The sequence below is a fragment of the Dama dama genome, chromosome 19 (genome assembly GCF_033118175.1).
Source record: "Dama dama isolate Ldn47 chromosome 19, ASM3311817v1, whole genome shotgun sequence".
In the NCBI taxonomy this organism is placed as follows: domain Eukaryota; kingdom Metazoa; phylum Chordata; class Mammalia; order Artiodactyla; family Cervidae; genus Dama; species Dama dama.
In genome coordinates, this window is record NC_083699.1 from 2,850,009 (window position 1) to 2,994,187 (window position 144,179).

Sequence of the window (144,179 nt, forward strand, 5' to 3'; positions counted from 1 at the left end):
CTGATGGCAGAATACAGTGATGATGATGGCAACGATGGTGATGACACAGGGTTTCTGAGTGAATGATTTTTATATAAAAATTCTCATATTCAGTATCCAATAGACACAAATAAATGTGCAAAAGTATTTTTACTCCTCCAAGTCATTCAAATTGTTTTCTCTGATTTAACAGAAATTGCACATTCCCTGATTTCTCTCTCTTCCCTTATATCATCTGGTCCTTTAACAGTGAAGAGTCCTCTATTTAATCCTCACCCATCGGTTTGAGGTAGCACTCAAGTTGAGACAATGGTTTTCCCAGAATAATCAACTGACCCAATTGTTAAACCTTGTCCGACTCTTCGCAACCCCCATGGACTGTGGGCCCGCCAGGCTCCTCTGTCCACGGAATTTCCTAGGCAAGAATACTGGAGTGGGTTGCCATTACCTTCCTCAGGGCATCTTCCCAACCCTGGGATCAAAGCTGTGTCTCCTACACTGGCAGGTGGATTCTTTACAACTGAGCCACTGGGAAGGCTGCCCAGTGAGGCCTGGGTGAGCCTAACATCCATGACGATGCCATCCTGGAGGCAGGGTGCTGTTCAGAAACCTAGAGAGTGCAGGCCCATCTCTCTTCTGGGACCGACCCGCTTAACTCAAGTTTAATACAGCTCCAAAATCAGTTATACTTCAGTATGAAATTACACAATCAAATGTAACTATATATATACATATATTTGTATATATTCACTGACACTTAAAACTTCCATGTAAAGAGTATAACTTATGATCGAAGGTGGGTGTTCAAAACACGTCTATAAACACTCTTCTAAATACATACTTGTCGTTGTTTAGTCGCTAAGTCGTGTCCAACTCTTTGCAACCCCATAGACTGTGACCCGCCAGGCTTCTCAGTCCACGGGATTTCCCAAACAAGAACACTAGAGTGGATCGCCATTTCCTTCTCCAGGGGATCTTCCTGAGCCCGAAGCAAACCCACGGCTCCCGTATTGTAGGCAAATTCTTTACCACTGAGCAACCAGGGAATTTTACAATAACACTGATCACGCTTAGCCAGTGACCTTAACAGTGAGGTCACAATCAACGCTGTGGCCTTGAACATAAACAGACCACGAATCCACAAGTTAATGCAGTTCTACTTGTGAACTTAGTCTAGAGTTTCGCAAACTGTGTTGTTCCCTAAACCACTGGTCCTAAGCGAGGCTCTTGAGGAAAATGTTCCACATCCAACCACAATGGAATGCAGCAATAGTCCTAAATCTTCTAACTTAGCTGGACTGAGCCAACCTGGCACTCTACTGTGAGATAAGTTTGGGAAATGCTGCATGCGAGTCCTTTTTTGATGATTTACAATACATGTTAACAACTCTAAAAAGCCCTACACTAAAAGAGTTTGTTTACTTTAGTTTAAAGCAAACACATTTGACCTTAGAACCCTTTACTATTTAACACCAAGTGATATGCTGGGGGAAGTCGTTTTTCAGAAAGTAAGACCTCACATAGGATGAATCATAACTCCACAGGGAAGTTAACAGAATCTCCAAAATCTCATGCTGTTACATGAAACACACGCAGACACAAAGGTGTCTCTTGGCTTATTCATCACCAAAACTGTGTATAAAAAAGAATTTAAATATATAAACATGAGACAGGAAGCAGAAATTTTAGTATCTGTGAAAAACTATTACAACTAACAAAAACAAATTTTAATTACTAACTGAAAATCCTAACTGCCCTCCACTTGGATTCAAAAAGCATCAGTTGAAATAAATTCTCTAGTATGTTTATCATCCCAAGTACAAGTCATCCACAAATGATTTTGTCATTCTTTTTTAGCCATCCAGCTCCAAACCTCTACTCTAAGTTTGGAGGCAGCTCTAGCTAAGAAGCCAAGGGAGGCAGAAATCCTTCCCACTATCAAAGTTAAAATCAGACTTCCACTCACCAGGTCCTCTTTCATAGCTAGGCACTGACCTATGACTTTGACTTGATTTGGGATCTGGTGACAAACACAAGTGACGACTGCTCAAGATCCATCCTGGGAAGGCAGCAGCAGCAGCAGTAATAGTTTTATAAACATTTTAATTGGGGCTTATTCCAAGGTTCTGGAGGTGATCAAATGACTTAGCACATTCCATCATCCTGACCACAGAACTGCTTCAAGGATAGAGATGTACCAAGTCAGGCCACTGAGGTTCATTCTGAAGATCTATTAGATTTGGGGGGAAGAAGAAATTATCTTGCCATCAGGACTGCCAATCCAGTAAGATGCTAACCTGAATCTATTTGAGGCATGGTCTTCCCTGGTGGCTCAGTCGGTAAAGAGTCTATCTGCAATGCAGAAGACCCAGGTTCAATCCCTGGGTCAGGAAGATCCCCTGGGGAAGGAAATGGAGTTTCCTTCCCAACTGGAGTTGGTTGCCTGGAGAATTTCATGGACAGAGGAGCCTGGGGGGCTATAGTCCATAGGGTCGCAAGAGTTGGATGTGACTGAAGCAACGCATACATGCAGACTCCCTTCTTGCAGCCAATGGTGGAATTTACACAACAGCTAATATTTCCTGTTGTAATTGTAGTATTGTCTCAGTGTAACAGTCAATACTGAAATTTAAGAAGCTGCCTGACTTTCTAAAACAGACACTGATAGTTTATGGAATTTCTTTAGCTGGTTAGGCCTGGTACCCTAGGGAGGCATGGCTGAGGTCAATACTACAGGCTGGTTTCATCATACTACTGGGAGTCCCGTTGAAATTAACCTTAATTAAATGTCACATTAGGCAAACTGAATGGATTTTATCCTAGCCCCTGTCAATCAGATTAGTAAGAATGACCAACAGAGTAGCAAACTCATGGAAAAATCCAGCAGAAGTTAAGAGCGTATAGAAAGAGGTAGGAATTGTTGAGAGACAAGTCTTCATGGATCCCTCTTTTTCTGCATGTCCTGGAACAGCTTTTATTTTGGACTATCTTTTCAAAGACGTTTATATAGCAAACAGCTTGAGAGACAGAATGACATCTCCCTCTAGGGCAAATGAGAGTTCTGCTCGCAATTCAAGATATTAATGCTAATGTGTCCTCTGGGGCAAAAGCTAGGCAGATTTGCCAGTGGTTCCCTCAAAGACTGAGTTTCCTAAATTTGGTATACCTCAGTTGTGACCCAGACCTGTGTACCCAGCAGCCACTGGGGCTCATAGAACTGCAGAGTGAAAGAAATGAAGCAAACATAAAGCTCCTGCTTCCTGCTCTGCTTGCATAATAAGGTCCTTTGATTCTGATCAAGGAGTTTATCTTCCACCAGCATCTATGGAATGGCGGCTGGATAAGCTTTTTTTTTTTTTCATTTATTTTTTTTTTCATTTATTTTTATTAGTTGGAGGCTAATTACTTCACAACATTGCAGTGGGTTTTGTCATACATTGGCATGAATCAGCCATGGAGTTACATGTATTCCCCATCCCGATCCCCCCTCCCACCTCCCTCTCCACCCGATAAGCTTTTATCTTGTAGGTAGGAAAAGATCTCAGACCCTTCACACTTTCTGACAAAGACCAAGATTAATAAACAGAGGTAACATGCTTATAAGTTGAAGGACTCAAAATTATATCAGCTCTTCCAAAATTGATCTATAGATCAATGCAATATGAAGCAAAATTCCACAAGATTTTTCATAGAAATTGAGAAGTTGACACTGATAGCCAAAGCAATCTTGAAAAAGAACTAACTTGGAGGATTTGTACACTATCTGATCTTAAGACTTACTATAATGTATAGTAATTAAAGACATTGTGATGGTTGTATGAAATTAGAGAAATACATCAGTCGAACACAATACGATGTCCAGAAATTACCCCACACATATATGGCCAAATGAATTTGACAGACACCAACTGTAATTCAATGAGGAAAGAAAAGCCTTCTCAACAAACAGTACTGTATCTATTGGTTATCATATTTTTTAAAAATGTGTTGATTCACACTTTACATCATGCATAATGACCTAAACTACAAAACTCCTATAAGAAAACACAGGCAAATGTTTGAGGTCTTGGGATAGCCAAAGATTCCTTGGGAAAATGTAAAAAACACAAATTATATTAAAAAAATAATAATAAAAAGGCAAACAGCCCATTTCTTTTAAAAGGCAAAAGATTTTAATATATACTTCACAAAGAGGATTTACAAATGGCTAAAAAAAATTCATGACAAGATGTTTAACTTCATCAGCATCAAGGAAATACAAATTAAAACCACAGTTAGATACCACTGTGCACTCACTAAAATTACCAAAATTAAAGACTAATACTACCAAAACATTGGAGAGAATGCAGAGTAACTAGATACTGGTGGAAGCTTAAAATGATGCAACCACTGAGGAAAAATGTTTGTCAGAATCTTAGAGTGTGAAACCCTCACCTACATTATTATTTAGCAATTCCATTTTTAAATTAGGGGCTTTAAACAGAGGCAAAGTAGCCACCTGCCAATGCAGGAGATGTAAGAGACATGGGTTCGATCCCTGGGTCAGGAAGATCCCCCAGAGGAGGGCATGACAACCCACTCCAGTATTCTTGCCTGGAGAACCCATGGACAGAGGAGCTTGTCCAGGGGGTCGCAAAAGAGTCGGACACGAGGGAAGTGACTTTGCACACAGCACATTCTTCAACAGCTATGTAACCCACCCCCTGCAAAATGAAAATACATGCCTACAGAAAGACTTGCATACAAGGTTTATTGCAGGTTAATTCATAATAATACAAAATTGGAAACAATACAAATACCCACCAACAGGAAAATAAATTGTAAAGTGTACAATAAAATATAATTTGCTAATAAAAAGGAAAAAACAACAATAAAAACAAAACACTAATCAGTTTCAAAAACATGATCACGAATGAAAGAAAGCAGACACAAAGAAATATATACCATATGATCTCATTTATATCAAGTTTTAGTATAGACAAAATTAACACACAAAGCTAGAAATAGGAATAGTGGTAGCCTGAGGGGAGTGCAGAAATAGATTGTAACCATGCTCAAAGAAACTTCTTAGGGTGATGAAAATGTTCTATACCTTGACTAGGATACCAGGATGTTTATTACATGGGCATATATATTTGTCAAAACTCACCAAATTTTATACTTAAATCAATAGAATTTGTTGTGTGTACTTCTCAAATCAAAAAAAAAAAAAATTAAAGGCTACAAAATAGATTTTATTTAAAACTTTTTGGGACTTCCCTAGTGGTTCAGTAGTAAAAAAAAAAAAAAAAAATCCAATGCATGGGATTCATTCTGCCAATGAAGGGCATGGGTTGGATCCCTGATCCAGGAAGATCCCAAGAGCTTCAGGGCAGCTAACCTGTGCGCCACAACTGAAGCCAGAGAGCCTAGAGCCCGTGCCCCACGGCAAGAGAGCAGACCCCCTCTCGCCGCAGCTAGAGAAAGCCTGCATGCAGCAACAAAGACCCAATGTTCAGAAACAATAAAATAAAAATAGTACTTTATGAAAAACGAAAAAAAAAAATGTAAAAAGCTCCTTTTCCTCCGGATATTCAAGGTCTGACATCCAAATTAGATAGGCTGAACTTCATGTTATTTGCTTTGTTTCCACAGGTGTTGGGAGAGATAGACTTCTAGACTTTACACAGCTACCAAGGCAACAATGCTAAGAAAACCATTAATCAAGATCTGACAATGCCTATTTGCAATCAGAACACAGTGAACACCCCGGATTATAAAAGCAGGTGAAACCTACCTAAAAGACCTAGTCAGGCACAATGCTGGCATTCTTGATTCTCGTGACCGTGACCCTAGCATCTGCTCACCATTCTGGTGAGCACTTTGAAGGGTAAGTAGCCTACGGCTTAAATTAGCAAGTCCTTCCTAGTTAGCCAAAAATTTGAACACATTACCCCATTTTACATGTTCTCTTCTTCTCTATCTCATTGTTCAGTGACAAGGTGTTCCGGGTCCATGTTGAAGACGAAAATCACATCAGCCTACTCCATGAGCTGGCCAGCATCAGGCAGGTAAATGCCAATCTATGCTTACAGGCTTCCTATAACAATATTTTAAAAACCTTAGGTTATTTTTTAAAATCTTAAGATTGCACTGTGATTCCATCAAGGGAAAAATGACATGAAATATTAATGACAGCACTTTTGTAGCAAGAAATAAAAACTTGGAAAACATTTAGTGCCACCACGCCTTCTATGTCTGCCTAAATTCGATTGCCATAAGCCCTACAGTATCATAAATCTAGGGTAACTTTTTACAGAGCTGCCTGAGCAGGACAACTGGATGAGTCAAAATTGTTGCAAAGGTCAGAGAACATCTAATGTATAGCAACTTTCCTTCTAAGTCAAAGAGAAAAATGATCAATTTGGATATTACAGGAAAACTGGGCTTTGGTCCAACTTGAAATTCATTTCCACATCCCATGTATCATCTGTTCCCTTTGATTTTCTTTCATTTCAAATCAAACAGCTTGAGTTTTCATGACCTTGATTCAGGCATTCTTAATGATAGGACTTGAAGGGGGTAAAAATGATAAAAAGTCATGAACGATTTTCATACTTTTATTTTACTTTTAAGAAACCAAAATCTTTAGGCTACTTTATTTTTTTAATGCAATTATCGGGATTAAATTATGGGATTTAATTATGGGATTAAAATTCCAATTATGGGATTAAAACTGACATTTTAAATTTTATATATATATATGTATATAAGTATGTGTATATATGTGTGTGTGTGTGTGTGTATTAGTGGCAGGGAGCTATTGTAGACCACAAATAGTTTACTTGATCCAATGCTGTCTTTTCATTAATATAAAAACCAAAACATTCTACTAGTTCCTAAGTATCTATCTATCCATCCATTATCTTTCTATAGTTATCTTTTTAGCTTTTAAGATGTGGGGGGAAACAAAAAAGGTAGAGAGTGTCATAAACTGAAACAGATTCATAGGGCTAGATCAGAAAGAGAATTTAAAGTCACCTATTGCAGGCTTTCACTCAAATTTGAACTTCTTCAGGGGAAATAGCATCTCTGGTTGCTAGCCCTAATAAAACCTGTTTGAGTACTTCCAAGGATAGTAGGAATACTTCTTTTTCAAAGTAGCATGTGCCTTACAAACCATTCAAACCATTACACTGAGCTGAAAACTACCTTAACCTTGACCCCTTGGACCCAGCTGAGTCAAACACTGTCTCACTTCTGAGATTTATCAATACTCTTGGCACGGGTTTACAGACTTTTGGTCACTGTGGTCACTTCTGGACATAGCTCAATCTTTCTGTCTATATTTCTTTTTTTTAATGTAGCTCTCAGAATTGACAATGGACCTCCAGGTGTACTCTGATTAATACACAGTGTAGGGTCACCGTCAGCAGACGCTTACTAATGGGGTGTAAGATTCTTTTCACAGGTTGAACAGTTAGAAGGCTCTTAGCTTATAGTAAACCTAATGCCCATCAAAGCTATCAGGGTATTTTTTTCTCACATGAATCACCCTCTCACATGCAGTAAGGTATTCTTCCTTCTATACTTGCTAACTGATGTTTTAACCTAAATGCAGGGTTTTATTATATATTTAGTCGGTTAAAAATTATTTTTATTGCATACTGAGACAGTTTTAAAAATGAATTCACTCAGGGAAATAATTTGCCCTAACTTCATATCACCAGCAAGCTTGATAAACATGTCTTCTTGACTTTTACCTTTGTCACAGATAGAGTAAAAATATTAAGTAAGTAAAGGGGCAGTACAGAATTAGAGGCATCTTCCATGATTCCTTCTTTTAATATCTATTTATCAAGAGTCTCCAGTATGCCAAATGCAGTGTTAAGTAGGCACTGATAAATCAGGGCATCTCAGATGAGTTTTCTCTCCTATTCATGTTACTGTCGTGTTACCTACAGCTAACACTGTGCTTTCCAGCTTATAAAGAAGAATGTAAATGTAGAGACGTGGTCAGACATGTTGCTAAGATCCAGATTCAGCACTCTGGTAGGCTTGTGTTTTCTTTCAATCATCACATGAAGTTAATTGGGCTTGACTCACTCTTTCTGTACACTGTGCTGGCTCCCAAGGATCACGGCTCCCTTTTCTGAGCATTCACAACCCATCTGCTTCCAGTTAACTTTGCCAGTATCCATGCCGGGCCCTGGGAGATCCTGCTTCTGAGATTCACCTGTCTTCTTATTTATGAAATCCAAGACATGCCCCCTCCACTTTTCAGCGGTCCCGTCAAGCTCTGATTCCTCTAAGATTGCTAAGAAAAAGTTTTGCAGTCACATCCTCTGCCTTTTTAGTTACCTAAAATTCAGCATTTTCTAGTAGTCAAGAGCAGAGAATCTGGACTCAGATTTCCTGGGTTCAGTTCCTGGCTCTGCCACTTGCTAGCTGGACCTTGGATGCCTCTCTGGGTCTCAATCTGTCAAATAAGGAAAATAAGAGCATCTACCTTACAGAATTTTGTGAGATTTAAAAGAACTAATATAAGTAAAGCACTTGGAAAGAATTTACATAGTAAAAACTATGTGTTTGTTATTATGACCACCATGAGATCCAGGATTCTGAACGCAATTTACATGACCAGTATAATCCCTCCTCTCCTTATCTATTGCTGCTAAGCTGCTGCTAAGTCACGTCAGTCGTGTCTGACTCTGTGCGACCCCCGAGATGGCAACCCACCAGGCTTCCCCATCCCTGGGCTTCTCCAGGCAAGAACACTAGAGTGGGTTGCCATTTCCTTCTCCAATGCACAAAAGTGAAAAGTGAAAGTGAAGTTGCTCAGTCGTGTCTGACTCTTAGCAATCCCATGGACTGTAGCCTACCAGGCTCCTCCGTCCATGGGATTTTCCAGGCAAGAGTACTGGAGTGGGGTGCCATTGCCTTCTTCATCCTTATCTCTGGGCCTCAAAATTGTCTTTCCAAAGAAGGTATTTCTGCTAAAATCTTAACGTGAAAAATTATTTACTTAGGGTAATTTCACCTCTCAGTAGAAGTAGGAAAAAATAAGAGATAGTGTAACTCCTTAGAAAAGACAAAAGCCACACAAGAGTTAAGGAAGGTTACTTCGTCTGTTCAGCTGCAAACATTATGCTTTTGCTCCAAGCCATGAGACAGCATGTTTCTTCTTTATTCATTCTATTTCCAATGTGATTGAAAAAGAGGTTTTACTCTTCTTAGTAATCTTGCAAGTATAGCATATTCTGGACTGTAGCCTTCCTGATAAGATCATTACAAGGGCATTTAGTCTTTGTATTCATCCTTGGCCATGCGCCCTTCCTCCCAGCTTTTGAACATGGCCTTTTAAAAGCTGAATGTATTGAAGAGACCTGTGACCACACTGGACTTTAGTAACCTCCCTCTTTTCACATTTAATTGTATAATAAGGGTTTTCTTTCACCTTCTTGTTTCTTTATTAGAGGCATTCACCACAAAAGCTATCCTCTTCTCTCTATACTTTCCTGAACTGTTTCTCTAGCTTCAGGTACACGACCAAAGTAAGATGGTTACAGCCTTCTAATGTTCCATCACTCCTATTACACTTGTAAGTTTCTCCCCACTGTCTGGACCTAGACCCAGAGTAGAAGTTATCACCTCTTCAAACAAGAAAGGAAAATTCCATCGAGATAAATGAAGAGTTAATCCTATGCTGAATTCACAGTCAAACACAATGTGAAGAAACAAATACGTGTAAATATGTGAAGAATAGAAATTCTCCAACATAATTATTAATTTGTTTACATGTTCTTCTTATTCCCAAAAGAATTGAAGGTGAATACACTACTTTATCTTGCTTTTGCACTGGTTTTGTATCACATTTTAGGATGGACTCTTTGCTTATTAGCCAGATGCATGGTTTAGTTGGCATTCTCACAGTGCTATCACATAAAGTTACTCTTTTATCTTCCAACAAACATTCTTTATGGTTCTTTGTTACTCAGACACGTGGATTTATAAATTTATAACCTCAGTCTGTTTATCTGTATGTGTGTATGTACCCAGTTGCTCAGCCATGTCTGACTGTTTGTGGCCCCACAGACTGTAGCCCAGCAGACCACTATGTCCACGGAATTTTTCAGGCAAGAGTGCTGGAATGGTTTGCCACTTCCCACTCCAGGGGATCTTCCCAACCCAGGGATCGAACCTGCATCTTCTGTGTCTCTTACACTGGCAGGTGGATTCTTTACCACTAGTGGCAACTCCTTAACTTACAATTCAATTCCCCACAGCTCAGATCATATATTTTACTCTGCTTCCATATTTTAAACATAGATCTCACTCACAAAGTGTTGGTAAATATTGAAATTTATCTTTATCTCTTTGTGCTAATGTTTTAAGTTTATTATTTGTAACCATATTTAATGCTTTATAAACATCTTTGGGGCTGTGATCTTCCTGATTTTCAGCTCCATGTCCCTTAAGAAGCACTGGTTACCAAGCCCAGGATAGAAAGTCTCCATCATATTTGTAGGACTCCATAGTGTTGGATGTCAGTGTGTTTGCTGACCAATTTTCTCCTTGTCAAACCGAAGGTTTTAAGGGACCTCAGGTTAGGTCAGCAAGTCCTTTGTCAAACATGTTTATGAGATTTCTCTATCTCATTTGTAAAATATATATTTTTTATATATGTATGTATATGCATATATATATATATATATATACACATACACCAATACTTGGCAGAGCCAAGAGAGATGGACAAGAGGTTAAAAGATTAGGGAAGGCAACTTTCAGTTTAATATCAAAAAGAAAACCACCTATAAGGCAATTAGGTTGTTCTGAAGCAGTACAAGATATATTCAAGATTGTATTAGAACCATCACCAAGGACGTTGTGTTACTCTAGGTAGAAAGCTAACATCTTAACCTAGGTGCTCCCAGAGCAGATCCTCAGACAAAGATTCAATGGCAGATTTCACTTGGAAAGCAGGGGGAGCCTCTGGGCAGAGAAGGGCGGGCAGCCAACAGAAGGGACACGGTGAAGTCGGCCCGCATAGAGGACGACTAGAGCTCCATCCTCCAGAGAAACTCTAGGAAGGGGTGCAAACCGCACACTTCAAAATGGTCCCACCTGAGAAGGGAGAGGATGGGAATATTTAGACACCTGCTTTCTAGGGCCATTGATTAAGCACTTCTCTGGAAAGTGCTTCTTTGGCAGCTCCTGCCTGCTGTGAGCCGTGAGGCCTTTTCCAGCTCTGGGAGAGCTTTCAAGCACAGAAATGCAGATCTTGGCAGGGAGGAGTCTCCTGAGGAACACTAGAGGGTCCCAGTGTTGTGTGAGTAGGGCCCTGTCTTAATTGCCTACATATGCTTGGAGAACTTTATGTCCTTTACCGATTCTAAACCTCTGTGTCTGTAATCAAGATACACCTCCCTCTCCCATCCCACCATGGGATGACAGACATTTATGAAGGACACACATTCACGGTTACCCTTTTGGTGGTGCTGTTTTTTATTTGGGCTGTGTTGGGGCCTCATCGCTGCACGGGCTTCCTCTAGCTGCGGTAAGTGGGGGCTCCTCCCTAGTTGCAGCGCACGAGTGTCTTATTGCAGCGACTTCTCTTGTTGAAAAGCACAGTTCTAGGGCACATGTGCTTCAGTGAGTGTGGCTCGTGAGCTCAGCAGATGTGGTGCATGAGCTTAGTTGCCCTGTGGCATGGGGGGCCTTTGAGGATCAGGGATCAGACCCCATGTCTCCTGAATTGGCAGGCGGACTCTCATTCTCCACTGAGCCACCAGAGAAGCCCCAGAGTTAACTTTTAAGAACTTCTGCTATAATGTGCTTGTCTTCATGGCCCTTCTTTCCACAATGCTGGCTAGCTAGAATTCATCACCAGCTCTTACTTTCTCTATCTTTATCATGATAAGCTTTTATCCTTCCTTCACTATCTCTCAACCTCTCATCTTTATCTTCTCATCACATTCTGTAGCCAATCCTTATCAATTTATCAATACTCTCTCCTTTCAGCAACTTAATGACAACCACACTCACTCTCTCTCTTCTGAAATCCCTCCTGTGTAATCCTAATGTCCCACCTCCCCCTGTGCTGACATTCCCTATGACCCTGACTCATGATTCAGCATCCTCTAGACATCTGCAGTAGCTGGAAAATCACCAGGACAGGAGATAGGCAACTGGGTTCTCCACAGGCATATCTAAAATTGAGTCATCTTAATATTTTACATCATCAGTTTCTATTTAACAACCTCTATGTCTGCCCAAACTCCCACGTTCCAAAGCAACAATCCTAAATATCACCACCTGCCACATCTCTAGCCTGAGATTAGCTCAAAAATATCTGAACAGGTACTGGGGAAGACAAAGAGCAAAAATGATCCAATGTCAGGGTCACCTTAGGCTTCTAGGCCTTTATTCAGCTCAAGGAACGAACAGAAAATCAGAGACCTGTTAGAGGCAGGATGTCCTTGGTTAATATTTTCCCAAGGAAAAAAAGGAGATTTGAAACCACATACCCACAAAGAAAAACATCAGAATTGTCAAATATGTCATTCTACTTTTGTGCATAATGGCCTCTAAAATTTCCCCATGTTTGATTTGCTCGAGTGTGTCCCGAGCCTCAGGTGCAGAGCCGAGCATGTAGTTGTTTTTATTGTCGTTTTTCAGTCACTCAGTCGTGTCTGACTCCTTGCGACCCCACGGACAGCAGCAGGTCAGACTTTCCTGTCCTTCACTACTTCCCAGAGTTTGCCCAAACTCATGTCCACTGAGTCGATGATGCCATCCAACCATCTCATCCTCTGTCGTCCCCTTCTCCTCCTGCCCTCAATCTGTCCCAACATCAGGGTCTTTTCCAATGAGTCAGTTCCTCACATCAGGTGACCAAAGTATTACAGTTCCAAGAGAAACTCATAAAATGAGCTCATTAAAAAGTAAAAGGGAAAGCTCCACTTCTCTCTATTAAATTTTGGGCTCCAGGTAATTCAGCGTCATTCATTTATCACATATATCCATTACCACAAACACTGCTATCACCAATAAGCAACTGTTGTAGAAAGTCAATAAACAGAAGAGAGCAGTTATAGAATACTGCAATTAACTACCATTATGGGAGATAATCATATGCTCTTCATACTTGTTGATAATTAATGCTATGTATGTATGTATGTGTGTGTAAACACTTTTATTGACATCCAACTGCTTGGTCCCAACTTTTGTCCACTCAAAAATAAAGGAGATATTTATAAGAGATTTCATGGATAATTTGATTCATAATAATTCACTGGGGTAGTGTGCTCACTAGTGATGATTCATCCATTGAATTATTGGTGTCCAATACAATATGTGTTATTCCTTATTCAGATGGATTTCTGGAAACCAGATTCGGTCACACAAATCAAACCTCACAGTACAGTTGACTTCCGTATTAAAGCAGAAGATACTGTCGCTGTGGAAGACTTTCTGGGGCAGAACAGACTACGATATGAGTAAGCTTATATTTTATGGTTATGAAAATTCTCTGTCATGCATGCTCTCAGCCCGGGAAGATAACAATAAGATCAAGACAATGGCCTCCTCAGGGCTCCACACAAAGGTCACGGCAGAGCTGGCCCTGAATTTCAAGTCTTATGACGTTAGGCCTGAGAGCATTTGTGTTGAGTTATTGCTCTAATAAAAACAGGCTTAGCTCTAGAATCCCAAATTTTTAGCCAGATATTTGACCTGCTCCTAGTTTACAATGTTCTCCTAAGTGAAGGCAGTTGTTCATCTGTTGATCCAACAAATAGATAGTGAGTACCAACCTATCACATGATAAATGCTGGGGGAAAAGATAGGACCCACCCGCTTCAGAGGAAAATGAACAAAGGATTGCAATACCTTTAATAGGTCTCAAGAAGAGTGAAGAGCTAGAGATGCATGGGAATAGATTAAGTTGAAGGATCACAGGGGGCCATACTAGGAAAGGAGCCTTCAGCTGAGAATTAAAAGACTGATGAGTTAGCCAGACAAGACAAGAAGAAAAATGACACTCTAGGAAAACAGACTTGATGTTTAGACTTAGAACTTCCCTCCATCTTCATTTGAGGGAAGGTAGAAATAACTAAACTAAATGACTAAAGTAGAAAAATTCAACTTTAGTCTTTAGTCTAAAGCAGAGTTTTTCCTCCAAAGAGTGGGTCAGCAAGGAGCAAAGAGACCGTCTCCAGCTCCAGTCCTGAGCCACCAAATATTTACTCAGCAATTCCCAACCACAAGCACAAGTCTCCATGACATTTTGATAAACTGACCTACATAATTTTAACAGAAATTTTCTATTATTTTTACATCTTAAAAATATAGACTAGTATTTATGCCAGTAAAGATATCAAAATTATCACCTGTAAAATCTTCACCTCCATCAGGGGAAGTGGTGAAGCGTAATGTAACAAGCAAGGGCTTTGGGGAAAAAAGACACAAGACTGAAATCCTGAGTCTGCAACTTCCTGGCTGTGTGACATTGGATAATTTGCTTAACGTTCCTGAACTTCAGTTTCTTTGTCTTTATAAAGAAAGGATCCTTAGAATCGTATTTTCATGAAGTGAAGATAAATATAATACCGCTTTCAAAGGGCTGTTGTGAAGATGAAACTAAACAATATATAAATAAATTGCAACTGACATTGTTATCGCTGTGAATGCTGTCATTTTACTTTTTGTACTACTGATAAAGAGGGAGATTATACATTTTTTAAAGGTCAACAGAAACTGTTTTGTTTAACCCCATTATCATACTTAGCTATCTGCTTAGCTATCTGCTTCGGCCTAAGGGAAGTGTCAAAATGTGACTTTAAGAATTGACTATCTTTTTAAAACAAAGATATAACACAGTAAGTTTTGAAATGTGATTGAGATTCATGTCTGTGATATTTTGCTCTTTTCATTACACTAGGAAGGACTTCTAAAATCCTAGCCTTTAGGAGCCCTCAATAATATTCAAAAAGATGACAGTTTCTTTAAAAGTCTTCAAGAAAAACAAAAGGAAGACCATAAGCTATAGACCATAAGCCAACCCTAGTGGCTTGAATTGACGTCCTTATTCTACTTAGATCACAAAGTGGCAGAGCAGCTTCTAACCAGGTATCAGTCTCTTTTTAGCAGGTAGAAAATTCATGCACCTTTATACCGGGTAAACTTTTGGGGAACTGTGTATGAATGCTGTCTCACGTAGAACACAAGATGTTCTCTGAGGACTAAGATCTTGTTAATTTTTGCTTAGCACATTAGTGGCTTATAATTTTCTAAATATTAAGTAATAATAAGTCCCCAGAAATCCTGTAGAAGCACGCCGGCAATATCTTCCCCAGGCCTGCAAGCAATCCCTGGGCATCCCATTATTACCTTCTATGGTGGCTAATGTGTATTTAGAGGGTTTCCTGCCAGCAAGAATTTGCAGTTTTTCCACATAACGGGCTCCCCTGGTGTCTCAGACAGTAAAGAGTCTGCCTGCAGTGCAGGAGACCCAGGTTCAATCCCTGGGTTGAGAAGATCCCCTGGAGAAGCGAATGGCAACCCACTCCAGCATTCTAGCCTGGAGAATCCCATGGACAGAGGAGCCTGGCCGGCTACAGTCCATGGGGTCGCAAAGAGTCGGGCACAATTGAGAGATTAACACTTTCACCTTCTTTGTAACAGGAACCATTTACTGCACACATTTCACCAAAACAGCTTTTCAGATTTTTCAGTGATTTCAGCTCTCTTCACCAAGACTTGCATCAGTTGGTAGTTTCAATCAGATTCTGAATTACCATGGGAAGAAATTCAAAATGTGTGCAACCAGAAAAATAGCTCTATTTTTAAATGCTTATGTTGTACCCTAGGTACACAAAGACTAAGAATTGGATGGTGTAAATCTCACGCTTATGGTTCTGAACGTTGACAGAACCTTTCGGTGGGTCTACGTCCTACCCAATCCAGGAAGAGACTGATTGTTGCTCTCTCTCTGTAACATTTTTCTGCATATTGCAGATCTGAATAGTAAAGTGTCCTGGGATAACAATCAGTACACAGTAATGTTCTTCAGTGGCAGTGGGTGTGTAGTCTGGGAAGTGACCAAACACTCCATTTCCAGGAATCTAAAAGGGGGAGAAAACTGTCATGTCTCTCCTCTCAGACATTGTGTTTCCTGCTCTGCTGGGAATCTGTTATCTAATTTGCATGCATACTTGTAAAAAAAGAAGTTGGATAGCACTACAAAAGAAACATATAAAAGTATAAAATAGTGTACATGCCTCTGTACTTTGGAGCTGTAATGCAGTCCCTGTTACATTAAGAGGCATTGTTTTAATCTCCTGGAATAGAAGCTCATTATTTAGTAATAATATTTTGTAATATAGCTAAAGTAGTGCTTTATCCTAAATCTAATAAAATCAAATAATCATAGGGCTGGAAGGGTTCATTTAAGGTCAATCCCCTACCTTCAGGCAAAAGTCAGCACCACAGTTCAACCTCATTCTGATAGTCTTTTGTAAGTTACTAGAGGACACTTTTACTCTTGGGTGTCATCTTAAATCTAATTGGTTTTATTATGTTTCTTTGTTTTGATTATTGATGAAAATGTTTAATATTTAACATAATAATAACTCTAACAGAATGTCTCCTTTTAGTACCAAACAAAACACCAACCTCCAAGTAGTCACTTATTCTCCCAAATTATTTGAATCTGAAGATTGGATGAAAAAGTAAAGATATTGCAACATGCTGTGGAAACCCTACTTGCTACTCCACTTAGAGCTGGTTTGTGGTAGGTCAGAAATCACCATGGTTATGGTCTTAGATACAAATGTCTATTGAATGTCCTGAGGCTGGGAGCAATTAATTCATGATTTCTTTTCTCTGGGCACCCATTAAGAAGCCATGTGACCTAGATGATTATTTCACTTGTTCACTGAAAATGGAAAATCTTGATAAAGGGAAAGTGGATGTCAGTAACCATTTCCTCTTATATTTTTAATTTTGCCATTCTGTTAGAGAAGCTTATAATTACCAGGCAGGATTTCTTCTTTCAAATTTATGATCTTGGAATATAGCTGTTTTCTTAAAGGTTTCTGCCTACTGATTTTTAGTTTTCAAGGTTTTTGTTTTGCTTGCTTTGGCTTTGTTTGTTTTTAGTTTTTAGTTACATTTAAAAATCATTTTCCTAAACTATCCCTATTCTAGACGCTTGCTTCCCTGGAGTTTATGAAGATGGTGAAGTGAAAAAGTGAAAGCGTTAGTCGCTCGGTTATGTCTGACTCTTTGTGACCCCATGGACTGTAACTTGCCAGGCTCCTCTGTCCATGGGATTCTCCAGGCAAGAATACTGGAGTGGGTAGCCATTCCTTTCTCCAGGGGATCTTCCCGACCCAGGGATCAAACCTGGGTCTCCTGCATTGCAGGCGGATTCTTTATGGCATGAGTCACTAGGGAAGCCCAACTTTACTCCAGTTTAACTTTTCTCCATAAACTTTGAGAAAATCTATATAAATGACCAAGACATATGCATTTGAGTCAGGTCGTTGCATTTTAGAACTGAATAGACACTGAATACCAGCTAACCAAATTATGAAAGCAAGACCCAGAGATTAAATGACTTTCCTGAAACCAATCTACATATGAGGCAAAACCATGACCCTGATCTTTTGACTTCTAACTCTAGATTCTTTCTAATTCTACCCTATTTCCTAACAATCCAACTTGGGTGTTTATAATTAAATTATAATCATAATATTATAATCATTGTTCCTAACCATAGTAGGCAGAATGACTGTCCCCCCCACCCCAAGAAAAAGACTACATTCCAATCTCTAGAACATCTGAATGTGTTATGTTAATAGCGAAAATAAAGTTAAGAATGTAGATAGAATTAAGGTTGCTATGGAATGAAGGCTGCTAAGCAGCTGAACTTAAAATAGGTAGATTATTCTAAATAAATGGGATTCCCAGCTGGCATTGTAGTAAAGAATTCACCTGCCAATGCAGGAGACACAGGTTCGATCCCTGGGCAGGGAGGATCCCTTAGAACAGGAAATGGCAACCCACTCCAGTCAGTATTCTTGCCTGGAAAGTCCCATGGACAAAGGAGCCCGGTAGACTGCAGTCCTGTAGCCTACAGACTCCTGGTGGGCCCTGCAGGGGCCGGGCCCAGGTGGTCCCGGGGTCCTAAGAGAGGAGCAGAGAGGCAGAAGAGGAAATCAGAGTGGAGAAACAGGAGAAGGACTTGAGCTGCTGCTTCTGGCCTTGAAGATGGAGCAGGGCAAACAGCCAAGGAATGTGGGCAGCTTCTAGAAGCTATAAAGGGCAAGGAATCAGGTTCTCCCCTGGAGCTTCGGGAAAGGAGCATATCCCTGTGGACACATTGATTTTTACACTAGCGAGACCTCTGCTGGACTTCTAAACCATAAAATAATAAATTCATGTTGTTTTAAGCCACTTAGTTTGTGCAAACAGCAGCCATAGAAATGAATACACTAACAAAGTACTGATGGCTGTGCTTAGTGGGAAATTTTCTTTCCACAGAATAAATTTGAAACTCTTCTCCTTTTCCATTTTATTTTTTTTAATACCACCTTAAGAGAGTTAAGACCTTAAGACAGTGTTTCCTTCTTGCTAGGAAATCCATACCATTTAGTATTGATTTACTGCATTTTTCCATAAATGGATGCAAGTTCACACCCAAGTTAACCAAATGGAGGAGAGACGTGGAGGGAGGTTCAGAGAATGTCCCTGACAGACTTCATCAGAATGCCCTTGGGGTAGTCGGAGGAGAAGACTTTTGATGTGCGGCTACAATTCTCTGTGAGTCAGATAAAAACATTTCAAGGCTTGACTGTGGATGATAGAAGTTTCTGCAAGCTAGCTACTGCCCATAATGTTTACAGTGCTATGACCAAGGACATTAATGCTCATAAAATTTTGTCCCTTCGAAATACACTTTCCACTCAGAAGCTACAAAGTCAAACAAAGTCACACATACCCACACCTTCACCCCTGCCTCTTATAATACACACTTCCACCTGAATAATCATTGTTAGGAAATAGCAGGCCTCAAAATTTCTGTCATCAATTTTCATATCACCTTGCTACAGGACCACTCTTAGACTTGTTTAAACATGCCAAAAGAAAGACAAGCGGAAGCTAGTACTTTAAACTCAGTGTTCTTTTGTCTAATAAAGCTTTACTAGCTTGTTAATATTTCTGAATTTCCACCCATCAAGGTATTTTTCTCAAAACCTAAAGAAACGCCTCAGGTGACTGGATGTCCCAATTTTCCTGGGAATGAATAGGTTGCTGGGACATGGGACTTTCAGTGTTAAAACAAGGGAAGTCTTGAGCAAGAAAGACCACAGGTAGGCTCGAGGGCATGCTTTTGTGCGGCAGCCCAAGGCCCTGACCCAGAGTGCCCCAGATACCAAGGAAATCATTTTTCAGATTTAAGGTTCAAGGACAGCCAAACAAGTTTGGGCCAAAGAAGAGCCTGCCTTACTCACACCCTCTGGTACCCTTCTCAATGATTTACTCGCTTTCTGAGACAAGTAGCTCAAGGTGAAGAGGACACATCTGACTAGCAGAGACTCTGGGTTGTTGCACGTGGTCACAGGGAAACATGCTGATGTTCACAGGAGCGCTTCCTCTGGTTTATTACAGGGTATTGATAAGCAACCTGAGATCCATGCTGGAGGCTCAGTTTGATAGCAGAGTCCGTGCTACTGGACACAGTTATGAGAAGTACAACCAGTGGGAAACGGTATGAAGCATACGTGATTTAGACAGACAGTGCCTTGAGAACTGAACTGAGAATGTCCCATTAATCCATCAATGGTTCCATTTGGTAGATAGAGGCATGGACTGAACAAGTCGCCAGTGAAAACCCAGACCTCATCTCTCGCAGTGCCATCGGAACTACATTTTTAGGAAACACTATCTACCTCCTCAAGGTAATGCTTTTTAACCATAACCTTGCCACGTCTGAGCACTTTAAATCAACGAATTCTAACACAGTAACATCTGTTTCACAGACGTGTTCATCTCAAACATTGTTATAACTCTTTCTCTGCCTACATCCCTCAGGGAATCAAACAGAGTACCCAGATTCTTTTATCATGTGTGAATTTTTAAATCATTATTTTGATTTATCCAAAAGGAAAAAATGCAATAAAATAGGAGAAGTCCTATAAATTTAACCACATTCCTGTAAGCAATGTAAATGATCATCTACCTTGATGAAATTCTCCTCTCCCAGATGTTGTTTGCAAATCCATTTGCTAAAGAGGTTCATAAACTTCATGTCTATCAGACAACATTACACAGCGTATCAACAATTTGTTACTGTTGTCCTCTAATGCCATTTTTATCATGCAATGCTAATGAGGAAAATAAAAAGACAAGGAATAAGTGGGAGAAAAGAAAAAAATCTTACAATATTAGCAACAATCATGATTACTTCTAATTACTTATCCAGTTGTCTTGGTCATGTCACCTAATAATAGCAATAGAAAATAACCTCCATGTGAGTACAATTAAGCAGAGTAATCAAGCATCTTCTGAAAATACGAGCTTGACAAGCTTAATAAAAATAACAAACAGCCATGTAAGCCTCCAGCTCAAACACTGTGAGTGTTGACAGGCAAAAACACAGTGTGCAAGTATTAGGATTTAATTTAATCCTGGAATATATCTCTTGTTGCTGGCAAGTGTCGCCAGTGGAGTCCAAAGCCCAGACAGGTAGAGAATGTTAACCTCTGAATGTGATGAATCGTTGTCTTCCTTTTCCTTTTTATGCAATAGGTTGGCAAACCTGGATCAGATAAGCCTGCCATTTTCATGGACTGCGGCTTCCATGCCAGAGAGTGGATTTCCCCTGCATTTTGCCAGTGGTTTGTCAGAGAGGTCAGTATGTAGGACGATTACTGACAGAGCAAAGTAGAAAGCATTTTTTTTTTTTATTTCAATCAATCCCTTACAAATTAGCTATAATAAAAGAGAATAAGCAGCACAGAAAAAAATCATAACTTCAAGTTCCAAGCTATAAAAGTCACCTAGAAAACTTGATAAGGCAAAACTTTAAAACAGTTAGCAAACTCTATTTACTTGAACTTCACTCATCTTAATTTTCTCACCCACCTTTGGGAAAAAGGCTAACAGATATTAAGTACAGTGAATAGGTCATTGAAAAGTTGTGATTGTGGGTAAACCACTAACTTGACCATTATCTGCTAGATAATAATCAATGTACACTTCAAAATAAAAGAAAATAACACATAGGAGCGCCTACTGTAAGTGATACTATTTTTAACTCCTTTATAAAGGTCAAGGTAAGATATATGTGAAAATCCTTTTAAATACCCATAAGCCCATAAATGATATAAAAAGATAATTCAGTCAAGAAAGAAAAGGAAGGAACAGTTCTTTCTTATAGAAAAAGTTACAGCTAATGGATGTACAAATGAGCAAAACAGAAAGCCATCATTAGAGCACCATAATAATAAATACTTCATGAAAACCTACAGGTGGATACAAAAATTATGGAGTAAAAGTTTAAAGAGAAATAGGTTATTTGCAGCATCAAAGCATCTCCCCAAAAATGTATTATACTATATGACACAAGCAAAGTTTACAGTGCAGAACCTAGCAGGGACTACCTTAACCAAGTGATCAGGTTAACAACACTAGTAACATCACCAGTGTAAGATATAATCAATATCATGTAACCCCTGATATCGTGCACCAAGGAGATAAACCATCTTTTTGGTATTCTTTGGTATTCAAAATGCACAACCTCCTTCTAATCATTAAAAAAATAAAGTAAACTCAAATTGAGGGACCTTCTGTAAAATACCCAGACCAGTACTCACTAACAATGTCAAAGTCATAATGAAAAGTCACAGGAATTGTCGCAGATAAGAAGAGACTAAGGGGATATGACAACCAAATACAATGTGGGAGCCTAGATTGGATCCTACAACAGAAAAAGGACATTAGTGGAAAAAAAATAGTGAAATCTGAACAAAAGTCTATAGTTTCCAGTACTGTACCACTATTAATTGCTTCACTTTGATCACTGTACCATTGTTATGTAAGATGGTAACATTTGGGGAACCTGGTTGAAGGGTATATGAGAACTCCCTGTATTTGCAACTCTTCTAGAACTTTCTAAAATTATCTCAAAAGTAAAATTACATTTAAAATATTGAAGTACTTTAAAAATATGAGACTATTATTATATACAATATACTTTCTTTTGTGTAATGCATTTTCTGTATCTATTCATTAGGCTCTTGGTTTCTAGACATGTTATGTGTCCAATTGGCACCATTTAATTTCAGTGAGTTATTGCACCATCTACAGGACTTCCCAGATGGCACTAGTGGCAAAGAATCTGCCTGCCAATGCAGGAGATGCAAGAGACATGGGTTCAACCCCTGGGTCGGGAAGATCCCCCAGAGGAGGGCATGGCAACCCACCCCAGTGTTCTTGCCTGAAGAATCCCATGGACAGAGGAGCCTGGCAGACAAGTGTCCATAGGGTTGCAAAGAGTCAGACACAACTGAAGCGATTTAGCATGCACACTCGCCATCTGCTCTCTAGGAGAAAGAACTTTCATCGTTACTTTGGTTACCTCCAATCATAGACCACCAATAAAACATACTTTATACCTCCTCCAACCTAAAAAGCACCTGCTTTCTCATGTATTATTTTAATAAACATACATGTATAGAGCCACAAAGAGTATTTAAAAACCATTACTACATAGAAGCCTTAAATGTTTTAAAATCTATTCAAACAAGCCTAGGGAAGAGCTGAAGGTAAATTTAATATGATCCTGGGGGTGAGGAACTGTGACTAAGAGAATATAATAAATCAGTATAAGCTCCTTCATTCATACATAAGTGTCCACACCACTTAGCAGGAAGGGCTAGACCCTTAACAGAGCTTCTTTCTCAAGAAAGAGGAGTAAGAAGAAGACTTCCTTCATCATGAAATTTGGAATTTAATGAGAGCCTCTCCAAAACCCATCAGAGTGATCTCACTTCACAGTGGGAGGCCTTTTCCTTCTTCCATGTCAGACACTTCCTCTAGTGAGACTGTCTACAGGAAGTCTCATAAAAATTAAACAAATTTCTAGATGATAATATAAGGAACATGCAAAGCCATCCACAGACATTTCTTTCTTACTAGGAATAGGCCTTACTCTCATATCCTACTAACTTTGAATAAAAGGTACTGCAATTGCTATTTTAAAGGAAATAAGCATTTATGTTCTTTAAAAGTCTTTCATTTTATTACAATTTTGTCCATCTTTAAGAAGTTGAAATAAAAATAATAACTAAATGAGTTATGTGTGGATAAAATACTTAGAAACAGAGAATCAGAAATTATTTTAAACAAAACTATTAGTAATACTTTGCTATTTGCTTTTTTTCAATATTAATAATCTCTACCTCAAAAAGGGTAACCACTTTTGTTATCAGAGTCAACATTTGTCCAGTATATGTAAATTTCAGTGCATAATGCATACCATTTTCCATAAAATTCTGCTTTGTAATTTGTACACAGGCTGTTCGGACCTATGGACGTGAGATCCACATGACAGAATTTCTCGACAAGCTAGACTTCTATGTCTTGCCTGTGGTCAACATTGATGGCTACATCTACACCTGGACCACGGTAAAAGAGCCAATACTAAGAGGGGCTGATGAAATTAAAATTAACCATTCTGTTACACTTGTCCTAACCATACACTGCACTTTCAGAACCGCATGTGGAGAAAGACCCGTTCCACCAAAACTGGATCTACCTGCACTGGCACAGACCTCAACAGAAACTTTGATGCCGGTTGGTGCCGTAAGTATCAGGCTGACCATTTCGCTTGCATAGTGGAAAGCATAGGAAGTAAAATAACAGGAAAACACAACAGTGTCACAAACAAGAAAAACTATAAAATTTTATACTTTCAAGTTCCAGGTTTCTAAAAGCACAGACTATCAACAGCTTATATATTCAGTCAGTAAAGACGCATTGCCTATTCTACTGTGTTCCCAGCTGTGCTAGACGCTGGAAACACGAGATGAACAAACCAGACGTAATCCTACTATTCGTGGGATGTACAACCTAGAGGAAGTCATCATTAAATAATTATTCAAGCAATTATTTAAATAAAAATGTGATAGAATTATAATTTTGTGATTCAACTCTCAGTAAATGATTACAGTAGCACAGAAATTTCTCATGGGTGTTTGTCCCCTCCTTACTAGCTTCCTTACACTATACTGGTCTCATCGTTTAGTACTACGCAGGGACATTAGGGTTCCCAGGTTGCACCAGTGCTGAGCAGTCTGCCTGTCAATGCAGGAGACGCAAGAGGTGTGTGTTTGATCCCTGAGAGGAAGGGCCCAAGGAGGAAGAGCTAGCAACCCACTCCAGTATTCTTCCCTGGGAAATTCCATGGACAGAGGAGCCCGGCGGGCTACAGTCCATGGGGTCCCAATCAGACAAGACTGAGCATACACACACATGCACACAGTGACATGTTGGTAATTCCACATGCAACTTTTTACCCTGTTATCTTAAAAGCATCATAATCTTGTAACTAAAAGTATATGTACTTTATAATGTATACATACATGGGATGATTGTAAAAACTCTTGTGAAAACAACTTGTTTTTTTTAACTCTCTAACGCTGTAGTTTGAAATTTTGAAACACGCCCTGTAGGAACATCAGTAGATGACCACTTGCCATTAACAGCATCATGTTTTTCCAGGTATTGGTGCCTCTACAAACCCCTGCGATGAAACGTACTGTGGATCTGCTGCCGAGTCTGAAAAGGAGACCAAGGCCGTGGCTAATTTCATCCGCAGCCACCTGTCCTCCATCAAAGCATACCTGACAATCCACTCCTACTCTCAGATGATGCTCTACCCTTACTCCTATGATTACAAACTCCCCAAAAACAACGTTGAGTTGGTAAGTCATCATGGTAGCAGATACAGTATTTTGCTGTTGAGGTTTTTTTTTTTTTTTTTCAATTCTATTCCTGGGGAAAAACAATTATACAATTTCTGGAAGGTCCATGGTTGACCTTTGGTAACAGAAGTAAAACAGATTTACAAGGAATCTGAAACTGTCTAGATATACTGGCTAGAAGAAATATGATTTTCATGCAGAGAATGATCCACAACATATGGTTCATTCACCAATCTTCCAAACAGCAAGAGTTCCACTTCTTCCTGCTTCACCACAATACTGACACATATGATTTCAGATGCATGTGGGGTAATCAACAAAGTTCCTTCACTTCATACATAATCTTCATCAGAAAGTTAATGTTATTAAGCTGCCTCGAACTGGATTTGACATATATAGGCAGAGTATGGCAGATGTTAATAGGAATTATGCATATCTGGTTGATGTTGAGCTAAGTGATGAGATCCTAAAATGCCTATTTCACTGTTGGATTAGGTGAGACACAGATGTAAATCAATCAATGAACAAATGATGTGAATAGGTCTTTACTAGATATGATGAAAAATTAAGTATCCCTGCCTCAAAAATTAGCAATCTTGTTGGAGAGTCAAGATACAACCATGTGAAAAGTTAGATAATGAGTTTTATAATATTCATGTTAAATATGGTGTATCTGCATAATTTTTTTAAAAATAAGCATATGTGAATCCTTCAACAACTTTTTTTTAAATTATGAACATCTGACTATCAGAAGTTGGAACCAATGATCTAAAAGAACAAGTATAAGATTTAAAGCATTTGACTTATGCCAAAAAATAAAGTATTCCACTTAGAAAATGACATAGACATTTGGCTTACCTAAATGCATAAATTCAAAGACCCAAAACTTAATCAACTGGAAATTGTTGTTTTGTACTTTCAGATTCAATCTCTTAGAGGCCAAATAAAATAAGTAATGCTGTAAATATTTTGTGAAGAGGAAACTTGAAAAATAACTCAACCTTTTAGAAAACTGATAGCTAATAGTTGGCCAGGTCCTTTTCTTTAAAAAAAAAAAAAAATGCTATTTTTCAAAATGCTTCCCATTTTCCCTATCTGTAGCCAAAAAACAAAAGCATAACATCATTAGTTGGAACCATTAAATATTTCAGTTTTCCAATAATGCTCAGTCTGTGAGTATTCTCCGCAGTGGGTGCTCACAGGCCTGCTGTTCCAGAGATGAGTGTGGACAGCTCCTCATTTCAGTCCTAGATATCTGGCCACCAGAGGAGAGGAAGTGGGGGTATGTTGCTTGCTTAATTCATGTAAATATGTTTAAACTGTGCCACATCAAAAGGGAAAAAGGTGAAGCCATAAAAACTAAGCACCAATGAGTCACTAAATAAAATATTAAAACTAAAATTATAAGCCACATTAAATGTAACAATAGCTAATATATCCAGTTTGCTTAATAACTAGCTTTAAATATATAAACACTAAAAGACTAACACTAACAGAAAAGCTTAAAGTGTTCTTTGTTGTTTTTTTTTAATTAATTTATTTATTTTACTTTACAACATTGTAGTGGTTTTGCCATACATTGACTTGAATCCATCATGGGTGTACATGTGTCCCCATCCTGAAACCCCCCTCCCACCTCCTTCCCCATCCCATCCCTCTGGGTCATCCCAGTGCACCAGCCCCGAGCATCCTGTGTCATGCATCGAACCTGGACTGGCAATTCATTTCACATATGATAATTTACATGTTTCAGTGCCATTCTCCCAAATCATCCCACCCTCGCCCTCTCACACAGAGTCCAAAAGACTGTTCAACACATCTGTGTCTCTCTTACTGTCTCATATACAGGGTTATTGTTAACCATCTTTCTAAATTCCATATATATGCGTTAGTATACTATATTGGTGTTTTTCTTTCTGGCTTACTTCACTCTGAATAATAGGCTCCAGTTTCATCCACCTCATTACAACTGATTCAAATGTATGCTTTTTAATGGCTGAGTAATATTCCATTGTGTATATGTACCACAGCTTTCTTATCCATTCATCTGCTGATGGACATCTAGGTTGCTTCCATGTCCTGGCTATTATAAACAGTGCTACAATGAACATTGGGGTACACATGTCTCTTTCAATTCTGGTTTCCTAGGTGTGTATGCCCAGGAGTGGGATTGCTGGGTCATAAGGCAGTTCTATTTCCAGTTTTTTAAGAAATCTCCACACTGTTCTCCATAGCGGCTGTACTAGTTTGCATTCCCACTGACAGTTTAAGAGGGTTCCCTTTTCTCCACACCCTCTCCAGCATTTATTGCTTGTAGACTTTTGGATAGCAGCCATCCTGACTGGCGTGTAATGGTACCTCATTGTGGTTTTGATTTGCATTTCTCTGATAATGAGTGATGTTGAGCATCTTTTCATGTGTTTGTTAGCCATCTGTATGTCTTCTTTGGAGAAATGTCTGTTTAGTTCTTTGGCCCACTTTTTGATTGGATCTTTTATTTTTCTGGAATTGAGCTGCAGGAGTTGTGTTCTTTGGAATGGAACTGCTTCACAATGTTGCAATACTTCTTATTTGAGGAGTAAGTTTAAACTCTTTTAGCAATGAAAACTTTCTTGCCCCATTGACTCCATACAATAAAAACCTAGTATCTGGACTGCTTTAAAAGTCTATATATTGTCCTTTAGAAAAAAGAATCAAGTTAGTTCTACCTTTAGAATCTCAAGAAAAATTCTTGCTACGTCCCTCCAGAGATTGTGATCCCCTGATACTTTTCTCTAAAAATCACTTCTCCATTTAAAGTCAAGGAAAGAGAGGCAATAGAAAAAAATACATACTAGAAATTCTATCCTTCAATATTGTTTTTAAATTCTAAAGAAGTGAAACAGAACTATACAAAAGTAAAATATTCATAATGAATTCTCAAAAAGAAAACACAAACTACAAAATAATCTTACCTTGGATGTTTATATTTATAGCCACAAATCTAATAAATTCAAGGAAAAGGACATGCTATTTCCTATGTTTTTTAGAGCATGATAAGATATGTGATAAAATGCATGCATGCATACTTAGCATGATAAGATACAAAACTTATTTGCACTTATATCACACAGATTGATTTAAAAGTTAATTTCCAACAATTTTTTTTCTATGACTAAACTTTTGCCTAGCATCTTAAATCAGTTTAGTTCAGTTCAGTCTCTCAGTCATGTCCAACTCTTTGCAACCCCATGGACTGCAGCACGCCAGGCCTCCCCGTCCATCACCAACTCCTGGAGCTTACTTGAACTTTGTCCATAGTGTCGGTGATGCCATCCAACCATCTCATCATCTGTCGTCCCCTTCTTCTCCTGCCTTCAATCTTTCCCAGCATCAGGCTGTTTTCCAATGAGTCAGTTCTTTCATCAGGTGACCAAAGTATTACAGTTTCAGCATCAGCATCAGTCCTTCTAATGAACACCCAGGACTGATCTCCTTTAGGATGGACTGGTTGGATCTCCTTGCAGTCCAAGGGACTCTCAAGAGTCTTCTCCAACACCACAGTTCAAAAGCATCAATTCTTCAGTGCTCAGCTTTCTTTATGGTCCAACTCTCAGATCCATACATGACTACTGGAAAAACCATAGCTTTGACTAGATGGACCTTTTTTGGCAAAGTGATGTCTCTGCTTTTTAATATGCTGTCTAGCTTGGTCATAACTTTCCTTCCAAGGAACAAGCATCTTTTAATTTCATGGCTGCAGTCAGTGATTTTAGAGCCAAAATAATTAAGTCTCTCACTGTTTCCATTGTTTCCCCATCTATTTGCCATGAAGTCATGGGACCAGATGCCATGATCTTAGATTTCTGAATGTTGAGTTTTAAGCCAACTTCTTCACTCTCCTCTTTCACTTTCATCAAGAGGCTCTTTAGTTCTTCTTCACCTTCTGCCATAGGGTGGTGTCATCTGCATATCTGAGGTTATTGGTATTTCTCCCAGCAATCGTGATTTCAGCTTGTGCTTCATCCAGCCCAGCGTCTCTCATGATGTACTCTGCATATAAGTTAAGTAAGCAGGGTGACAATATACAGCCTTGTATATTGTCAATATACAATATACAGTATATTAACAACATACTCCTTTACCATCAGTAAAATCTGAGATTCATATTATTTGATTATTTGATTCATTTGGGATGTGGCACCCCAAAATAATGTAAATCATTTGAACAGTTAACCAGAAATCCTTTCAGTCGTTTTCTTAATTTGTATCAAACAAATTCACTTACTTTCTAAAAACATTTTTCTAGAACAATTTATAGCTACAGTGTTATTACAAACATATGTATAGCCAAATGAGAATTAGAGTCTCTCAATAAGAAAGATACTGGCTTTTGCATGGTTTTTATTTGTAATAAAGATATCAATTTTTTTAAAAAAGTAAAAGTCTTGACCTAGAAAGATGAATGTTCCACCCAAATCTAGTGCCTTCATATTAATTCTCAATTAGAAAAAAAAAATGACCCTACTATTAGAAAACAAAAGATAGTAAAAGATTAATAACATGAATTATTGGTACCACACTACATTTTAGATAACTTAGATTTTCTTAAAGCAATGCAAAGCAGATTCTGTCATACAGATTTTAGCATATATTTGATTCTTTTTCTTTATACATCTAAAACTTATAAGATCACATTTGTAGCAAAAAAATATGCTTCAATGAAGTAATCAGAAGGAAATTATTTTAGACAGAAACATTAGCAGTTTCAGTCCAAAGTTAGAACATACCATAAGCAGCAATCCTTTTATATCAGAGTTGTGATCAAAATGTATATGGCTGCATTTCTCAAAGATCTTACATGGAGATTACATGACAGTTACTCAGATCATAGGACAACCTTCAGGGGGAAAAAAGGCAGAGATGAGAAAGCAAAAGACCAATGAAATAAAAGTACAGAAGTAATAGTATGGGTTACAAAGGCTACCAAAAATATATCTCCAGCAGATGAGCAAAAAGTTTGAGGAAACATAAGTGCATCTTACATGCATATGCTTTCCTGACAGCGAACTGCTTTTCCACACACTATATTTATTTAAAGAAAGAATACAAAATGTACTGTGAGTTTTCAAGTGGCTTCATAAACTGTCCAATCTAAGTATTGACTTCAATATATATCTATCACTATCTTCAAACTAAGTTTTAAGACTCAGAAAAGAATATACTTACAGCTCCAAAATTCTAAAGAGTAATGAAATATTGAGTTATATGACCTCTTAATCATCAGAGGAAAGAAAAACTAGAAGACATAATTAAAAAGGCTCCCAAACCACTGTTAACAATTATTACTATGATACTACTTCTAAATTCAAAAGCAGGAACAGAGCTTCTCAAGTGGGAACCTTGAAATTTCTCTGGTTCTGCTTTCTCATTTTCCAGCTTAGACACTGAAGGCTTAGCTGAGCCAAGACCAGTAATAGCGGCAGACTTGGGCATGGAGCTAGCGGACACAGAAGAACGCTCTAGGCTGCCCCAGTTCCCAAACACACACACACACACAGATTTGAATGGCCGTGTTCTATACTGGTCCCCCATATAGCCGGTTTGCCAAAGATCTTTCATTAAATAAAGTCTTTTATCCCACAAATATACCATTATTACTTCTAACCCTGGACACTGCTAAGGATTTACACCGGCCAACTGAGATCCCTGACTTCTCAGGGCCCCGTCTTTATGATTCTGGCCCATCCCTTCATGGGTATACATGCATAAACCAGGACACATAGGACAGGCTAATAGTTTCTGGAAAATTATTGGCCTTGACCAAAAGATAGAAATCCATTTCTCAACTCTAATACCATCTAGCCCAGTGACACCTCACTACCTCTCCATTAAACTTTTAGTTAATGAGCCACCAAGATAGAAACCCACTGTTCTACTCAAGCATGTGAGCATAAACGAAGACTATGATTAGAGATAAACATAAATATCAGAGGGAAGAAATACTGTGATTAGGAGGTGGGCGATCACCGGGTCGCGAGCGCTCCCTATGGCAGCTGTCACCGAGGCCCTGACCAACAGCAAGGCTAAGAGGGTCAGAGCCCGTCCGTCAGGCCGGCTGCCGGCAGTCCAGGCAGATGGACTTGAAGCACACATTTGCTTCAGGAGCTTTCTCACAACTTCTAATCTCACTTATAAGACAGAATTTTAAATGACAACTGCAGAAGTTCTTTGACTGGAGAGACAGTTGCTGATTTACCATTTTTAAAGTGGCTTCCTGGCCTCTTAAATTTCTCCTGCAGGGTCTGGTGACTCATGAGGCAATTGCCAGAAATTCTACTGAGCACCTATTAAGTGCTCAGCAGAAACCGTGGCTCCTGCCATAAGAAGGGAGTGGACAGGGGTCAGCCTGTCTACTTATGAGTGTTTTCTGGAAGGAACAGTAACCGGACGATGGAGGGACCTCGATGTCAGAATGAGCCCTGTGTCACACACAGCAGGCCCTGGAGCCAGTGACCTGATAAACAGAACTGCCAGGTCGAATATAGGACTCCCACTTGGATCTGATTTCAGATAAACAACAAATAATTTTTTAGTGTTTAAGAACATTCCAAATAGCGCATGGGACAGACTTCACTGGAAAAACCGTCATTGTTTACCTGAAATTTAAATGTAACTGGGAAACCTGCCTTTGGTTACAGCCACCCTGGGGGCAAAGTGTTCTCACAGCAGGAGTGATCTAGCATCGGTACTGAGGAGGCACTTGTGCTCTGGTCAGGAGAGGAAAACAGAATAAGGCAGTCAGAGCATCGTGAAAACCAGTTGTCTTCTTTTTCACTCTTCCTCTCTACAATACCTTCTTCTTTAACATAATTACATCTTTTATCTGACTTTAAGCTGATTTTTGCCTCCTTCCCTTCCCCCAGAGGACACTTGGCAATGTTGACTGGGGTGGAGGGGGTTGATGGTTTTAACTGTGGGAGTGCTCCTGGCATGCAGTGGATAGAGGCCAGGGGAGGCTGCTCAAGCCCCTACAATGCACAGTTCAGCCCCCACACACAGGAAGACCCACCCCACCTGTCAAAACGCACCAAGGTTGAGAAACTCCGCTTTAAGCAAAGATAAGAAAAGTCTCATTCCTGGCCAAAGTCCCTGGCTTTTTCACAGGATCTTACACCTCCACACACACAGTTTACAATTTTCTACAAAGCTCAAGTGCAAGACAGTACATCCCCATTACACAGCATTTATTTGGAAGAAGCACCGCTGCCATAAAAAAAAAAAAAAAAAAAATTCTGGGCTTTCCAGCTTCAGCTGACTCATGCTTTACATTTTACTTGAATTCTAAAGAGCTAAAAAAACACACATTTAGATCAGCCCCAGAAAGAATTCAGTTTTCATCAGTGAAAGCATCGCCACGCTCCCCGTGGGGTCTGCCAAGACAGACAGGCTCCACTCTCCTAGAGCAGACCCTTCCCTACTCCTGGTCTTTTCTTTCCCCACCTCAAGGCTTTGCAGTCAGAGCTTGCACTTGTTTGCTCTCTTCCTTTTCGTCAGAAGCATATTTGTTTTTTCAGGTCCCGTAGGCTTTCTCCTCAGTCCCTGCCTTAGCAGGCCCCAGGCGGTTCTCCCCTTGCACCAAAATTACAAAAGTTCATTTCCTCACTGGTCCCTTGGTGGAGGTTACCCAGGATCTCAGCACAGAAGGATGGAAACTGCAGCGACCATCGTTCTGATGTTTCCATTATCACGTGTATTCACCCAGAGGGACGGTTAAACTCAGGACTTGAAGTTAGAAACCAAGTTCTGAAGCACATCTCCTTTGCGCTGGTGTATACCCCAGTGCCAGCGTGGGGCTCCTGCTCCCCGGGACTGTAAGAACGGGCCAGGGGAAGATCAGAAGAGGCGGCCGCCGCTGCCTCGACACGGGCTGTGCACGAGGGGTCGCGGTGAGGGCCCTGAGCACAGGCCACGTGGGCATGCAGGTCACTGAGAAAGGCCACCCCCGCCTCGTTCATCTCACCAGCCCCCCGGAGCTCAGAGCCTGGGGGGACGTTACAGGAGTCGGCCCTTTGTCCCTTGGGCTCTGAGTCAGATGTGACATTTTAGACTCTGTCTTTTGCTCTATGACCAAGGCCTCTTTTTAAGAAGACAGGTGACAAAAGAAAGCATGCATAAGATGTGCTAGGAAACTCCTAACTAAGGATGAATAAAGGCTGGCCATGTTTGGCCTGGACTGAAAGCAAAGTTTTCTCTCCAACTGGTTTATATTTAGCTTCCTTCTGTTCTTTACAATTGGTAAAACCAGCTCAAGCAACACTTCTTTTGAAGTATTCCAAGGCCACAAGGAGAAGTGAAAAAGAGCACGGGATTTAAAGCAAGAAGAACCCGGCTCAAGTCAGCCACTTGCAGGGCTGCGTGCCCTTGGGCAAGTTCTTTCATCCTCTCTGAGTTTCAGTTCTTTTATCTGTAAAATGGGGATAAAAATATCTAGCTCTTAGCAAGAGCTCTTTGTAAAGTCTAAGGTTTTATGTAAATGTTAGTTCTTATTTTGAACCCATTGAGGATATAAGGTCTCCGTTAAACAACAGGTTATATAGAAAGTGTCATTAATTAGAGTTTCAAGAGATGAATCATGGTCTCTGATATAAAATTGTTTCTGCTGAACTTCTGTCAGCTGTCTTAGTCCCTTTTTACAGAGACATACAAGGAAAAGGAGTTACCTTCTCCAATATTCTAGCAAATTCAGGAATCGTCTCTCCACCATTCCTGACAGGCAGGGGTCAGCCATCCAGCTCGGCTGGAACCTTCTCACCAAGCATGCTGCCCACGTGGCATTCCATTCTGCTAGAAAATTCTGTGTTGATGAAATGTGGACAGATAATGTTGGGAAGATAAATGAGTAACATTTGTGAAAGTATTTGAACTCTTCAAAAGAAAAGACTCACAATGATTCCAGAGATTTTTGTTACCATAACTGGAATTTAAAAATATGACATTTTGGTTGATTAATGTCTGTTCTGACTTTTTTGTCTCTTGGCCTTAGAGGGGCTGAAAGAAAGGGCCCACAGACTCTACTTTTTTTATGAAAGGAAATAAGCTAAGTGCATAGCAGAGGTCAATGTCTAAATAGACTAACCCATCAACCACCACTCCATGGTACGACCACTCTCCCCACAAGCACCCTCAATCTCCACCTAGGTTGCGGGGAGGGGCAGAGGTCACAGTCCAGCCTCTGGAGAGCCCGGCACTCTGCACCCCCGACCAGCCCACGCCCACCCGAAGCCCTGGGAAGAGAATCAGTCAAGCAACCCTGTGCTAGGTGTTATGCAATCTCTAAGGATACAAAACGAACAGCCAAGAATCCTTCTCCCCCACCACCACCCCTCCCAAAGCTCCACTGGGGGGCAAACAGATGCAAAGCTAACGAGGACGGCACAGGGTGACAGGAACTCCGATGGAGATCTGAGCCCTCACAAAGAAGAGGGGCTCGCTGCTGCTCACAGAGCTGGGGGCAGCTTGGCAAAGAAGGTGACGTTTAGGCTGAATTTGGAAGAAGAGCAGCAATTCCCCCTGTGAACACAAAGGGCAAGAGGATTCCTACAAGGGGAGGACACCCAAAGTCATGGAGGTAAGGAGAGGCAGGGAGCAGGCTGGGAGCAGCCCAGAGCAACTCGGCTTGGAGGGAAGGTGGGGATGCACGGCAAGTGATGCACCACCTGACTTCATGCGGGAAGGTGAGAGAGCCCTTCAAGGATGCAGGGATGAGGGGATGGTCGGAAGGTGAGTGAGGAGGTAGACAGCAAGATGACAGAGCAGCTGAGGACAAGGAAAGCCAAGGCTGAGGCACAAACCAAATGTTCCTTCAACGGGCACCAGTGACAAGAGCAAAATAAGAGCTGGTTTAAGTTAACGTCAATCTCAGGTATGATCTCGGCATTGGAGGCAGAGCAGCTGTTTGCAAAAGTTGTCTCTGAAGGCTTAGATAGCACTTGCTTATTTTTTTGAGGAAAGGAAACCAAACATTTTTATGTGGCCCTAATGGTAATTATGACTAAATGGAGAAGTTGATAAATCAAAAGAGATAACAGATCACAAGTAAGCCTCTTCGATTTTGCCAGATAACTCAAATATTACATTATACCAATAAAAATACAGAGAGACTTTGAAGATCATCTGACATGCAGGAGATCAAGAGATAATGACAATGATCTTGTCTTAAATCACCTAAAGTCATCATAACTTTTCATATTTGGAATTAATCGTAAAGAATTTCCTTTATTCCAGATTTATAGAGCTAAAATAAATTAAATTTAAGGTGCACAATGTGATGATTTCATACTGTAAATACTGCAAAAAGTTTAATTAATTTACATACTCGCTATCTCACATAATTGTCATTTTGTCATTACGGTGAGAACACTAAAGCTCTGCTCTCATAGCCATCTTCATGTATTCAAAGAAGTCTTGCTATCTATAGTCACAATGCTATACATTACACGCCTGGAACTTATTAGAATCTTACTTCTACTAACTAAAAGTAAGAATTCATGGCTTAAAGTGGGGTTGGAAAGCAGAACAGAAGAAAAGCCTGAGAAAAGCAGCTAGAGAAGGAATAAGAGTTCTTTAGGATCAGAGGTTCTGCCTTACAGAAAAATAAATAATAGACATTTCCTTGGTTGAATCAAAAGTTAAGGAAACTGTAGAATTGTAGGAAATACGCGATTTATCTAGGGCTTTCCTCGTAGCTCAGTCAGTAAAGAATCTGCCTACCATGCGGGAGACCCAGGTTCAGTTCCTGAGTTGGGAAGATCCCCCGCAGAAGGAAATGGCAACCCGCTCCAGTATTCTTGCCTGGAGAATCCCACAGACAGAGGAGCCCGGCCGGCTACAGTCCATGGGGTCACAAGAGTCAGACACGAATTAGTGACTAAACCACCACATGCTGTTATCTAGCAAAAAAAAACCTAGTACTTCACCATGTTTCACATCTCTAAAAGATGGTTTTAAATGTGTTCTGAGTATTGTGTAATGTTTGCAGAGTATTCTGATTTCAATTGGCAATAGACCCTATGCTAAGGGATGGAGAGAAGACCAAAGTCTAGTATGCTGGTTAGAATAAGATTAAACAACGGGAAGTACCTTCGGATCACAACAGGAGAGATTTCACACAGGATGAGAAAGCACGCATTATTTTACCAGTTTGGAAGAAGGGGAAGTAAAACCCTGAAATTCGAGTTCTAATTTCTGTCTCAAAACTCTAATAAGTTAGTTCCAAGAAACGGATTGCATCATTTCAGTGGACCAGACCAGAAAATCAGGCTTTAGATCATGATTTATAATTCTTTTTAAATTTTCAAATTTACCATTTGATTGGTGAAGCATTCACGCTTTGGGAGCTGAAATTCTTAACATCTTACAGTCACGCCCTCCTCAATTTAACTTAAGACTTTACTAAACTGGTGTTAATATTAGAGCAAGGAGTAAGGGAAGTTCCTACTTTTTAAAAATGGAATTATTCTGATGTCATCACCAACCTCACAGTTTTTCAGGCATATGTAGAAGATAATTATGTTGCCAAAGTATGAAATACAGCTAGTTTCATAGCCAGAATGAAATATGTCTAATTCTCCTGTAGTAAACAATCAGATCCACCAATCTGTATTCTCCAGACAGCTAAGTCAAGCCTTGCTTTTCAAGTGATTCAGTGCACACCGGAGACTTTAGCACATCGGGAGGAGCTGCCGGCAGAGCCCCTCTCCCCGAGGAGCTGGGTGTAGGGGCCAGGAGGGCAATAAGGTGATGCTGCTTCTAAGAAAAAATAAACTAACACGTACTACTTTTCTTAATTCTGGGATTGAAATGTTCTGCACTTTGAAATAAACTAAGTGTTCTCTAACTTTTCACGCTAAAAAAATCTCCCACGCTGGAACTACACTCCTCCTTGGAACTGTCCACTCTGGGGGCTCAGACGGTAAAGCGTCTGCCTAAAATGCAGGCGATCCGGGTTCAATCCCTGGGTGGGGAAGGTCCCCTGGAGAAGGAAATGGCAACCCACTCCAGTATTCTTGCCTGGAGAATCCCAGGACCAGAAGAGCCTGCGGGGCTACACAGTCCATAGGGTCAGACACGACTGACTCGCCTTGGCACGCACACACGGCCTCTAAGTCACGCCCTGCATGAGGCCCCGGGGAGGCTGAGACGGGCAGGAGAAGGCACCCAGAACGTAAGGGCAGCTGATGGTCCCGACACAGCACGACACGCTCTGCGTGTGCGACAAACGGAAGCTCAGCCTAGGGATCAGGGAGGCGGGGACATCCTTCTACCAGAACCACGTGGATCGTGTGACCAAATTCCCTGCAAAACGGGGCTGGCACTGAATAAGATTAAGACGCTAGCCCGAATTATGCCTTGGACGTCTTCGATGTCTTAGAAATCACGGACAGGGGTCTGTCGGTCAGGGCGCGCTTTAACCCTTCACTCATGTCCCGCTGGCTCTCTTGCAGAACGCCCTCGCCAAGGCTGCCGTCAAAGAGCTGGCCACGCTGCATGGCACCTCGTACACCTACGGCCCGGGAGCGTCCACCATCTGTAAGTCTCGGCGTCAGAACCATGCAAAGGCCACAGGCGGTCCCCAGAGTCTTTCCTTTCTGTCATTTGAAGCATGTGACTTTTGCCTGAGAGTGAATGGTTTATAAAACATGTAATCAGTTCTCTGCTTAGAAGACAGAAGCAGGCAGGGAATATCCCTTTCAACTCATGGACACGTCTGCTCTCTGTAAACACCTACTGAGCACCTACCCCCACGCTAGGCCCTCAAGAGGTGCCAGTGGAGGCAGGCAGGAGGAAAGGAAAAGGGAAGGAGGGAGCCCAGAGCCATCTTCCAAGAGCCCACAGCAGGGAAGCAGGAAGAGTTCATGGCCACACAGGTGCAAAGTGCTGCGACAGGAAGATGGCCGAGAACAGAGCACACCCAAAGAGGAGCCAGCCCGGCCCGCAGGGTCAGGAATGGTTTCCCGGGACGATGACGCAGAAGCTTTATCTGGAAGGACAGTTGCTGGGGAAAAGCAATAGAGGGAAGGTTTTCTTGGCTAAACAGACTGAAGTTTCAAAGGGGCTACTTCAGGCTTAAGCTGTTTGCATGGGGTGCAAGTAACTGGCAACAGAGTTAGTTATGGGCTGGACCCTAGGGCCTTGGTGCTATAGTTTGATTTCACTGAGAAGGCACATACTGCAGGTTCCATCTTCAATTTCTACATATATTTGCCTTTGCAAGATTTTTTTCTGCCCCAGGCCTTAAAGGACCAGAAATGTAAGGGAGAAAATGGCCAGCCTCACCATCAGTGGCCTTTAATGCATATGGAGAGGCTCCAATCATGAGGTTTGTTTTTAAAAAAAAAAAAAAAAGCTTCATGTAGAATACAGTTTTCTGTATTCTTGTCCTTTATTAAACTTCTCTGTATCAGACAGGGTATACAATTTTCTTAAGGGGGTTCTATTAGAAATAACTCATCTATTCACACACTGTGAACGTCATAGAAGTTTTAGTCAGATCAGTTCAATGAGATTTCTTTTTCCATTATACCATAAGCCCTTAGAAGGCAGGGGCCATGTCTCTCCTTTGTCCTAGTATCTCCAAAGTTGAGCACATGGCCTGCTGATCAGTGAGAACTGTACAACTGGGACTGAATGAATGAATGAACAAGTGACTGAATAAATGAATGACACCATAACTGTCGCTGAATGAATAACTGAATGAATATCTAATCTAGGCCAGGCCATATGCTAGATCTCAAAGAAACAAAAATGAAGACCCAGCTCTGCCCCTCAGCTGCTCCATCATTCAGTAGTTTCAGCGAGGCTCAGAGTCCTCTCCTCTCACCAATCATCACGCAGTTTTCCTTATTTTTCTAGGAGATACACATCATTTTCCCAGAAACTATATATATGTTGTAAACAACTCACACACTATGTAAGTGAGGCAGTTTACCACAGCAGAGAAGCACCCTGAGTATATACGTATATTACTAATCACATCCTGAAGTATTAAACACATCACTCTTACCATGTAGAGGTAAGAGGTACTCTTACCAAGAGATAAGGTTGGACTAACCTTTAAAACAGCCCCCGTAGATTTGTGATCTTGGTGACTAGAAAATTTCCCTACCTGTACTATCTAGTGCAGTGAAGCATTGGTAATTATAAAAGAAAGCTGGTGTGATTTTAAATCTCCTTCCTAAAGTGTTTCTTCCCCTTTGATTTGCTCATTTCAGATCCTGCTGCTGGGGGCTCTGATGACTGGGCTTACGATCAAGGAATCCAATATTCCTTCACATTTGAACTCCGGGATAAAGGCAGATACGGTTTTCTCCTCCCTGAATCCCAGATCCAGCCGACCTGTGAGGAGACAATGCTGGCCATCAAGTACGTTACCAGCTATGTCCTGGAACATCTGTACTGAGCCAGAGTGCTAAGAGCTTGATTTCTGAATATTTGTTCTGTTTCTCTTCTATCCTGAATTCCTACTTTTGTGGGCTTGGATGTTTTTTTCCCAATCCTCATCTATTAAGCTACTTGGATCTTTAATATTGATCATAATAAAAGTGAATCGGTATAACTGAAGAACCTGACAGACTGTCTGTTTCACTGGGGGGAAAAGACATGAACAAATGGCTGAGCAAGCTGCGCACCACCAATGACGCAGGTCAGCCTACAGGCAGCAGAAGTCACTGGTGTACTGCCAATCACGGCAGATTGCAGAGATGTCCGGGTTACAGTGGGGGGCTGATGAGGAAGGAGAAGTAGGAGAAATCTAGGACTGTAAGACATGGGATAGGTGAATCGATCCCGTCACAGTTTAGCTTTCACATCAGCTCATTCAAGTTATTTTCTGAGCTGTTTACTACACGCCAAGTACTTTGCTAAGCAATTGAGGACAGAGCAACGAAAAAGACAGAGACCACGCCTGCCCTCAATGGTTGTGTAGGCCATTTAAGGTGACAGACATGAAACAAATAATGACCTAACTTCTTATGTAATAGCTAGTGACTTAATTTATATCACTGAACTAGAGGAGAAAGCTCAGCTAGTGCTGAAAACTGAAGAACAAGTATCTGGGTGAACAGAACACCCCTTCCAGGCACTATTAACTATGCAGAAGCTGTAAGAAGAAAGCCAGAAAGGGTGGAACTCGGAGAATTGAGGGAAGATGGGGCAGGTGTAAGGGCTGAGGAGGGAGCTGGGGATCATATCAGGCGAGTTTAGAGGTCAGGTTAAGGACTTGGAACACTGGTCTAAGAACAAAGAGAAGCATTTTAGATCCTTAGAAGATGGATCCAAAAAATACTGTTGCAGTTTGTGTCAAAGAGCGCATCTGTGATTTCCTCTAGGAGTTTTATAGTATCCAGTCTTACATTTAGGTCTTTAACCCATCTTGAGTTTATTTTTGTATATGTTATTAGAGAACACTCTAATTTCATTCCTTCACAAGTAGCTGTCCAGTTCTCCCAGCACCATTTATTGAAAAGACTGTCTTTTCTCCATTGTCTCTTCTTGCCTCCTTTGCCATAGATAAGTAAGCAAAGGAAAAAGGAATGAACGGGACCTAGCTAAATTTAAAAGCTTTGGCACAGCAAAGAAAACTGTCAACAAAACAAAAAGACAACCCAATGAATGGGGGAAGATATCTGCACATCATTTGACTGATGAGGGGCTAATACCCAACATATATAAAACTCAACAACAAAAAATAAACAACTGGATTAAAAATGGGCAGAAGAATGAAACAGACATTTCTCCAAAGTGGAAATGCAGACAGCCAAGAGAAACATGAAAAGGTGCTCAACATCGGTAATCATCAGGGACATGCAAGTGAAAGCAATGAGATATGACCTCACACATGTCAGGATGGCTAAAATCAAAAAGAACACAAACCACAAATGTTGGCAAGAATGTGGAGAACAGGGAACAGTCCCACTGCTGGTGGGAACATACACTGGGGCAGCCACTGTGGAAACTGTATGGAGGTTTCTCAAAAAACTAAAAATTGAGCTGCCATATGACCCAGCAATTCCACTCCTGGGTATATACCCAAACAAACACAGACACTAATGTGAAGTGATACATGCCACCCCAGGCTCACAGCAATACTGTTTACAATCGCCAGTACACTAGCAACCTAAGTGTCTGTCAGCAGACGAAAAAACAAAGATGTGGTACATACATGCAACGGAATAGAGCTCATTCACAAACATTAATGAAAGTTTTCCATTTGCACCAACATGGCAGATAGGGAGGGCATTATGCTAAGTGAAATAAGTCGGACAGAGAAAGAAAAATGTTGTACAATATCACTTATATAAAAAATAAATGAAGAAAATACAGCAAACTAGTGAATAAAACAAAAAAGAAGCAGACTCACAGACAACAGAGAACAAACTAGTGGTTACTATTGGGGAGAGGGGAGCGGGGGAGGGGTAATGTAGGTGCAGGAGGAAAGGGGGTTATTATGGGATTATATGACATCATGTGTGCGAAACTTCTGAAACCTGTAAAAACAGTACAGAGTTTAAAGAACCTTTCATTCAATTAAAAAAGAGCAATAAGCGACTCTCCTGGTGGTCATGCGGGTGCATGGGTTCAATCCCTGGTTGGGGCACTAAGAACCCACATGCCACAGAGCATGGACAAAAATTAAAAATTTAAATAAAATTTTTAAGAGAACAGTGAGAAGCCATTGAAGATGTTAAATTGTAAATGATATGATCAGAGTCTTGGGTTTAAAAAAAAAAAAACAAAACCACCATCAGGCTACAGTGTGGAAAGTAAGTTGGAAGTGAAATAAGAAGGTGCCAGGGACTCTGATTGAACCAGTTGGGCCTAAAATAAAAGAGGCAAAGATAACTCTAACTTGTACATCAAATATGACGTGAAGTTTTCCAGAATTAAAACTGAACTTGCTAATAACGGGGAGCAGTGTTGTCACTGTTCAGTGCCCAGTCGTGTCCGACTATCTGCAACGCCATGGATCGCAGCACACCAGGCTTCCCTGTCCTTCACTATTTCTCGGAATCTGCCCAAACTCATGTCCATTGAGTCAGTGATGCCATCCAACCATCTCATCCTCTGTTGCCCCCTTCTCCTCTTGCCCTCAATCTTTCCTAGCATCAAAGTCTTTTCCAGTGAGTCAGCTCTTCACATCAAGTGACCAAAATATTGGAGCTTCAGCTTCAGTCCTCCCAATGAATATTCAGGGTTGATTTCTTTTAGGGTTAGGTTTGATCTCCTTGCTGCCCAATGGACTCTCAAGAGTTTTCCCCAGTCCACAGTTCAAAAGTATCAATCCTTCATCACTCAGCCTTCTTTATAGTCTAATCCTCACATCCATACATGACTACTGGAAAAACCATAACTCGTACTATATGGACTTTTTTTTTTTATATGGACTTTTGTTGGCAAAGTGACGTCTCTACTTTTTAATACTCTGTCTAGGTTTGTCATAGGTTTTCATCCAAGCAGCAAACATACTGAGCAGAGTTCAAATTTTAAAATATAATAATATGTATTTAGATTTTAATTTGGGGGGCGTTGCTTACTTTAAAATCATAAAGCAAAACATGACCTCATTATTTTCCATGTGGAGTCAAGGAAAACAGGATTCCATATCCAGCATAATACATGAAAGTAGCTGTGACAGTGTTCTACTCAAAAACAGAATCCACTAGTCGCCTGCTGGGAAGCCGGCAAGCCAAAGAACGAGTAATTGCATGAACTGTCCGCTAGGTGGGGGCAGTGCGGCTGCTGTAACCCGCGAGGCGACCCTCTTCAAAATAACTGAGCGATACATCATTTAAGGAGGCACCGCAAAGTCTGCACAGCAAAGGCACCGCAAAGACCCGTAAATGCAAAAACAGAAGCTCCCATAAAGTGTTAAGCAGTACCGATGGTAACTTTAAAAACAGATGCAATTTAGCGAAATCAATCTTTCCCCCATTCTATTTAAGTTCTATCCATGTGAACTGCAAGGATCACTCAACCACAGTTTCTGGAGTGAAGCTACCTTGATGGAGGTGTATCATCCAATTCACAGACAGCTCCACAGGACGCTCCCTCACCCGACCTTTAGCAGGTGGCATCGACCTCTAAGGGATGCTGTGGCCCTAAGTTCAGGGCTTTAAAGCGGAAATTGGGAATCTATATGGGCTTTTCCAAGAATTCCAAGGGATTTTTAAGAAGAATAAAGCATAGGAAAGCAAATAAAATCCATGTATCTGAGACTTCCTGCACTTGAGACACTTTGGCTCTGTCTCTTGCAACTGAAAGTTAAGAGCTAGCAGCTTAGCAGGGTCACTTGCCCGAGCCTTGTAAAGACCAGCAAAGACTGAGAGAAAAAGAGAAAGAGGAGTTTCCGCATTAAGCCTTCCCAGGGCAATGGTACCATATCCCCTCCTGCCTGGCTGACCACAGGCTACTGCTTCGGCAGACCGGACGCTGCCCAGCCTTGCCTACACAGGAGCCCCTGGCTGTGAAGGCTCCGCGCCTTATCCTTCCTGTGACTTACTCCCACCCTGGGGACCTAGGACAGGCTCCAAGCTCCCCCTCCAGGCCCCAACTCTCGCCTCTCCAGAGCAACAATTCACAAACAGCGCGGGAACCACCCCCTGGCTCTTTACTTCTCAGACGGTGCTGCCGCAAGACTAGCAGGACTGGTTTTCCAGCCTGGAGAATGGGAGTCCTGCTAGAATCACATCTCATGTATTCATCTGCTTTGCCAGATAACCTATATGAACTGACCAAAGAGAGAATTTCAGGTGTAAAAGGAAGACAGGAGGAACCATGACAATTAACAAGGTTATTTGGTGGCTACATGGGGCTGTGAGGAGCCTCTCAGGTCATCTCACTTGAGCAGGTAGTCACCCCCCTCTAGCCCAATCTGACACTGCTTGAATCACACATCCATCTCTGTCCAGAAACACCACCTTTTATGCAAGTAGTAAAGACATGTCTCTCTGCAGCACTCTACGGGCAGTTTCAGTTCCATGTTAAACACACAATATCCATAACTAAAGGCAGCAATTCGTTCTTTCTGACATTTCCTTTAGGAGATATTTAAAGGTATTCCACCAGTTTTCTATATTTGATTTACAGACAGAGACTTATTTGAAGAATTCTAGTAAATCACATGAGAATGTTCACTTCCATTTTCTAGGACATTTCCTTTATGGTGATAATGTTTGAAAAATATGAAGAAAAGCATACTTTAAAAAATAAAGCGATATTTTTAACTGTGTCTAGACACACAAAAATCCTAGGTGTGCAAAGACCCAGAAAGGTGGAAAATTACTGTTGTGTGAAGCATTCAACTTTAGATATCTTTTCAAAGAGGTTAATTTAACCTGTGAAACACCACACCAACTTACACAGTCAGTCCTAAAACGATACAGCGTCCAACAACTACTCATCCTACTCCATAGATAAGCCAAGACCTCTCATAAATCTCGATGAGGCAACATAAGGTTGTACTGAACTATGCCTGCCAAGAAATGAAACTGGTTCTGATAAAGAGCTCCAAAATATTCTTGAAATCCACAGACTGGGGAGGAATGGGAGGTCTTAAAGCATCACATACCTACGTCCTACTCCAGAAACAAGGAATTGTCAATACACAACAGACATTAAGAAGTCACAGATTGTTTATCACCAAAGTCTTAAGAAAAACCAGGATCCTTCCAACCCTTACTTAGATCCCCAAATAAAAGTGTCCTTCTTAGTTGACCTGAAAAACAGATATAGAAGCCTTTTCTCTATAGTTTTGAAATGAACCACACAGAAAAAGGCTTAACATAGAAAATATATCAGAATGCTAGAATTAAGAGGGACTTCTATTTTCTTCTTTCAACTTCTCTGTATTTTGATATTTTTCCATGTATATTTATTACTTTTAGAATCCAAATAAAATTCCAAAAAGCAAAGCTATAACATAATTTTTTTTTACTTGAAGCAATATATATTAAAACAAATACAGAGATATTTTGGCCTTATTGGACACGGCCACCACTTTAACCTCCCACCTGATATATGCTGATACTCATCAGTTCTGCAGGCTGATAACGGCCAGTATGTCTGTTTACAGAACTTGACGATTGTAGTAATACTTAGAGGGTGGGCTTCGCAGGTGGCAACTAGTGGGAAAGAATCCACTGCTGATGCAGGAAATGTAAGAGATGTGGGTTTGATCTCTGGGTCACAAGAAGATCCCTGGAGGAGGGCGTGGCAACCCACTCCAGCATTCCTGCCTAGAGAATCCCATGGACAGAGGAGCCTGGCGGGCTACAGTCCACGTGACCACGAAGAGCCAGACAGGACTGAAGTGACTCAGCGGCTTGCACTTGGAGGACGCAGGCATGCCTTTTGTCCCTCCCATCCACCAAACCCCTTACATATATATCCACCTCATTTAACCCTCATAACCACTTGCTAGGGTCCCATTTGCATGCCCAGGAAACTAAGGTCTGGAAGGCAGCATGCTCAAGGTAAAGGAGCTAGTGTTTGGGAACCACTCTGAGGTTACATTCGTCTTGACTCCAAAGTCAAGTTCTTCCTTTTCCTCTGTTCTCCTGCCAAACGCACCCTTAGGATCAATGGAGCAAGAATCTGCTCTGGGATTTTCTAGTGCTGATACCCCTCTCCAATATCAACAACATGAAGGCCTTTGTAATCCCCTCTTCTTCTTTACCTGCAGGATCACGGCAAGGGGGCCCTCCTGGGCGACAAGCCCTCCTGTTCATCTCTCAGACGGAGAGGAAGGAAGCTGCCGCTGCCGCACGTGTAACAGGAGGACCTCCCCAACAGAATTGTTTTTATAATAAAAATATAAAACTATGACTCTGAGAAGTTTCATTTATGATTGTCTATACATCTGTCAATGTGAAGAGGGAGTTTTAAAAGGAAATTCTAATAAGCTATCTGATCAGACAAATTCATTCACTGTATTACCTTACCTATAATTCTGGGTAAAGCTGTTGCCTTCTCCAATCCATAATTAATTGAGTTGTGGTCAAGATTAAAGATCCCCTGCCAGACACTTTAAAAATGACTTATAATTGACTTTCATAAATTCAACTTTCAAAAAGCACTTATTGGGGATCTATAGCATTTAGACCCTAACCAGAATAGCCAATGAACAAACATTTGAGCAACCATGTTATCTTGCCCTTTACACGTCTTCAAGTTGCTTTATGAATACGGGTTCTCTCTGAGGATGGAGGGATAAAAAAGGGGAAAGGAGCAGGGAAGTAATTCAGCAATTTCTATAATGTTTACTTCTTTACCAAGAGTAATTTAGCAATTTCTGTCATGTTCACTTCATTATACTTTTGCCATCATTTATATAATCATCATTTATATAATGATGGCCAAAGTATAAAGTTTAGACAGTGAACATAACGTTTTCCAGATTACTTCTAATATTTTTAGTATATTCAAAATAATTTGTAATATAAACGTTTTTAATTTAACAACTTACAATGGGGCTTCAAAAGCATAGTTTTTGCCATCAAGGTTCTGTGGCCAGATAGCCTAATTCCTCCCAGGTTCCAAGTGCAAATGTAAGCCGATTTCTTCCATCATTTACATTAAGCACACAACAGAGTTGTATTTTAGAACAAAGAATTGGATTCAAAGGTCAGGTCTGTGAACTTACTAACTGCTCCCTTGGGCAAAAGTGAAAGTGTTAATCGCTCAGTCGTGCCAGACTCTGCAACTCCATGGACTATAGCCCGCCTGGCTCCTTTGTTCAAGGAATTCTCTAGGCAGTCATGCTGGAGTGGGTAGCCATTCTCTTCTCCAGGGGATCTTTCCAACCCAGGGATCAACACCAGATCCCCTGCGCTGCATGCGGGCTCTTTACCATCTGAGACACCTGCCAAGCTATTTGCTAAACAAGGAATTTGCCTCCCCTTCCATCTGTACAATGGGAATTCTTAGCTGTAAAAGGTATATGAGAAGCATGGAATTCACCTGTCACAAAGAGGGCAATTAGCGTTCATGTTGCCACCCTACTCCCCTCCCAACTAGAAGATGCTGGGGCGAAGGGGTGGGGGGCACATTCTATCCACCAGAACCCAAAGAGGAAATCAGCTGTTCCCCCAGATAAGAGTTGAGACATCAAACCAGCAGAGTGTCTCTGGACAGGCAAAGAAGAACCATGAGGCTCCTCCTGCCTATGGGTTTGATCGCCACCGCCCTGGCCACTGCCCCTGTCCGCTTCGACGGGTAAACCTCCCGGCCCTGTGTTCCGGACTGTGCTTGGGAAGACAATGAGGAAAGGCTTCCTTCCAGCTCACGTGCTTCACCTTTTGTGTTCTTACAGGGACAAGGTCCTCCGCGTGAAGCTGCAGGATGAAAAACAAGCAAACGTCATCAAGGACTTAGCCAAGACCAGCCAGGTAGAGCACATAAAGGGCTATCTTATCTTTTCTATTTCCTAAAAGCTGCTTCTTCTGCCTTTTATTTTTAACAGCCACAGAGCTACCAAAGATTGGGGGAAATGGTGATGATTGGATAATTCAACTCACTGCTAATCCTTTCGTTGTTTCTGTTCATTTTTCTCCAAATTACCACTTCTTTTTCCCATCTAAAAACTTTGCAAACAACAGCATTTCCCAGGTAGAACTGTGAAATAGGGAGACATTCCTGGCCTTTATCATGGCCTCTTCTTCAACCCTGACAGGGCCTGCCTACCTCATTCTCCTCACTGCCACCTGGATCTACACCAGGGGCCTCATTTCTGTGGCATAATCATCATTATGATCACACCGAGGTGCTGCTTAACTGATAACATCAATGCACTGTCTGATAATACCATGAGGTGTCCCTTTCTAAGAGCAGGTCCATTTTGAAAGAAAACTCTTAAAGTTAGCTCTGTCTTTTAAAATCCCATGGACTAAAGTCATCATTTTATCATTTGTTCAGTGGGTTCTCTGTGCAAGACACCTTGTTCCAGCCCCTTCTTGTTATTCACTCACTCAGCCGTGTCCAGCTCTTTGCGACTCCACAGACTGCAGCACAATAGGACTCCTTGTCCTTCACTGTCCCCCAGAGTTTGCTCACAAACATCACTTCAAATTCATTAGATTTGCAAGGTCTGCATCCCAATTCAACGTGTTTAAAACGGAAGAATTGATGTTCAAAGACGGTAAATTAAATGACCAAGATTTCATGTCACATTTAAACCCAGAATGGAATCTGAGATTTAGTCTAGTCAGATACTCCCTTAATTCCACATCAAATCAAGCTGCCTATACTAATTCCCAGATGTTTCTCAAATCCATACTTTCCTGTTCATTCCCCTGTCACTGCCAAGTTTATGTCTGCTCTTTTTCAGGGACAGCTTCAATAGACAATTACAACTTCCCTTATGTTCAGGGTTCTAGTCTTGTCTCCCACAAAGTCAAGTCCATACTGTAACCTGATTGCTCTACAATTAGACACCTCTGTTTGGAGGTTTTCAGTGAGAGGTGGCCTAGTGTGGAAACAGCACGGTCTTCAGAGGCTCAGATCCTAGTTTCACACTAGCTCTGTGTCCTTAGGCAAGTTACTTAGCCTCTCTGGGCTTCAATTTCCTCCTCTGTAAAGTGGGGACATAATAATCATACCTACTTCCTAAAGTTACTATAAAGACTAAATGAGCTAATATTTGGGTAATGCTCAGCTGGCCTGGTCATAATAAGTACTGTAGAAGCACCTTCTGTTGATATCGATGTGGTATTCCAAGAACTTCATAATCTCCAACCTCTCTACTCGACCCTCTTTCTTACCCTCCGAGCACTATTACCACCGCTCGCTCACCGCACCGGCCCTACACACCTTTTCTCGGGAGGAATGTATTTTCCTCTTTACTTGGCTAAATGCTACTTATTCTCCAAGACCCAGCTCAGGCAGTCTCTCCTGGAGAAAGCCTCTCTGTTCACCAACTCTCATGACCCAGATGGGTCTCTTCTTGAGCTCCTAGAAGCAACCCTGTGCCTGGCCCTGGCATGGGTAAGCGTGTTGGAAATGCGCAGATGGCTCTGTTCTTCCACATTAAGCTGCTTGCTTCTCTCTTATGAACCTCCGCCACCCTGGCATCCATCTCTGCATCTGCTGCTTAGCTCATGAAGTCCACTGAGCCCTAACTTTTGCACAGGACTCCCCTGGTGGTTCAGCTATAAAGAATCCACCTGCCAATGCAGGAGACTCATTTTTGATTCCTGGGTCAGGAAGATCCCCTGAAGGAGGGCATGGCAACCCACTTCAGTATTCCTGCCTGGATAATCCCTTGGACAGAGGAGCCTGGCAGGCTAGAGTCCCTGGGGTTGCAAAAGAGTCGGACATGACTTAGCAACTAAAAAAAACAACAAATTCACGCACCACGTAACCCTATTAGGATAGAGAGATTGTTATTGTGATCACCTAACTCACCTTTAAATCATTCTTATACCTCACAGATGTCTAATTTATACTGTGGCATTTTGATCAAAACAAACCAACAAATATTGGTTGGTTCACAGCAGCCTTACACTGGAACAGGACTGACCTAAAAGTAGAGTGGGATTCATCTAAAGAACAGCCAGGCAGACTCAGCTATGCCCACAAGCTTGGCACGATGGGCGGAAAGTGAGCATTTTCTCCACATTTCCGAGGTTGGGAAATGATACTTCATTTGGTTTCACGATTGAGTATGATTTTCAAGAATAAGAACTGGGAACTTCTCAAATTACTTTAATCTGAATTCTATCTTCACAGTCCCGTTCACCAAATTTCTGAAATTCTCAGCGAGCAGAAGATAAAGAGAAGGGAACCAGCAGTTGCTAAATACTGCGTGGCCCAGATGTCATGGCTGTTTCATAACCTCCGTAACACTCCCAATGGAGGGCTGTCAGCCCCATTTCTTAGGAGGAGGACTGAAACGCAAAGAGTTTTAGTAATCTGCCCAAGGACATACTGCTGGGAAAATGACAGGGCTAGAGAATATGTCTTCACTGGACACAATCTCTCCAGGAATTCCAGAGTTTACAGGGACATCTTGTCCTGAGGGAGGCCTGACCCAAGAGCAGGCCCAGGGGAGGCAGAAGCCACATGTGAATACATATTCCCAACCAGAGGCAGATGCTGTGGCTAAATCAGTTGTGAAACAACTCCAACTGGTGGTAGAAGAAAACAGATTAACCAAAAGCTGATCATTCTTTTTGCATTTGAATATATTATGTCCAAAAAAATATGATCATTACAATAGCTTTTTTCCCCACTGCCTAATATTCAACAGTTTTTAAATATATTTGCAAAAATCTCATAGGTTTATTAAGAGAAGAGTTCATACTTCAGACGTGTTGAACCCCAAATTCCTTTCATTGCATATGACACATGGTCATTTATTAATAAATATGTGTTGCATGAGCAGATAAACAGCTGTGACTAACACTGAACTCATCTGCGCAGCTTGACTTCTGGTATCCAGACGCCACCCACCAGGTCACTGCTGACATGACGGTGGATTTCCGAATCAGTGCAAAGGAATCCCAGCTGGTTCAGTCTGCGCTGGATCAAAACCAAATGCACTATGAGTAAGTCCTAGGAAAATATTCAAATGTGTTAGACACTCAAAGTCTGAGGAGTCTTGAAATTGAAAGCAGAGTATAATTTTATATTGGGCCCCTCAAAATGAAAGCTCTATCTAAGAAATAACATTTACAGTTGCCTCCAAACAGAGTATGGAGGCCTGCTTATAAAAATGATGAGCTCAAACTTGGCACTCCAGTTCTATCTTATGTTTATGATGATCTGCAAGAATGACAGTTATGGTATCTGCCATCCCTAAAACTCAACCCCTGGTAAGGACAAAGCATGTGAGCGGGCATGGATGGTCTGGGCACACTCGTTACTCCTGACAGGTAATCAGCCTGGAACTCAGCACTGCTGATGACTACCAGCATTGCATTCTTTTTGCATGATTTAAGCTTTTTATTTTATACTGGAGGATAGCCAGGTAACAATGTTGTGACAGTTTCAGGTGCACAACCATATACATACGTGCATCCATTCCACCTCAAACCCCCCCCATCCAGGCTGCCACATGACGCTGAGCAGAGTTCCTTGTGCCCGCACCAGATTCTTGTATTCGAATTCTCCTGACACATAAAAAGAGACCCAAAGTACAATGTTTATCTTTGAGTCAGAGGTGTGGGAATGTAAAATATATAATAAATAATTCTTGATGAAAGAAATTCTTCCTCAGAGAAAGCAAAACAACACAGTAAAATAAGACTTAAATCTAAGAGGAGAGAATTCTCAAATGGCCTAAGAGGCAGAAATGAGTCGTTGTGGTCCCATAGAGAAATAAGAGGAAATTAGAAATTATCGAGCACTAGCCATGGGTCATGCACACACAGTCTGGGCCCTAGGGCAACAAATAAGAAGGGAGCTCAGAGATGAATATCACAAATCAACATATACTAGGGAAAACAAAGTGTGTTTTTATACTTTAAAATATTTAGCAGTTTGACGTACTGAGGGGTCCTGTTTGAACTTCCCCACCCCTTGTCTTCCCAGTAGCCCCCTTTACAGAGACCCCATCACTCAAAATCGCTACACATTAGTTCTTTCTTTTTGATTTAATAGTTCATGCCTCTGCTACCTAACTCAGTGCTTTTAACTCAAAAAACCTTCTACTTCTGGTTCAATGATCCTACAGTGTCATATTAGAGAGCAGGATATATTGCTTCTCATCATGACTTGATTATATCTATTAAATTGCTACAATATCTCTAACAAATTTAAATACTATTGAAGGAGATACATAGACAAGTAAACAAAAAACATTCTTGCCTATGGCTTAGAGTCACAGGTTATTATGTGTGATTACTGTTGGTCACTATCTTTATTTTTGCCATTGTTTCAAGAAGGCTGTGAAACAAATGTGTAAGTTCATATATGGTGAGAACACATTCAAAAGTAACTTATTCTTGTTGTTTAATCACTGCCATATCTGACTCTTTTGCAACTCCATGGACTATAGCTTGCCAGGCTCCACTGTCCATGGGATTTTTCAGGCAAGAATACTGAAGCGGGTTGCCATTTCCTCTTCCAGGGGATCTTTTGGACCCAGGGACTGAACCCATGTCTCCTTCATTGGCAGGCAGATTCTTTCCCACTGAACCACCAGGGAAGTTAATATATGGGGAGAACGTATTCAAAATTATGAATCTAAACATTTTTAATTAATACATTGATAGGTTTTTCTATAATTTTATAAACTGTACCATTAAAATTAGAAGCAGACACTTTATAAACATACCTATAAGATCACAGAAATTAGTAGGACATTATGGACTCTGGGCTTATGCTGAGGTTGATATGCTGTCTTGAATATTTCTAAAAGAAATCACCCCTCCACGCTATATACTTCCTGGTGACCATCTCTTGAATCACTTGATAGCCAGACTTCTAAAATATGTGACGCGATTTATACAATCTTCACTCTACTTCATTAATACAAACCTAACCCAGATTCCTTATGTTCAACTAATTCTCACAAAGTGTCTAGCCCAAGCTGAAATAAATTTTAGCTAACTTTGTATAATTTGATTTGAAAAGCAGGTTAAAAATAAAGTAGTGCATTTTCCTCAATATCCTGATACTGTAGACAAGACGCTGACGGCTTCACAGTGAGCGGAGCTAGTGGAATAGATCACGGTGACAGGAGGCTCCAAGGCAGGAGGCGGCCAGCCATCCATTTCATCAGCCCTGATTCCTCTCTGGCCTTCTCCAAGCTCGGAGCAAGTCTGACTCAAACAGAGGTCTAAACCCAGATCCTCACAAATAGTGTGCTTTTCATTTCGTCTTATGCCAAGTACTTTCTTTCTATTTACATCAATAAGCAAAGTGTTGAACTACCTATAAAAATTAGTTTTATCTAATTAGGACATGATTTCTAGAAATTGGTCCAAATTAGCCACAGTTGTGGGAAAGCCACATAATTAGATGGTTACCTTCCTCGGAAATACAAATATGTAAAGTGATCTGTGCAGACAAGAACTGTTTAAAACCTTGTCTCCAAGCACTAATTATATAGATAATTTTATTTGCATATTAATTACATGTGTTACTTGGTGTCAGTCAGTAACAGAAGTGGGTTCGAAGAACAGAAACATCTGGTTGGACCAGACACCAGTTTGAATAAAACCACATTAAGAGGCTGGTTTGACACAATGATTTACTTAGACACCCTTCATTAGACAGTGCATATAAACCACTATTTAGTTTAAAGCATCTGTGTGATATTTTTTTTAATATCCAGAAAATTAAATTACCAAGACAGATCTTACTTTAAAGTAGCATGTTTGCTCCCTTTGCCACAGAAAAAGAGCAACAGGATAACTAGAGACTATCACCAGCGGCACCCACATCATCAGGGGCGCGGTTTCCCTCCTACTGAATAAAAATCAGTGCCTTAAAGTCTATTATCTAACATAGAAATATGCCTCAAGTGTTGGGGGAAATCCATGTCCCTAAGTGCCGAGTAGGATACAAGGTAATTCAATTAGGGAGCTCCTGGAGAGGACTGAGATCATGCAGAAACCTGGAATCATGCTTTTGGAGTAGACCCTACCCTGCAGGAATGTGGGTGTCAGGGAGAGGGAGACCAAACCAATTTATCAGGCAGCATAACATGACTCAGCCTCCCTAAGACATCCTTCCCCACTGCACTCACACACACACACACACACACACACACACTCCAAAACTCACGGGAACACATACACTGGCCCACAGTTCTCCATTCCTTCTTTTTTTAAAACTGAAGTACATTTGAGTACAATGTCACTTTCAGGTGTATAGTATAGTGTTTCCATATTTTCATAGACTATACTCCTTTAAAATTTATACCAATGGCTGATTCATGTTGTGGTTTCACAGAAAACAAAATTCTGTAAAGCAATGATCCTTCAACTAAAAAATAAATTAATTTTAAAAAACTTATTACAAAATAATGGTTATAATCCCCAGTTTTATACAGTATATTCTTACCTATTCTTATAAAAGTAGTTTGTATCTCTTAATCCCATACCCCTATCTTTTCCCTCTCCTCACTACTTTGCTTTCTAAATCTGTGAATCTCTTTCTACTTTGTGATGTACACGTTCATTTGTTTTATTTTTTTAGATTCCATAAATAAGTGATATCATACAGTATATGTCTTTTTCTGTTTGACTTATTTCATGAAGCATATTATTATCTAGGTCCATCCACATTGCTGCAAAAGGATAATCTCATTCTTTTTATGGCTGAGTAACATTCCAATGTATATGTATACCACATCTTTACCCATTTGTCTATTGATGAACACCTGGTTTGCTTCTGTATCCTGGGTGTATCTCCTCAAATTAGTGGGTTTTTTCTGGATATACACCCAGGAGTGGAATTGCTGAATCACATGGTGGTTCTGTTTTCAGTTTTGGGGGAAGCTCCATACTGTTTTCCATAATGTCTGTACCAATTTACATTGCTACCAGCAATGGGAATGCACTCTCTGGACTCTCTATTATGTTCCATTGATCTATGTGTCTTTTTTTGTACCAGTAATCTACTGTTCTGATGACCTAGCTTTGTAGTATAGTCTGAAATCAGAGAGAGTGATATCTTCATCTAACCAAATCCAACAATAATATAAAAGGGGTCATACATGGCGATTAAATGGGATTTATTCCAGGGTTGCAAAGATGGTTCAATATCTGCAAATTACTCAATGTGATATACCACACTGACAAAAGGAAAGATTAAAAAAAAATCATTTGATCATCTCAATAGAGCTGACTAGGTACCTGCGGTCACCTAATCTATGACAAAGGACACAAGAATATACAGTGGAGAAAAGACAGTTTCCTCAGTAAGTAGTGCTACAAAAACTGAACTGCTACATGGGAAAGAATGAAATGAGAACATCCCCTAATACCATACACAAAAAGTAACTCAAAATGGATTAAAGACCTAAATGTAAGGCCAGACACTGTAAAACTTTTAGAGGAAAACAGAGAGAGAACACTCTTTGACATAAACTGCAGCAAAATCGTTTTTGACTCACTTCCTAAAGTAATGAAAATAAAAACAAAAGTAAATAAATGAGATCTAAAACAACTAAAAAGCTTTTGCACAGCAAAGGAAACCATAAACAAAAAGACAACACTCAGAATGGGGTAAAATATTTGCAAACAAAGCAACCAGCAAGGAATTAATATTCAAAATATACACATTGAGTTCATGCAGCTCAATATCAAAAGAAACAAATAACCCAGTCCAAAAACTGGGCAGAAGATCTAAATAGACTTCACCAAAGAAGACATAATTAGTTAGTTAGTTCAGTCACTCAGTTGTGTCCGACTGTTTGCGACCCCATGAATCACAGCACGCCAGGCCTCCCTGTATATCACAAACTCCCGTAGTTTACTCAAACTCATGCCCATTGAGTCGGTGATGCCATCCAACCATCTCATCCTCTGTCTCCCCTTCTCCTCCTGCCCTCAATCTTTCCCAGCATCAGGGTCTTTTCCAATGAGTCAGCTCTTCTCATGAGGTGGCCAAAGTATTGGAGTTTCAGCTTCAGCATCAATCCTTTCAATGAACACCCAGGACTGATCTCCTTTAGGATGGACTGGTTGGATCACCTTGCAGTCCAAGGGACTCTCAAGAATCTTCTCCAACACCACAGTTCAAAAGCATCAATTCTTCGATGCTCAGCTTTCTTCACAGTCCAACTCTCACATCCATACATGACCACTGGAAAAACCATAGCCTTGACCAGACAAACCTTTGTTGGCAAAGTAATGTCTCTGCTTTTTAATATGATGTCTAGTTTGGTCATAACTTTCCTTCCAAGGAGTAAGCATCTTTTAATTTCATGGCTGCAGTCACCATCTGCAGTGATTTTGGAGCCCAAAAAAATAAAGTCTGACACTGCTTCCACTGTCTCCCCATCTATTTCCCATGAGGTGATGGGACCAGATGCCATGATCTTAATTTTCTGAATGTTGAGCTTTAAGCCAACTTTTTCACTCTCCTCTTTCACTTTCATCAAGAGGCTTTTTAGTTCCTCTTCACTTTCTGCCATAAGGGTGGTGTCATTTGCATATCTGTGGTTATTGATATTTCTCCTGGAAATCTTGATTCCAGCTTGTGCTTCACCCAGCCCAGCATTTCTCATGATGTACTCTGCATATAAGTTAAACAAGCAGGGTGACAATATACAGCCTTGATGTACTCCTTTTCCTATTTGGAACCAGTCTGTTGTTCCATGTCCAGTTCTAACTGTTGCTTCCTGACCTGCATACAGGTTTCTCAAGAGGCAGGTCAGGTGGTCTGGTATTCCCATCTCTTTCAGAATTTTCCACAGTTTATTGTGATCCACACAGTCGAAGGCTTTGGCGTGGTCAATAATGCAGAAATAGATGTTTTTCTGGAACTCTCTTGCTTTTTCGATGCTCCAGCGGATGTTGGCAATTTGATCTCTGGTTCCTCTGCCTTTTCTAAAACCAGCCTGAACATCTGGAAGTTCTCAGTTCACGTATTGCTGAAGCCTCGCTTGGAGAATTTTGAGCATTACTTTGCTAGCATGTGAGACGAGTGCAATTGTGTGGTAGTTTGAGCATTCTTTGGCGTTGCCTTTCTTAGGGATTGGAATGAAAACTGACCCTTTCCAGTCCCTGTGGCCACTGCTGAGTTTTCCAAATTTGCTGGCATATTGAGTGCAGCACTTTCACAGCATCATCTTTCAGGATTTGAAATAGCTCAACTGGAATTCTATCACCTCCACTAGCTTTGTTCGTAGTGATGCTTCCTAAGGCCCATTTGACTTCACATTCCAGGATGTCTGGCTCTAGGTGAGTGATCACACCATCGTGATTATCTGGATTGTGAAGATCTTTTCTGTACAGTTCTTCTGTGTATTCTTGCCACCTCTTCTTAATATCTTCTGCTTCTGTTAGGTCCATACCATTTTTGTCCTTTATTGAACTCGTCTTTGCATGAAATGTTCCCTTGGTATCTCTAATTTTCTTGAAGAGATATCTAGTCTTTTCCATTCTGTTGTTTTCCTCTATTTCTTTGCATTGATAGCTGAGGAAGGCTTTCTTATCTCTCCTTGCTATTCTGTGGAACTCTGCATTCAAATGGGAATATCTTTTCTTTTCTCCTTTGCTTTTCATTTCTCTTGTTTTCACAGCTATTTGTGAAGCCTCTTGATGAAAGTGAAAGAGGAGAGTGAAAAAGTTGGCTTAAAGCTCAACATTCAGAAAACTAAGATCATGGCATCTGGTCCCAGTACTTCATGGCAAATAAGATGGGGAAACAATGGAAACAGTGGCTGACTTTAATTTTCTGGGTCCAAAATCAATGCAGATAGTGATTGCAGCCATGAAATTAAAAGACGCTTACTCCTTGGAAGGAAAGTTATGACCAAGCTAGACAGCATATTAAAAAGCAGAGACATTACTTTGCCAACAAAGGTTTGTCTGGTCAAGGCTATGGTTTTTCCAGTGGTCATGTATGGATGTGAGAGTTGGACTGTGAAGAAAGCTGAGCATCGAAGAATTGATGCTTTTGAACTGTGGTGTTGGAGAAGACTCTTGAGAGTCCCTTGGACTGCAAGGAGATCCAACCAGTCCATCCTAAAGGAGATCAGTCCTGGGTGTTCATTGGAAGGACTGATGCTGAAGCTGAAACTCCAATACTTTGGCCACCTCATGAGAAGAGTTGACTCACTGGAAAAGACCCTGATGCTGGGAGAGATTGGGGGCAGGAGGAGAAGGGGATGACCAAGGATGAGATGGCTGGACGGCATCACCAACTCGATGGACATGAGTTTGAGTGAACTCCAGGAGTCGGTGATGGACAGGGAGGCCTGGCGTGCTGTGATTCATGGGGTCGCAAAGAGTCGGACACGACTGAGCGACTAAACTGAACTAAAACTTAACCATGGTGGTGAAAGACCTACACTCTGAAAACTATAAAATACAAATGAAGGAAACTGAAGATGATACAGATCCCATGTCCTTGGATTAGAACTAATATTATTAAGATGCCCATACTACTCAGAGCAACCTACAGATTTAATGCAATCCCTATCAAAATACCCAGGACATTTTTCACAGAACTAGAACAAATAATCCTAAAATTTTTATGCACCCACACAAAGAAAAAAAAAAGAAAATACACACACACAAATTGCCAAAGCAATCTCCATTCTTACTCAAAACAGCAGATGGATGGAGCCATGAATTTGTTAAAATAAGATTCATTTTGCCTCTTCTTTGAACTAACCTGCTCCCTGATCTTGAGACTCAGGCTTTCTGGAGAGCTGGTCAGCTGAGCAAACTTTGTACAAGCCTCAGTAGACTAAGAAGAGTTTAGATCTGACAGCAATACCCAGGGCTTTCCCTCCTTATGATGGATAACTGTTGTATAATGGTTCACAGCTACAGTACTGAAGTCAGACATCTCTAGGCTCAAATTTCAACTTCTGTATTTTAGTTATATCAATGTTGGAAATCTACCTAACATCTATGAAAATGGGAGTTATAATGGTACCAAATTAATAGTGTTGATGTAAAGATTAAGTGATAAAATGTAAATATCATGCTGAACAGAATGTCTGGAGCATAAGAAAGACTCAATAAACATTGGCCATTTACCTCATTAAATCCTCAGGGGTGATTATTTATCCTTTCACATATATTTAGGGATATTTTTAACAAATTAAGGAAATCTTGGAGCACTAAAATAATATTTAAGAGAAAGTATTTTGGTTTTATCTACTTAAACCTGGCTGCTGGTTAGTGGAAGGCCTCAGGAAAATAACATCTGGACATGGATCTTAATTTCCAGCCTTAGGCTTAATTTCTAGTTCCCATCAGCAGCAATCTGGCACCATTCTGAAGTCCTCATGCAGCTGCATATGTGGGAAGGTCGTATTTCAGCTCACACGATTTTCTTTTGCCGCTGTTATCACAAGAACTAAATTGATATGTGTAAGTCTAAAAATATTCTTAGATACGAGCTTCCTGTGACTAATTAATACTGCCATATGTTACCAATCAACCTCTGAGACCATAAAAATCTCTCTTTTGCCTGGTTCCTCTGCTTTTAATGCAGGTGGAGCAAAAGCCACAAGCCCTCTTTAGAGTTTGAGACAATTAAATATGGTTGCAGGGACAACGCAAAATATAATCTCCAAACTTCTCAGACTTCATGTGAGTTTTAGTGCATAACAGGCGCCCCTTGATTCCAAATCTGTTGTCAAATTTTTCTTTCTCAAAAATCCCAGATTCATCCTAAGTCAAAAGCCAAGCATACAGTGAGTTAACTATAATATGCATAATAAAGTGCTTGTCAGTGACGTTAATGAGAACCAATATTCATTAGCGGTACATGGTCTCATGTCCTAAAAAAACTCTAATTAGGGGTATACCTCACTTCTGTTCTTCCTCTAAACTCCGATCAGTCCATCAGCAAGAAAAGCACAGCTCTAGATAAATGGGAAGATAGGAAGCCAGACACACGACATATCTAAAAGACACGGTTGGAGAATCATGAAGAGACAGGATAAACTTGATCAAAGACAGATATGAAGGAAGAGAAAATTTCTGCAAGTGAAAGATAACTGTTTTTCTTTCCCCTGATAAGTGTGTATTTTATCATTTCCCCTGTCAAACAGAATCTTGATTCACGATGTACAAGAAGAGGTTGAAAAACAGTTTGATGTTAAAGAAGATAACCCAGGCAGGCACAGCTATGCAAAATATAATAACTGGAACAAGGTATCGTATAAAATGCCTGTACTTCCAAAGAGAAAAATGTTACCCTCAACATTTGTTGGCACTTAGTTATCTTTTATTCTAATCTCTCAAAATTGGTTTTGTTCCTAAGATTGTTGCTTGGACTGAAAAAATGGTGCGAAAGCACCCTAAAATGGTCTCTCGCATCAAAATTGGAGCTACTGGTGAAGATAATCCACTGTATGTTCTCAAGGTAAAAGTGATTCAAGAGCTGCTGATTCTGTTGTCCAAAAATATGAATTTAAGAGTTACTCTGTGATACAACTAGCTAGTTTTTATGTATTTATTGTTCGTTTTTGGCTGTGCTGGGCCTTCATTGCTGCTCGGGCTGTTTCTCCAGTTGGGGTGAGCCGGGGCTGTGCAGGCTTTTCACTGCAGTGGCTTCCCTTGCCGCGGAGCACGGGCTCCAGGGCACACAGGCTCCCATGCCTGGGGGCTCGAGAGCACAGGCTCAGCAGTTGAGGCACAGAGGCTTACTTGCCCCGTGGCACGTGGGATCTCCCCAGACCAGGGATCGAACCCATGTCTCCTGCCCTGGCGGGCAGATTCTTATCCGCTGTGCCACCAGGGAAGGCCCTAGCTAATCTTTAGACAATGAAAAGCCTTATTTCTTTGAAGAACATGTAAGCTTTAGACAACCATTCAAGAACAGAAGTGACAGATGGTTTTAGGTGGGACCAAGAAAGTCTACGAATAAACCACTTGACGGACACCGTGGACAAAACCAGACAAGTTTCTTATCCTGTATCTTTATTACAAGAGCATATGATACCCTGGTGCATAAAACAGTTTTTCATCCATTAAAATTCAGGGGAATGTACAACTAAATGTCAAGAAGAAAAGAAATTTAAGAATCGCATAATTGTAGGAGTCCAGTACAGTAAGTGAGGCGTTTTAACTGTGTTGATAGGGATTCCATCTATGACTGAGTTGACAACTGCCATTCAGCTGCTGCTGGATTTCTGTACATCCAAAGACATTGCTCCCTAAAGCATCCTCTCAATAACTGAGAAGCCCTTCCCTACTCTGAATTCCTATCCATTCGTGCTCTCCAACCACTCAAAACAAATATAAATTCTCCAAATGACAGCCCTTCAAATATCCAGCCCTATTCCTCCTCCCCACGGCATCACAACTACGGAGTCTTTCCCACTTCTTGTTTATGAAGTAAGAAAAACGAAAGAAAATGGCAGAAACAGAAGCAGCTTTATAATCTATATCTCAGACCAAAGGATGTCAGCAATACAACAAGAAAAACAGTAGATTGTGATTTTTTAATTAATTTATTTTATTTAATTGGAGGCTACTTTATAGTATTGTGGTGGTTTTTGCCATCCATCGACATGATTTTTTAAAACTCTAAAAGCCACTCTGACATGAAGGAAAATTTTTGAAAAATATACTGTGAAATAGATGATGAATTAAGTGTTTTAAAGATACATACCATGGTCCTCCCTGATTAAAATATGCGCACACACCGTAACTCACGCAACAGGAGAGAGGTGAAATAATCGCTTTGAGACATGAATGAGTTCTTGCGCAACAAGGGATCAGTGTGTGAGTTCATGTAAAATAACACCTCAGATTTATTTTTGAAAAGGTTGGGGGGAAGGATGAAAGAAGAAAGGCTATTTTCATGGACTGTGGCATTCACGCACGAGAATGGATCGCCCCAGCCTTCTGCCAGTGGTTTGTCTATCAGGTAAGTCCATTGGAACATTCACGCGCTTCTCTGACCATCAAGTCTCCAGTGCCTCACTGGATGGTAACACCCCTTCGCAAATGGGTGCAGCTCCACGGAACCAGAAGAGCCCAACATCTGGTGCTGTCAGGGGAAAAACACTCTAGATTTTATTCATCATTGAGCTTTTTTATAAAATTGCCACCTTCCTTCAAACTTCTTAAAATCCAGATGATGGCTTATAAAATTTAAAAAAAAAAAATCGGCTACAATATGGTTTTTCCTATAGTTAAGTACGGAAAATCTGAAACTATACGTAAGATCTACAAACTTAGCCTTACTTTGGTGAATTCAAAGCACAGAACACTAGCTCCCACTTAGATATTTAATTGGCTACACACACTTTTGGAAGTTTCATACTTACATTTCCTTTTCAACTGAAAAATAACTCACTTTTTTAAAAAGTAAATCCAGTTTAATGGGCTTCCCAGGTGGCACAGCGATTAAGCATCCACCTGCCAAGCAGGAGATGCAGGTTCGATCCCCGGGTCGGGAAGATTCCCCTGGAGAAGGCAATGGCAACCCACTCCAGTATTCTTGCCTGAAGAATCCCATGGACAGAGGATCCTGGCAGGTTACAGTCCATGGGATAGCAAAAGAGTTGGATACAATCTCATGACTGAACAACAACAAATCGTGTTTATAAGTTTGTTGTTCCTCTCACTCTATTTCTATTGTATTCCGATTCCCACAGTCTTTTAACTCTCTTTTCTGCCAACTTTTGCATATAACATGCTGCTGGAATATGACATCACAACCACTTTCAGGGCAAGTTTATTTCCACCAGGAATGAATCTGCCAATCGAACTGATTTATCCCTGCAGTTGTTTTAGTTCTTCAGCTGAGGGCTGAGACCTCTGCTTTCTTAAGCCATAAAGGAACACACAAGACAGGCCTATAAGAAATATCTTTTCTTGGGACTTCCCTGAGGTCTAGTGGCTAAGAGTCTCAGCTCCCAATGCAGGAGGCCCAGGTGCAAATCCTGCTCAGGGAACTAGATCCCACTTACCACAACTAAAGATCCCACTTGCTGCAATTAAAACCTGATACAAATAAACAAACTTATTTTTTAATGAAAAGAAACATCTTGGCTCCAGTGCAGATAAACGTGGAAGAGATTGTCCAAGAATAATGAGAGATTTTAGTGAGTCAAAAAAGGCCACATAATCAGAGAAATTTCCATCTGATGGGAGAAAAGTTGACTGGTCAATCTAAATATTCTAATTTTTTTATTAACAGAGTGTTTTTTTTCTTTAATCCTACTTATAATTAATTCGTGAATCCTCTCCAATATTTACATGTTCCTATGCTTACACACTCAATCTCTATTTACCTAAAAATGTGAGGGTAAGAATCTACTTAAATTGTATTTGCTAATTTTTCAATTGGCCTCCATTCTTTCTATGAAAGGTATCCTGCATTCTACGTTTGGAATGCTACTAGTCTTGGTAATTAAATGATCCTTTAAAGAATATCCAGGCTTCCCTTGTGGCTCAGCTGGTAAAGAATCCACCTGCAAAATGGGAGACCTGGGTTCTATCCTTGGGTTGGGAAGATCCCCTGGAGAAGGGAAAGGCTACCCACTTCAGTATTCTGACCTGGAGAATTCCATGGACTGTATAGTCCATGGGGTCGCAAAGAGTAGGACATGACTAAGTGACTTTCACTTTAAAGAATATTCAGTCAAATTAATTTAACTAGTCTGAATAAGTGTAATTTTTTCTGTCATCTATATGGATCATTTATCTTTATGCAGTGTAGGTGAAATATGTTTGAAATAATTTGACTTAAGGAGTTGTCATCATTACAGTTATAACCACAGCTCTCCATATGGTAACTAAACTTTATACCAATAGCTTAATTTTTTCCTACTCCTACAGGCAACCAAAACTTACGGTAAAAACAAGATTATGACTAAACTCTTGGACCGGATGAATTTTTATGTTCTTCCCGTATTCAACGTTGATGGATATATTTGGTCATGGACACAGGTACTGATCTGTAATCTCCCGTTTGAAATTAGATAATATATTACTTACTGACTTTCACACACATCGGGGCTTCCTAGGTAGCACTAGTTGTAAAGAATCCATCTCTTAATGCAGAAGACAGGGCCGACGCAGGTTCGATCCCCGGGTAGGGAAGATGCCCTAGAGGAGGGCATGGCAGCCCACTCCAGTATTCTTGCCTGGAGACTCCCACGGAAGGAGGAGCCCGCAGAGGCAGGCTACAGCTCACAGGGTCTCAAAGAGAGGGACACGGCTGAAGTGACTTAGCACGCATGCACGTTTGTTAGGCATTAAGTTTAAGGCTTAGCTAACCAATTAATTCCGATTCAAAAACTCAATTTAGACTAAAGACAGCATGACTTCCTGGTTACACAGGAGTCCTTGAAATAATATGAAATTTCTGCTCCTGAAGCTAATAATGGAGGAAAATGAAATAAAGCAGTAACTATAAAGGAAATGTATGATACACAATATGGTGAAAGTATTTATAGCTAAGAATAAAAGTCACTTAGAGACATTATGAACATACTGACTTCAAAACCAAAGTCACTGTATTCAATCAATTTGGGACAGAATCTGAGGTGAAATAATTATATCAAAAAATCAATAAAAGAGTGACACAGGTATCTGTCTTTTATAAGAATTCTTTATGCCCTGCTGTTGCTAAGATTAATTTTGAGATTTCAGACTGATACTAGCACAAAAAGTTCTTTTCTGAAAATTATGCTCCAACAATCACAATTTGACCTATATTATATATGAATCTGTAAACGGTAAAAGGCGTAATGAAGTTAAAATTCAAACTACAGATAATTTCAGAACATCAGGGATTACTTTTTAATACTCAGAACTAAACAACAGTTCTTAAAACTGTATTTTTTGTCAAAGCCTTATAATATTAATATAAAAATAATGTTTCTGAAAATATTACAAGTTATAAGAAAAATGTATATTTTCTTTAATGAGTCTCAGGTTAACTAGATAAATTTCAAATAAAGCTATAGACACCTGCAGGCAGAATCTGAAATGATCAAACTGAAAAATGTAAACTTGTATACACTTCCATCATTCAATCCTGTAGAACCGCATGTGGAGAAAAACCCGTTCCAGGAATCAAAACTCCAAATGCATTGGGACTGACCTCAACAGGAACTTTAATATCTCATGGAACTGTGAGTAGCAGACAAGATCTCAAGGGAAATAGCTATAAAGGGTGTTTAGACACCGAATTTAGTTAAACTACCTACTTATTTTAGGAAAGATAGGTATTTGCTAAGTGTTAACTTTCTAATCTAAAAAGTGAAAGATACACGTCCATCCCAAACATCATAACTATCCCACCTCCCCAACTTTCCCCCCAGCAACCTTAAGTCCACACTGCTATATTCAAAACGGATAACCAACAAGGACCTACCGTACGACACAGGGAACTTGGTTCAATGTTCTGTGCCAGCCTGGATGGGAGGGGAGTTTGGAAGAGAATGAATACAGGTATATATACATGGCTGAGTACCTTTGTTGTCCACCTGAAATTGTCACAACATTGTTAATCACCAGTACAACCATATACAATTGTATATCCCAATACAAAGTAAAAGGTTTAAAAATAATAATAATTTTAAAAGAAAGCTATAACTAAAAATAAATGAAAGATAATCACCACTACTTTAGAAGTGTTATATGAATGTTTTGTTAAATGGGAGGAAGTAGGGGATAGGACTGTTTATAAAACCATCTCTTACTTAATATATCTAGTTTGCCAAAAATCAGGTGCAACCCAGAAATTCAGATCATCCAAACAGAGGTCTCAACTGCCTTCCCTTCCTGGTCTGATAAAATTTGAGAAATACCAGTGGTCAGAACCAACAAATAGGCAGTTCCTCGAATGTTTAGTGAAAAGAAACATCTGGGGCAAAGAAAGTGGAAAGGTTTCATAGAAAAGCAGAGGGCTGCTACACCAGATGATATACAGCTGGTGCACAAATATGAGTTTACCATCATACACATTCAAGGAGAAACTACCAATACCCCAATTCGTAAATTTCTTCTTTATCTAATACTGTTAAAAATACCACCTCAGCATCCAATTCTATTCTACCATAAAGAATATGATAAAAGCATATATCCCTAAGTGAAAGCTGCCTGATGAAACAGATTAAAGTAACTCAGACTCAAAGAAGGTAACGTACACCAGCCTCCAACAAGTCAAATCTGAGGCTGAACAGGAACCTACTCCGGGCCCCTGGCTGCTTCTGATGCATTATTCCCATGACCCTTAGGAATGGCAGGAAAATAAACAAGGCTACAAACAAGAATATTCAAGTGGGCTAAGTCTGTCGTACTCTGCGTCCCGTGTGCAAAGTACTGCAGAGTGTCCGCAGCACCAGGGACACTGGGGAAGCCCTATAAACCTGGAAGCCAAAATGTTAGAAAGAAAAGAAAGTGAATCTGTATCAGAAGAGGGAGAGGCTGTCCTGGGGGGTAGGCGGAGAGGGAGACAGGCTTTGATCTTAATCCTCCATGTCCTCTGCAGCTCTCCCTAACACCAGTGATCCCTGTCAGGAGATCTATCGGGGTCCTGCACCAGAGTCCGAGAAAGAGACCAAAGCTGTCCGCGACTTCATGCAAAGCCACCTAAAGTCCATCAAGGCCTACATCACCTTCCATTCGTACTCCCAGATGCTGCTGTTTCCCTATGGGTATACATCAGAACTGCCACCGAACCACAAGGACCTGGTAGGCAGGAAAAAGCCTGTGGTTTATGCATCGGTACCACCATTGCCTTTGGGTCTCTTCATCATTAACTACTTGGGTTATTTTGAAAAAATTTCACATTTTAATACCAAAGAAGAAAACTAGTGAAGTCTACCTTGAGTTAAAATCACAGTCTCAAGTTAGTTTTTAATGTGATAAACATATATAGATAATAAAACCTTTTGATGTGATTTTAAGATAAAGCCACTATGAAGAAAGGTCTAGCGTACAAAGTAGAATTCCATTACTATCCAGATGACTGTTAAATGTCTACCATGAGTCAAAACATAAAACATAGAGAGCAAGAGCCTAAGACAACAGCAAATACATCTTGCTATTCCTATCCCGAGACATTGGATTTAAGGAGAGCCACTGTATTTTTATCTTCTTGATCAACGTGGAAATTATATTAATTTTAAGCTTCTGCACTAAAAAATATACTCTTTCCAAAATTTTGATCCACTTGGACTGCAAGGAGATCCAATCAGTCCATCCTAAAGCAGATCAGTCCTGGGTGTTCATTGGAAGGACTGATGCTGAAGCTGAAACTCCAATACTTTGGCCACCTGATACAAAGAGCTGACTCATTGGAAAAGACCCTGATGCTGGGAAAAACTGAGGGTAGGAGGAGAAGGGGACAACAGAGGATGAGATGGTTGGATGGCATCACCGACTCAATGGACATGAGTTTGAGTGAACTCTGGGAGTTGGTGATGGACAGGGAGGCCTGGTGTGCTGTAGTCCATGGGATCGCAAAGAGTCAGACACGACTGAGCGACTGAACTGAACTGAACTGAAGCATTCTTTTCCTTTCTATGAAAACTAGTTTGACCATATTAGCTTTAAAAAAAAAATTCTGCATATGAGAGATATTAAATATGTCTAACTGCTACAGAAGAAATAAAGCAGAAAACATTCAATGTCCCAGATCCCATGGGGCTAGCAAATATAATATCCAGTAAAAGTTGTAATTCTACACTGCCTCAAAAAAATTTTTTTTTATTTTAATTCTAATTAAATTTTAATTAATTTTTAATTTTAATTTTAATTCTAATTAATTTTAATTCTGACTTCAGTCAACTGTTTTCAACATTTCATTTTGAGTAGGAACAGAGATTTGAACCAGTCATTAAAAGCTTCTGTGTATATACAATAAATACACAGGTAATATGTGGTCCATATGTGATCTGACTTTGGGAGAGACAAATATCTGAAGTCAAAAAAACCTCAGAGGAAAAAGAAAGGATATGTTTTTTTAGAAAGAAGGCCAGAAGGCAAAAAGGAAGGAGGAAGGGAGAGAGGAAAGAGAAGTGAATACAAAGGACAGAAACACAAAATGAGATACGACTTTACTGTATACAACTAATTTCACAATTAGAAGGCCTCACATTAACAACTGGAGAAGGAAATGGCAACCCACTCCCATATTCTTGCCTGAAGAACTCCATGGACAGAGGAACCTGGTGGGCTACAGTTCATGGGGTCTCAAAGAGTTGGACATGACTGAGCAACTTTAACTCACTCACATTAACAACATGTATATCTTACTTTAAACAAATTTCTCAGTCATTTATTTTATTTTGATCTTCAAATGGCAAATAACCAGTAAAACTGACCTTTTTTTTAATCCCCAGTAAATTAACTGCATTTACATAGCGTCTGGTTATTCTACTCTAACTTTCCTTTCTCTCCAGGCCAAAGTTGCAAAGATCGCCACTGATGTTCTATCAACTCCATATGAAACCCACTACACCTATGGCCCAATAGCATCAACAATTTGTAAGTTTTGCCTATTACTTACTGTGTCATTTCCCCTAATTCTCTTTTACAGATATTAAGGAAAGCTAAAGAATTCATAAAATAGAATTAGAACATATGGAATTGCTAATTTAAACTTCAGTTTTAACAGGAGATTCTAAATAATATGTGAACCCAGAAGATAGATTCTACCTTTTGAGGGGATACGATTTTTCTAGAAGCAAATTATACTGAATCTTTACAAGGTGACAAGGTCAGGAATAATTACATCAAGACAAATTTACAGTTTAATTCTTCTACCTTCCTATTCTCTACCACCACCACCACCAAAGCTGTGGCAGAGTCCACCTTTTTTTTTTTAATTGTTTAGCTTTGACTGGACTCTTTCTTCCTTGGCCTTGGCCCTATGCAAGCACAGTCTTTCTCCAAGCTCCTGGCAAGTAAACAGGCAGGCCAACAGTTTCAGCCACTTTGATCACGTAAAAACCGTCTCCTGTGGCTTTCATCAGCCATTTCCTACTGTGTTCAACTGAAATCTACGTGGTGAATTAAGAAAAGAGGTCCCAAGGTCCTAGTTCTGCTGCTTTTTCTTTTTTTAATGTCTCAGCACCACTTCTTATTCTTCATTATTTTTAAACTTTGTCTTTCCATTTTGTTAATTATTGATTTAAATTTCTTGCAAGTCAGGCACTGTGCTTAGCCCTTGATTTTCACAATCTCAGTTACTCCTCACAATATTCTACGAGGTATGCAGTACTTGTAGTCAGCTTAAAGGGGATACAACCCCAGGTTTAAAAAAAAAAAAAAACAAAGTCCATGGTCTTAACCACTGTGCATATACTCATTTCCCATTTGGTTTTGCAGCTAAAATAACTAGGCTGTTCCATGTCCAAGCAATAAAAAGAAATTCATTTGGTTTTCACCAAAGACCCTTAATTCAGACCCTGGGAGGTGAGACCATTTCTCCTCCAATCCCACTGACCTTAGTTTGGAAATTCTTTAGTAAAAACCACCTTTTCTCCAAACTATTCCCAAGCTTCACTTCTTATGACCAAACTTTACAAGAAATGTTAATGAAACTGCTTATAAGTTACAGTCTTAACTTTCTAACAAAATTTAATTCCTCAAAAGCAAGGATTACACTTCAGAGGTCCTCTCAGATCATATACTATCTAGTACAGGGCATGGAACAAAAGCAGAATTGATTATAAACTTACTCAACGAAATGGTGTCATAACTTGTCCAAAAGAAGTGAACATGGATTGAAACCACAACAAAACTAGACTTGATATAGAGTAACCTGTATTACTCTCTAGAGCCATGATAGACAACATTTTTAGCACGAAGACTATCGCTTAACTTTTAAACATTTCATGGATCAACTCACCAGCACTAAATACAAATGACTATTTCCATTATACTTTTGGAATATGTGGATTGAAAAAGTAAATACGTGCATTCTGTGGGTTCCATGTAATAACTCTACTTGGCCATACATTATAAACCACTTTCCGAGCCCAAGCTGAAAGAATACACTGTAACTAAAAGTCTATATCCTCAACAATTGCTGTGGAATTTGAAAATGCTGCAGTCATCGCAACAATTTCTCGAGCCCATTTACTGGAGGCTCCCTTGGTGGAATTGGAAAAATGGCTTAAAAAGCCAGACAAGTTCCATTCTTAGAGAACACTGATTAGTAATCACACATCCGCCAGCTGTGAGCTCTAAAGGGCTGAAAGAAAATACACCGACACAGCCCGTCGCCAGCATCCAAGCAGATCTTGCTGCAACATAACCAGGCCAGGGATTCATACACATACAAGTGGATGACAAGACTTCAGAACAGGTGACGTGCCCAGCTATATGAGTGGACAAGAGTAGGCAAAGAACCGGAGGACAGAATGTCGGCCTACTGAGTGGATACTGGGAAAGAGCAGGGCCAAGATAAACCAGCCAGGTATGATGTAAGAGTACTTTCTACATCAAAATGAGGGAAAACAAATATTCTTGGCAGCAAAGAACAAAGGGTTGCGAACAGGAACAAACTTTGCAAATGGCAGCTAGGGCATCAAAGGATTATTACTCTCACACTTTCAATATACATACATATATACACACACATGCATGCATGCATGTATATGTGCAAACATACATGTATGTGTATGTGATGTGTACTTGCATCTATGAAAATTATAAGCATACTAGAGCTATGCATTTGCACTGCATCACAATCATTTAATAAGCAAGAATTTATGGAGCACCTATCTAACAGCCCAGCACTTGGACCTTTGAGAGAGAGGTGAAAGATACAACAACTGCGTTCAAAGAGTTACCTTCTAACTGGGAGGAGGAGATGACTACAGATAACACAGCTCCATGCTATCATGTGTCACTTTAAAAAGGGGAGGATAAAGAGGAATTATTATTCTATACAACTGTGTTGTATTTTAAACTTTTTTATTATATATTATAAAGATTTTTTTAAACAATTCAGATTTAGAAAGAATTGCCTCTTCCATATATGGGCTACAGCAACTTGACAGATGTATAAAACTCTAAGGAGTCACTGCTTTAATAAAGCATTTGATTAAATGTTAATCAAACATTCATGAGAAGCAGGGGTAGCCAAGCAGTTAACTTGGTAAGAATAGAGAAGAGATGCACCCCACGATTAAAGTTTAGTCATTCCAGTATTCTAATTGCCATTTAACATGCTCCAGGATTTGGGGGAAGCAACTAGCATTTACCAGTATTTTTCTCTTTGATTTGATGGAGACATTAAAAGAGGACCAAGAGAGCATTTTTAAAATCCAAACTGTGGAAAGATCCCTGGCCTCACAGAAGAACATAAATATATCTGCAATTTTAACCTAACAAGCAAATAAGTTCAAACCGTAAAATCTAAAACCAGGAGGAAACCTAGATGATCTATATGGTTCTCAAGCTTGACTTCCAATTAGCATTATCTGAGGAGCTTTTACAACACGCAGATGATCAGGTCCTGTCCCCAGAGATTCAGATTTCATTAGTCAATGATGAAGTCCAGGAATCTGAATTTTCTTAAAGTGGTTGAAGCAATTCTAAGATGAAACTAGGGTGGAGAACCACTGATATAAGCTAAATCCCTCATTCATAAACTATGAAATTGAGATACAGAAAGATTTGATCCCTTAGGGGCAAAATAGGATCAAAAATAAGCATTCCAGATCACAAACTGTACACCATGAAGCAAGACTATTCAGATGACACAAAAATTGATATGAAAATATCATGAAATGCTTATATTTGCATATTGACAGCATAGCCAATCCTTTACCATATTAGAAATAACCGAAGATAGTGCATGGTTAGCAAGAATAGTTCACTGAATTGATAGAAACCAAAGAGTTTGAATCAATAATATCACCTATCTTTGGGTCACATTATGAATTAAAAAGTTAATTTCAAAGTGCCATTCTTGTTGCCTTCCTACACATCACAATCACTAGCTCTGCTCTTGTTTCTCAGCTCTAGAGTACTGTTCTCTATACTCGCTCAGTTCAGTTCAGTTCAGTCGCTCAGTCGTGTCTGACCCTTTGTGACCCCATGAACCACAGCACGCCAGGCTTCCCTGTCCATACAACTCTCGGAGTCCAGCCAAACTCATGTCCATTGAGTCGGTGATGCCATCCAACCATCTCATCCTCTGTCGTCCCCTTCTCCTCCCGCCCCCAATCTCTCCCAGCATCAGGGTCTTTTCAAATGAGTCAGCTCTTTGCATGAGGTGGCCAAAGTACTGGAGTTTCAGCTTCAAAATCAGTCCTACCAATGAAGACCCAGGGCTGACCTCCTTTAGGATGGACTGCTTGGATCTCCTTGCAGTCCAAGGGACTCTCAAGAGTCTTCTCCAACACTACAGCTCAGATGCATCAATTCTTCAGCGCTCAGCTTTCTTCACAGTCCAAATCTCACATCCATACATGACCACTGGAAAAACCACAGCCTTGACTAGACAGACCTTTGTTGGCAAAGTAATGTCTCTGCTTTTTAATATACTGTCTAGGTTGGTCATAACTTTCCTGCCAAGGAGTAAGCGTCTTTTAATTTCATTGCTGCAATCACCATCCGCAGTGATTTTAGAGCCCAGAAAAATAAAGTCAGCCACTGTTTCCACTGTTTCCCCATCTATTTGCCATGAAGTGATGGGATTGGATGCCATGATCTTAGTTTTCCAAATGTTGAGTTGTGAGCCAACTTTTTAAGTCTCCTCTTTCATTTTCATCAAGAGGCTCTTTAGTTCTTCTTCACTTTCTGCCATAAGGGTGGTGTCATCTGCATATCTGAGCTTATTGATATTTCTCCTGGAAATCTTGATTCCAGCTTGTGCTTCACCCAGCCCAGCATTTCTCATGATGTACTCTGCATATAAGTTAAGCAAGCAGGGTGACAATATACAGCCTTGACGTACTCCTTTTCCTATTTGGAACCAGTCTGTTGTTCCCTGTCCAGTTCTAACTGTTGCTTCCTGACCTGCATACAGGTTTCTCAAGAGGCAGGTCAGGTGGTCTGGTATTCCCATCTCTTTCAGAATTTTCCACAGTTTATTGTGATCCACACAGTCGAAGGCTTTGGCATAGTCAATAATGCAGAAATAGATGTTTTTCTGGAACTCTCTTGCTTTTTTGATGATCCAGTGGATATTGGCAATTTGATCTCTGGTTCCTCTGCCTTTTCTAAAACCAGCTTGAACATCTAGAAGTTCATGGTTCACGTATTGCTGAAGCTTTGCTTGGAGAATTTTGAGCATTACTTTACTAGTGTGTGAGATGAGTGCAATTGTGCGGTAGTTTGAGCATTCTTTGGCATTGCCTTTCTTTGGGACTGGAATGAAAACTGACCTTTTCCAGTCCTGTGGCCACTGCTGAGTTTTCCAAATTTGCTGGCATATTGAGTGCAGCACTTTCACAGCATTATCTTCCAGGATTTGAAATTACTCAACTGGAATTCTATCACCTCCACTAGCTTTGTTCGTAGTGATGCTTCCTAAGGCCCACATGACTTCACATTCCAGTACGTCTTTACCACTCTACATTTTGAAAAGAAAATCAAGACCCCCGAATTTGTAGCTCAACATCCAATATCTATCCACTAAGACATTTGAACTGAAATTATACAAGGGGCAATCGATGTGGGGAAAAAAATTTTCAGTCCATGCCCATGCATCTAGAGCTTCAGCTCTTACTGAAAAAAGAATTTGACTCCTGTTGACATAGAAGTGCACATTACTAGTTTAAAGCAGATTGACATGTTTTTAAAAACATACAAGTTCAGCCAACAGTGTCACTTTATGATTTCTTTGGGATGAAACCAGGTGGTTAGTTCAGTTCAGTTTTATTCTGACTTGTTTTGAGTGTATTACAGTGAGTTCCTTGTGCTTAACATGCCTTAAAAAGAGTAGGAAATTTTCTTCTTATTGTCAATATTTCAAGAAAATGTTGTGAACAGAAAAGAAGATTACCCTGCAGAACTAGATGAAGACTTTTTACTAAGAGGACGACAGATTGGCATATGGTGGGTCGGACAGTACAATGGTTAGTCACGCAAACTCTGAAGACGTGCAGCTTGGGTTTGATTCTTCATTCAACCACTTACTAGCTACGGGTCCTTTTTTGTAACTGAAGTATTTTTTTACTTACACTATTATATTAGCATCAGGCTTACAGCACATTAATTCAGTATTTTTGCAGATTATAGTTTATTATAGGTTAAGATAATAGCTATAATTCCCTGTTATACAATATATCCTCATCACCTATCTATTTTCTACGTCTAACTATGTTGTCTTTGAGTAAACTGCTTAATTTCTCTGTGCCAAAATTTCCTCTTCTGTAAAACAGCAATTGGTGCTAAATCATAAGGTTTTGATAGGAGTTAACGAAATGAGTTACCATACATAAAGCACTTAGAAGGGTGCTTGGTATTTAGCAAGTGTTTGTTATTATATTTTTTTTTGTTATTATATTTTATAAATATATCCACATATTTTAGTGGGTACAGATGGAGATAAATAAAAGGCTAAGCAACATGTTCAACCAAGTTGTATAATAATATATTCTTAACAAGTAAAAAGCTTTCAATGTTGTATTTATTTTATGTCTTAATACAGTTTTTATTTGCAAATTTAAGGTTTCAAAGATATAAAAAGTGGTATCATAAAAGAAAATGTATTACACTTAATAACATCGCACAATTATGAAAAATCACAAATTACATAAACTCTCGATCACCACCATTAATCTTAATGAGAGATGTCACATAAAGTAAATTTGTCGAAATGGAATATCCATATTCTTTAACTCTTTGGAATCACAGCGGTTTACTTAACTGCAAATGGGAGGCTGGTACAGCTAGAGATTGGCCACGTTTATTGAAGTGCCTAGCACACTCTAAATCATCGTGCAAGACACAACCCCTATTTCCCCTACCTCCATCGCTATAGAACTCTTATCTTTATGTTCGTTTTTTCTAATGAACTTAAATTCAACTCTAGCTGAAAATGGCAGCCTTCTTGATCACTAAAGCTAGTGTATTTATCTCAGCTAACATGCTCCAAAAACTCCCTGCAACACTGGACCTTGTTGGTCTACCATCCTTGCCATTCCCTTGGCTTCCTTGACACCAAACTCACCTGGTTTGCCTCTTCCTTCTCCCTTTCTACTCTGTCCATGCTGACTGCCTCCGAAGCAGCTGTTTTCCCCAAAATAGATGTTCCTCAGGCATTTCACCAGGTTCTCTCTTCAGGCACCCCTCTTCCTTCTTCTTTCCTGGAGAAGGAAGCGGTCTCTGCCCTCACAGGCTGGAGCCTGCATCTGCCACCCAGAGGCTTCAGAAGGCCCAGCCAGGACCACCTTTCACTCCTGCAGCAGTTTCCTACAGGGGCCAGTGGGCGCCCAGCAGCATCAGAGGAGCCGGCGAGATGGAAACCGCAAGTCAAAGGCTCTGAAAACTACATTAACACTGGAACCAGAAGTCACTAAAGAAGAGCAGAGCCTAAATAGGGTGACTGCCTGCTAAGATAGAGTTCCATTAAGATTTGACATGGTAGCCAAAGTGTCTAAGATACAGTCAAAAATCACTCATCCTGACAAAAATGAAAAAAAAAATCACAGCTCAAATGAAAAAAGACAACCAACAGATGCCAACACTGAGATGATTTAAGTGTTAGAATTATCTGACAAGAATTTCAAAATCATTATCATAAAAATGCTTCAACAAGCAGTTACAGATAGCCATGAAACAAATGATACCATAGAAGATCTCATCAAAGAAATGCAAGGTATAAAAAAGCAGCAAATAGAAATTACAAAACTGAAAAACACAATAACTTAAATTTTAACAACTCACTGGAGAGGAGCAATAGCAGAATGAATATGATGGAGAGAAGAATCAGTTAACTTGAAGACAGAACAATAGAATGTAACAAATCTAAAGAGAGAAAATAAGTTGGAAAAAAAAAATAAAGCCTAAGGGACCTGTGGCATAATAACAAATGATCAAGCATCCATGTCATCAATTATCAGAAGGAGAGGAGTAAGAGAAGGTTGGAAAAAATTCTTTGAAGAAATAAAGACTGAAATTTCCCAAATTTCCTAAACACATATACCAACATACTTAAGAAACGACTGAACCACAAACAGAATAAGTTCAAAGAAACTCACATCAAGCCACACCATAAGGAAAGTTCTGAAAACTAAAGACAAAGTAAAAAATCTTGAAAGCAATGAGACAGAAACAATCTAAGGGGGAGAAACCATTCAAATGGCAGCAGATTTCTCATTTGAAACCATAGAAGGTCAAAAGGAACGGATAACATTTTTCAAGTGCTAAAAGAACTATCGATCATAAATTCTATATTCAGCAAAGACATCCTTCAGAAATGAAGAGGAAATAAAGACATTCTCAAAGGAAAACTAAGAGAATGTGTTACCTGCAGACCTACACTTCAAAGATGGGTAGGGAAAGCTCTCCAAATAAGAAATAAATAATAACAAGGCCTGAAACTGTGGAAAGGAAAGAAAAACAACAGATTAGGGAATGAATGAAGGATAAATAGACTATCTTTCTCCTTAGGATAGTTGAATCAATATAATTCCATCTGATGCGGGGTTTAATATATGTAGAGAAGTAATTGAGACAATTGTATTTTTAAAGTGGGAAGGGGGAAAGAATCTAAAGACAAATAGGATTTCTATATATTACCTGACATGCTAAAACACTGATACCAGTAGATTGTGATAAATTATGTGCATATATTGTAATACATAGAACAACCACTAAGAAAATTATACAAAGTGATACACTCAAAAGCAATATTATAAATACATCAAAATGGAATCCTAAAAATATTCATGTAACCAAGAATAAGGCAATAAAATAAATGGAGGAATGAAAAAATGGAGGGATCAAACAAAAATCAAATAGTAAGATGGTAGATTTAAGGGATATCAATAATTTACCTACATATATTAATTAAAAGGCTGAAATTGTCAGGGTGGGTTCAGAAACATATGACAACAATACATTGGCTACAAGAAACCCACATCATATATAAGACAGGTTGAAACCAGAAGGCTGAGAAAACATAAATCATACAAACATTAACCAAAGAAGGAGTGCTATACTATACACCAGATAAAGTAAATTTCAGAACAAAGAAATGTGATAGAAACAAAGAAGAACATTAAGGATAAAAGGATCAATCCACCAAGAAGACATCATGACCCTGAACAAGTGTGTGTAAGCCAATTTCACCTAGGATGCTTCTGCTAGCTAATTTCCAAATCCATCTTCCCAGACACCTTCCTCTAAGACACAGTAAATCAGAGAAAGGTGGCAGCAACTTCTGGCTTTCATCAGCCTCCCGAACTTGCCAACTCACACGTCAACGCAGAAGCAAGGCTTCACACACCCTTCCGCGTCACACGCTGTGTGTGTGGCAGGCGGTGTGCAGAGCTGGGCGGAAAAAGCACGCGCAGCCAACGCCGGCCTCAGAGGCCCTGCACAAGCCCCGCCCAGGAGCTCCCCCACCTTCCACCCCAGGGCTAGACAGGGTTCTCGCGTTCATCAAGGCTGGACACCCGCCGCTATTTCTCCGGCTGTCCAGGCCACACAGCTCCCCGTGTTCTGCCGCCAGTGCCCAGATCCCTAGTAGGAGGCGCCTACCCCCTGACTGATGCTAAACCTATCCTTTTGTCTTCCTTGCTCTACCCTTTCTTTTCCCCATCACTGCTCTCTCTGAATTCCTGTTTCTGTTAATAGCACGCAGATTTGTCCGACTATCCAGACTGCAATCTCTATCCTTTTCTTCAAATTCTGTGACTCTTCCATTCCGGCATTTCTTACAGCAAGCCCCACCAAACTCTATGCTAGTTCAGCCTTTCACTCCACAGTACCTCCTGACTGGTCTCTTTGCAGTGCTGTCGGAAGTATAGCGCTGAAATGGCTCTGACTGGTTTCCAAACAAAACATCTTTCCTGACTTACCCGGCTTTCTGAACTTTGCCCACAAATTCTGGCTGTTCCACTTTCCAATTCAGCTGGATCTCACTGGTCCCTAAGCCCTTCCATGGTTTCCATCCTTGTGGTTCACTGGCTAGAATGCCTTTCTTCAATCCCCATCTGGAAAAATACTAGACTTTCTTCAAGGCTAATTGAAGGCTAAATTGATGGCTAAATTCAATTGAAGGCTAATTGAAGGCCAAATGCAATCTCCATCGTGAAGGTGGTATTTCAGCAGGTATTGAGCATGAAATGTCATCCCCTTCACCAGACCTAATCTCTTTCTTCCTCTGACTCTTCACAAGATACTTTCCTATGATTCTTTAACAGTCTGCCACATCTCTACTGATTTGCAGATTTGACTTCTTTCCCCACCAAGTCTAAGTTCCAAACACACCAACAGTATCTTCTTCATCTCTGTACCCTGTACACCCACCCTCTACAGTTCCCAGTAAAAAGTGCATTGCACATATTCAAGGTTTGATAAATACATATTGAATAACTTTAAAGCCAACCCTATCTCTCTAACAAAATATTCTTTCTCTACTTCTTCATCACAACTTTGAATTCTTATCTTTCAAATCTAAAGTGTTAGTATCAGTTAAACTCATTACTTTTTCCAAAACATAAGTAATTTTATATACAAAAAATATATATTTTTCTATTATTTAAGTCAAAATGTACAAAAATGTATTTATATTATTTATACACACTTATATAAAGCTTGTATATAACCTCTAGATGTTTATATTTTTGGTCTTTTTAACAAATAATATTCTTAGTAAAATTTCACACGGACATGGAAATGTTGGATTAGGGGGATTAAATGCATCCTTAAAATTACTGATTTAAACTTTCTCTGTCTTTTAACTGTGAAATATTTCATCCTAGCAACATAAACGGAAACAGCCCCGCACTGTGAGAAGGAATCTAAGGTCTCAAATCTTGTACGCACTGCCCTCCCTGCTGGGTTTTCAGCGACCCACCCACAGCTGAGCTGGCCTCCGCTGCTTGCATTTGCTCAGACCACCTCCATCTGTGACAACATGCACCCAGAAAACAAACTCAATTTAGACTCAGAATGATCCAAGCAAAATGTAATTCTGAATATGCAGCACATATTTAAAGCATGTGGTGGATTCTAAGCCATGATTCTTTTTCACTCAGCACTGCAGCCTCGCGTGCAGAGGGGCCTGGCGGGCTACCGTCCACAGGGTCGCAGAGAGCTGGACCCGAGTGAACACACAGGCACGCTCTATTCCGTGCAGACCACTGCTGTCATCCATGCTGCGGTTAGGTGCACAGATAATCATGTTTCACTGCTAATTTTACACCAGTGAACTTCCTTTTCAAAACACTGCTAACATTTGTTTCTAATTAAATACTTACTGCTTATGTTTTACAGACCCAACATCAGGTTCTTCTTTAGACTGGGCTTACAACCTGGGCATCAAACACTCATTTGCCTTTGAGCTCCGAGATAAAGGAAGATTTGGTTTTCTCCTTCCAGAATCTCAGATAAAGCCAACGTGTAAAGAGACCATGCTAGCTGTCAAATTTATTGCCAAGTATATCCTCAAGCATACTTCATAAAGAATTGCTCTCTGTTTGGAATAAGCCAGTGAATTCTCCCCCTGCCTTTCACTAGAAAGTCAAGTCTTATACCTAGATTGGTTTCCACATCACCTGAACAGGGCCTTTCTTGCTCACTCAAGTCCTATGTTATTTCTTTTTGCTTTTATTTACTCTCCATAACATCCTAAGAAATAGCTTTAGGTTAAAGTTTAAGTTAAGTTGTAACACAGCACAAAGTATTATCATGAGTATTTTGAAGGGTAATAGACCCTGGGTCATGAGATGAAAATGAGAACCTTCACTTTCTTCAGAACCACTTTCACCATGTGGCTTCATCACTTCATGTGCCAAGATAATAAAAATAAAACATATTCCAAAACTCACCTTCTGTTTTTCATAAATTATGTTCTCTGCATTCCTCTATTAGTATTAATAATCATGCATTAATTCTTTCTATGCATTCTGTTAACACAGAAGAATATCTTCGATTTTTAAAAACATATTTTGCCTACATATATTTAATACAAGTAGACCATGTTTATAGCTTCACAATAGCAAAAGGATGTTCTAGAAGGAAATAAAGTAGTTTATTTAGAAATGAATCTCAGTGCCTTAAACAATCCAGTTCTCATCAACATAATGTACATTAAATTCAAAACAGTTTAATTTACAGTGTCATAATCAGAGGATTGACCTGCCAAAACACCTCTTGGCAGTTATAGACTCAGCCAGAATGTCTGATCAGCTGTAATCCCTGTCTAACAATGGATAGAAAAGAAGCCTGGAAATACAGTACAAATTGGAAAGAGAAAGTCATGTTGACTGAGGTCAATCGGAGTAACTTATTACGTTTATATTCTATAACCATATTGCTTAAGGTAATGTTACAAAATACCTTTTCCCTAACTGCATTCTTCTATATCTCATCATATGATAACACTGGTATCCACATTCTAGAAATCCAGAAAGAGATGACTGACGAGAATTTTAGGGAGATTACTTAAGTAGAGAGTTCCTTGACTTTCTATAAACTTCTCAAAACAATCTGTATAAAAATTTAGAGGATCTTAAAAGATTCTGAGAAATTAGGTTAACAAATAATCTGGGACATTCCTTATGGCTCCTTTAAGGCCCCACAAAAGAAAAAGTGTCATCAAATCTACAAGGTTTTGGTATCTGATAGTTAGAAGGTAGGTAAAACTTTCCCATGCAGAACTATCTAAAACCTATATAGGGAAACCTATATAAAACTAATAAAATTGCTCTACAGATAGAGGAGGAAAATGCAACAGAGACAAAACAAGATAAAAGATAAAGCCCTGATTATAAGACTAAACTGTCCTTTATAAAAAATATAATATCTGTACCTAAATATTTACCATTCAAAACTGGCTCAGAACACAGGAATGTAAGTGTGTTCCGTTTAATATGCCATATGAGAATTACACACTCATTCACACTTACTCAACTGATAAAGGACTGAAATTGTAATCTTGAAATGTACATAAAATATTTCTAATTCCATTAGGCCTTTAGGTAGTAGAGATAGGAGAGATAATCCCAATTGTTGAATATCATCTAGTGTTCACCTAGTTTATAAAAGGCACAAAAGTTTTACTCACCATTTTATTTGAGCCTTTATATAGCTTAATATTTCTTTTCTCAATCAGACAGAAAGCATTTGAGTGTCAAAAAATCAAAAATCCTTACAAGATCATTTACATCTTAATTAAATACCTTTTGCATGATATCTTAGGTATTTGCTTGACTTCATATGAATTGTGAAAATAAGTATGTGAAGAAAATACCTACATTAAAATTTAAAAACTAAAATTTCATCGTATTTATGGAAAAGTTTGAGTAGTCAGTGGTTGATTCTTCCCTTGTCATTTCTCATTTATCAGTAAAATGACTGTGTATCCAAGTTACAAGTAGAGCTGTCTCTTAAAATATTCTTGACAATGTCTCACAAAAAATCTTCTAAATTATCATTCCTATTCTAGTGTTCATACCACCAAATTCACTCAAGAAACATTGTTTCGTATTTTGAACACTTTCATGGCGATGATCTAGTAGCTGAGACACACATCTTCATTACAAGAGAAAATGAAATATCTTCCTGATTATTTTTAGTAGTGCAAATAAAGTTTAGTTTCCAACGGGCATTATGACTTCAAACTGATTTTAAAATGCCACATCAGGGGCTTCCGTGGTAGTTCAGTGGTTAAGAATCCACCTGCCTATGCAGGGAACTCGAGTTCGATCCCTGGTCCAGGAAGATCCCACAAGCTTCTGGGTAACTAAGCCCAAGAACTGCCACTACTGAGCCCGTGAGCCCCAGAGCCCATGTCCTGCAGCAAGAGAAGCCTCTGCAGTGAGAAGCCCCGACTCCCTGCAGCTAGAGAGCGCCTGTGTGTGATCAAAAACAAATAAATAAACTTTTTTTTTAAAAAGAGCCGTAACAGAAGTATCTCCCCACCCCCAGCACACTGGATACATTCTATAGCTACGTAAATACTCAGTGGCTAAATAAATATGAGACTTACTGACACGAGTTTCTCACCTAAAACAAACACTTACGCTTGATTTTCTTCAGATGAAATTCCCAAAGAAACTTGCAGGAGATCACTGAAAACGTACAAGTTCTCGGGTTCTTGTTCTTGCTAAGTGTTTAAATTTAAATTATTCTGGTCATTCAAACGGATGAATGTTGGGTTTCTGTGGACAAGGGGAAAGATCAAAGGCAGAGAACTTGTTGATTTCACCACGTGGTTCTCAGTACTATAGCCTTTTGCCTTTAACATAGAAAATATAAATGAAAGTTTTTCTAAAAGAGAACATGCCAAAAACCTACAATGAAATACGGTAGTATTAAATTGATGCTGATTTCCCAGGACACAAACAATAAAAAGCAGTAGCAGCAAACAGTCTCAGCTGAACATGCATTTATACAAATGTCTGTAAGAAGTAATCACACCTAGAAACCGCGCCCACGTTTATAAACGGCTGCGTGTGCGCTTGTCCGCTCAGCGGCTCAGTTGTGTCCAGCTCCCTTCCACTCCACGAGCCGCAGTCTGACAGGCCCCTCTGCCCACGGGCTTTCCCAAACAAGGATCCTGGAGCAGGTTGCCGTTTCCTCCTCCGGGCTGTCTTCCGAACCCGGGGACAGAACCCGTGTCTCCTGCATTGCAGGAGGATTCTTTACTGCTGTGCCACCAAGGAAGCCCAATTTAAGGGTTATTGATCCTCAAAAGCTTTTAAGCACAACTGAAAACAAAACCCAACATAATCTGAAAAATATGCGCACACATAAAACTTAGCTCCAGCCCAGGGATCTCAGAGTCTGTAGAGCAACCTGTGCCTCTCTTGTAGCTGTTTGTTACCACTGATTTTCTCCTTCGTTTTTTTAAACAATATCCAGGAAAAAATACATAAATGTATATGAGAGAGCTGGAAAATATAAAACATTTCCAATTATCAAAAACAAGTAAATTAGATGTCCTGAAATTTTACAAAATAATTATAGCATGCCAATGTGTCTGTTATAACAGGTGGGCTGAATGTCTCCCTGCTCTGACGGGCCACCTCCAGCTTCCCTAGTTGTTCTGACCCTAAGCTGATGCTTGCTCAAACGTAATGCATGGACAGTGACATTACCAAGATGGCCAAATAAGATGTCCCTCACTAACACGTCCCCCTCAACGACAGTAATCTGGCATCCATCCAGAGACAGAGGTGCCTCTAGGAGCAGCAGAATCCAGCTCCATGTGCCACGGGGAATAGACATACAGACCCCAGTGCCAGCTGGGGACCCTGAATGGACCCATGAACTGGCTCTAGCCCCTCTTGGCCACAAGCCAGGAGTCCCTATAGAATACTGACTTGAACAATGAGCTACTTACTTTATGGAAGCCCAGGAGTTCAGTGGAGAAGCTCCAACAAACCATCGGAGCAAAGAAAAAAAAAAAAAAAACCCAAGATTGGACACATTGGAGAGGAGAAGAGGAATACTGTGACTTTACCCTCATCACATTTCCCTGAAGGCGCCGCAACTCAGCCTAAGAGAACTCCTCTCGGCCTGTGATTCACCCCACAGAGGAAAGGGAAGGCATGGTCGTGAGCACCGGGCTCCCTCAGCTACGTGGGACACCATCCAGGAGGCCCACTTCTCTCTGGTCTCATCCAGCATACTGAGTCATGAGCCGCATGGCTGGGAGAACAGCAGCCGTGAGGAGAAGGCATCAGAGAGACACGAATGATTCCAACCACATCACAGTGGCTTGCCTACGAGTCACTGGGATATCTTGCCCACAGATTTCCCCAACCAGCACAGCTACTCCAAGCACTCCACAAACTCACACACAGAAACACAAATATACACACCCCATGGCCAGCTCTCTGTGTGTGCTTCCAACAGTGGTGAAAACACACGTTAGCAGATGACAAGCACATACTCAGAACAAGGCAGGTCTGAACCTGTGGGCCAAGGAGAAACCACGAACTCAAACTCTGAGCACTGCTCTCGGGAAAGTAAAAGGCAGGCTGCTGGCACCCAGCCTGGTACACTGCGGGATCAAGAGAAGGTGTACAAGCTTAAAAACCCTGCCGTAAGAGGTAGTAGGAAGTATGGAGCAGGCTACAGAAAGTCTTAGAAAGTCTCAGAATTCCTAACAGGGCTGAAGGAGAGTTATTTCTCTCCTGAAATCAGTCAGTAAAGACTGGAGGAAGGGACTTCTACTTCAAATGTGAAGACAGCAACATAAAACTTCAAGCAACATTGAAAGTCAAGCAAACAGGATACCACCAAAGGAAAACAATAATGTTCCAGTAACTCACCCCAAAAACATGGAGATCTGCCATTTACCTGAGAAAGAATTCAAAATATCTGTTTAAAGGTATTTATGAGCTACAAGAAAATACATACAAAATAATCCCATGAAACTGAGAAAACAATACACAAACAAAATGAGATGTTTAACAGAGATAGAAATCACACACACACAAAAGAGAGTCCAGCAGAAATTCTGGAGCTGAAGAACGCAATGAATAAAATGAAAAAATACAATAGGTAGCATCAACATCAGAATGGGTCAAGCAAAAGAATCTGTGAACAGAAGAAAAGAACTTTGAAATTATCCAACCAGAGAAGAATTAAGAAGAAAAGTGACTGCTTATGTGAATTATGAAATACCACTAAGAACAGAAATCTGCAAATTAGAGAATCACAGAAGGAGAAGAAAGGGAGAAAGAGGCAGAAAGGTTCTTTAAAGAAATAATGGCTGAAAACTTCAAAATCTGGGGCGAGATTTGCCCATTCTAGTTCATGAATCTCACAGGTCCCCAAACAAATTCAATGAAAAAAATCTTCTCCAAGACACATTATAGTGAAACTGTCAAATATTAAAGACAAACACAGCAGCTTAAAAGCAGCAAGAGAAGAAAAGCTTGCTACTTACAAGGGAATCCCTGTAAGTCTATTAGTGAATTTCTTCAAAGAAAACTTATGGTTCAGGAGCAATTAGAATGATATATTCAATGTGATGAAAGAAAAATACTGCCAACCACAGATACTTTATCCAGAAAAGTCTTCCTTCAGAAATGAAGGAGAAATAAAGACTTCCTGAGACAAACAAAAATTGAGACTCCATCACCACTAGACTTAATTTACAAGAAACAGTGAAAGGAATTCTTCAAGTTGAAATAAAAGGGCACTATTAGTAACATGAAAACATACGATACACTGGCAAAGACAAGTATATACTCAAATTCACAATACTATCTTTAATATGGTGGCATATTAACCTATTTAACTCTAGTAATAAAGATTAAAGGACAAAAGTATTAAAAAATAACAGCTTCAATAAATTGTTAATAAATACATAATATAAAAGAGGTCAACTGTGACATCAAAAGCATAAAATGTGGGGAATAAAAGGGTAGAGTTTTTGTATGCAATTGAAGTTAAGCTGTCATCAATGTAAAACAGACTGCAAGGTAATTTATGTAAGCCTCATTGTAAACACAAAGCAAAAACCTAGTGTAGACATACAAAGGATAAAGAGGTGGGACTCAAAGCATACCACCACTGAAAGTCCTCAATTCTAAAGGAAGACATTGAGAGAGGAAAAAAGAGCAAGGGAAGAACAACAGAGCCAGAAAGCAATACCTTGGAACCATACGTACTTATCTATTAATAATTACTTTAATGTAAATAAAGTAAATTTTATATTATATAGTCAAAAAACATAGAATGAATAATAAACCAAGACCCAACTATATGATGGGCTTCCCTAATGGCTCAGAGAGCAAAGAATCTGCCTGCAATGCAGGAGACCTGGGTTCAACCCTTGTATTGGGAAGATCCCCTGGAGGAGGGAATGGCTACCTACTCCAGTGTTCTTGCCTGGAGAATCCCATGGACAGAGGAGCCTGGTGGCCTAAGGTTCATGGGGTCACAGAGACTTGGACACAACTGAGCAACTAAAACTTTCAGTCTCACTTCCAACTATCGGATGCCTGCAAGAAACTCACTGCAGCTTTAATCGCCCACAGGTTCAAAGTGAAGGAATAGGAAAAGATATTCCATGCAGATGGGAACCATTTTACTCAAAATGGATTAAAGACTGGAACATAAACCTAAAACCATAAAACTAGAAGAAAATTTAAGTAAAAGGCTTCATGAGATTGGTCTTGACGATGATTTGGGAATGTGATATTGAAAACATAAACCAAAAAAAGCAAAAATAAATAAGTGGGGCTACCTCAAACCAAAAGGCTTCTGTGCAGCAAAAGAAACGATCAACAAAATGAAAAGGCAACCTGCGAAAAGAGAGAAGATATCTGCAAACCATCTATCTGATAATAAGTTAATACCCAAAATCTACAAAGAATTATACAACTCAAGAGCCAAAAAAAAAAAACCACCTCAATTGAATAAAAAAATGGGCAGAGGACCTGAATAGACCTTTCCAAAGAAGACAACATTTCCATTAGTGATTAGCAACACTCACCATGAGGGAAATGCAAATCAAAATCACAGTGAGATATCACTTCACACCTGTTAGGATAGCCACTGTAAAAAAGCCAAGAGAAAAAAAAGTGTTGGCAAGGATGCAAATAAAAGGCAGCTCTTGGACACTATTGTAGGAATGGAAATTGGTGCAGCAACCATGGAAAGCATGTGGAAGTTCCTCAAAATATTAAAAAGAGAACGACGACATGATTCCCCTTCTCTGTACATATCCAAAGTGTGGTGACCCAAGGACCAAAGAGCAGATAAAACCAAGGAGAGTCTTGGAATGCAGGAACAGGAAAAAACAGACACATCATCCTTCCCACCCCCATGTTGTAACTATTAATGGATTTCAGATCCTCCTGGAGAAATATCAGTAACCTCAGATACACAGATGACACCACCCTTATGGCAGAAAGTGAAGGAGAACTAAAGAGCCTCTTGATGAAGGTAAAAGAGGAGAGTGAAAAAGTTGACTTAAAACTCAACATTCAGAAAACTAAGAACATGAAATCTGGTCCCATCACGTCATGGCAAATAGATGGGGAAACAGTGGAAACAGTGAGAGACTTTAATTTGGGGGGCTCCAAAATCACTGCAGATGGTGACTGCAGCCATGAAATTAAAATACACTTGCTCCTTGGAGGAAAAGCTATGACCAAACTAGACAGCATATTAAAAAGCAGAGACATTACTTTGCCAACAAAGGTCTGTCTAGTCAAGGTTGTGGTTTTTCCAGTAGTCATGTATGGATGTGAGAGTTGGACTATAAAGAAAGCTGAGCACCAAACAATTGATGTTTTTGAACTGTGGTGTTAGAAAAGACTCTTGAGAGTCCCTTGGACTGCAAGGAGATCCAACCAGTCCATCCTAAAGGAAATCAGTCCTGGGTGTTCATTGGAAGGACTGATGGTGAAGCTGAAACTCCAATACTTTGGTCACCTGATGGGAAGAACTGACTCATTTGAAAAGACCCTGATGCTGGGAAAGACTGAAGGCAGGAGGAGAAGGGGATGACAGAGGATGAGATAGTTGGATGGCATCATTGACTCAATGGACATGAGTTTGAGCAAGCTCCAGGAGTTGGTGATGGACAGGGAGGCCCGGCGTGCTGCAGTCCATGGGGTCGCAGAGCCGGACACGACTGACAGACTGAACTGCACTGAACTGAGCAGTATGACCTGTCTCCCCTCCTACCTCATAGGGAGAAGGTATCTGCCTTACTCTTCCCCCCACCCCGTATATGCGCCTCATCCAATCAGCAAATGACCCGCAAGACCCCTATCCCATTCCTTGTACCCAGGTATAAAAGTGGACTAAGGACCCCTTCTCAACGTCAGTTCTCCCTTGAGTTGGCTTGCTGTTTTAACAGCATCTCCCACTCTAATAAACTTTATTTCCCTCTCATTCTGTCTCATGTCTGGAAATTCTTTTCCAACCCACACCCAGACCATAACACAAAGAAAAAGAAATCAGGATCTCAAAGAGATATTTGCACTCCCATGTTGATAGCAGCATTATTCACAATAGCCAAGAAACTGAAACAACCTAAGGGTTGAGCTATAGAAGAATGGCTAAAGAACAGTATTATTCAGCCACAAGAAAGAAGGAAACTCTGCCATTTGTAACAACATGTATGGTCTTGAAAGCATTATGGTAAGTGAAATAAGTCAGACGGAGAAAGGCAAATAATATATATCACTTCTATGTGAAATATAAAAAAGCCAAACTCATAGAAACAGAGTAGAATAATGAATGGTTGCTAGCCATGGGAGGTTGGGGAATGGGGAAATACTGGTCAAAGAGTAGAAATCTAACGTATAGTATGGTGACAACAGTTAACGAAACTATATCGTATACTTCAAAGCTAAGAGAGTAAATCTTAAATGTTCTCATCACAAAAAAAAAGCAATTATGTGAGTGGTGAAGGTGTTAACTCACCTATCGTGGTAATCATTTCACAATATGTGCATATATCAAGTCAACAGGCTGCATACCTTAAGATAACACAGTGTCAGGTCAGTTATATCTCAGTAAAACCAGAGGGAGAAAAAGGAAAAGCATTTGTACCCGGTAATAAAAGTGGACTAAGGACCCCTTCTCAACGTCAGTTCTCCCTTGAGTTGGTCCATATAGATGCTGTGACATTTTTAACTGCACATGTTACAATATTATGAGACAACTTTACATACTTTCCCTCAAGAAATAAAAACACTGAAAAGAGAGAAGCAGCAGTATTCTATCCCTCCAGGAAGGAAGAACTTAGAGAATTTAAGCTCAGATTACCTTTCGTTGCAAAAGACACCTTCTTTTCATCCCACTAGTGACAAACAGAAAATTACGAGTAAAACTCAAATTAGGAGAAAGAAATACATTCAATCTTCTAAATTAGAAGGTTTTATTATGTAAAGCCATTTCAAAAGCAACAAAAGTTACCAAATAGTACAGCTAATGAACACATGGCAATTTTTCACACTATCCTTTATGCTTCTTTCTCCTTTTTCAACACAATTGTATCTCATGATTAAAATACCAAGTCATTTTTCTATAATGAGCAGAAATGAGTCATAATAGCATCTTGAAAATTTCGGCAGCATATAGGCTACTGACAGAAATTCCTTAGGCAAAGCTTTTGGGAGACCTCTCTTGCATTTCATTGTCACAAAATCCATTATACCAGGACAGATCTCAGCCTGCCTGAGTAACATCTACTTGAGGGTTATAATTTTGTCATAAAAATATACTCTCAGATGAACTTAGCATAAAAGGTCTCCGTCCAGAAAATAGGAATTGAAATGGATATATTATCACTTGAACTGCTTTTTTGCTCACTTATCCTTCAATTACAAGCCTTAAGTTCACTGGTGTCAAGAGAGGTTAAACCAGAGAAATGTAAAACAATTTTTGAAATATGTGAGGGAAATTTGACACTTAACGTTCCAAATGCATTATTATTGCCATGGTATCACTGAAGTGTGCTACTGATTCATTTTACCTTGTGGATTAAAGGCTTAAAAGACTGTTCATGAAACAAAGAAAAAATCCATATGTATCATTTCATATATAAAAGAAACAGCAAGAACGCTGGTTTCTTTTCTAATTTGAAAAGTCTCCCATTTCTTTTTTTAATCTCTGCTTTGCAAAACAAATTTCAAGAGCAATCAAATTGAATGGGGCAAAGAGGGGGAGGGTGAGAAGGGAAAATCTGGGGTATTGTAATCATACCGGCAGTAACGATCATACGAAAAGTAACGTGTGTATAGCATCGGGTAGTTTAAAAATCGCCCTCACTTGCATGTCTGCATTCAATCACAACTCCTCTATGAGACTGAGTTGGGAGAAGGCTAGAATTATCCCATTTTATGTATTAGAAACCATGACTCAAAGTACTTAAGGGACTTGCATACAAAAAGCTGCCACTTAAAACTAGACCTTCATCCTTAAAATTCAAATTCGTTTTCTTAGAACACACTGTCCCATGGTTATCACATTCCTAGAAGGCAGAGAGAGAAAGAGGTTGTCTAATTGTTGAGTCATCAATATAGGTTCTAATTCTTGAATCTTGCCAAAGGTGTATCATCTTAATGACCCATCAGACACTCTTCTAAATGGTTTAGACTTGAACCTGTATGGAAATCACCTAAGAAGTTTAAAGGACAGACTTCTGGGCCCCTCCTCCACAGTTTCTGAAACTAGATCTGGGTGGAACACAATAATGCTCACTTCTAACAAATTTCTAGATAATGCTGATGCTGCTGGCCCAGGAATCACACTTTGAAAAACACTGATATAGGGTAATTATAAATGTTCTGCAATAAAAATAACGCATCTTTCAATGACTGTTTTTCTCAATAATTATAATGATCTTTATTGACATGTGCAGTTAATTTACAAAAAGTAATTTACTCACATCTTATCCCCAATTAAAATTATAGACAAATCAAATAGATGAAATGGGGAAAATATGTCCATTTCACTTTCTATCTTTCCATAAAAATGTTTGTAAATAAGTGTTTGAATAAAGATTTACATGTTTCAAATCCATTACACATTAAAACAGTTTAAAATATACATAAATAAATACGTGCAATAAAGGGTCCTTCCTTTGAAATGTCATTGATTCTACAGATTTTAAGATAACTGGCATCAACTTATTTTTTATTATTTATATCTTATATTTTTATTTATTATTCAATTTTTAAATGTTTGAAAGCTTTTATGTTAAAGTCTGTCCAAATCCATTTTTAGAACATAAAAATAGGACTTCTGCCAAGGCCCAGGTTCACTGTGGCTACATCCAACTGAGGAAAACTGGTTTGGTTTGGAGTTAAAAATTCCTTCAGCAACGACAGTAGCTTTCTTAACAGTAAAGCTGAGCAAACTCTACGCCCAGCACCTGCAGAAGTCCCCCTGGCGCTAACGGCCTTGTCTCGGGGAGACCGAGGGGAGGGCTGCAGCTGGCCTGGTTCTCTGCTGTCACAGAAAGTCAGACAGGACAGCGGGGTTATCTGAGGGCTTCCTCATGCTCGGCATCTCTTGATGCTGCCACTGGACAGAGCTCAGTGGAATCTGTGCCAATTAATCTTTCACAAAGACAGAGAAATGAGGAAAGATAAGGAACACATGTCTGGTCATTTTTACAGAAAACTAGGAAAAAAGCGTCAGGAAGAAAAAAAGTAATAGAATCAGATTGTCCCTAGCTACTCCTCAAACACCCCCCTCTCCCAGGATTATTTAAATATTCTGCCTCTAAGTTTCATCTTAACCCAACTATCCATTTCATCTTGTCTACAAAAAGCAAGGTTCTGAGATGAGTCACCTTTCCTCAGACTGGGGACCAGGGTAGCATCGTGATTCTGGTGTGTCCAGTATATTCCTATTTAGTACTTACCGGTTTTTTTTTATTAAAATAACCTCATGGGAGTTAAAGATCTTTTATTCCTTTATCTTATTCTAACCCAAATAGGCTTCTTACATACATTTTGCAAGACTAATAATACAGGAACATTTGAGGGTACAACAGATGTAATGGAACATAGAAGGCCTCTGAAGAAGGACTCAAAGGCAGGTCTGAAGAGGGGTTTCACCACTTACTAGCATGGCTCATCTCTGAAATTCAGGTAATGCTACCTGTTATGAGGTCACCGTGAAGATTTCAAAATAAGTATATAAAGTATGTGAAAGTGTCAGCTGCTCAGTCGTGTCCAACCCTTTGTGGCGCCATGGACTACAGCCTGCCAGACTCCTCTGTCCACGGAACTCTCCAGGCAATGATACTGGGGTGGGTAGCCATTCTCTTCTCCAGGGGATCTTCCCAACCCAGGGATCAAACCCAGGTCTCCCACACTACAGGCAGATTCTTTACCGTCTGAGCCAAGGGTGACCAACTGTTCTTATTTGCTCAGAAGAGAGACGTTTCCTAGGATGTGAGCCTCGCAGTGCTAAAACCAAGACTGCTCTGGGAAGACTGCAAGAGTTAGTCACTAAAACACCTCTCAAGCAAAAATAAATAAATATCAGGATGCCTTCCTCTGCCCTTCCAGTTCTTGAGAAACATTTCACCAGATAAAATCTCTATCAATATTTGTCAGTAGTTATCATTTTGCTGCAAGGAGATCCAACCAGTCCATCCTAAAGGAGATCAGTCCTGGGTGTTCATTGGAAGGACTGATGCTAAAGCTGACACTCCAATACTTTGCCCACCTGATGCGAAGAGCTGACTCATTGGAAAAGACCCTGATGCTGGGAGGGATTGGGGGCAGGAGGAGAAGGGGACCACAGAGGATGAGATGGCTGGATGGCATCACCGACTCGATGGGCATGAGTTTGCGTAAACTCCGGGAGTTGGTGATGGACAGGGAGGCCTGACGTGCTGCGATTCATGGGGTCACAAAGAGTCAGACACGACTGAGCGACTGAACTAACTAACTAACTATCATTTTGCTATTAGGTGTTAACTACTTTACATGAACTGTAACCGTTGTTCTTTAAGTGAACCCTTAGAGCTAAATACCATTTTAATTACTCCCATTTTGACAGATGCCAAAACTGAGAGCCAGAGCAGCTGAATGCCCTACTCAAAGTCACAGAGCTAAGAAATGGAGCAACAAGCATTCAAATCCCAGCAGGCAAATGTTAAAATGTGCAGTCTGAACACATCCTCCTCCGTGCAGTCCTCAGACCGTAGCCTTAGCATCACCTGTGAAGTGAAGTCACTCAGTCATGTCCGACTCTTTGCGACCCCATGGACTGTAGCCTACCAGGCTCCTCTGTCCGTGGGATTTTCCAGGCAAGAGTACTGGAGTGGACTGGAGCTTGTTAAAAATGCAGACTCTCAGCACCACACCCACCCTGGACTAACTGATCCACAATCTGTACTGAAACACTAATGCCTGAGACATTTGCAGCTTAAATCGTGAGCTTTAGATGACATGAGAAAATTTCTTCATTCCATGCCCCTAATTTGTGAGGTCACAAATCTGAGGTCTAGAATCTCTAAAAGCCACATAGAGACATAGCAAAGGAAACTAAAGTTGAACTAAAGTAGAGCTTGCATCTCCGGAAGTAGACAAATACACTAGGCACTCTTGAAACGGAAATAAAGCCAAGTAGTGCTTTCGTAAAGCATGGGCTTAGGGAGATTTCCCCAAAAAACACATCCGTTTAGAATAGGACCAAAACTAGACCTTTCTTCTGGTATAAGCGCATCAGGAATTGAGGCGAGCAAAGACCAAAATATCAAAGCACTTTGCAAAGGAACTTTGAGCTGATCTACTCTCTGTGCTGTACAAGTTCTTGGCTTTCACATAAAACTGAAAATAGAAAGAAAATTCATAATTAGGAGTCTAGCTTCTGTTTGGCACAGATTTAGACTTTTGAATATAAATATAAATTAATAAGTATTTAATGTTCTTTTCAAAAACAGGAACTCAGCAGAGATAGTCTATCAAGCACTCTTACAGAAAGCTGAAAACACAGCAATAAAATCTCATTGCAGGCTGAAACCAGACACACACAGTCAGAAGTGATGAAGTCATTATCATTTGCTAGATTAAAAACACTCAGTCTCAATAACAACTCAGACCCAGTTCAGAGCAACAGCTTCAGTCTATCAAAGTAAATATTTTATGTGCCAGAATATGCTGGGTACACAGTCTGTACCAAATTATGTGTTTAATTAGCTGCACTTCATCAGATGCCTTTATACCAAGGCCATCTCTTCTGTATGACATATTTCTTCCATATAAAAATGAATAAAATAGTCACTGAAAACAACTGCATTTAGGAAATAAGGCTATAATTCCACCTTCAAAATTCCTTGGCTTAACTCTAAAGATTTTTCTCACAGTGTTTCTCTTTAAAATAATTCATTAAATATCTTAGTTTTTCATTAATTTTAAACTGGACTTTAAAGACTTTAGCTTCAGGTATCACATATTAGTCTGTATGAGAAAGGAACTGACATTTCTGGAGCTCCATCCCAGGCACTTTATATCATTTGATTTAATCTGCCAACAGTGTTATGAGACAGGTACAATTAACCACCATATAAAGAGGGAAATCAAGACTCAGAGAATCTAAGAGAATTACCCATGGTTCATGGTTTTCACTGGAAGGGCAGCATTAAGATTTGAATCCAAGTCTGAGCCTCAAGCACAATGCCTTCCAAAAGTGACCCGAAGATCTTGTGGTACATCATTCAAGGCCTTCGGAGCTTGAAAGTGAACTGTTTCCTAACAAGTGAGAGTTTACAGACACCACAGGCTCACAAGGAATGACCAGACAAAGGGAAGGTTTAATGCCCCTCCCAGGCTCCTTAGACCCTTGGCTTCATCCCACAATAGCCATGGAAGAGCAAATGGTTACAGTTCTTTCCTAGTGATGAAGAAGAGGGAAGCATGGCTCCAGAAGGTACAGGTCCACCCAGGAGCTGGTCAGTGTCATCCACCAGCCCAGGGACAGCAATTTCTCCAGTAATCTGTCTGTCTCAAAGAGCAGGCCACCAGGTTCTCCCTCATATGGGTCCCACTGAATCTATGACTCTTGTTCAGACTTTCCATACACAGGTAAGCCACCAAGGCTCTCCAAGGACACTGCTCAACAGGTCAGTCACCAACCTCCTTGGCAAACATGCATTCAGACCTACATTCAAACCTCAATCCCACAACCAAGTTGCCTGCTCATAGGGTCTATAGACTTCAACTAACTTACCAGACAATTTGGTGACCAGAGGGGAATAAGATCGAATTTTAAAATGCCATTTGCTTGGAAGGCCCAGGTTCTAAAAAAATGTGTCCTAAGAGTCTTTATCAACATCACTCCCCCAATTCAAAACCGCTGCTCAGACCTGGGCCCCTTATGGAGATTTTCCTAAAGGGTCCAGTCTATGTGAGCATCCTCCTTTGCAACTGCTCCAGAGTGTGACTCTGGTACACCACCCCGCGCACGGCGTTACTCCTGAGCATACAGCTGCACTCCTGGAAATCAGCTGCTACTGCGGACTTCTTTTTTCTTCCCTGTAGGACCTAACATGTCTACGGCACAGTAAAGGAGAAGACCAATGCTGGCAGGCTGCTTCAGCAGGGCCTCCAGGGATGGCAATGCCTAGGTGGAGGGACCAGAGTTCAGAATCTGACATGCAGAAGTGTGATGAGGAGTGAACAGGCTCTGCTAAACAAATGCCATGTCAGCCAGACTCACTGGGGTCTGACTTCTACAGTGAGATTGCCAAGTTATTCATTGACGGCGGGCCAATAGGGGTCTGGAGTGAACTAGAGAACGCAGAGTAGATACACTTGGGAGAGGCAGCCAGTATCCATCCCAAGCAGGTGATGAAGAGGCAGAAATGTGAGCAAAAGCTGGGGGAATACATGTCATAAGATCATGCTAAGTCTCAACTTCATGCATTTTAGCCTAGCAAGTATCGCGGAAAAAACAAAACCAGCAGAGCACCGCCCAGCAGCCATCACTCTGTCCTTGTCATCATTCTTTCCCTTCTTCACAACAATAAGGGTGCTTCTGCTTTTCTCCCTCAGAAAAGCCTGGAAACTGGGGTGCAAGGGACAGTAAATGTCCCCAGGGGTGACGCTAACGCCCCTAGACCACCTGCCTTCAGAGACGGCGTTCTAAGTATGTTCTCTATGCAGCCATGTCCTTGCCTCAGGCTCTGCTTTTAGAGGAACCCAAACTAAAAGGGAAATAAAGGTAGGAGAAATGGCCAAATCATCCAGAAGAGATGAAAGAGAGGCTGATGCAAATAATCCATGCACAACCCAGGATTACACTTAAGGCCCTAAGGATCAATTTGTCAGAAGCTTTGCTGATTATGAATAGAAGTTGCTTAATTTCTAGCAACATGTGATTCAACTAAGGGAATTAACAAAACTAGTTGTTTATTAGTCAAACAGAAAATGCTAGAGAAACTCCAGTGATGACACTATCACTGATAAAGGTGCTAAAGAGGTCGAGACTATGAGACAGGTTATAAAAAGCAGCCTGCTCTCTGGGCTGCCACACAACCCTGAGCAGAGCTCCACGCGCTGCGCAGTAGGGCCTTGTTGGTTATCCGTTTTAAACACAGCAGTGTCCGTGTCCATCCCAAGCTCCCTATCTATAACGTTGGGGGAGAATCGATACATGTACATGGATGGCTGAGTCCCTTCACTGTTCTCCTGAAACCATCACAACATCATTAATCAGCTGTACCCCAAAACAAAACAGAAAGTTTAAAACAACAAAAGGAGCCCAAACCTATAAAGCTATGCATAATTGTCAGTAACTGTATTTGTTACGGGAATGCAAAGTTGTCGTTATACTTAACTTTTAATAGACTTTATTCTTTAGAGCAAATTTAGATTCACACCAAAATTGGGCAGAAAACACAGAACATTCCTATATAACTCCTGCCCCCACACATGCAGAGCCTCCCTCATCAACACCCTGCACTAGGGTCATATTTATGACAACCAGTGAACCAACACTGACACATCTCTGCCACTCAAAGTCCTCATTTACATTAGGGTTCACCCTTGTTGTCGTACATTCCACGGGTTTCATATTTAATTGCAAACTGCAAAATGATAATGACAAAAATAAGCTCTTCCCCCAAAATGTTATGGTAAATGTGCTCAAGAAACATGAATGGTTTGCCACTGAGCTAGCTCAAAGTCCTCTGAACAGATTTATCCAGAAAATCTCCCCAACCCATCAATTAGGTTCATTCTTGAGACATTGCAGAAATGTGTATTAAGACGGGTAAAGAATCAGCTGGTTGAGAAGGACAGAATCTCATGGCTATTCCCAGTGGCCTACCTGAACCATTGCAAATCCTCACAGACCATTCAAGTACTCTTTGAGGATACAATAGAAAATGAGTTGACATAAAATCAAGATGAACTCCAACCAGGACGGCAGAGCAGGTGTTCGCAGCTTGGACAGAAAAAGACAGGAGACAATGATGGAGCAGTCTTTTAAGAAATGATCTGTCACCAATGCTGATGGGTGGAAAAACACAGACACTGGGGCCTCTAAGTGGAGAAAAATGATTCACAAGAGCAAAATTCTGAATATGAGGTTATTTCAGGAATAACAGCAAATTGACAGTGCTCATATTTGCATCTTTATGTATGTACAACTTCAATATATGTTTTTTAGCACACATATTTTTGAGAGCTGTCCAAATAAGTCTAAGAGTCTTTTTCCCAAAGTGTGGAATAAAAATCCTCAGAATTAAAAAATTTTAGCTTTTTAATGGTAGCTTTTTTCTTTCTTAGTGACACCATGGATGGCATCTTAACTTCAGTAAAATATGATAAGTGCTTATAAAATCAGGGAAACCACCACTGCTTTCAGAAGTGAGAAGACTTAAGCATCATGGAAACACCTCTGCTGATGGCCCATCTCAGCTGCCCCCAGCACCAAAGCAAGTGACTGGGAAAAGTGACCAGAATTGAAAGCAAACTTCATGCTCTTTGCCGTTTACCTGACCACCTGCTGATAGACAATGTCTTCAAATTTTCAACATTGGATATCCCAATTAAGTGCTTCTCATTAACAGAATCTAACCCAGTAGGCTAGGGGTTTCAGAAAATATTGCTCTTGGGTACTATGGTCTGAAATGTGTCCCCCCACAATTTACATGTTAACAGCCTAACCCCCAAATGTGATGGTATTTAGAGACAGTCCCTTTAGGAAATAATTAGATTTAATAAAAAGGGTCATTAGGGTGGGCCCCCCATAGTGGAATTGGTGCTCCTATAAGAAGACACCAGAGAGCTTGCTGCCTTTCTCTACCCACCACATAAGGTCACTATGGAAATGTAGCAAGCCAAGCAGAGTGCTCTGACCAGAACCCAACCATGCCGGCACCCTGATCTCAGGTTCCCGGCCTCCAGAACTGTGAGAAATAGATGTCTGTTGTTTAAGCTGGCCAGTCTATGGTATTTTGTTACGGCAGCCAAAGCAAATTAATATGCTAGGCTTCTCGCCTGAAATGCAGTGCAATCGGCACCTTTAATATAAGGGCCGGGTGATGGTGAGTTGACAACAGACAATCTACACAGCTGCTTTGAGGTTTATGATATACAAAATTATTGCTCTCAATTCTTCACTCACTTCCTAGTAAGGTTACACATCCTCACTCTTTGCCATGTGACTTTTCACTGCCTCCCACTGCAGGCAGAGAATATATCCCAGCCCACTACAGTTGGGCTCGGCCAAGTGATTTGTGTACGACGACAGAACGTGAGCAAATGTGATGCAAGCAGGAGTTTTAAGTAAGTCTGCATGGTGTGGCCTGCTGACTTACATTTCTGAGGTCTGCAATGAGGACAGCATGCCCCAGACAGACACTGGTACTGGGGAAGCAGACAAGACCCCAACCCACAGACTTGAGCCAACCTAAGCAACAGAAAACCTAGGGAGAAAAGGAATGTTTATTATTGTAAATCCCCAAGTCTTTGACATTGTCATGCAGCAAAAATGAATGCAGGGGTTAAACACAGAGTATCTAAAATAGTGCTTACCACATATTAACCATAATTATTCCAGGAATCCTATAAATTATACTGAACAATAAAAATGTAAGCAAGATATAAAGAAAATATATAGCAGGTATAGCTATATATAATAGCAGGTATAGCTATATATATACAGCAGGTATAGCTATTATATATAGCTATAAAGTAAATAGCAGGTATGAGTAGCAGGCCTTCACCGTGTAAAAATGGTACCTTTTTGCATTTTTCTAGATCAAATTAAATCTAGTTTGAGTACTAGGCTTCAGAGCTAGAAAGAAGCCTAACAGCTGTTCTTTTCAATTCCCAACCCTTTCTCACATGACACAAAACCCCAGGACTTATATGGTTCTAAACAGAGGGGGAGAGTCATAATTTCAGACAACTTCTGGAAGTAACACTGACTTCAAAAAATATTTTCTACATTTCTGGGAGACCTAAGACTTCAAACTATATGAGTAATCCGTGCTCACTATATTGGCAGAATTTGAGGGAGTAAACATCACCCATTGTCTTAATTTATATTTATATTCCTAATTACTTAAATTAGAATTAGAATTAAGAGGATTTTACAGGGCTATTTGGAAGTAATAGTGGTTTTAAAAAAAAAAGAGAAGATGGTCTATCACCATTTTAATTTAATGTATCCTTAAAAAATGTAATCAGAGTAGTGTAAAAAAGACAGAAGAGGATTTGTCTTAAGTGATATACAACTAAGTCTGTGCATATGCAATTAAGTATACATCAGAATAAGTGTATAGAAAACCATTCAAAGAATAGCATCATTCTTTGAAGGGCAATTTGGCAATACTTATCAAGAGCCATAAAGCTTTTACATCCATGGACCTTGTAATCTCATTCTTAAAGTAAATCTAAACCAATAAATCAAAAGAAAAAGATATATTTTTTAAGATGTTATACTTATCTCTAGTAGTAAGAAGTAAAAATAACCTAAATACACTCAAAAAATAATGTAGTCATAAACACAGCTTTAATAAATTTTAGTATATAATTTTTAGAATATTATGCACCATTTTAAGAATAAACACTAGAACCATTAAAATAAAAAGTATAAAGCAAAAGAAGTACACTCAATATAATAAGGTGAAAAAAGCTTGCAGGATTAAAAAAATGTTATTATATGTGGCTAAAGATGGGGGATGGAACACAGTCAAAGAGCTTTGGTATAGTATTTGATATTCTATGTATATATTCTAAACACTTTGTAAAAATAAAATCATGAGATAAAACTATATGTTACTTTGTGCTGGGGAAAAAAAAAAAAAAACATGTTGGCCCCTAAAAACAAACGCAAAGGGCAGTGGATCCATTTCCAGGTCCTACCAGGAAGGTGAGCAGGCAGCTATTGGATCTCACACCTAAGATCAACCAAAGACACCAAAAAAGATATAAGAAATCCTTGAAATAAAAGGCAGAAGGCTGTTCTGAATTACTGCAAGACAGAAGGCCTTAGCCAGCACAAGAAGCAGCCCCGTATAATGTAGAAAAATGTACTCTTGGGCCGAGGAATGCCTACCCTCCATCTACAGCAACTCAGACTTGGTCCAAGTGTTCCTCCCACCAAGGCAAAATCAAAGGCAGAGGCCGCTGTGACATGGTGTGAAAAACAGAATAAGTAATGACTTTTGGAAGTTGTTACATTTAAGAAAGATCCCCACCTAAAGCTGAAAGGCAAAGAGCAAAAGGCTGCCTCCTTTTTCAGAGCGAGGAGTGGCTGGGTCGGCGTCCCTGCCTGGGCTCTCCACACCAGGCCTCACGCACACGCCCGACTCTCACACCTGAGCTGGCTGTCGTGACGGAGACAGGGCTCTGGCCTTCCCACACATGCATGGCTTGATAAAGTGAAAAATACCCCCAGGAAACACAAGCCCGCTAACCAAGAAGATAAGATATTTAAGGAGTACAGCTATCTGTATTCTAGATTCCATCAGAAGCAAAAGGATTTAAACTTAATAATTTTAAATCACATTCATGAAATATATTTTTAAAAGAGAAGAATGCATCAACATGGTAAAAGAAAAATACATTGTAAAAATAGTCAAGCAGATACTTTAAAGATAAGATTACTGTGGAAACAAAGAACAGAAAGATGAGATACATTTTAAAAAGGTCTATGCTTAGAAAAGAAAGAAAATACATAGAAATTAGAAATAAAAAGAAGTCAATAGGTATAAAGAATAGACACAGAAGTGCTAAAATCCAAATAATATAAATCGCAGAAAGAAAAGAAAATTTTAAAAGAGGGGTAAATATTTGAAGACCTAATGTAGATAAATCTCCCAGATTTTTTAAAAGATAACAAGACTAAGATTGGAAACACCTACAGAGTGCCAAAGAGGAGAAAGAAAAATCTACACATTATACTAAAATTTAAGAATAAGAAAGAGAAAATTCTCAAAGCTAATAAAAAAACAAACAAAAAAAAAATGTGTGTGTTAGTCGCTCAGTCTGTGCCCAACTCTTTGTGACCCCATGGACTGTAGCCTGCCAGGCTCCTCTGTCCATGGGGAGTCTGCAGGCAAGAATACTGGAGTGGGTTGCCATTTCTTTCTCCCGGGGATCTTCCAAACCCAGGAATCGACCCAGGTCTCCTACATGGCAGGCAGACTCTTTCCCATCTGAGCCAGCAGGTATTCTTCAAGAAAAGCAACGTTGACTGCAAGAAAACTATAACAGTAAAATTTGCAAAATATTGAAGGAAAATAACTTAGATATTTGAATTTCATATCCTGCCCAATATCAGTCAAATGTAAAGCCTTGATAAACATGCTATGTTTGTTCTCTTAAAAAAACAGAGCCAACAAATACAAAAGATGCTGTGATGTATGAATAAAATAGACCCAATATCTTGGCTATTACCTTAAAGTTGTTTGCTACTTTAAAGAGAGAGCAAGAAAGAATTTTATTTTCAAAGTAAAACAGAAACATATTCATAACAACCCATATTTCAAAGCTTAGATACTATCAGGATGTTGAAGGTTGGGATCTCACAAAGGATGTGAATACACACTAAATGGTCCTTCTCAAAACGCAGTCCACCAAGCTGGGCTGTGAACTGTTAGCAGTTCTTAAGAGGAGAAAGATTTTGCATCAGAGGGGACATGAACAGCGTCACCAGCCACACTGCTCTATTCAGCTGACGTGACTTTCACATACTTTCTCAATGAAGGGAACAGCGCTTCAATTTACATTCAGATATGAGGTCCTGACCTTGCTGGGTCAGTAAGAAACAATCCCCAGATCAGCATTTTGAGCAGATATAGCTATCAATTTAAAGGTGGGAGTGAAATGAAATGGGTGAAAAGAAATAGAAATGAAAGAGAAACAGAAATAATAAGCCGAGATATTTAAAATTGGTCAAAGTATATTGGCATCCGGTCCTATCACCTCATGGCAAACAGATGGGGAAACAGTGGAAACAGTGGCTGACTTTATTTTTTTGGGCTCCAAAATCACTGCAGATGGTGATTGCAGCCATGAAATTAAAAGATGCTTGCCCCATGGAAGGAAAGTTATGACCAACCTAGACAGCATATTAAAAAGAAGAGACATTACTTTGCCAACAAAGGTCTGTCTAGGTTTTTCCAGTAGTCATGTATGGATGTGAGAGTTGGACTATAAAGAAAACTGAGGGCTGAAGAATTGATGCTTTTGAACTGTGGTGTTGGAGAAGACTCTTGAGAGTCCCTTGGACTGCAAGGAGATCCAACCAGTCCATCCTAAAGGAGATCAGTCCTGGGTGTTCATTGGAAGGACTGATGCTGAAGCTGAAACTCCAGTACTTTGGCCACCTCATGCAGACAGCTGACTCATTGGAAAAGACCCTGATGCTGGGAGGGATTGAGGGTAGGAGGAGAAGAGGACGACAGAGGATGAGATGGCTGGATGGCATCACCGACTCAATGGACATGGGTTTGGGTGGACTCCAGGAGTTGGTGGTGGACAGGGAGGCCTGGCGTGCTGCGGTTCATGGGGTCGCAAAGAGTCGGACACGACTGAGCGACTGAGCTGAGCTGATATTGGTAATTAGCATTAATAAATATCAACTAAAAATTTAAAAGATAAAAATCACAATTTGGATTTTATAAAATTTAAAATAGGCTATTTCCACTATGGAGAACAGTGTGGAGATTTCTTAAAAAACTGGAAATAGAACTGCCATATGACCCAGCAATCCCACTTCTGGGCATACACACTGAGGAAACCAGATCTGAAAGAGACACGTGCACCCCAGTGTTCATCGCAGCACTGTTTATAATAGCCAGGACATGGAAGCAACCTAGATGCCCATCAGCAGACGAATGGATAAGGAAGCTGTGGTACATATACACCATGGAATATTACTCAGCCATTAAAAAGAATTCATTTGAATCAGTTCTAATGAGATGGATGAAACTGGAGCCCATTATACAGAGTGAAGTAAGCCAGAAAGATAAAGAACATTACAGCATACTAACACATATATATGGAATTTAGAAAGATGGTAATGATAACCATATATGCAAAACAGAAAAAGAGACACAGATGTACAGAACAGACTTTTGGACTCTGTGGGAGAAGGTGAGGGTGGGATGTTTTGAGAGAACAGCATGTATATTATCTAAAGTGAAACAGATCACCAGCCCAGGTGGGATGCATGAGACAAGTGCTCAGGCCTGGTGCACTGGGAAGACCCAGAGGAATCGGGTGGAGAGGGAGGCGGGAGGGGGGATCGGGATGGGGAATACGTGTAACTCTATGGCTGATTCATGTCAATGTATGACAAAACCCACTGCAATGTTGTGAAGTGATTGGCCTCCAACTAATAAAAGAAAAAAAAATAGGCCATTTATAAAAGATATACCTAAACCATAGGAAAACACAAAGGGTAAAAGGATAGAAAATGAAATATGAAGCAAATACAACTAAACAAAGTTGCTGAAACTATATAATAACAGATAAAATAAATGTTAAAGTAACATGTATTACTAGGAACAGATAATTCAGTTCAGTACTTAATTCTCCAAAAAGATGAAGTAATTCTAAATACACAGTTACTAATAAAATTGCCTTAAAGCATATAAAGTTAATTTTATTGGAACTGCAGGGACAGAGTAATAAATCCACCATCATAGTAAGAGATTTCAGCATACCTCTCTCAACTTTTGAGAAGTCAAATAGACAAAAAAAAAAAAAAAATCAGCAAGGATATACAAGATCTGAAGGACAGAACTAAAAAACTTAATGAGCATACAGTGAATTCTGCATCCACCAAATAGAATCAAAATGTTGTTTTCAAGTACATATGACTATTAATAAAATTTATTATGAATTAGGTCATAAAGAAAGCCTCAATGATTTCATAAAAATAAGTATGCAACTAGGTTAGACATTAATAATACAAATTTTTGATCCCCACTTATTTGAAACTTTATTTTAAACCCTGATCAATAACTCAAGGTTATAAAGAGGTCATAATGAGAATTTTAAAACATATGGAATTGATTTAAAAGCTTTTAAACTATATAGCCCAATTCATGTGTTACAGTAAGAGCAGTAATCTGAGGGAAATTTATAGCCTTGAATATGAACATTAAAGGAAAAAATGAAAGCCCCCTAAGTAACAAATTAATTGCCCAAATTAAGAGGTTAGAAAAATAACAGGATAAAAACTAGAGAAAATACAAGATAAGGGATAAAAGAAAACAAAGATAAAATAGAGAAGACTAACAAAGTCAAAAAAAAAAAAGATGGCTATTTAGAAAAACTAACAAAATAAAACTTTAGCAAAATTAACCAAGTAGAGAGACAATACACACAAACGATCTTATAAATAAAAGCTGAGACAATTACTACAGAAAAAGAGGGGCTAGAATGATTTTAAAACACTTCTACTTTCAAACAAGATGGAGAATCAGGGACCAGACTGACTCATTTGCCAAAAACAACCAAAAAAAAAAAAAAAAAGCCAAAAATAAAGATCAGTAACTTTTATATACTGGTTATTAGGCAAAAACTGAGAGTGAGTGATGCTTGAGAGGGGGAAATTTGAGGGAGCCCCACAATTACCCCAGCTTACTGCCTGAGAAAGTTTTCAGGGTGCTACTCAGTCAGGATCTGTAGTATCGCTAACACATTACTAGCAGTGACATTAAATTAGTGAGACCACGCTAAAAAAGAATCTAGCATTATTTTCTACAGTTTAAGATTGACATAATCTGTAGCCTAACAATTCCACTCCTAGATCTATTTCAAGAGAAACTTCAGCACACGTAAGACAGGATGCATGTAAAACATTGCTCACACCAGCATTACTCACACTGGACACATCATAAGTATCCATCCACAGGCTACCGGGTGAATAAAACAGTATATATACACAACAGCCAGATCTAAAAAACTACACTGGGATATGCTGCCTTCTGGATGACTCCCAACAGTATGATATTAACATGAAAAAAAGTCCCTAAAGAATAAGTTCAGCATGAGACTCTTTCTGTAAAGTTAAAAATAAGTAAAACAAATTCTAAGTAAGTAGAGATACAAATAATCTATATAAAAAGAAAAGCAGCTTCCACCTCCAGGAAGATAGACTAGGTGTATTTTTACCAAATCTTCCTATCAAGTATAACTACAAACCTTGGATATAATACACAAGACTAATATCATGCTGCATATTACATGCCCACGACCTTTAACTTATGACTGGGGAGGCTTTTTACCTTTCGACCCCTCACCCATCTCAGCCATCCCCTCCCCCATCGAGAATATGTCTGGGGTACTGATGAGCCCAGCCAACAGGCAGCACCCAATGGCGTCCACCCGCTCACCCCAGAGAGACTGGCCTAGAATTTTCACTGCTCAACCACATCTCCTTACACAAGCTGTCCGGCAGTCAGTAGCGAAGACTGGTTTGCAGGTGTGTCCACATTTTGTCGGATGGTGGGCAAGTTGGCCGCCCCTTCACCTCCGCCGGCTTGCAGGTCCAGAGCGGGTATCCCAATGCAGATGGGCCCACGGGGGAGGCAGAAGCCTGCAACAGGGCGGTGGAGCCTCCAGGGGGCAAAAGGGGAGAGCAGCAGGACCGGAGGGGGGCCTCTGGCCCGGCCACCTGTCACCCCAGTCCACAAAGGATGCTAAAGCGGAGACGCCCACGAGAAGGCAGGCCCGGCGGCGGCCACACACCCCCGCCAGCGGCCAGGCGCAGTGGGTGGGCAGCCAGGAAGGGATTCACGTCTTCACTGTTGATGACTCCACACTCGGCGACGGCCAAGGCCCCCTGCGCGGGGCGCGGACCCCTCCAGCCCTCAGCTCACCTCGACGTGTTTGCAGATTAGGGGCAGCTCCACCCGGTGGCCCCGGGCAGGGCCAATCCAGGGCTGGTCTCTGGCTGGCGCGGGGCTCAGGCGCGGCTGCAGCTGGAATAGGTAGAGAGCCAGGTCGACCAGGGCTGGGGTCCCCAGGGGCAGAGACACAGCCAGGCGCGCCTGGCAGCGGGAACGCACGCGGGCAGAAACCAGGCCCTCAGAGCTTGCCCAGGCTCGCCGGGACCCTGCAGCCCGGGCCTCCTCCGCGCGCCGCGCACTGCGCGCATGCGTGCCCAGGGATCCCGCGCCTCCCCCGGCTGCCCGGCCCACGGCGAGGCCCACGCGGCCCGGTCCTGCTTTGTGGCTGCGATTCCTGGAGGGCAGTACCCCGTCTGCCCGCTCCCACGTCTGCTCAGAAGAGCCTGAGCGCTCCGACTTCTTCCACAGAGAGCGGCACTCCCCACTCACGCCGTGGACCGCTTGTGTGCCTTGCTGCCCGTGATTGGATGCCAGCACTGCGGATTCACAGAAGCCGTGTTCTAGTTAAGCCTGCAAGGGGCCTCAAGCATTGAAACTGCACTTCACCAGCACATCCCGCGCCTGTTTGCTATCTTTCCCTTTTTCTCCCTCTGGGAACTGAGACACGGCCTTCTCATTTCATCACCGGTTCGCCACCAGGTGCAGTAACTTACGTCTTGGGGAGGATGCCTGGGGCCCAGAGCAGCTGGTCTTGGTTCTCAGAGATCAGAGATCATCTCACCTTAACGGTTCAAGTACAGATCAATGAGGTCTACTGATGCAGCGTGATGCACAGCATAGTGAATATAGCTAATGATACTGTATTGCATATTTGAAAGTTGCTTAAGAGTAAATCTTAAAAATCATCATCAGAAGAAAAAAAATTTATGATTATGTGTGTTGATGTGTTCATTAGACTTATTATGGTGATCCTTTCACAATACATCCAAATATGGAGTCATCATGTTGTACACCTGAAACAAATGTCAACTATTCCTCAGTTTTAAATACACACTTACATACGGACACACAGGCAAACATCAGAAGACCCAAAGGGTGGAGAGAAGAAGGCAGATCATGTGCAGATGTTGAGACTCAAGGAAGGATATGCTGATGAGTTCCCTGGGCTTTCTTTTTTGCTTTATAGGCACCAGACTTCAAGCTGGGGAAACCAATAACATAGAAATACCAATGGACACAGAGTAAAAAAAAGCCCCAACAAAAGCTTACTCTCCCTAACCAAAGAGCCAGGAAAGAGGCAGCTTAACAAGACAGAAAAGTTTTAATGACTCAGTCATGTCCTACTCTTCACCCTCCAGGCTCCTCTGTCCATGGACTTCTCCAGACAAGCATGCTGGAATGGGTCAGCTTTCCCTTCTCCAGTGGATGTTCCCAGTGCAGGGGTCAAACCCAGGCTTCCTGCATTGCAGGCTGATTCTTTACCATCTGAGCCGCCAGGGAGACAGAAAACTTTTAGGCAATTAACACTCTATTTCAGCGAAACACTACATAAAAACTGAGGCCCGACGCATGCCAGCAAAGACTGAGAGGGGAGTCTAGGCTTTTATCCCCCAAGCTCCCACACCCCACACCCTTCACACCCTCATACGCCACACCCAGCCCCACCCACCCCCATCAGGCTATACCAGAGAACTCTAAAAATCCACAAATACGGTGTCAAAGACAGTGCAGTAGGAATCCAGAACTTTCATCTCCACTGAGGTAATGAGGTCTCCCAGTGGGTTCAGTGGGAGGCAATATGGGAACCAGGATTTCCCCCGGAGCCTTTCTCTCTCCACAGCGGTGAGATGTCAAAAGCCTGGAGAGATTGAAGACTTTATCCGCCACCCAGCAGTGAGGAGGCCACTCCTGCCACCATGGAGTCAGTGGAGGCCACGTGAGGAGCAGTAGTGAGGTATTCATGCTCCTCTCTGCCCGGGAAGCATCAGTGGAGGCCTAGGAAAGAGCCAGAATTCCCAGTTTTGGCAGAACCCCAGCCTTGGGTATCAACAAAGGCGAAGTAAGGAACCTGGACTTCTATATCTCCCCGGCAGTAATGAGACTGCGCTGCTTTACCCTGTCAAAGAGGTGTCGGGGGAAGCCAAACAAAACAGAAGGTTTAAACAAGAGCCAGAATCGCACAACAATACCCCAGATGTCCAGGTTTCATTTGAAAGTTACTCAGCATATCAAAAACTGAGATGTAGACCTAAATGAAAAAAGACAATAGTTGAAAGCCCAGAGACAAAAGAAATGTATTCTCTGATAAAAATAGTAAAGCAACCATGGTTTTTTCTTTTAAATGTTTCAGTGAGTGATTAGGAGCACAGTTGAAACAGATGAAAAGTAGAAAATCTCAGCAAAAAAAAAAAAATCAAAGTACCAGCAAAGAAGCAGAAGATTAAAAAGAAGAACCAGTGAAAATTTTAGAATTCAAAAAAATGTTTGACTAAATAAAAACCTCAGTGGATAGGATCAATAGCAGACTAGATAGACAAGCAAACAATAGAATAGAATAAGTAAAAATTACCCAATCTAAACAATGGGAAAAGCTGACTGAAAAACTTAACTGAATTTAATACCAATTCTAAAAGTCTCTCCCAAGAGAAGATACTTGGGAGAAGAGGAGCAGATACTTCCCAATTAATTGATGAAGCCAGTAAGGCCTCCCTGGCAGCTCAGTGGTAAAGAATCTGGTTGCCAATGCAGGAGATGCAAGGGACACAGGTTCGATCCCTGGCTCGGGAAGATGCCCTGGAGTAGGAAATGGCAACCTACTCCAGTATTATTGCTTGAGAAATCCCATGGACAGAGGAGGCTTGCAGGCTACAGTCTATGGAGTCACAAAGAATCAGACCCAACTTAGTGACTAAACAACAACAAAGGTTATCTGTTCTCACCACTCTTATTCCAGGTAGTACGTGAAGGTATAGCCTGCAACAATGCAAGAAAATTACATAAAAACAGACAGATAAGAAAGGAAGATATAAAAGTGTCCCTATTGCAGAGGACATGATTGTCTATATATTTCTATATACTTACACAATGAACATATGTGGACACTGATATCAGTAAAGTTGCATAAAATAAAGTGTAAATCTAACAAAATGCGAAGAGTTGACTGATTGGAAAAGACCCTGATGCTGGGAGGGACTGGGGGCAAAAGGAGAAGGGGACGACAGAGGATGAGATGGCTGGATGGCATCACCGACTCGATGGACATGAGTTTGAGTAAACTCTGGGAGCTGGTGATGGACAGGGAGGCCTGGCGTGCTGAGATTCATGGGGTCACAGAGTCAGACACGACTGAGCGACTGAACTGAACAAAATATGTACTGCACTTGTATGCTGAAAACTATAAAACTAATGAAATTAATAAGATCTAAATAAGAGTTATACCAAGTTCTTGAATTGGAAGTTTCAGCCTTCTCCCCAAATTGATATACAGGTTTAATGAAATTTCTATCAAAGTCCTAGACATGTTTATTCTAAAGTTTATTTGGAAAGGTGAGAGAACTAGAGTAGCTAGTCTAGGTAAACTAGTATACACTGCTTGGAGAAAAGCTACCCCAGAAAGCCTCCTGACCAAGAATATCTGCATTGCCACTGCGGGAGCTAGAAAAGCCTTCACTGAATTGAGCCAGTAAGTTAAGTACTACAGAACCATCAGTCTAGCCTACTCAGACTAAAACAGACAGATACTTTAAGAGGCCCCCAGAGGATGGTGGAAACTCATAGCAGCAAGGACTAAAACTGACAATTAACTGCTGAAGTCCGAGAGAAACGGCCACTATTTGCAAAGCCCTTGGAATTGGACTGAGAAATAGAGTCGCTGACCCGTGAATGTGTTGGCCGTGGACTGTAGTAAACCCGATGGCTGAAAAGAAGGTGGAAAGATGCTTTGCTCCTCCCCGCTGTCTGCCCTGGCTCCAGAATGCAAAGACTCTGCCAACCAAACACTGGAGCAGCCATTCCACCACAGCAACGCTTTCAACAAAGACAGTCCTCCCGTCTCGCACTCTATCCCATCTTCACCAGATTTAAGTGAAAGAACATTGGAGTCCTATTTGAAAGTCCCTTTGTAATCTTCCCAAATCTTTCATCCTTCCTTATTCCTCTGCTCTGAATTTCGTTTCTCTCTATATTTTTATACTTTCACTATATGTGTATTTGCCCCAAAGTGAAAATAATAATGTAGGGTGTTTTTAAAAATTTACATAAACGCTAGCCTATGCTGTGAATCTGCAACTTATTTTTTCACTTAACATTATGTTTTCTGTATATATTCACATTGATACTTATAATAGTCTATTCATTTTAACTGTTCTATGTATTCAATATACCATAATTTTTATTCATTTTTCTATTGATATGTTTTATATACACTTTGGCTATTACAAATAATTGTTGTATGTCTGTGTATATTTGTATGCATTCTCTAAGGCATACATCTAATGTATAGAGATCTCTGATTATACTAGTTATAGTCAAATTGCTCGCACATGGAATACCAATTCATATTGCCATCGGCATTGTATGAGTTTCTACTTCTCCTCATTTTCCATAATACTTAATATTTTCAGACTTTTGATGAGCATGAATTGCTCATTTTAAATAATCTCATTTTTCAATTTTCAGTTTGGCAATCATAGCTGGGCTACTTTCTCTCTGGCATATTCTCCAAGTACTTCTTCTTTAAAAGAAAATAATTTGAAAAACATGTATTGAGTTGCTCCCTGCTTTTCCTGCCAGTATTCTAATTGACTATAACTAGGCTCTTTTGGCTTGATGCATAATGTGCCAAGTTTTCAGACAAACTAGTAAAGAACTGGATCTGTCATGCATGTGGTGGTGGAGGGAGATGAGTGACATTAACTTTTCAAGGTTCCCAAGGATCAGAAGGCTGGTATTTTTCCTGTTTTGCCATGTGTCATTATGAAGCAGACAAACTCTGTATTTACAGACGCTGCTCAACCTATGTATGGGCCTTCTGCCTTCCTGGCTCTTTGCCCCACTGAATGACATCCCATCAACAGAATTTCTTCAATCACCACCTTGGACTTTGTGTGGATTCTCACTAATTTACTTTGAACTTTTTTTTTCCTATCACTCACTGTAATCTTTAAGGTTTTTGTTTCTGTTTTCTCTTTAAAAAAAAAAATCTTTCTTCATAACCATTTTTATTCTTCTGAGGTTTTTAATCTTCAGTTTTATCTTGTCTCCAATTCCTTTTCTCAGTCCTTTATCCCCTCTATTTTAATATTCTAAGCTTTTATGTTATGGGTTTTAGTCTTTTATTTGGGCTTCCCTCATAGCTCAGTTGGTAAAGAATCTGCCTGCTATGCAGGAGACCCTGGTTCGATTCCTGGGCCGGAAAGATCCCCTGTAGAAGGGATAGGCTACCCACTCCAGTAATCTGGCCTGGAGACTTCCATGGAATATATAGTCCATGGTGTCTCGAAGAGTCGGACACGACTGAGCGACTTTCACGTCACTTAGTCTTTTATGTGCATTTCTTCTGTTATATTTTTAATCTCTGATTATTTGTATCTTTATTTTAAATCACCTATTTATCCATAATTTTAGCTCCCAATCATTTGTCTTTATGGAAATGTAATTGTCATGTTTAGTTTCTGTTTTTCCTTTTAATTTCTTCGTACATCTCATATTTCTTTTTGTAATTTCATAATACTTTACAGTAATAGGTAGGAATCCTTCTATTGCATGTGACAGAAGCTGTCGCTCAAAATGACTGGAGCAAAATAAAGGTTTGGATAAAGAAAGTGGAATATATTAACTCACATTACTGAAAATATCAATTTGGAGTCTTGGACTCGGGCATAACTAAGTTAAAAATTCGACAGCTCTCATCAGGACCCAGTTCCCTCCAGCTTCCACTGTGCTGCTATATTCCAGACACGCTCCACCATCGCTGCTCAGTGTTGTAGGACTTCGGTGGCGGCACAGTGGATAGGAACCCGCTGCCGATGCAGGGGACAGCAGCGCAGTCCTGGGCCCGGAAGCGTCCACGTGCCAGAGCAGCCAAGCCCATGCACCCCAAGCGCCGAGCTTGACTCTAGAGCCGCCGAGCTTGACTCTAGAGCCCCCGAGCTGCCACTGCCGAACCTGCAGGCTGCGGTCTGTGCTGGGAAACAGGAGAAACCACCACACTCAGAAAAAGAAACCAGTTTCAGCCTATGACATCCTTCCTCATTCAGATCCCCCAGGAGAGAGAGAGCACCACTCCTGGCTAGCCAGCCCATTGCACAACCAGGACTTCACTCTAACTGGCCCCCCTGAGCACCGTGCCTCTTCCCGACACCTAAAGCAATCGCTGTGACCCCGGGGAGTTTATTCACTGACTTAGACCTACACCACGTGTCCATTCCTGGAGCTGAAGAGGGCCCAGTCAAAGCACCTTAATGGACAGTAGAAGAGGAAGGTTCCCCAGAAGGAAATTGGGAATACATTAACCCGTAAGTGAGAAAAAGGATGGCAGGTAGACAAAAGATACCCAGCATCTGCTTCAGCTCCCTTCTATTGTCTTATATTGTTTTTACTAATGCGGGGGATGTGGGTTCAGTCCCTCCTTCAGGAAGATCCCACAAGCCTCGGGGCAGCTGAGCCTGCGCATCACAACTGCCGACGCCCACGTGTCCGCGAGCCTGTGCTCCAGAACGCGACGGCAAGGAGAGGCCCATGCCATGGACTAGGGAGCAGCCCCTGTTCCCCGCATCTAGAGAGTGCCTGGGCACAGCAACGAAGACCCGGCTCAGCCAGATAAGTAACTGTCTTTAATTGAAAAAATAAAATCCAATGGAAACAGTGTGTATACTGAGCCAAGAGGACTTGGTATACAGTCCTTCCTTGGGGAGACACTGCGGATGCAGCACAACTGGCCTGACACCATCAGATGCAGTGGCCTGAATGAGTAACACGCGTCAAGATAAGCCAATAACTGCATTTCTTTAAGCTCCGATAGCTTCCTTGGAGGGTGCGCCTCAGTGGCAAAGACTCCATACAAAACAAGGCAGAAACCCCCATTTTAAACTATTTATCTTACAGTTTTCTAGTTTGTTTCCTGCTCCCCCTTCATCTCTTTGAATATAGAGGGGAAAGAACTGTGGCAGGCGTTCGTGCGGACTCGCTGCATTGGTTGCACCCACTCTGATGTCCAGCTTTGCACTCAAGTCATCAGAACTCCTTCTGCCCAGGCTTAAGTCAGTTCCAGGAAGATGACAGGGTTATCGATCCACTCCTAAGCCACTGTCTGTACACAGAACGGGGACGATTTCACAATGTTTGTGATGATTTCACAACTTTTATTTACTCTACACTTCAAGAATAGAATTAATCATGTGAGGGGAAATGAATGACCCATGCATAAACTTATCACTTGTGTTAACATAAATGACCCCTCTCTCTTTCCTTCCCATTTTGCAGGAACCCTTTCCTGGTATTTTGGCAGTGATATCTATTGCTTGGACATATGTGTGAGGAATTCTATCAAATGTCACTGGCCAAATCATTGTGCATTGCCTCTTGACTTCATGCCTTCCACAATATATAAATCCTAAGCCCAAGGTTCCGCACTGAGCCAAAAATATGCCACATCTACATGACACAAAGGGCTTAACCTTGAAATGCATGATACCAAATGGAACCCCATTCCTTGCCAAATTCTTTGCAGGCATCTGTCACAACATTTATCTCCCTTCAAGCAACAGCATCAGCGGTTCACATTGTTTTCTAACATTGGAGCGCTAGGCCAAGTCTCTCTTATTCCATCTTCCACAGATCTTTCTCCAAATGCTTAGAAAAGATTTTCTCTGCACACCAGCAAACCTCACCTTCTTTCCATCACAATTTCCCTGCTTTAACTTAAAATAATTCTTTCCCACTGGTGATAAACTACTTTAATGTATTTGGAATTAACATGCATCTTTATGGACAATTTCTTAATTCAGCCCTTGCTCCATGAGTACAGTATGATTCTAATTAGTTTTCAATTGTTTGTTTTTTAAGTAATACATGCATATGGTATTTTTTTTTAAGTTCAAAAGATTATGGAGGGAACAGTACATTTTCTTCCCACACCAACTCCCATCTTGAATTTCCCTTTCCCAGAGATAATTATGAAAACAGTTTACTGTGTTTTCCAAGACATGCTCCTTTATTTATATAAAGAGATAGATATCCAGTTTGTTGAGAAATATCAACTTGGTAGAGTTTAAATTGAGAAACCTTTATTTTTTTCAAGCCCTACATTCAACTGAGAACTTTCCTTTCTCCTCCTATACAACTGCTTGGGCAGATCCTATAACTTTCTTGCCACTTTTAGTTAAATTTCATTTTAATTTATTTAAAATCCCCACCTCATTTTCAATTTTAATCTCTTCTCCTCTCTTCTCCCCAGTGAAGACCTGGCATTGGCTCAAGGGACTTAGAATTGGAAAGAAGCTCTTTCATTGGCTGGAGGAAGCAGGAGTCCAGTTCCTTTTCCAGATGAGGCATTTGGGGTTAAGAGTCAGGGGGTAGGAGGAATAAGAAAAGCAGAGACCCTCTTACTTTACCAGCAATATACGGGTGTTTAGGAGGCCTCTCTCTTTAGGAGGTCTTTCTTTTTCTGACTCAATTTAGCTCCACTTGCTACTGGTAGCCTCTGCTGATGGGGAGGTCTCCCCGTGAGGGGGATGATTTTCTTGGAATGGTACTCAGCTTCCCCATGCTTTCCTCCATTGTTGAAACACCTCAGAACGTGGCAGCCCTTCAGCCAGCCCCATAAAAGACTTGGCTTCTGCTGAGTGGAACTATGTCCCCTGCAAAATGTATGTATGGAAGCCCCGAAACTCCTATGCCTCAGAAGGTGACTGTATTTGTAAATAGGGTATTTTAAAAGATATTAAGCTAAAATGAAGCTCTTAGGGGGGACCCAAATCCAGTATGAGGTGGTGCTCCTTTAAAAAGAGGAAATTTAGACACATGCAAAAACACCAAGGCTGCACACACACTCTCAGGACACCGTGAGAAGACAGCCATCTGCAAGCCAAGGAGAAACCTGAGGACACCGACCGGCCGACACCTTGATCTTGGACTTCTCGCCTTCGTAACTGTGAGAAAATTATTTCTGTTGTTTAAGCCCCCCGATCTGTTTTGTTATGGCAGCCCTAACACACGAACACAGTCCCCAAACCTTACATGCTCACTTGGACCAGAGGCTGCCGGACAAAGCCATAGCCCACACTCTTAACTCTCTCCTTCACGCTCTTTTACATGAAGATCTGATCCTCTGTGAATTCACCTTCGGTTTTTCCTAAGGGCATGGAGAGCTCCAGGCGGGGTGGCTGCCTCCCTCTTCGCAAGCAAAGGACCCCCATCACTTCTCACCTCTCTGCAGCGGATGACACCGCAGGCCTCCTGCTCACAGAATCTCCCAGCTAAGCTGTAGTCCCTGGGTTCAGATTACGTCCAAACCCCTGGAGGAACTGTCAAGCTCTCCCAAGAAGGAAACTTCTCTCCAGTGGCAACACCACAGTGAGCCCTGGATGGAACTACATCCAACCAGGAGAGGGAATGCCACTTCTCACAGGAGCTCCTTACCCCTAAGAGGGAGTCTTCGGGAGCCCCACCATATCTTGGGAGACAGAACCGTGACCATGGACTTATTCTGTAATCTGTTCATCTACGCAAGCGGGGGTAGAGGAGACGATCAAGGGGACAGCCCTAGTCCGGCACCTCTTGGGAAGTGCATGCGTGCTAAGTCGCTTCAGTTGTGTCCAACTCTCTGCAGCCCCATGGACTGGCTCCTCTGTCCATGGGATTCTCCAGGCAAGGATCCTGGAGTGGGCTGCTATTGCCTCCTCCAGGGGATCTTCTTGACCCAGGAGTCAAGCCTGCAACTCTTATGTCTCCTGCATTGGCAGGCACGTTCTTTACCACTAGCGCCACCTGGGAAATGTCTGATCTTAATTGTTGACAGTTTTCTTCAGCATATGAACACTTCTTTTTTCTCCACTTTGAAGTTTATTCGTTAATTTGGGAGAAATAAGAAAAGTTCAACTGCACACAGGTGTATGTTCCAAGTTTTTACTCAGAGGTGCCAAGAAAATGTAGTTTTGACTGTAACCAATGTGGTCTTCACATCAGCCCCCACTTTCTAGGAGGTGGTAAGAACACGGAACAATTTTCATTCCTGTCCAGTTTGAGACTTTGTACAATTCCTTAAGTAGAGCCTTCAGGTAATTCTCAGTCTTGGGAGAGCTTCCCAGTCTTCAGACAATGAACAATGTCCAGTGGCTCTCAGTGTTGATATCTCTTTGTGCACTTGTGTGTCATAGAATAAATTCCTAGAAGTAGAACTGCTGAATCCAACACCATTCAGTAAATTCAAAAAAATATCCAATGAGTATTTTTTAAATGTATTTATAAATAAATATTTATTTGACAGCTTGCCAAGCACTGTCAATAAACCAAACAGAAAAATTCATTTCTTCCCTTATGGAGCTTACATCCTTATGAAAAGAAACAGACACAGCCAAAACAAATGAGTCAGCCATCAAGTATGTTAGATGCTAAAATAGCTGCAGAAATAGGTAGAGAAAAGCTAAAGGGAACAGAATCAAGAGTTTGCTGTTTTACACTGAGTGATTAGTGAAGGCCCCATTGAGAAAGTAATAGTTCATCAAAGGCCAAAAGGAAGTGAGGGTTTTGACCCTGAAGATATCTAGGGAAGACTGTTCTAAGCAAAAGGAACATCCACATAAAGATTCTACAACAAAAAGATCTCTGGAATGTTCAAGGTAAGCAAGTAGGCCCATGTGGCTAGAGCAGAGGGAGCAAGAAGGACAGAATGAGACATGAGATCAAAGAGGTGCTGGGCCCAAGTTATGTGGGGCCTCACCAGCCCATTATGGGAACTTGGGGTTCTGCTTTTCATTAAATGAGAGCAAATGGAAGGAAGCCAACAGAAGGCTTTGAGAAAGACATATGACATGATCTGGCTTCTGTTCTGAAATATTTACTCTGAACATACTGAGAACAGAGAATGTGTTGAGATAGAGTTTGGGAGGCAGGAGTGGAAGCAGGGAGACTGAACAGGAGGCCCCTGCACAACCCCGATGAGAGACACGGTGACTCGGAGCTGAGCAGCAGTGGGGAGGCGCTGAGACGTGGTCGGAGTCTAACTGAAGTTTGAATGTACGTGGCAGAGGTTGCCAAACTGCCCTCCAGGGTAGTTGCATCAATTTATCTTCCCATGAGCAAAGGAGACTTACTGTTTCCCCACACCCTGGTCCTGCCAACACCACACATGGCAAACTCCTGGGGCTCTGCCACACTAGGAGTTAGAAACAAATAGGAACCACAGAGCCCCAGAGCAGTCGCCCCCGGCCATCCTCACCTATCACAAGTCAGGGGGGGTCTGCCAGAAGTTGCTGCTGAGACCTCAGCTATGACAGCGTAGGGGCAAGTCTGCCCCGGGGCCGACCATGGCCAGCACTCTTTAAAATAAGGCTTCAGACGGGAGCACAGGCCTCAGGGGAAAGAGAACACCTCAGAGGGTAAAGAATCTGCCTGCAATGCAGGAGGCCAGGGCTTGATCCCTGGGTCTGGAAGATCCCCTGGAGAAGGAAATGGCAAGCCACTCCAGTGTTCTTGCCTGGAGAATCCCATGGACAGAGGAGCATGGCAGGCTACAGTCCACGGGATCACAAAGAGTCAGACCCAACTGAGCGACTGACGATTCACTTCAGAAAAGGTAGATGAGCTAAGTGGTTATAACCAAGAGCTTTGATGCCTCCTTGTCTGGGTTCAAATCCTGGTTTCACCACCAACTGCCTGTGTGACCACAGGCAAATTTCTTATCCTCTTATCCCTTAGAGTCCTCATTCCTAGAAAAGGATGAAGATGGACTTCCCTGGCAATCTAGTGGTTAGGAATCCATGCTTCCCCTGCAATGGGCATGGGTTTTATATCTGTTCAGGGAACTAAGATCTCTTATGCCATGCAATGCTGCCCAAAAAAAAAAGAGAAAAAAAAAGGAGTAATAGTATAAGACCCAATGAGCTAGCATCCATCAGGAGCTTAGCACAGCGTCTGGCATAAAGTAGAGACAGGAGAAACAGTTCAGGCTCAGAAGAAAGCAGATACCCGTTTTCTTTTTTTCTTTTTTTGTTTGTTTTGGAATGACCCGAAAGTTGGGAGAAAGGTCCTAAGTTTAAGCACAGCAGGATACAACAGATCCAGATTAATCATTTCAGTTCAGCTAGATGCCTACAACGAAAGGACCAAAAATAAACCTTGTAAATACTAAGTCAGCATCAAGACCACTGCTTTCCCAGATGGTATCTTTTCTGCAAATTGGAGGGTGAAGGGGAAGCCCCTTCTCAAAACATTTCCTGGCTATTTGTTAGGGAGTTGTTGTAATAAATACATAAATGTACGGTGGCTCTGAGGTGAGCGCAGCCCCCAGGGCGGTGTGGTGTACATTCTATACAGAGCATACCCGGCCTTCTGGCTTCAGCTCAAAGTTTGTTTTATTGTCTTAATGTAATATGTTGCATATTCTTTATCATGAAAGTTTTAAATAACAAGAAAAAGAAGAATGACCTAAGCCATGTTAATCCTTTTTCCTGTTGGGGTAGACTGAAATATTTTCATCCTTATCGGATTTTAAAATAAATTCCTGCAAATCCATTTGCAGGAATGATGAGAGAGATGAGAGACTACTTCCAAATACAATTTAAAAAAGAAAAGCAAGAGAGAGATTTGCTTCCATAAGTTCAAGTTGTTTAAAAGTAGAGAGTGTTGAATATGATCTAATGTTGGGAAAGCTATGTTAGCAACTCCTTCATCTCTAGATAAACTTCTGGGGAGGTTTAACAAAACCTGAAAGGCTTTAGAAACATTTCCACAACAGTCAAGGTCCATAGCCGTGTATGACAGGGCTGGAAGCAGTTTGACTGAAACAAATACAAACTCAACTTCTGGTCTGGGTAGGGTTTTTCCCCCCAAATTATTTTTCCTTTCATCACAAAATAGAAAACCTCTTTGTTTCATGTATCCAGCTGAGCACCCATGGGCATTCATTCTGGTTTGGTCTCGGCTAAACGCAGAAAAACACAGTGGGCCTGTTTCAAGTCGACGCTACGGAGGCGTCGTGAATCCATCACTACACTGTCACAGATGTCCTCCTACAGAGCTTTTCATTGCCCAGTGGTACCAGAAAAAAGGAGCCAGTATTGTTTATGAAATGGCTGTGAAACAGATATTTGATTCTTTTTTTTTTTTTTTTCCCTCTGAATCTTATAAGCAAGGAAGCAAAGGAAGAAGGAAGGGAAAAAAAGGGCAATCATTTCAGAAGTGTCACACAGAGCAAAAGGAAAGGGGGAGAAAGGAATGGAAGGGGCGAGCTGGAAGAGAAAAGAAGAAAGGTAAAAAAGAAGGCGGGAAAAATCTCAGCTCTCCAACCTAAACCTGGATTATAAATGGACCTTAATGTGGAGGACTTTTTTTTTTTCCTTAAATGACAAATGTTTACATCTTGTTTAAAACCTGACCATATACTTCTGTGGACCTTGATTGTTGTGGAAATGTTTCTAAAGCCTTTCAGGTTTTGCTAAACCTCCCCAGAAGTTTATTTCAAGATGAAGGAGTTACTAACAAAGCTTTCCCAACATTAGATCATATTCAACATTCTTTACTTTTAAACAACTTGAACTTGTGGAACCAAGTCTCTTTTTATTAAAAAGAAAGAAAGAAAGAAAAAATTGCATTTGGAAGTAGTCTCATCTTGTGCGAAAAGAATTTTCATGAATTTATTTTAAACTCTGATAAAGATGAAAATATTCCAGGCTAACACAACAGGAAAAAGGATTAACAGAGCTTAGACCGTTCTTCTTTTTCTTGTTATTTAAAACTTTTCATGATAAAGAATATGCACCATATTGCATAAAGACAAGAAAAGAAACTCTCAACTGGAACCCGAAGGCTGGGGTGTGCTGTTGTTTATACTGCACACCACAAAATGCTGGGGACTCCGTCCACATCAGAGCCGTTGGACATTTATAAATGCATTATAATACCCTGGTGAATAGCTTGGATATGTCTGAGAGAACGTGTTCTTCCCTCACCCTCCAATTTACCAAAAGGTGCATCATTATTGTCTACTATATTATAAACCCAGTATTCATCTGAGGCTTTCCTTCCCAGAGTTTAGCTATTTAGATTTTTATCAGAACCTCTGGGTAGCCAAAACAGGAGGTAAGCTTGAAACTGTCTTGGAGAAACCAGAATCTCTCTTCACGTTACTCTACCCCCAAGACCTGGACTAGATGTACAAGCCAAGCACCCAAGATGCAAAATTTAAGGAGGCCCTCGCTCTCAGACGCCCACCCTGCATCCACATGAACCCGACAGTGAGTGCCTGCTTAAATTTAGCATTTCGGTGCCTCCTGCCTCCCACATAATCTCCCCCTGCCACCAGCCCAGAGCCCATCCACCCTAGGAGTAACATCAGGACTCTTCTTATTTCCACCTAAAAGCCAGCTGCTTTAGCTCCTTTCACTTCCGAATCTCCACCCTACGGCTTCCCATAACACCCCAACCAAGCCTCAGTCTCCCCTTTCTCATCCAACTTCTTCTGTCCTTAGACATCTATAGCTGAGTTTTAAACAAGCCACCAAGAATTTTAGAGGTTAATAAGTAGTTCTGGGCTTCATTTCAAAATTTAAAAAAAAAAGAAAATTTTTCTCTGTTATGCTATAAAACTACGAAACCACATCTAGCGACATCATGCCTTACCTAACATCCACAGTTCTATTCAAAACAGATTTTTATCTAAGGATGAGGTAGTCTAACAAGATGTACCTTTCTAGTCAGTTATGGAGTATGTCTCCTAAGTTGCTTCAGTTGTGTCCAACTCTTTGCAACCCTACAGATTGTAGCTTGCCAGGCCCCACTGTCCATGGGGTTCCCCAGGCAAGAATACTGGAGTGAGTGGCATGCCCTCCTCCAGGGGATCTTCCCAACCCAGGGACTGAACCCACGTCTCTTATGTCTCATGCATTGCAGGAGAATTCTTTACCCCACTAAGCCATAGGGGAAGCCTGGCATTGAGTATATTGCTGTTTAATTAATTTGCTTAGATTCCTGACTGGGGTTTTCTGGAGGAAATTGTGGTATAACAGAGGCATCTGCTGGGGGCTTGCTTCAATCATCTGGAGCCATCAGGTCTCCCCAGTCCACCTTCTTCCTTCCCCAGACAATTGCACTGTTAGGCAGAGGCGTGCACCGTATCCCTCACATGTGTTGAAAAGCATGATTTTTGCTGGAGATATCCGAATGGCTCCGGAGAGAACAAGATGACATAGGTCAAAGCAACAGGGCTTCAGCGAAGTCCTGCAGGCTTGGTGGCAGGCAGGCAGAGTCCTTCCTTGGTGAGAGGCGCCCCTTTCCCACCAAGTCATCGCCATGGGCAGCTGGGGCTCTCCTCACTTCCGCTAGAAGCAGTCTCTGATCCTAAAACACCATTCTTCTTTGGATGACAGAGCAACTGCAAAATGCTGTGGCAATCAAAACTGTCTGAAAACAGCATATTAACTGTTCAGAGTTTTAATTGAGTTAATCAAGGAAACATCAGTGCCGATGCTCCCCACAGCCTTCTCAAAGAGATGAAATCTTCGTGCTGCACTTTTGAAACCTTGCGCCTTCTCACTCAGGACTCCCCCTGGCAGACAGGTCTGGGGATTCAGGGCAGTGACTTCCATGCAGGCAAGAATGAAGACATGCCAGACATTTGCAGACACTCTCTCATTTAATTTTCTGAAGAATCCTGCCAGACACAGAAGCCTGTGTCACCATTTTGCCAACAAAACTGATGCTCAGAGAAGTGCAGTGGCTTTCCTAAGGTCACTCGGTTAGGAAAGGCTGGCATTAGAGTTGGGTTTCCCAGGTGCTAGTGATAAAGACGTAAGAGACCCGGGTTTGATCCCTGGATCAGGAGGAGCCCCTGGAGGAGGAAATGGCGACCCGCTGCAGGATTCGAGCCTGAGAGTCCCGTGGACAGAGGCGCCGGGCGGGTGAGCCACCCCAGGGCGGCGAAGAGTCAGACATCACTGGGGCGCCTCGGCAGGCATGGAGCGCTGCCGGACTTCACACGCTTTGTTCCTCTCCACCCCTCCCCCCACCACTGTCCCCTCCCATGATGCAAAGCGGCCAGTCCTCTCTCGGGGGTTCCAGAACTTGATTGGCAGCTTGGTCTGTCTATAAATACTGGGTACTGGCCTTTCGTTTCTGAGCTCTCATCACTGGACTAATGCCGAGCGAGTCTTTCAACACTGCCCTGTGCAATCCCTTAAGTTGGGATGAGAAAATCTGTGCAGTGATTGGAGTGCCACGGGCCCAGCGAGCCCTCGAGTCGGGACCAGCAGGAGCTCCGGGGCAGTATTTCAGCACGACGCGGAACTACCAAGACCGTTTAAGGAGGGTCCCGTGTCCTAGATGCGGGGTGCTGGTCCTCTCAGCCCCCAGCCTTCCCGGGGACACAGGTGAGTGGTGAGGTCTGGAGTGACCGCTTGCTCCAAGCCAACCCAGTCTATATACAGCAGCCTCCACACGTGACTTGCGTGCTCCCATCTGTCCCAAGTCCCAGGTCCTGCCTCCTGGATCACTGCTTCCTCCTCCCTGCTAGGCCCCCTCCCCCAGTTCCTCTAAGCCAGGATTGCAATCACAAATGTCTTGATTCCTCTGTAATTTTTCCTGATTTATTCTAGGTACTCCAGCTCTACACAGCAGAGGAATGGATGATTTCTCTGTGACTGGGGCCAGGAAGGTATGAGAGATATGCCACGTGCTGGATGCACAATGGTAGGGGACGTTGGGAAATGCAGCAAACTAAGAAGTACGCGTGCCCTACTTAAAAGAAATTCACGTTTAAAAAATGTAAAGCATTCTGCTGACCAAAGCACTTCTGCAGCGGGACTCAGGGGGCACCACTTTGCAACCCCTGTTAAGCCTCCTCTCTAATCTGTAGGCATGACTTTCTTCAAATCCTGATTCAAGCTTAGATTTACTATTCTAGAACTTTCTGTACTAATCACTACTCCTTTACATCCCATGAAATACAATTTGAATCATATTGGCTTTTGATTTCATACCTTGAGGGCAAGAACGGTTTACCCAGGTTTTACATCTCAACTTCATATTAGACCCTGCCTCGAATTTACTTAGTCAGAACTTCCAAGGATATATAGTACCTAAAGCGCCAGTCTTATGGGGGCGGGGGGGAAGTGTTTGGTGCAAGTCCTATTCCTAAGCGTGTAAATTTGTGTCATTAGCATCCTCAGAAACTCCTGATAATGGGTCAGAAGTTAATTTTCTGCTTCCCCATAGTTTGGAGAAAAGGGAAACATTCTGTTTTTAATTTGCACTAATACAAATAAACCATATGGCTTTCTGAATGACAGAATCACTGTGACAGCCAGCCAGCTCTACTGAGACCATTTCTCATCCCAAAAGCTGTCAACACAGGAAGTTAACCTTAATGGCCCATGAATCCTTCTATCATCTGCTGCCCTCTAGTGGAAAGAAGGGATACAGCAAACAGTGTCCTACTGAATCCAGAGTACCCTGAGCCTCACTGCCCAAGAGAGTAAACAGTCACAGAAAAACCGTTCCCTCCTCTGTGGTGTTCACTTAGAGTAATTATAATGGTTAAAAAAAAAAAATACAAAAGAATCAAGCTAATTTTTCCCACTGTGGACGGCAAAGTGTGAGCTGAAGTAACATAATTATGAGGCAAATACAGATACCAACAAAACATCTGGAAAAATGCTCAACATCGCTCATTACTAGAAAAATGCAAATCAAAACTACAATGAGGTATCACCTCACCCCGGTCAGCGTGGCCATCATTAAAAAGTCTGCAAACAACAAATGCTGGAGAGGGCGTGGAGGAAAGGGAACCTTCTTGCACTGTTAGTGGGAATGTCAGTTGATACAGCCACTGTGGAGAACAGTATGGAAGTCTCTTTAAAAACTAGGAATAAAACTACCACATGACCCAAAAACCCACGACTGGTCATATACCCTGAGAAAACTAAGACTGAAAAAGACACGTGTACCCCAATGTTCGTTGCAGCACTATTTACAACAGCCAGGACATGGGAGCATCTAGATGTCCACTGACAGATGAATGGATACAGAAGTTGTGATACATGTACACAATGGAATATTCCTCAGCCACAAAAAGGGATGAGTTTGAGTCAGTTCAGTGAGATGGATGAACATATAACCTGTTATATAGACTGAAGTCGTCAGAAAGAGAAAAATAAATATCATAACACGTATACATGGAATCTAGAAAAATGGTATGGATGAACCTATTTGCAGGGCTGGGATAGAGACGCAGACACAGAACACAGGCTTGTGGGCACAGGGGGGGAGGAGCGGGAGGGACAGATGGAGGCAGGAGCATTGAAACACACACATTACCACGTGGAATACAGATAACTCACGGGAAGTTGGTGTATAACACAGGCAGTTCAACCCAGTGCTCCGTAACAACAGAGAGGGGTGGGGTGGGGTGGGCGGTGGGGGGAGCTTCAAGGGGAAGAGGATATATGCATACCTGCGACTGATTCACGGGCTGCATGGCAGAAACCAACATAACATTGTGAAGCAATTGTCCTCCAATTAAAACGTTTTCTGAAGTATCAGTCAACAATTCAACAACATGTCATTTTTTAAAAATCACTTTTAGTGGTTTTTCTACAACTTTGTGGCTCAGCTGATAAAGAATCTGCCCTATGATGCAGGAGCCCTGGGTTTGATCCCTGGGTTGGGAAGATCCCCTGGAGATGGGAAAGGCTACCCACTCCAGTACTCTGGCCTGGAGAATTCCACGGACTGTATAGTCCATAGGGTCGCAAAGAGTCAGACACGACTGAGCACCTTTCACGTTCACTTTTCTGCAATAGAAAAGTATATAAGCTTTATTGTACAAGTTTATTATACAAATGTGTTCATCTTAGGAAGTACAAGTAAGCAACAAAATAAAACTGAAATCACCCAGAAACCACCATTAAAAGAATACCTTTACCATGAGGGATCATTGTGAATGTACCATTCTAGACATTACTGGGTGCATATGTAGACAAATGATTTTGTCTTAACAAGTATGGATCACATTTTGCACCCCATTTCACAATCTGCTTGTTTACTGAGATATTCTGAGGTCACGGAAGTGTTCATGCTTTCTGAAGTCATCCCTAACCTGTGTTTCAGCCACCAGAGAGCAGGCTCCTGAGGGTGCCTTAACAAGCAGAGATGCAATTTTACTCCAGAACCATCTCTCACCTGACTTTTCCAGCTGGTTTAAGCAAGTGACCAATCAAAAAACATATTATTTTTTCGATGGTAGTTAAAATAATATATCTGAGCATATAGAAAATATGTTAACATTAATATATTGAATATAACTGTATTCAACATAGTGAGTTGTTTAATTGTTTAAGATCCACTACAATACTGGATTTAAACTTTGTGGATATGGCATTTATCCCTGCTTTAATAAATATTTTTTATATTTATTTTTAATTATATCTATGTGAAAGATTTTTCCCCCAAACTATGGGAGATATTTAACTTTCATGAGAGAAATTTTCAAACGTCACTAATCTGCACTTCTCTCAGACGCAAAACATCATCACTTCTCCAGGCATGTGCAGCTTGTCCCCATGTTATAAACACAAGGAAAAGAACAGCATCTACTTAAGAGAAAGCCCTGATGATAGGAATGAGAGACAGCATGACCAGATTTAACGTTAAAGGAAAACTTAAAACTGCAGGATGGTACTTAAGTGAGCGTGATGGGAACGTACTGTTTCCTTATAATGATTTTAAATGGAAATTACAATTCAATCACAAATAAAAGTAAATTGTAGACAGTGAGGCGAACAAATCTGTTTCACTCGGATTCACGGTGATTATCAAATTAGCAGCCACTCACTCCCCACGAACCATTTCCAGTCCTCCTGGCCCCCTAACAACGCCGAGCTGCGGCTTCCTGGTGATTGCAGGGGTGGTGGCTCCTCAGGGCTGTGTTTCCGCTGTGCTCCCACCAGCCCTGTTTTTCCTTCTGGTTGCTTGGCAAGGTAAGGCGCAGAGGAGAGCGCGCTAAGGAATGACAATGCATGCGTGCATTTGTTTGAAAAGTTGTGCAACGCCAGTTGAAGGCCTAACATCTGGCTGCCAGCCACCTCCTGACCCATCTCCCCTCATCAACACCACACCAGCCACACTGATCTCCTTGCCATTTCTCCATACCAAGCTCACGCCTGCCTCAGGGCCTCTGCACCTGCTCATTCCTTTGGTAGAACACACACCCATGCACATCTGCAAAGCTTACTGCTTGGCTTCAGCAGGCTCTGAGTTCAGGTGCCTGCTCCTCGGAGGAGCTGGTCTTTACCACCCGCCCCTTTCTAAAATAGCCCTTCCTTTCAATCTCTACTCCCTCATTCTGCTTTTTTTTCTCCTTTCCCAAACATTCATCACTTCCTGACATGGTATTACATACCCACTTTATGTTTCTTTATTGAATGAACCCAATATCACACAGGGAATTCTGATGGAGAAAGTCCAGCATGAGTCTGGGAGGACATATATCCAGAAGCTCACCAGGAGATTAAAATGCATAGCCTGGTTAAGAACCACTGGTTTAATGGATATTACAGTCTTGGGGCTCAGATGGTCTGGGTTAAAATTCCTGCTTGGCAAGCAGGACATTACAACTGTAGTCGCAGTGAGACATGAGGAACATGGTAGCAATGATCTCCCCAGCACCAACGGTTGTACCCAAGGTCACACCAGGAGCAGATTTAGGACAACGTCCTGAACTGAAAGTGTGATATAAACATGTTCTTATAACCTACTCTCTGAAGGTGAACTACTTATATTTTGGAGAGAGAACATTTTTTAAAATAATAATGAAATTATGTTTAATTAAAAGCACAATCTAAGTGAATCAGATTGTTGCTTTCTTGTAAACTCCAAATTGTATATCCATTTTTATCCCCGGAGGAAGTGCAAAAGACCAACGAATGGAATTTGGCCAACCCTCATAGCTAATGCAAATAATTGCAAATTCTGAAATTCAAAATTGCTAGCAGCGACTTTACCTGCATTAGGCCATGGCGACTGCCGTGAAAGAGGGGATCTCCCCACCCCCAGCCCACCCCAACTCCCCTGGGCTGAGCGGTCCCTGAAGGCCCGCATTCTTGGGCGCCCGGGAGCGCGCGGAGGTGATGGAGGCTCGGAGCAGGTGAGCGCGCTGTCTGCAAAGACTGGGAGACAGCGCTTCGGGAAGCAGCAAGCGGAGATGGGGCCTTTTAGAAACATTTGGCTCTCACAGTCCACTGTGATCTCCAAAGGAGCTGGGTCCGCTGTCATGAAAAGCGATGGATGGATTGAGGAGGCTCCAAGTCAAGCGGCCAGGCTGCAGTTCCCAAGAGGTCTCAGAGCAAAGCTCTGTGATTGGGATGAGTTCTCCGGAGAGCTGATACAGGCTCCCCTTTTATGACAGAGTCACCAGCAAGACAGCTAAGAACACACAGGCGGGGACATCTTGTTATTCATTTGTATGTAACCAAGGAAATAAATACCTTACACGCCCTTGTTTTTAACACCGTTATAGCCAGGTTTAGTTGGATAAAGAGTGACACCTAGTGGACAAGCTCTGGTAACCTCGATTTTCTGTTCCCTCTAAAGCAATTTCGTTTCTAAAATTAGGTCCACAGTAAAACCAAACTGTCGTAAAGCCGACGCCTTTGAAAACCTCACCCCAAATTCTATAACTTCTCTTTCTGTAAGAACATCAGTAAAAGGACAGTGGCAGACTAAAAGTCAGTTTTGAAGCTTTTGTGAGTGAAGAAACGGATAAGAAAAGGAAATAGTAAAAGGTGTAAAGACATACCTTTGTCTCAAGTTTCTTTAGCATCCTATGAAAATTTCCCATCAGATGGAAAGAGGAAAACTTGAATTTCACTAAGAGTCTGTGAGCAGGACTTTGGGGATGGGAAGCAGGTGAGAAGCAGTAGCAGCAGCCCCTGGAAACCTGGCCTGGGGACGTCGGCCCCTTCACCCTGTGGGATCCAAACGCCCACCCCTGCAGACTCTGAGAGGTTCAGCGGCCCGCGCGTCCCCGCTTACCTGAGCAGGCCATCTGGTGGGCACCTGGGCTTCTGTCCTCAGGCACTTTCACCGTTTCTTTTTCTCAAATGTTTGCCCTAAAATCAAGCAACACTGGGACCTCTTCAACCATCCAGTGGTTAAGACTCCAACTTTCCACCGTGTGGGGCGCAGGTTCGATTCCTGGTTGGGGAACTTAAGATTCCACATGATGCGAAGTATGGCCAAAAAAAACCCACAAAATTTAAAGCAAAATAAAATCAGGGAACGTTACCTGACAGTCTGTCTCACCAGAGGACAGAGCCATTGAACTAAAGGCTGCCCCCAGGAAATTCAAGATAACGCGCTTGCTGTAACACACAGATGCGCCAATTTTGACCTTCATCAAGAGTTTACTCTGCTTCCTAAATGTCCTCTGGGGTGACATCTTGCTCCCCTTCGCCTCAGGCACAACCATTTGCTACTGTTGGGACAGAGGCCCTCAGCAGCCCCTCAGTAAGGTCACTGTGCCTCTCCCGCGCCTCCGGCTTCCCGTCAGTCCTCACCCTTGCCCAGCACAGCTGCAGCTTCCTGCTCCCTCAGCCTCCCCGTCACCTTCTCACCAGGCGGGCGGCCCCAGCCCGGCTCCCCTCGCAGAGTGCTTCACCCAGGGCCTCCCTCCCAGTTGCATCACAGAGATTCCTCTGAAACGCCCCAAAGAGGGTCAGTCGCTCAGTCGTGTCCGACTCTTTGGAGCCCCCTGGACTGTAGCCCCCCAGGCTCCTCTGTCCACAGACGTCTCCAGGCAAGAAAACTGGAGTGGGGAGCCATTTCCCTCCTCCAGGGGAATCTTCCCAACCCAGGGATCAAACCCAGGTCTCCCACACTGCAGGTAGATTCTCTACCATCTGAGGCACCAGGGAAGCCCCAAAACTCCCTGAGTTAACATAAATTTGTGGTGAAACAGCCCCCACCTGAGCACCTCCCCCCCACCAGAAACACACACTTTATTACTCCCGTGCCCGGGGGCACCGAGCCGTGGGTTTGCTCTAGCAGCCCTGTTGAGCCTAATGGTGGCACTCACTCCTGTTGGGCTAATTGGTTAAATCAGATAATGCGTGCTCACTTGTATGTGTTTAATTGACACTCACCCCCGATGCTGAGACCCAGAAGCACAGGATAAAAATTAAAAGTTTTCAAAGCTGCATTGATGTCAACAACGGTTCATAGACTTCACAGCCAGCAAATACTTCCAATAGGTTTAATTATTGAAAACAACTGATCTTCAGGCCCAAGGAGGTATCACTACCTTCGAGTTTCCCAAACCTGGCTGCACCAGAGTCATCAGAAAACCGTCATGAGGAGACAAAGCCCCGGGCCCCGTCTCACATCTCCTGGTAGGGACTGGGAATGTGTTTTCACAAGCCCTCAGCCAATCCCACATCACTTCAGTCTAGTGTCTGGAAGCCCTGCTTTGAATCGCAGCTCCAACCTCACCTCATTTCAGAGAGGCCTAATTAAGCCAGTTCTGTCAGTGTTTCCTGGTATAAAGCCATGTAAGCCATCTTGATTTTTGCCATATCCATGGACCACCTGTACTGCAATTTACATAAGATGTCTATATCAATTGGCCTGCATTTTTGCATAAATAGATTTCAGGTTTCTTTAAGTTTTATCACTACTAGGAAATCATGGCTTTGATGGATGTTAGTATATTTTTTCTAGTACACCATTAAAAACTGTTTTAAAAATGCGTTTGCCTGTAGGACTAAACTAAGTTTGTATTCCAATGGGCACACTTCAATATTGGAGATAACACTGATAAAAAGAAATAATTTCTGATTCTACCTTTCCTTCTAGGAGACTTTATTGTGGCCCCTGCTGCAACAGGGGGGGTGTGAGAACAAACAACAGATTCCCTGACTTGCTAGCTCCCCAAGGAGCGATGGGGTGAGGGTAGAGGTATGTCCGGGGGTCAGGCCGAGGGGTGGCTCAGGTGTTTTGTCCACCCCTTAGGTGGTGGGGGCATGGGGCATGCCCAGTACCCTGCTTTTGCTCCAGGCTCTTCAAAAGTCATCCGGTCTTGGGTGAACTCCAGGAGTTGGTGATGGACAGGCAGGCCTGGCGAGCTGCGGTTCATGGGGTTGCAAAGAGTCTGTCACGACTGAGAGACTGAACTGAACTGAACTTCAAAAGTGGCAGTTGGAGTTTCTTTGGTCTCTTTGTATCTTTTCTCCAAAATTTATCTCAACTATTGCATGTCTGTAGTTATTTTTAATCTCATAAAGTTTCTATTTTGTTGCTCAAGGCGAGGTGCGTCCAGGTGCAAGCTTTGCAGCCCTGCAGCTAAGGGTCCCCGCTGGTCTCACCTCGACTCCAGAATTCCAGGGAATGCCCACCTCCAGGGATACCATAACCGCACACTACACCGAGGGCCCTGGTTTCTTCTTTCATTTCTTCTTCCTTCTTATCCTCTAGTTTTTATGTTTATTGGCTAAAAATAAATAACATACTTTTTTTTCTTATTTTGAAAGCAAATGTTCAACGTAAGGAAAGTTAGAGGCAGGCTGCTGCTGCCTCTGTGGTCAGTCTGGCTGCGTCCCGCGATGCAACTGGTCAGATCAGGGGTGTGGGCGATGGGACAGGAGGTGTCACGAGCTGGGTGGAGCGCTGACACTCACCCAGGTTGAGGTTAAGAACCAGCCCACGAGCGCTGCAGGGGGTAGAGTTGATCCAGATAAATGCTACTTGTTGTTCTCGACAGACCTGAACGCTCCCAGCCATCAGGGCACCGTTTGCTAGTGGTCTACATGGCAGGAACGTCAGCAGGGACACAGTCCTCTCGGGTTATGTGGGCCTGGGCCCCTGGAGAATGGGTCTTCACTGCCATGTCTGTCCGGTTTACAAGCAGGACCGGCCACTGAATGAGGCAAGCCCATTATCAGCAGCCGTATGGAGACCGTTGCAGCAAATTCACACCGGAGTCTTTCTGCAAAAGGTGAAACGTTTAGGACCCCGTGGCTGGCACGTGTCAGCAGGCTGAATGGGATGGCTGTGTGCCCAAACTCTGCGGGCAGCTGTCTGGGAAGCAGAGGAGAAGATGGGAGCCTCCTGGGTATTTCCCAAGCAGAGTTTCAGTTCAGCGATGCATGTAGATTTGGCCCCTTCCAGTTCCAAAGCCTTGAGCTGTGAGATTCAGGTTTAGGGTGACATTTCCTTCTACCTGTCCTCTGTAATTCTAAGAGGGCTGTGTTTTGATCAAATGTGAACCCCATTTGGGAAACTATTTTTGGTGCTATTGAGAGGGCCATCAAAATTTTAATATAAGGATAGCAAACTCAGAATTTAATGAAGAAAAAAATCTGGTAAAAAGACCAAGTTTACAGTATTAGAATAGAGTATCAGAGAATCTTTAAGTGAGGTTGAAAAAGAAAAGGCAAAAAGGAGATGGATTGCCTCCACCTCTTTGAGCCCAAGCCCAGATTTGTGTCGGACGGCATCTTCAGGGCTTGTGTTTTCACAGCTCCAGCTCTCACCAAGGCAACCAGAGGCTGGCATAGCCATTAACCCCCCACGTGGTACACGTCAAGCTGGTTACTGGGTGCCAGTGTCCTGCCCTGGATCCTTAAAGGGCAACAGTGGAAAAAAGCAATAGGGAAGAGTCCCTTTGCTGTTAAAATGTGGCCGTCTAGACGAGCTGCAGGGCCGGGTGAGGGGTTAGCAGAAATCTGAAAATCTGTGCCTTTTAAATTCCTCACTCCTCTCTGGTATGAGAAAAGCCCATCTGGAGTTGCTGAACGTTGTGTTCATTATGCTGTTTGCTTACAGTCAGATAAAAAGAAAAACAATGTGTGGATGGGGAAAAAAAGAAAAATTAGAAAATAAATATAAGCAATATATGTAAGCTTTTTTTTTTTTTTTTGGCTGTGTAGTGCGGCACGTGAAACTTCCCCAACTGGGGATTGAACCTGTACTCCCAGCGGCGATGCGTAGAGTCTTAACCACTGGACTATGAGGGTTAAGGTAAACATTTTTAATGATCCATAATATCACCATGGCAAGACATCCAATTTTAACATTTTAGGATATACATTTAGGACTCTTTCTAGGGGGTATGCCAGCAAGCAATTCACAGATTGATGTGTTCTGAACTCACTGCTGTAAAGAAATGCGTGGTGATTTTTCCTCCTTCGTTCCCAAGCCAACTCTATGTTTGGAACCTGAGCTTCCCAGGCTCAGCAGGTTGTTACATTCTAGTAGCAGAGCTAGAAATAGAAGCTGGGAGTGATAGAAAGCTAACATCTCACCCACCCTGAATGAGGCTGGTGCTGAGAGGGGAAGCCTGAACCAGGACAGAAGTCTCACCAGGGAGGAGGCTGGTGGGAGCGGTTCCCACAAACAGGGAGACCCAAGCCCCAGTCCCAGAGAGCCCTCGAGGAGTGATCTGGCTTCTGGGAAGCAGGGACTGAACCCAAAATCTTTGGCCTTATCCTGCAACCTAAGGTCCTTGTAACCAGCTTTGCACAGAGAAAATGAAGCTGCTCTTCGAAAGGATAACAAGGAGTGGCTTGTGATCAGTGGGTCCCACAGGGGCCCTAACAGATGGGGCCCCGTGGTTTGCTACACATCATGTAAAACTCAGGTGGGCTTTCCAGCCAGTCCTGGTGGGTGGGAGGGGAGCAATTTTATCTCCTTTAGAACTGTAAAAGCCCATTGCCTGAAAGCACCAGGAATACACATGGAACCTCTCAGTAAACAGGAATTTGGAGACGTTTCTTATAGGATTTGGGCTTTTTATCGATACAGTAGTCCCACCTTATCCACGGGGAATACAATCCGAGACCCCTGGTGGATGCCTAAAACCTCAGATAACATGAAGCCCTATATATTCTACGTTTTTTCTTATACTTACATAGCTATGATAATGTTTAATTTGTAAACTAGGCACAGTGAGAGAATATCTGAATTGCCAGCATCAATAACTGCTCTTGAGCTTTGGGGCCATTATTAAGTAAAATGCTTGAACACAAGCATGATTACTGAGTGACTAATGGGCAGGATACGCTGGATGAAAAGATGGTTCACATGCTCTGCAGGGCCAAGCGGGGAGGGGGAGACATTGCATCATGCTACTCAGGACGGTGTGCAATTTAAAACTTATGAATTGTTTATGTCTGGAACGACTCTCATTTAATCTTTTTGGACATAGATCTACCTTGGTTAACTGAAACCACAGAAAGCAAAACCACAGATAAGGGGGACTACTGTACTTTCAAGGGGAAATCCAGGAAGCAGAGAGAAAATCTGGATAGGATTCCGTCAAGAAGAAGAGGCAAGCTGGTGATAAATATCTTAATTTTTATCTTGCAAGGGGAAAAACTAAAGAAGGTGACAGTTGTCATTAGTTTAAAAAGAAAGTAGCGGTCACTTGTGTTGGGAGACCCTGAGAAGTTAAGGTCAGTCTTCATTTCAATCCCAAAGAAAGGCAATGCCAAAGAATGTTCATACTTACCACACAATTGCACTCATCTCACATACTAGACTGACGTCTGTGGGGTCGCACAGAGTCGGACATGACTGATGAGACTTAGCAGCAGCAGCAAAACACACTAGAAAGTAATGCTCAAAATTCTCCAAGCCAGGCTTCAGCAATACGTGAACCGTGAACTTCCAGATGTTCAGGCTGGATTTAGAAAAGGCAGAGGAACCAGAGATCAAATTGCCAACATCTGTTGGGTCATCAAAAAAGCAAGAGAGTTCCAGAAAAACATCTATTTCTGCTTTATTGACTATGCCAAAGTCTTTGACTGTGTGGATCACAATAAGCTGTGGGAAATTCTTCAAGAGATGGGAATACCAGACCACCTGACCTGCCTCCTGAGAAACCTGTATGCAGGTCAGGAAGGAACAGTTAGAACTGGACATGGAGCAACAGACTGGTTCCAAATTGGGAAAAGAGTACATCAAGGCTGTATATTGTCACCCTGCTTACTTAACTTATATGCAGAGTACATCATGTGAAATGCTGGACTGGATGAAGCACAAACTGGAATCAAGATTGCTGGGAGAAATATCAATAACCTCAGATATGCAGATGACATCACCCTTATGGCAGAAAGTGAAGAAGAACTAAAGAGACTCTTGACGAAAGTGAAAGAGGAGAGTGAAAATGTTGGCTTAAAACTCAACATTCAGAAAACTAAGATCGTGGCATCTGGCCCCATCACTTCATGGCAAACAGATGGGGAAACAATGGAAACAGTGAGAGACTATTTTTTTGGACTCCAAAATCACTGCAGATGGTGACTGAAGCCATGAAATTAAAAGATGCTTGCTCCTTGGAAGAAAAACTATGACCAACCTAGACAGCATATTAAAAAGCAGAGACATTACCTTGTCAACAAAGGTCCATCTAGTCAAAACTATGGTTTTCCCATTTTCCCAGTAGTCATGTATGGATGTGAGAGTTGGACTATAAAGAAAGCTGAGCGCCGAAGAATTGGTGCTTTTGAACTGTGGTGTTGGAGAAGACTCTTGAGAGTCCCTTGGACTGCAAAGAGATCCAACCAGTCCATCCTAAAGGAAATCAGTCCTGAATATTCATTGGAAGGACTGATGCTGAAGCTGAAACTCTGATACTTTGGCCACCTGATGTGAAGAACTGACTCCTTTGAAAAGACCCTGATGCTGGAAAGATTGAAGGCGGAAGGAGAAGGGGATGACAGAGGATGAGATGGTTGGATGGCATCACTGACTCAATGGACATGAGTCTAAGCAAGCTCTGGGAGTTGGTGATGGACAGGGAGGCCTGGCATGCTGAGATTCATGGGGTCACAAAGAGTCGGAAGCAACTGAACTGAACTGAGAGTAGCTTTATCTTCCAAACTTGATCAGAGTGGCCTTGTCCTAACATTGTTTATATTCTGTGAATATCATTAATATTCACTTGGGAACTTCATGATCAGCTGCCAGCATTGCCAATTTCTTTCTTTCCTGAACAAAAGCCTGTATCATCTCTTAGGCCAAATTAATATTTGTTATGTATGTATGAATACATATATATATATAAAACAAATATAGGATTATACTACACACACTGTTTGATCATTTATATCACCTAATGATATATCTACAACAGTCTTCCCTGACAGTATTCATCTGTATCACTTCAAATGGATGCATGGAGTTCCATTGTACAAATGGACCACACCTATGTAACTAATACCCTATTGCTGGCATTTAGAGGTTTTTCTTTGTGTGTGTGTGTGTGTCTGTGTGTGTACGGATGTATGCACTAGGTCTGCTATGACCAAGTACCACAGACTTAAACAACAAAGTTTATCTCCTCCCAGTTCCTGAGGCCAGAAGCTCCAGACCAAGGTGTCCACAGGGTTGGTTTGGTTCTGAAACCTCTCTCTGCGGTTCACAGATGGCTGTCTTCCTCCAGTGTCTTTATGCAGTCTTCCCTCTGTGTGTGTCTGTAACTGAATCTTCTCTTCTTATAAGAACCATTCATATTGGATTAGGGCCCACCCATGTAACCTCATTTTGTTTTGATTTTCACTCTAAAGGCTCTATCTCCAAATATAATTACAGTCTGAGTTACTGGGCACCAGGACTTCAACAGATGCATTTGTGAGTTGTGGGGGCGGCGGGAGGGGGATTAAGGAGGAGACACAGTTCTACCCAGAATACTGTCTGTGTGTCTGTGTGTGTGCTTATGATCAGAGCTGAAATGAACATCTCATATCTAAGATTTTGTTTACATCCGTAGTTATTTCCTTAGGGTAAGTTTCCAGCGATGGGATTGCTACATCAAAGTAAGATCACAGTTCCAAGGCCTTTGGTAGTATTATCAAACTGCCCTTTAAAATTTATTACAGGGACTTCCCTGGGACCAGAGGTTAAGACTCTGCACTCCCACCAAAAGGGGGCCTGGGTTTGCTCCCCGGTAAGGGCGCTGAGATCTCGCGTGCCTGCCAAGCAGCATGCCGAAAAATAAAGCTATTACAACGCACACTCTCACTGAGCAGTACACAGAGGGATTGTGGCCTCATTTCCTCCAGTTGCTCCATAACCTATCTACTCCGTGTGAATTCAGATGGTCCAAACATGTTAGTGAGACCAGGACTATCTGTGTAATTGCTTTAGGAGGTAAGAGTTTTTCTAACTAGTTACGTAAACCAAGCAAAGGGAAAGTCCTGTTGATAGGAAATCAGAACCCTGCCATTTCCACACACAGAGGACAACATAGTAAAGTTTTTTTTAACTGATAGAAATAGTCCCTTGATTTTTATCTTATGAATTAAAAAATCTATTTGCACTCTATGAATCTCAATAAACATCTATTGATTTTCTTTTAATCACCATCTGATTTGATGAGATATCTTTGGGTGGCAGGTGGTAGAAAACTCTAAATAGCTTAAGCAAAACATAATAATAATAAAGCAATGTACTGACTCATGTAACTGAAAACCCTGGAAGACAGTATAGCCCCAAGTGAGGCTTCTTTCTGCAATTAACTGCTGCCATCAGGACCCATCTCTGACTGACTGCCTTTAGACTGCTCGATGCCTAAGCTATCTGTGGTGGCTTCTGGCAGCTTCAGACTTTGTTGTAATAGTCACAGGCAACTGCAGGAAAATCAGAAGGAAGTCATCATGGATGAAAGTGAAAGCATTAGTCTCTCAGTCGTGTCTGACTATTTGTGACCCCATGGGCTGCAGCCCGCCAGGCTCCTCTGTCCATGGAATTCTCCAGGCAAGAATACTGCAGTGGGCAGCCATTCCCTTCTCCGGGGGTCTTCCTGACCCAGGGATCGAACCTGGGTCTCCTGCATTGCAGGAGGATTCTCTGCCATCTAAACCAACAGGTGGGCAGTAAAACAACAAATACCACCCTTCTGAGTCTCACAGAATTCCGGAGCTTGTAGGAAAGTAGGAATCATCTGGTCCAAATATTTTTGAAAGGTTTTCTTCTGGGACTGAGGGTCATGTTTTGTTTTGCTGGATCAAAAAAGATCTTTAGCTTTCCCCAAACAATATCTTAGGATGAAATCAAATATTTATAACAGAATAAAACTGTGCTGCTCAGGTAGAAGGGGATGGGGACCCCCTGCTTCCACCCACGTCGCCTCCCATCTGCCCCTCCTCCTCCTTCCTGAGGAGCCCCATGGCAGCGCACTACTGGTAACTTTAAAGACAGGAAAATGAGCCCCAGAGCGCATCCACGGCTGACGCCAGGACCCACAGCCCATGAGTCACAGGCCCAGAGGAGCCCAGGTTCTCCCCCAGGCCACTGTCCCACCTCTCCCCTCCCCTCTGTTCCTTTCTCACTGCCATTTTGAGTGTTGTATTTAAATTGTATCCTTAATTTGGCACCTCTGCTCCTACCAAAAGATGGTAAACATAATTAAAAGGCTTAATTGGCACTTCCCTGTTGGTCCAGTGGTTAAAACTCAGTGCTTCCAAAGCAGGGGGCAAGGGTTGGATCCCTAGTCAGGGATCCCACATGCCTCCAGGCCAAAAAACCAAAAACATAAACACAAGCAATATTGTATCAGAATCAGTAAAGACTTCAAAAGTGGTCCACATGAAAAAATAATCTTTAAAAACAAGGCTTAATTGTCCAGCATCAGTGAATACACACACAGCCTTATGCCTCCAGCCATAATGGATCATTGAAACTGGCTCCGGACTGAGCAGGTTCAAAGCTACTTGGAGCCTCAGAGCTCTTCGAGTCTATTTAAGGTTTTTACTTCAAGTCAGCACAGTTCAGTTCAGACATTCAGTCGTGTCTGACTCTTTGTGACCTCATGAACTGCAGCATGCCAGGCTTCCCTGTCCATCACCAACTCCCAGAACTTCCTCAAACTCCTGTCCATTGAGTTGGTGATGCCATCCAACCATCTCATCCTCTGTTGCCCCGTTCTCCTCCCACCTTCAATCTTTCCCAGCATCAGAGTATTTTCCAAGGAGTCAGTTCTTCACATCAGGTGGCCAAAGTATCAGAGTTTCAGCTTCAGCATCAGTCCTTCCAATAAATATTTAGGACTGACTTCCTTTAGAATTGACTAGATAGATCTCCTTTGAACTAGATAGTTCAAAGGACTCTCAAGAGTCTTCTCCAACACCACAGTTCAAAAGCATCAATTCTTCTGCATTCAGCTTTCTTTATAGTCCAACTCTCACATCTACACATACATTTGCCATGAAGTGATGGGACCAGAAAGAGGAGAGTGAAAAGGTTGGCTTAAAGCTCAACATTCAGAAAACAAAGATCATGGCATCTGGTCCCATCACTTCATGGCAAATAGATGCGGAAACAATGGAAACAGTAACACACTTTATTTTGGAGGGCTCCAAAATCACTGCAGATGGTGACTGCAGCCATGAAATTAAAAGCACATGATCCTTGGAAGAAAAGTTATGAACAACCTAGACAGCAAATTAAAAAACAGAGACATTACTTTGCCAACAAATGTCTGTCTAGTAAAAGCTATGGTTTTTCCAGTAGTCATATGTGGATATGAGAGTTGGACTATAAAGAAAGTTGAACGCAGAAGAATTGATGCTTTTGAACTGTGGTGTTGGGGTAGACTCTTGAGAGTCCCTTGGACTGCAAGGAGATCCAACCAGTCCATCCTAAAGGACATTGGTCCTGAATATTCATTGCAAGGACTGATGCTGAAGCTGAAACTCCAATACTATGGCCACCTGATGCGAAGAACTGACTCATTTGAAAAGACCCTGATGCTGGGAAAGATTGAAGGTGGGAGGATAAGGGGATGACAGAGGATGGGATGGTAGGATGGCATCACCAACTCAACTCAATGGACATGAGTTTGAGTAAGCTCCGGGAGTTGGTGATGGACAGGGAAGCCTGGCATGTTGCAATCCACGGGGTAGCAAAGAGTTGGACATGACTGAGCAACTGAACTGAACTGATGGGACTGGATACCATGATCTTAGTTCTCTGAATGCTGAGTTTTAAGCCAACTTTTTCACTCTCCTCTTTCACTTTCATCAAGAGGCTCTTTAGCTCTTTTTCACTTTCTGCCATAAGGGTGGTATCATCTGCATATCTGAGGTTATCAACATTTCTCCTGGGAATCGTGATTCCAGCTTGTGCTTCCTCCAGCCCAGCGTTTCTCATTATGTGCTCTGCATATAAGCTAAATAAGCAGGGTGACAATATACAGCCTTGACGTCCTCCTTTTCCCATTTGGAGCCAGTCTGTCGTTCCATGTCCAGTTCTAAGGGAACAGGTCAGCACAACAGCGCCTAAAGCAGTGTTTATCAGGTAGGATCAATAAGGACTTTGTGGGTCCCTCTCCAAACTCCCCTGAGGAATTCTTCTGTTTAGAAGCTATTTTTGGACAAAGCATAGTCAGAGCAACAGAGATAAAGTGAACCAAGGCTGGAGTCCTAGCGAGATCTGTCCTGTGAAAGAGAAGGGTTCCACTTGAAGGGATAGAAATGGTGTCTTTAGTGCATAATTGAGAGTTAAAAAAAAAAAAAGAAAGAGAAATTTTAAAAGATGACCAAATTTATGCAAATGCCAAATATCTGCTAACTATTCTAAACTAAAATAAATAATTTAAATAAAATAATAACACCAATTGTGTCTGCTGAAAAGAGGGACACCCCCCAAATGCCACCACCATCTTTTATCTGAATTTATAGACAAGAGAGCTCACCAGAATGGTCTCTCTCCACACTAATCCCCAACCTCTTTCTCGCAGTTTTATTTAAAGCTTTTCTCATGTAGAAGGCTTGGGGCATAGAAAAAGAGAAAAAATAACACTCTGAAAAATGCATTAATAAATTTTCCAAATAGAACAAAATAAAAGGTTACGGGTCCCTGGGGCCCTGGGTAATGGTCAGAACCACATATGTAGAAGGCTTTGGGTTAGAGCCAATGAGTAAATGTCGCAAGAGAACGGGGGAAGGGGCAAGCCTCTCCCTGTGAAGAACCATTTTTGGAAGGACTCGTTAAGTACAACTCTCCTTTTCTGTGAAGGAAAATAATTTCTACCAAAATTATGACTTCTAGCAAAACCCACACATAACTTTTTTCATTGTACACTGGTGTTCTGCAAGAGGGTGGCATCTGCCTGCAATGCAGGAGACCTGGGTTTGATCCCTGGGTCGGGAAGATCCCCTGGAGAAGGGAATGACTACCCACTCCAGTATTCTTGCCTGGAGAATCCCATGGATGGAGAAGCCGGGTAGGCTACAGTCCACGGGGTCACAAAGAGTCGGACACGACTGAGCGACTTCACTTTCTTTCCTTCTTAATTAGTTAAAACTAGAGACACTGAGTCTCTCCAAGTGTTCGAATTATCAAAAAAAAAAAAAAACATTTCCCTGGGACATTTGAATTATAATGATACAAGACTACGTATTAATGTAACCCTTTCAGATCTAAAATCATTCCTTGGATTAGTAACACCGAAATATATTAAATCCATCATAACTTGTTCATAGAATCTTGAGTTCTAGTGCATAGGACAGATGTTACTGTCAGGAGAAAAAATTCAAGTCAGGGAGGCTTTCATTTTTTTCACCATTGAGTTTGAATAACCAAAAAAGTTCATTTCCCTCTGACCACCCACCCACTTCACTGTGCAGACCTCAATATTTGTCTCCCAGTGTCATAACTTGGTTTCCTCATCCATCTTTCCCATTGCCCTCCAAGATCAGCAAAGACAAGGACTGTACCTTTTTCATTTAAGATTTTTTTAAAAAATCATTTATTTGCTGCGTCAGGCGTTAGCTGTGGCAGGTGGGATCTAGTTCCCTGACCCGAGATTCAACCCTGGCCCCTGAATTGGGAGTGTGGTGTCTGAGCAGCCACGGGGCCCCCAGGGAATTCCCTCATTTAAGATTCTGAGAGGCCTCAAGCATTCAAAAACGGAGTAGACGATAGATGTAATAGAAGTGAGGGGCGGAAACTGATCCAGTGAATTTTATCAATACTCCCTCCAAGCCTTGAATTGCAGCCCTTTTGACCTTTTTTTTTTTTTTTTTTTTCATTAATTAGTAAAAGATTAAGTGTAAATCCCAAAGAAAGGCAGGGTCAGAAGATTCAGAAACCATGGCCAAGTAAGGATGAGGGCTGTTCATGAAGGCTCTAGAAACACTGGGTGAAATTAATTTATTGGAATAGCAATACCTTTTGCTTTTCTCCACCAATTTACTTAATGAAACGATAAGGAAGCAATTGCCAAGGCAAGGCAGCCAACGACAAATACAGCGAACCAACAGGGGGCACTCTTTCCACAGATGTTCACCGTCGACGCCTTCTTTTTTGAACGTTTGCCCACAGCGGGGGCAACAGAGAAAGCCCAGCATTCTTTCCTAAGGAGCTCATCGTAGTTCTCACAGCCAAGCAAGAAGGAAAAGGGAAAATACCAAGGGTAAAATAGTAGAGAAGAATGCCAAAGGTGACCGCTTCATCGCACTTCGGAGGCAGAGCTTTATATGGCTCTCAGAACTATCCGTCCTCCTCACTGAAGCTTAATCAACAAAGGAAAAAGTGCCAAGAAGAAGCTGTCCCAAGCCAACCCACATTCTGGACTGTGTTAACCGCCCCCCCCCACCCCCCTGCCACGCCTTCCACGTCTTTTTATTTCTACTTGTTAGAACAAGTCATTGCATTCGAGGCTTAGACCAGACCAGGATGTCCGGGACATTTGCCAGGCCTGCAGCGATAAGAAATAGAGTTGCTGTATCTTTCAGAGGGAGAACGTTTGTGCTCGCTCCCCGTGGAGACTGCCCAGGCTTCCGAGCTGATGAAGCAAATGAACTCTGTCTCTTCCTTCCTCCTGCTCTGGGACAGTCACAGACGGATGGTCTGAACTTTGGGAGAGAGAGCGCACGGCGGTTCTCCTCCTTCTCTGATGCCTGCCATCACACATGACTGATCCAGAGATTGGGAGGTAAGTACCCCATCTCATTCTGTCTCAAAGCCCTTTATTCCCCCGAGGCCAGCTCTGTTTGGGGATTTCACTTGTGTCCTGGTCCAAAATGCCCCCATCTGCTAAGTATGACTCTACAATTCCAACCCCATTGCTCCTGTGATGGCTCAGACCCCTCATTCCCACAGGCATGTAGCAGTCTCCCCCTTCCAGTCTTCATCCCCTATCCATCCTTCACACTACAGTGGAACTCCCTTCCTAGAAAAGATCTGATCCCTGCCTCCCTCAGCCTCACTGCCCACCATTCTTCCAGGTGCTCACTCCTGCCAGATCGGCCTGTGTTGTTCCTTGACTGTAACTGTGTTCCTGCCTCAGGACCTTTGCACGTGTGTTCCATCTGTCTAGAACATGTGCTCCATGATTCATTCTCTGACTCCATCGGGATTCTGCCCAAATACCAGGCCTTTTCGGACCTGCATCTATACCAGCACCTGCCATATCCACCCTGCCCCTCACACTGTAGCGCTCATCACTCTCCAGCACTGTGTTCTGTTGACACTGTGTTCTGTATCTGAGTGTTCATTTCTGTCAGTTCCATGGAGGGCAGAGACTTAGTTCCATCCTGTCCTCAACTGTATTTGCAGTACTTGGCACATTAGATGTTCCTAATAACTAATTACTTAATTGATGAAAACATACCCTCCACCCCCTGGTGCTCCTCATTTACTCCAGAATTAAACCAAATCCTATGGTGGGGCATCCCAGAATCATGACCCAACCCTCCTCCCCTTTTCTGGTCTTATCTCCTATCATACAGTTCTCACATGCAATGTATCCTGAACTCTAGCCAAACTTTGTAGCACACCATCCACTTTCACCCCTGCCTGCCTTAGCTTCTGCCTTCTGCTCCATCGCTGTTCATTGAAATCTTCTGAGTCTCTTAAAACCCTTCGACACGCTCTTTGCATAATGGAAACTTCTCTTCTCCCTTCCATGCCCCCCACTGACAGTTCTGTCCTTTGATATCCATTTGTATATCTCTGACATTGCGTCCTGTCGCAAATGATGTCTCCATTTAACTGTTTCCCCACCAGTAGACAAAGCATAGGATGTGGACATTCACTTTCAGCTCTCAAGGATGTAAAGCAGGAGTCCCGAGCTCCGATGCCCACAGAAGCGAGGCACACAGTAAATGAGGCGCACGGGTGCGTCCGTCTGCTCAGGCGGCCAGAACAGGATAGCAAGACTCAAGGGCTTACACAGCAGATTCAGTTTCTTACAGTTCTGGAGACTAGAAGTCCGAGGTCAAGGTGCCTCCAGGTTGGCTGCTGGTGAAGCCCCTCTTCCTGGCTTATAAGATGTCGCCCACGTGGAGAGAGGAGACAGCTCTCTGCTGTTCCTTCCTCTTCTTAGAAAAGAACGCTAGTCCCTTGGGGTTAGGGCCCCACCCTTATTTTTTAACCTTATTTATTTGGCTGCAATGGCTCCTAGTTACAGCATTCAGTATCTTCCATCTTCATTGCGGGATGTGGGACCTTTGGTTGCAGCATGAGAACTCTTAGCTGCTGCATGTGGGATCCAGTTCCCTGACCAGGGATCAAACCTGGGGCCGCTGCATTAGGAGTGTGAAGTCTTAGCCACAGGTTCCACCCTTATGATCTCGTTTAACCTCATTTGCCTTCTTAAAGGTCCCATTTCCAAATATAGTCACACTGGGCATATGAAGTGAAAATATCTCCTGCCGTATCAATAAATAAGAAATGTCACAGCCATCAGCGATTTCTCCAAATATGAATGAGGGCTCCCAAAGATTCAGCGGATGCCACTGGTGACTGCAAAGGACCTGGGTGAATGCAAGAAGAAGGATGAACAAGGAAACAGGATTAGCCCCAGATCGCTGCGGAGCATATGAGAGGAATGAATTCAGTAAGTCCAGAGGCTTGCATCTTCCCATAGGTAGAATGCTAAATTCTTTAACTTGATACCTGATCTTTGATGTTAAGACTTCATCCCTTTGTTGCAAACTTGTATATAGCCTGATTTCCCTTCCTGCCTCCTTGGAGCAGTTTTCCCAGAGCTCCTGAGATGCTGCTTCCCGGGCTCGGAGTCCTAAACATTCCCACCAAATAAAATAACTCTCTACTTTCTGGTTGTTATTACATTTCTTAGTCGACCGGGGTTAGGCCTTCAACATATGAATCTGAGGGACACAATGCAGTCCATCAAGTGGGTGAGGTGGGGCTTGGAGAACTAGAAAGCCGTCCCGTTCACGTGGTGGGGGGAGATGGGGGTGGGGGGCGGGCAGGTAGGAGAGCCACTTCTCAGCTTTAGCACATGATTCCAGGCCTGACATGCCAGCCTAATATTCCCGACCTGTAGAATGTGAAAGAAGTGAGGTTCCCTGGTGGCCTGGTGGTTAGGATTCTGTGCTTTTACCGGGGCCCAGGTTTGGTCCCTAGTCGGAGAACTGAGATCCCGTAAGCTACATGGCCCAAGGCGGGGGTGGGGGTGGGGGGGAATGTAAAAGAAGCTAGACATCTGGATAATTCTTAAGTGAACTATCCTAATTTTAAAATGGC

General features: G+C 41.4%; 2 protein-coding genes across 3 annotated transcripts; both read left to right on the forward strand.

Annotated features, from left to right (window-relative positions):
• Positions 1–5,777: 5,777 nt before the first annotated feature.
• Positions 5,778–39,393, forward strand: CPB1 (carboxypeptidase B1). The gene is made up of 11 exons (XM_061167835.1): positions 5,778–5,848; positions 5,954–6,029; positions 13,336–13,460; positions 19,636–19,735; positions 19,824–19,925; positions 20,776–20,877; positions 23,545–23,655; positions 23,742–23,832; positions 24,751–24,953; positions 37,439–37,523; positions 39,206–39,393. Exons 1-11 carry the CDS (start codon positions 5,778–5,780, stop codon positions 39,391–39,393), a joined length of 1,254 nt encoding a protein of 417 aa, XP_061023818.1.
• Positions 39,394–47,088: 7,695 nt separating this feature from the next.
• On the forward strand, positions 47,089–79,640 carry CPA3 (carboxypeptidase A3). Of its 2 annotated transcripts, XM_061167836.1 has the most exons (11): positions 47,089–47,204; positions 47,302–47,377; positions 50,409–50,533; positions 59,674–59,776; positions 59,886–59,987; positions 61,395–61,496; positions 63,416–63,526; positions 64,626–64,716; positions 66,078–66,280; positions 67,993–68,077; positions 78,998–79,640. In XM_061167836.1, the coding sequence occupies exons 1-11, from the start codon at positions 47,137–47,139 to the stop codon at positions 79,183–79,185; spliced, it is 1,254 nt and encodes a 417-aa protein (XP_061023819.1). In that variant the 5' UTR covers positions 47,089–47,136; the 3' UTR covers positions 79,186–79,640. The 2 variants fall into 2 exon arrangements, with proteins under 2 accessions (XP_061023819.1, XP_061023820.1); XM_061167837.1 differs by lacking the exon at positions 61,395–61,496.
• The last annotated feature ends 64,539 nt before the right edge of the window (positions 79,641–144,179 follow it).

What these genes read in the sequence shown, in the direction of transcription:
- CPB1 (XM_061167835.1), top strand. Translation starts at nt 5,778, where the DNA reads ATGCTGGCATTCTTGATTCTCGTGACCGTGACCCTAGCATCTGCTCAC. An exon ending in CAGAACAGACTACGATATGA is followed by an intron (nt 13,461 to 19,635) that starts GTAAGCTTATAT and finishes GGTTTATTACAG; the next exon opens with GGTATTGATAAGCAACCTGA. An exon ending in GCCAGTGGTTTGTCAGAGAG is followed by an intron (nt 20,878 to 23,544) that starts GTCAGTATGTAG and finishes ATTTGTACACAG; the next exon opens with GCTGTTCGGACCTATGGACG.
- CPA3 (XM_061167836.1), top strand. Translation starts at nt 47,137, where the DNA reads ATGAGGCTCCTCCTGCCTATGGGTTTGATCGCCACCGCCCTGGCCACT. An exon ending in CAAAACCAAATGCACTATGA is followed by an intron (nt 50,534 to 59,673) that starts GTAAGTCCTAGG and finishes CCTGTCAAACAG; the next exon opens with AATCTTGATTCACGATGTAC. An exon ending in ATCCACTGTATGTTCTCAAG is followed by an intron (nt 59,988 to 61,394) that starts GTAAAAGTGATT and finishes ATTTTTGAAAAG; the next exon opens with GTTGGGGGGAAGGATGAAAG.